The 139,145-nt window shown below is 56.1% G+C and overlaps 4 protein-coding genes across 4 annotated transcripts; 2 read left to right on the top strand and 2 right to left on the bottom strand.

Moving 5' to 3' along the window:
* Window positions 1-31,941: 31,941 nt before the first annotated feature.
* NKX2-2 (NK2 homeobox 2) lies at window positions 31,942-33,133 on the top strand (the record flags this gene model as incomplete). The annotated part of the gene is made up of 2 exons (XM_082302325.1): window positions 31,942-32,197; window positions 32,574-33,133. 2 exons carry the CDS (start codon window positions 31,942-31,944, stop codon window positions 33,131-33,133), a joined length of 816 nt encoding a protein of 271 aa, XP_082158451.1.
* A 19,330-nt stretch (window positions 33,134-52,463) lies between these two features.
* NKX2-4 (NK2 homeobox 4) lies at window positions 52,464-55,374 on the top strand (the record flags this gene model as incomplete). The annotated part of the gene is made up of 5 exons (XM_082302826.1): window positions 52,464-52,827; window positions 52,932-53,583; window positions 53,777-53,966; window positions 54,201-54,456; window positions 55,190-55,374. The coding sequence occupies 5 exons, from the start codon at window positions 52,464-52,466 to the stop codon at window positions 55,372-55,374; spliced, it is 1,647 nt and encodes a 548-aa protein (XP_082158952.1).
* A 707-nt stretch (window positions 55,375-56,081) lies between these two features.
* On the bottom strand, window positions 56,082-88,486 carry XRN2 (5'-3' exoribonuclease 2). The gene is made up of 30 exons (XM_082277216.1): window positions 88,354-88,486; window positions 83,981-84,108; window positions 83,780-83,891; window positions 83,386-83,497; window positions 82,575-82,633; window positions 82,406-82,495; window positions 81,381-81,453; window positions 81,238-81,288; window positions 80,929-81,086; window positions 80,465-80,539; window positions 80,239-80,372; window positions 80,095-80,152; window positions 79,898-80,005; window positions 79,201-79,245; window positions 78,772-78,903; window positions 77,638-77,756; window positions 75,324-75,459; window positions 73,689-73,796; window positions 73,513-73,602; window positions 72,959-73,031; window positions 72,099-72,182; window positions 71,425-71,522; window positions 71,261-71,340; window positions 70,074-70,130; window positions 69,451-69,519; window positions 69,218-69,352; window positions 68,250-68,377; window positions 64,560-64,620; window positions 60,050-60,188; window positions 56,082-56,854 (listed from the first exon to the last, which is right to left on the bottom strand). Exons 1-30 carry the CDS (start codon window positions 88,426-88,428, stop codon window positions 56,792-56,794), a joined length of 2,850 nt encoding a protein of 949 aa, XP_082133342.1. The 5' UTR covers window positions 88,429-88,486; the 3' UTR covers window positions 56,082-56,791.
* Window positions 88,487-91,964: 3,478 nt separating this feature from the next.
* Window positions 91,965-119,794, bottom strand: KIZ (kizuna centrosomal protein). Its single transcript, XM_082302450.1, has 13 exons — window positions 119,726-119,794; window positions 118,809-118,871; window positions 117,373-117,529; window positions 115,306-115,398; window positions 111,578-111,905; window positions 110,156-110,378; window positions 106,629-106,763; window positions 105,970-106,134; window positions 104,664-104,799; window positions 103,832-103,967; window positions 99,958-100,057; window positions 93,700-93,743; window positions 91,965-92,131 (listed from the first exon to the last, which is right to left on the bottom strand). Exons 2-13 carry the CDS (start codon window positions 118,835-118,837, stop codon window positions 92,028-92,030), a joined length of 1,650 nt encoding a protein of 549 aa, XP_082158576.1. The 5' UTR covers window positions 118,838-118,871; window positions 119,726-119,794; the 3' UTR covers window positions 91,965-92,027.
* Window positions 119,795-139,145: the final 19,351 nt, after the last annotated feature.

The raw sequence follows: 139,145 nt of genomic DNA, 5'->3' as shown, positions 1-139,145 counted from the left end.
CGGGACCCGCGGGCAGGAGCTTTGCCGGGGGCTGCGGGACGGGACGGGCGCGTTTCGGGGGGCGCGGAGCCCTGCCCGGGGGGGCTTCCCCGCGGCCGCGCTGCTGCCCGGCCACCGGCCACGAAATCCGTCTGTTTCGGCCCCAGAAAGTCGCGCCCGAGAGCAGCCCTGTCAAACGCGGATGGGACGAGTGACCGCGGGATTCCTGGGATTTTTTGCCCCCCCCCCCCCCCCCCCCATGGAGAGCTCGGTGGGAAGACCGTGAGTGTTTCCCGCAAAAGGCTGGAAGGGTGGGGGGCTCGGGGGGGGGGGAGCAGCGTGTGGAAAGACCCCTCCTTGGGGGGCTTTTAAAGCGGGGGGCTCGCAGGGGGGGGGGACGGACAGGGCCGGTCACCGCCGTGTCCCCCAGCGCGGACGGGGGGCACGAAGGGCAGCCCCGGGCCCGAGCCGTGGCACCGAATCCAAGCGGGGCCCGAGCGCTGGAGGAAGCCCCGGGGAAAGGGAGCGGATCGATTAAACGGGGGCTGAGCCTCGCCCAGGGCTGGGGGTCCCGCGGGTGCCCCCCGCCCGCGGTGCCCACCCCGTGGCAGTCCCGGCGCGATGAGCTCGCCCCGCTCAGCCCGGGGAGCGGCCGCCGCAGCCCGCGGGGAGGCGGCGATCGAGAAGCGGCCGGGGAAGGCAGGTGCGGCTCTCCCAGCCCCGCGGATCCCTCGGGATGGGTTTTCTGGGAGGTCTGGGGGTCCCCTGCAGCCGGCGGAGGAGCCTTTTTCCCCCGGAGGAGCCGCGGCGCTGGAGCATCCCCCTCTCCCTGGGGATGAGGCTTTTCGGAGGAAAAGATCCCGGTAGGAAAAGATCCTCCACCTGCTCCCCGGATCCCACCCGCGTCGCCGCACCCAGGGGACACCACCGGGATGCGGCCCGCGCGGGAATGTGCGCCTGGATACAGGCGGGGATGGAAAGGGAGCAGAGGGAAACGGAAAGGGAACGAAGAGGGAGAGGAATAACGGAGAGGAAACGAAGGAAGAGAATTAGGAGAAGGAGGGGAATCAAAATAAGGAGGAAGCGACGCAGGAAAAAAGGTAAGAAGGGAAGAGAGCTAGAAGGTGAAGGAAAACGGAGGCGGGGAATAAAAAGAGAAAATAAAATAATAATTTTTTAAAATTAAGATAAAGTAAAAGAACTAAGGAAAAAGACATGGAAATAGAAAATTATTGGAAGGAAAGGGAAAAGAAAGAGAGAAAAAGGAAGAAAAGGAAAGGCGCGGCCGCTCAGGTGAGATGTGGCAGGAACATCCCAATTAATTTGCTCCCTGTCCCGCTCCCTGCGGAGCTCCAGCAGCAGCACCGGGCGCTGCCCGGACCCCAAACCTGCCCCCCCGGGCCATTCCCTGCCCTGCCCTGCCCTGCCCGTGATGGTTTCCGTCTGCTCCGGCTCTTCTTTCCCTTCTCCAGCCCCTCTTTCCACGCTTGAACACGATCCGGCGTGGAAAAGTCTTTTAAAACCCCTATTTTCCCTGTTTGTCCCAAAGCTGCCGGAATTTTGCGGGTGTTTTTATGCCGGGCAGAGCCTCGGGTGACAGAGGCGCGATTTTACATCGTTAATTTTGCTGAGTGAAATCCAGCGGCGCAGGGAGCTCTGGAGGCTTTTTGTTTTTTAATATAAGAATAGAAATATCAGGAATATCGGATAGAAATAACAAGGATGTGGGATAGGAATGTCGAGGATGTTCCTCTGCTGCAGCAGCTGGAGGTTAGGATAGTTAAGAGTAGGGATTCCCGGGTGTTTCGCCAGGATTTATTCCCAATTATTTATTATAAAATAATTAAATAACATCATATTTTATTAGATGGAGCTGTTAAATTATTATATAATGACAATAACATATCATATTGTTATATTATTATCTAATACTGCCATCCTATTGTTATTATTATTATTGTTGTTGTTGTTGTTGTTATTAATTACTGATTCAGGAATGCTGCGGCTCTTCCAGGAGTTCATGCAGCTCCTTTTCCATCGGGAGCAATCCAAACTGGAGAATCCTGTGGGATCAGACACTCCGAAAACGCCCAGTAAGTGCAATTCTGTCTGGGTGCCTAAGCCTGAATTAATCACAAAATCAATTCCAACGGGATTTTTTTTCTCCAGCCTTTTGCCCAAAAGCAAGGAGTTGGATGATCCCAGAACATCTTCCCGCTTGCTGAGGATGGGCGTTTGAATAAAATCCAACAAACAGAATAAAATCCAATAAGCAGAATAAAATCCTTCTCCGAAGCTCCCTCCGAGCACCTCTGTCAAGGCCACATGTTGAATAATTTACAACAGTGTTTGTCAAAAGCGATTTTCCTCCCTAAAACCCCCTCCGCCCCGGATTAAAACCACACCGAACCCCCGGGGAGTTTTCCCGCTGGGATTTTTATTTTCTCTCCCCCTCCCCCCCCCCAAACACCCTCTACGTTCCGCGATCGGAGATTCCCAACGTGAAAACGAGAGCGGGATCGCGGATCCTTTAAAGACGAAATTCCTGGTGGGAGACGTTGCCGGTGCGAGGGCAACACGGAGCGATGAAAATCCGCAATAAACCGCGTGCAGCCGTCCTGCTTTTCTCTTTATGGGGATTTTCTCCTCCTTTTCCGCCTGGGAATCGTTCCGGTGGCTTTGGGATCCCGTTCCATGTCCCGAGCGGAGCGCGGGGATGCGCAGCTCCAGCCTCATCCCGCAGCTCTGGAGGCGCCCGCGCCCAGGGATCGCCTTTCCCTCCCAGGGGGTGGTATTTAAAAACACCGAGTATTTTGGGAAGAATCCCGGTTAACGGCGGAGCCTGGGGCTGGAAGGAGGGGGGATCGGAGGTTATTCCCTGCAAATCCTGCTCGGGACATCTGGGAGCCGCGTGCGAGGAGGGGCCGGCCGGCAGGAGCAGCCTCCGCCTCTGGAAAGGGCTTGGAGAGCCGGGATCCCGCACGGAATGTGGCGGCAGGACAACGCCAGGCTCCTGCCTCTCCCTGCCGGCATTCCCGGGAAAACCGGAGCTCGTCCAGGGGCGCTGGGAGCGCACAGGGCTCGAGCCTCTGGCGGGAGCGGGAGGCGCCGTGAGACACGAGCGGCTCCGTCCCGCATGGAGCCCTCGTCTCCTCCTCAGATGCCCCGGGATCACGGAATCACGGAATCCTTGGGGCCGGAAAAGCCCCCCGGGACCACGGAGCCTGGCGCTGGCAGCTCTCTCTCTCCCTGGGGAATATTCCCTGGCTCCCGCAGCGCTCCGAAAGAGAAACGGAACCCCCTCCCAAACACTTCCCTTGGGATTAAGGTCCCGCTTAAGGCTGAGCCCACGCTGAAGCCTTGGCCTGGGTGTAAATCCAGGCGGGATCGGCTCCCGGGCCCCGGCCCAGCTCTGCAAACAAACCCCGCACGTGCTGGGGCCGGGGGGCTCCTGAAGCTGTTCCTCCCCGGTGTTGTCCTGGCGGGACGGATCCCTGCTCCCGGCCACCTCGGGGAGGCTGGAATAGCACCGCGAGCTCGCTGGTCTTGGCACGGGGCGTCCGCGGAGCGGGGAAGAGCAGGGAATCTGCTCCTCCGGGAAAAGAGTTGGGAGCAGATCCCGTGGGATTTGGTAATGCTGGAGTCAGGCTTTAGGGCACGGATCCATCCGGCACCGTCTGGTGCAGGATCTTCTCGTCTCGTTGAGCGGGTCTTGCTGGAGGAAGGGCGGGATGTACACGAGGGTGGCCTGCGAAGCGGGATAAATTGTTTTCCCCAGGGATAGCTCTGAACCTGCCCTGCTGCTCGGCCAGAAAAGGGAGGAAGAAAACACCTGAAACCTCCCTCCCCCCGATAGTTTTCCTCAAGATCCTTTGGCCTTGATGGTGGAGAGGGATTTTATCCAACGTTTTGTCGGGCTGAATATGAATTCAGTAGTGCTGAATTTGACAGTGCTGAACGTACAAACAAATACTGGATTTGGTAGTACTGAACATATAAAAACTGGATTTGCTAGTCCTGGATTTTCCAAGGTCCCCTCCTCAGCTCTTCCCGCTGGTGCCACACTCCAGAGCCCCTGGCCAGGGCACCAGCCCAGGGCTGTGCCCAGGGTGCCCTTCCAGCCATCCCGGAGCTCCGCGGTGCGGCTGCGGAGGATTTCCCGAGGGTTTGGGGCCATTTCGAGGCGGGTGAACTCTTTTCAGGGCTCATTTCCCCGCAGAAACTCGGCTCGGTGTGAGAATGCGGGGCGAGGGGAGCAGCACAGAACGCTACAACCATCGTAATCCCCTCCTCTCCCCCCCCCTCCCCTCCCCGAATAAGCCCAGCAAAACTCCGCTTATTTCTCCCCGTGTGGGAACAGGGGGTGTAAAACGGGATTTAAAGCTGCGAAGAGCTGCCTTGTCCTCTCCGGCCGATTCCTTCATCCCAGAAGTCCTTCTCCCTCTGCTCCCCACTCCTGCCTGGCAGCTCCTCCTTGCACGAGGCCCTCAAAATTAAAGATGACTGGAATAAAAAAGAACTTTTCCTCCCTGCTCTGCCTCCCTGAATCCGCAGGAGACCGTCCAAATAAACCAGAAGACGATTATTTATGGCCTTATAAGTTGTTGTCACTGATTTCTCCAGGAGCGAAAAACCTCTTTGGATTTTCCGAGAAAAATGGGATTTTCCCGTTTTTGGTTTTTTTTTTTTTTTTTAGGTGTGTGGGGTTGAGCGAAAATAATCCGAGCTGAGAAAGATTTGGGGTTTCAGACTTGGGTTTGTTTGCTTGTTTCTTCCCAGATAAGAGAAAGTGTCTGGAAAATTTCATTTGGGAAAAGCTCAAATGGTTTTCCATCAGGTGAATGGTGTCGATCTCCTGGGAGAGCAGCGGTGGGATGGAGCCTTGGAACGGGGTGGGGAGCATGGACTGGGAACACAGCGGAATTCCCCCCCCTAAACCCAGCTCTGCTCCCCTAGGGAAAGCACCCGGGATATTGGAGTTATCAGGAGGGCTCCGTGCCAGAATTCCAGGCCGGTAATTGGGGTAAAATGGGAACGAAACTTCACATCTTGTCCCAGCAAGAGGGAAATGGGGGAGCTCCCTTCGGGAAGGCTGCGCACAAACAATGCTCCTGCCACTCATCCCGGGGCACCGCTCTCCGGGCACTGGTTTCCATTTATTTCCTGGAATTCTGGGAGATGTCGGGAGAATTTAACACACATGATGCGGGCAGATGAATGGGCTGGATCCTTTTCTGGGAGCGAGCGCTCCCGGGGCTCCGTGTGGTTCCGCGGCTCCGGAGCAGGGGGTATTTATTTCGGGAGATCTGGACTCCATTTCGGGCCGGCAAAATCCCGCTGCAGCCGAGGGAGACGCTTCCCACTCACGTCAACAGATCCCAGGAATGCGCTTAAAAACCTGGGCTTGACTTTAAGGCCAGGCTAAGTAACTCTTGCTCCTGCTGGCAGGTGAGGGATTTAACAGAGCATTTCTGGGCTTACCTGGCTCTGGGCTTGGAGGAGAATCCTGCAGGATGCTGGGAGTTTTAGGGATCCAGGTGGACCCCCTGCGTTGCCTGGGAGCGCTGACATCCAGGAATTATCCAGATAAACACCATGGATAAACCCGGCCAGCAGTTTTTGGAGAGCCTGCCCCATGCTTCCCCTCTCAGCCGTGATTTCCCCACGGGAGGTGGGGGATTCCCAGCCCAAAATCTCGCTCTTCCCCCTCTCCACCTTCATTCCATCCAGGCACCAATTCCTGCCCCAAATCCTTCCTCCAAAGCAGCCCAGGGGCTGCAGGAATTCCCCCAGGACACGGCCTGGGTCGGGTCATTGTCCCCCAGAACCAACCCGGGAGTGACCCGACGCTGGTCCCACAGGAGCCGGATCCCTCCGTGAGGGAGGAGCTGGATCCAGGGAAAGGGAGCGTCAACAGCAGGGAATAACGCTGGGAGCTAAAACCCGGCTCAGGCAGGGAGAGGAAGGAATTCCCTGGGACGAAGGGACTGGGAGAGCACAGGAGCGTCCCTTCTCCCTCTCCTTACCTGCCCCGAGATCCAACACCCGCGGGGATTCAGTTCCCCGGGATGAAATTCCTCTGCCTGAAACCAGAAGACGACGGCTAAAAAGGGCAACCAACCATCCCCACTCCCGATCCCGGCTCTGGCATTCCCCGTTGGAAATAATTTATCTCCTCTGGTCTGCCGGGCTTGTCCCACCAGCCCTAATGACTGGTTCTGTTTAATTTGCAGCTGCTTAATTGCAGCCGAACACTTCAACACCACTAAATTAAAGCAGGCTCCCAGCGCTTTCCCTGCCTGCGCTCCTGGCCCCGCTCCAAGGGCCGCGCAAAGCAGCCTCAGATGGTTCATTCCCGCCACACAGGCTGCTCCCTTCCCGAAAAAAATCCTCTGTGTGCCCGAACCCGCCGACGTGCGAGCACGGAAAACAACTTCCAGGCGGGAGGCGACCGGGATGAGGCCGCGTTCCCTCCTCCCGACGGTACCCAGCCATTCCCGCGGCCTGGAAAAGGGGTTGGGGGACAGGAGGATCCTAAAGGGGAGCAGAGCCCGGCCTGCAGAGACTCCCCTGATGGGAAGGAAAGCTGCTGGTGGTGGGGTCTATCCCGGGCAGTTCCACGTCTCGGAGCAAATTTCCCGGTGTGGAATCACTTTGGGTGTCAAGTTCCCGTTAGAAAGGAGCCAGAGGAGATGGAGCCGCCGCTCCAGCAGCTCCTGCTCCCGGGGAATGGAGGCTTGGGGTTGGGATGTGCCTTTCCAGCACCATTCCGGGGGGATTGTTTGCTTTGGGCACGGACGTGCCTGTTGGGAACCCCGCTCCGAGAGGGGGGCTGGGAATCCATCAGCCGTGCCAAGGGCCGGGAGAGCAGAAGAAAAACGGGATCTGCTTCTGGGGGAGCGGGGAGAAACGAGCTGAGGCCAAAGCTGGCCCCTCTCCTCCCCATCCCATCCCATCCCGCCGGGAGAGAGGGAGAGACCCAACCCCCCCGCCAGGGAGGGAGGGAGGGAGGGAAAGCAACCCCCACTAATTGTGGGGTAAAAATAACCCGGACCTGCAAACAAGGCCATGGAAAACTCCTGTAAAGTTGAAAGGCTCTGGAAGCCGGGCAGGCTCCTGGTGCCCATAAATAATTTCCTTGTGGATCAGCAGAAACAATGCAATTAGGGGCACGGTGGGATGGCAGCCAGTGAATCCCTGGGAAAACTCCAACCCCGTGGAGCAGCCCCGGCGCTCCTCGCAGCTGCCTGGAGGTTTTGGGGGTTTTTAATGGGGTTCTTGCCCTGCTTAGACAAGACGAGGGTCAGGCCTGGCTGCTGCGGGGATGACGTGAGATGGAGAGGAAACGCACTGGGTTAAGTGGGATATACGGGACTGGGAAATGGGAGTGGCAGGGCTCAGCCTGCCCGGGAAGGAGCTGTGGGATGAGGGGGTGCTGCTCCATGGGGCCGCGGCCATCCTCCCCCAGAATCCTGGCAGAAAACTGGGGGGGGTGGGGGGAGAAGTAAGGAAAGAAGGAAGTTAAAGGAGGCACCTGGAGGAAGGAGGAGCCCAGGAAAGCCTGAAAGCCACGTTTGTGCCGGGTTACTCGATCCCGGTGTGGCTGAGGTGAGAACAGCGGCTGCCTGATCCTTATCTCGGCAGGACACAACGCCCCGGGATTGTCTCTGCTCCAGTGACCGAGAGAGAAAACACCTCCAGTTCCTTCCTTCTGCCCAGCGCCCAAGCAGCAGCACGGAGAGGAGGCCCAGAGCCGGGGATCCCTACGGGATCTGCTCCCCTGCGGAAAATTCCTCACCCTGGGATGGACAAAGCCTCCAACAAACCTGAGCAGGGTTGGTTTTCCTCAAAAAGCCCTGTGGTTCAAATCCTCTGGGATTCCTTCCCATCTCCATTGAAAATCTGAGTGGCTCCTGCAGCTTTCCAGGGGACTGAGAGTGGCAGGGGACATCCATCCCTCCCTATCCATCCATCCCTCCATCCATTCATCCATCCATCCATCCATCCCTACCCATCCATCCATCCATCCATCCATCCCTCATTCTGGCCCCCATGGCTCTGTGCCCACCCTCTTCACCATCCCCTGGCCAGTCTCAACCCCCAAAATCTCCATTTCCTCCCAGTGGGACAGCACCCCAAGCTGTGTCCCTATCCCAAGGAAGGGGCTCCCTCTGGGAGCCACCAGCACGTGGAAGAAGGCTCCAGAGCTGCTTATCCCTCTGTCCAGAGAGATTTTCTTTGGAGAGGCTTCGACCAGCATCCTGCCTGTGAGTGCTTCCCACAGCCCTTCCAGAGGCAGAAAAAGAGGGATGGTGAGCCCGGGAAGGGTGAGCAAATATCCCCGGATAATGTATTTGGAACGGGGGGAAGGAAAAAGAGCCAGAGAGAACACAGGGAATCCCCCTTTCCACCAGCCCCTGTGGTATCTCCACACTGAGCTGAGCCGCAATTCCCTATCCCTAATTTAGGATGTCTGGCTCCCAAACACCCTCTGGTGGAGCCTCCAAGGCCGTTTTCCAGCATGGATCCGCTCTCTGAGGGCTCTGGTTCCGCTCCGTCCCCGGGTGGATGTTAGCACAGCCGCGCTGGCCCGGGAGGAGATGGAGCCACCACATCCCTGCCTCTGGCTTCTCCTGGAAAATCCCGGCGAGCCAGGACCTGCCGAGCAGGACGAGGCCCCCTGAAGGGGATATCTTTCACCTCCCGGTGACTTCTTCCACAAATATCCCGTCCTTCAACACCTTTGTGTTGACAGAGCCTCTGTCAACAGCGCCCGAACTTCAAACTTGATGCCAATCTCGGCGCCCAGGGGAACCGGTTGTGCCACAAGTGCTGCTGCAAGAGGAGCCCGGCCCTTTCCATGGAAAAATCCCACCCGGATGCCCTGTGAGGAAGGGCATCTCGCCGTGTGCCTGTGAGAATTCCTGGCGACAGGACCCTCGGAAGGTGTGGGAGAGCTGGAGCTGCTCCATAAGGGTGTTCCTGACGTTATATACCTTTAAATTCCTAAAATGCTCCTTGGATTCAGCAGGACGCGGAGAATAATCTGCAAAGAATCCCAGAACAGCTTGGGTGGGAAGGGGTTTTAAAGCTCATCCCCATTCCATGGGCAGGGGCACCTTCCATGATCCCAGGTTGCTCCGAGCCCCGTCCAAGCCGGCCTCGAGCATGAGCAGGAAAAGTTGTTTATTTCTTTAAAAGTGTCTGGGGAAAAAAACCCAACAAACAACAAAAAATTGCGTTTAAATGTAATTTAAACACCTAAAATTTAAATGTAAATTTTGTATTTAAAATTTTTAAATATCCATATTTACAGGTGTAAAAAATACAGGTTTTTACTTTAAAGGTTTTTTGGGATTTTTTTTTTTTTTTTTTTTTTAGGTGTTACTGGATTTAAGGAAAAACGGCCCAGCAGAGGTGAAAGAGGCACCTTTATCCTATCAGCCGTCGTTCTTGGAGATGTAAAGACCTGAAGTTTGGGAATGGCGATGAAATTCACAGGGGTTTCTTTGGAAAAATTAGAAGCATCGATGGATTGTCAGCGCTGCCCCCCCCCAGCCGTGCATTTTCAGCAAAGATTTACATTTTTAAACTAAGGGAGGAAAGTAAATTTTCTTCAAAAGATAGTTTTGGAGGGGAAAAGAAGCTCAGGGCTGCGCGGGTTTTCTGGGAGGAAGCTTTGGGATGGCTCCAATGGGAGGCAGGATGTGCCTGGACGGCTCAGGTGTCAGAATCCTCGACTGGGAAGTCCCCGGGAGTGGGAAAAGAGGCGGGGGGGAAACCGGGAGAAGAGGCAGGAATGAGCTGCCAGCCTGGAGGCTCCCTCTAGTGCCGCTTCCCAGAGCTACCGGGGATCCTCTCATCCCAGCAGGAAAAGCTCGGGAGGGGACAGCCGGCAGAGCTGTCGCCAAGGGGCCCTCCTCAGGCATTCCCTGCCCCAGGCATTCCCTGCCTCAGCCCTCAGGACACCTTTGGGTGCCCCTTTCCCAGCTGGTGCCACCAAACCCCAGAGCGGGGACCCTCGGGGACCCTCAGCCCTGCCCGGCCTGGCCTTCCTGCCCGGATCCCGGCGCGGCAAAGCTCGGGAAGTGTTAAAGCCGTGGGAAGTGACAGGTCCCAGCCCCGGGGACATCCCGGCTGTGTCCCCGTGTCCCTGCCGACACACACAAGCGCGGCTCGTCAAATATTTGCCCTGCCCGAGCTGGGATAAATCCGTGGTGCAGCGTCCAAGGCCAGAGCTCGGCGTTCCTGGATCCACCTGGATGCTCGGCTCTACCCCACTGTCCCATCCGTGTCCCCTCCGAGGGAGAGGGACGGGGACAGCTGTGGGGACGGTCACCGTGGAGCAAGGGACAGGCAGGGCATTTTCCAGCAGCTCAGGGACTGCTCCAGATCCCAGATCTCCATCCCGCGAGGAGCAGCCCCATCCCGCTGCCCCCTGGGGGATGCTCCCGCTCCAAGGCCTTCCCAGAGCTCCATTTCATGGAATCCATGTCTCCATCCGGCTCCATCTCCTCCCTCTCCCTGCACAGCACCCCCCAGGGACAGCAGCTGGCGGTGGGGGGAAAACAAACAGACCCGGGAGGGGACTGGAGCTTCCCAGAGCACGGAGGGTGGGATGTGGGTGCTCCCATGGGATGCGAGCCCGGCCAGGCCGCTCCCAGCAGCGCTGCAGCATCTCCACGCGCCGGGAGATGGCAATCTCCCTCTTCCCACGGCATTCCCGGCGCCCGCGATGGAGCCGTGACACCGCCGAGCTCCCAGCTCGGCCCCGCGCAGGGAAATGCCGTTCCAACCCTTCCAGAGGAGCCGGATTTGCTCCCGTGTTGGCAGCAGCAACGGGTGTTTACCCTGCGCTGCCTTATCTGCCTCCCTCTTCCCGAGCAAAGCGGGGGAAATTGGAGTGTCCCCGTTATCTGTTTGCCATCTGCCCCGGGATTAGCGGCTCCACGGACTAAGCTTTGGATCAACACGGTTTTATTGGATCCTGTCACTGCGGGCTGGCGGCGGCCGGGCTAAGTGAGACATCAAACCTCCTTCCTTCCCGCTCCCCTCCTGCCCGCCTCCCTCTGCTGGGCTGGAGCATCCCGGCCCAGCTTTTGTGGCAAAGGGAGAGGAAAAGAGGAGTTTCACTCGGATTTCCAGCATTCCCTCCCTTCCACGGGGGCCGGAGGAGCGGGGCGTGCTTCCCCGCCTGGCAAAGGAGGAGGGGATGGACACAGCGCGCTCCTTGTTTAATCCCAATCTGCCTCTAGGAGTAAATATGGGGTTAAAAAGCAGCCTGGGGATCCAAACTCTGCTTTCCCAGGATCCCCCTCACTCTTCTCGCCTCTGGAAGGGGGAGTGGGATGTGTGCAGACACAACCACAGCAGAACAGGAGGGCACAGGGACGGGGTTGGGACCGCTGGAGCTCTCCTTGTCCCTGGGATGGGCAGGAGAGGCTGTGCCGAATCCCAGGGACACGCGGCCAGGGAGCCTCCCCACCCTGCCCAGCTCTGAGCGAGTTTGGGCTGGTTCTAAAAAAAACGGGGAAAGGGTCGCCTCTGGGAGGCTCCAGCCCGATGTCCCTGCCACAAACCCAGCAGGTGACGGAGCCACGTTGGGGTTCAGTGACCTTTCCACCCCAAAATTGGGCCGGGAGGGCTGGAATCCTGATGGATCCCCTGGTCCCCACACATTCCAGGAGCAGGGAATTAACGAAGGGGCATGTTGGCTTGATCCAGCCCCATCCCAGCAGCTTGGCTGCCCCTCCCAAGTTCTGAGGGGAAAAGAACCGTGGTGGTTGGGTTTTCCATCGTTACAAAGGAAAAAACCAAAGTTTTTAAATAGGAAACATCATCTCCGTTGGGGATCCCACACTATGTAGGTGGCTGTGAGGGGAAAGGGGACACTCGTTCCCAAAAAACCCGCTCAGAAACACGTCTGTGGGATGTGGAAACACATCTCCACCTTCCTGCTCTTTTCCCCCTTTTTAACTGTGCAAATGCCACTCCACCAAACCCGAAATGCACCTGAGGGGCCGCAGCTGTGCACGAGTTAAGAGTGGGGAATTTTTGCCGGGCGAATTCCAGCCTAAATAACCCCTGGATGTGGGAATATAGGACAAACATCCGGGCTGCTCCCTCCCCGAGATGTCCAGAGTGGATTTTCCTGCGGCGGCTATCGGCCAGGATCTCGGCAGACAGATGCGTTTAGTGTTTGCCGCCTGGAGACACTGGAAGGAAACAGTTTATAAAATCAGATTAGGGCTGGAAAAATCGCCTAATGATCACAATTCCCGGCCCCGCCGCCGAGTAATGAAGCGTTCAAGAGCTGTCAGCGCCTGGATGAAAGCGGCCTCGCGCGAGAGCCCCGCGCCTCCGAAGGATGGCTGCGGATGGATTGCGGCGAGATACAATCCCGCGATAAGGGACAATGGGAGCCTCGAGAACACTTCAGAGCGGCCTCCTCGGCGCGGTGCCGGCGCCGCAATAAAAGCCCATAAATTACAGAAAAAGAGAAGAAGTTTCCGAACGGTTTCTGATAAAAGACGAGCCGAGGCGAAAGGGAAGAGCGGGAGAATCCCTCGAACCCGCGCACGCGCCAGCGGGGAAAGGAAGGCGCGCTCTGTAGACCCCCAAAGGATGAGCCGGAAAGGGAATGCTGTGGCTTTTCCCTGGAAAATCTGTTCTGCAAGGCAGATCGGGGTGTGGGTGGGTGTGCCCTGGCTGGCGGGAGGGATCAGCTGCTCCCGACGGTGAGGGATGGATCCATAAGGAAGGAGGGAAGCGTGGCTTGGGCCTCTACCGACCCCTTCCCAGGCTGGGAACCACCCAGCTCCAACCTCCCTCCAATCCCCAAATTCCATTGGAGAGTAAAGAGCTTCCCAGCTCCCGAGGCCTTTCCGGGAACACCTTGGGCGTCGGCTGCGCATGGAAAAAGCTCCCAGAGCAGCAGCCCCGGGATGTGTCCCAGCTACGCGGAAAAGCCAGGAGCACACATTCTCCGGCCTCAGAAACCAAGGATGGGGTTGAAGTCACCCTTCCCTTGGGGGCACCGAGCCCGCGATCCCACCAGGAAGAAGGGAAAAGATGGATTCTCCGTGTTCCCCGTGGTCTGAAATGCAGATGTCTGCGCTCAAAGCAGCCGTGGCACAGGGAACAGCGATGATTTATGGGAAGCTGCACCAGCATCCATTATTCATGTGGGATGCACGGGAAGGAAGGGCTTTGATATGGATCGGGAAAAGCTTCGGATCCATGGGGGAGATAAACCTGGAGGAACGGTGCCACCCGGAGCGGGGCTGGAGCTCTGGGGCAGTGTCGCGGTGCCACCCTGGACAATGCGGGCACTAATTCCGCCTGGAAAAGAGCTGCATCCCAATATCCCTGGTGGAACTGCTGCTCCAGAGCGATGTCAAGGCTTTGTGTGCTGTGGGTGCCCACAAACCTCGCTTGGAGCAGATTTCCCTCCCAAACCCGTCGATTTTACCTCAAAATTACTTCAGTCACCCCAAACTCCGCCTCACTCAGGTGAGGAGGGAAGGGCAGGATCCACCAGGGACCCCTCAGCCTGGAATGCCGCATCCCCGAGGCCTCCTGGCAGCGCCGGGATAAGGCAGCGACTAATTACAGCTCGATTCCCATTAACGAAGGGACAGGCGCCGGAGCGCGCCGGGCACAACCAATGCTCGGAAAGTCTCCCTCTGAACGGCTGCAATTAGAGCATTCGCTGTTAATTGCGCTCATTAACCTCTCGCCCGCACGGAGCAGCTGCGGGAGGAGCAGCTCCAGGGCTGGCGGCATCCCCGGATTGTCCCGCTGGCATCCAGGCCCATCTCATGGCAGCGTCACGCACAGATCCCAAAGGGAGGGGGAGGGGGGGAGGTGGGCTGTGGGGCTCACGGACACCAAAGGCTTTCCCAGTGCTGATTCCCTTGGATAGAAGCAGCCGCTTGTGGGATCAGCCTCGGGCCTACAGCACCCCGGACTGGAATCCTTAAAAAGCCAAATCCCAGAGGAAGCAGGGCCGGCAGCACATCCCAGTCCAGCGCATTTCCCCCCACTCTCGCCTCCCAGTGCTGCTCTCGCTCAGTTTTGGCTTGGCTGGTTGGGTGTCTTTATTTATTCCTCCGGCATTATTTCTATTTTGAGCTTCCCGAGCTGCAGGAACAAACCCCTTTAACTTTCCTGCGGTCTCTCCAAGTCTTGCAGCTCGTTCCCGGGGAATGCAGCCGGGCGGAGCCCGGGAGCCCCAGCACCTCTCACCCGAGCACCCTGCTGTGCTCCCAGGGAGAGCGAGGGCCTGCTCCATCTGGCAGCCAGGCCTGGAATTCGGGAGGAAGCGATCTTTCCCTCGTGTTCCCCGTTTCCAGCAGGATCCGTCTTCCTGTCACCTCGTTAGGGCTCCTGCCCAGAGCTGCTACCGAACCCCAGCTGGGCTGGAGGCAGAGCCCAAGGAGGCAGCAGGAGATCCTGCAGCTGTTTCATCCCAAACTTTCTGCCCTTGCAGCCCCTTTCCCCACAGGATTTGCTCCGGCCAAAGGCTCCTGACCCAGAGGTGCGCTGGATACGGACACCCCCCCAATCCACAGGGCACAGATTTCAGCTTCCCAACCCTACCACGTCCCCTCCGAGCCCTGAATTCCCTGGAAAAGGAGCTTCCCCAGCTCTCCAGCTCCAAGCCAGCCTCGCTGGGAGAGGTTCAGTCCTGGAATATTCATATTTTCCCATTTGAAATCCCTTTCTCTCCCTTCCTTCCTTCTCTTTTGTTGTTGTTGTTGTTTGGGGGTTTTTTTGGTTTGGTTATTTTCTGTGGTTTTTTTTGGTTTTTTGTTTTTTTGTTTGGTTTGGTTTTTTGGGTTTTTTTTTTTCGGTTTTGTGCTGGGGTGTTTTTTTGTTGGTTTTTTTTTTTTGGACAGCGAAGGCGCTGCTTTTGTCCCCGCTCTTCCTCCGGCTCTGATCCTGTGACAAGGAATAAACGCGCGAGCATCCGCGGCGGCCGCGGTGGGGCAAAGCCCGGCGCCCTCGAGTCAAGCCCCCATTCATGCCCTGCCTCACCCCGTGACTCCGACGGGACCAACTCCCAGGGCAGAAACTTGTTTGTTGTCCCTTAAATGGCCCCATTGTCCATTGTTGGGGCTCTTCCCTGAGCGCCAAGCCTTCCTTCGGCTCCTCTCCGCGCCTGCCCCGGGGCCCGCAGGGGACAGGCACCCTCCGGGCACAGCGAGCGCCCCCGGGGCTCCCGGCGTGGCCAGGGAAGGTTTATCCCAAAATTCAGCCCCGCTTGGGAGCGCTGGGCAAAGAGCTCCCTGCCTGTGTCCGTGGGGTTGTGCTGGAGAAATCAGGAATAACCTCCTTTTCCAGCCCTGCCTGTCTCCAGCCCCCAGCCCCATCTACCTGCATCCCAAAATCCGCGGCCCTGCCCCCAAACGGGCAGAGCCGGGCTCCTCCCTGCCAAATCCCGGCGGCTGGAAAAGGCTGAGGAGAAAGGGCTGTTTCTGAGAGTCCCTGAATTCCGAGGCTCCTCTCCAGAGCCTCGTGCTTGCCCAAAGGGGAGGTAAAAGGTCCTTGTCCTCCCCACATCAGCTGCCTGTCAGGAACGGGGGGAACTGGAAATATCCTGGAGCAGCGAGACGAGGGCCAGGCAGGCCTTTCTGGGGAATCACGGAACGATTTGGGACGCAAGGGACCTTTGCAGCAGCTCATCTTCTTTCCACCCCCCTGCCGCGGGCAGGGACACCTTCCTCTATCCCAGGGTGCTCCAGCCTGGCCCTGGACACTTCCAGGGATCCAGGGGCAGCCGCAGCTGCTCTGGGCACCCTGTGCCAGGGCCTCACTAATCCCACGGTCAAAATCCCTTCTGGTGTCTTACCTAAATTTACCCTGTTTCGTTTTAAACCAAGCTGAGTTTAAAACCACGCTAAAAGTCCTGAATCCAGCTCATTTGGAGCCACTGGAAGCGCCCCAAATCCGGCCCGTTTGGGGGGATACAGGGATCCATGCGCGAGGCCGGCAGGGCAGCGGGACAAGGGGCCATCTCCTGCCTCCGCAGGGTGACGCTTGCCTGCGCTCGGAGGTGGCTCCGGGGGACGTTCCGGGGCTGTTTGGGCTGAAATCCGCTTCGCCGGGCGCCGGGGCGAGATGCGGGGAGCGGCCACACGGTGTCAGCGCAGATCGCGACATCCGCGGCCCCGCAGCCAGAGGCCTCGTGCGGAGCCCCCGGCCACGCCGAGGGGGACGGGGGGGCGCGGGTGTCGCCAGGATGAGGGGGCAGCGGGGCTGAGGCACACGGGGCTTTGCTGTCCCCTCTGTGCCACGGGTGGGGTCGCAAACCAGGGACAGACCAGGTGTGGCAGCATCGCCTCCGTGGTGTGGTTATCCCGAGGCCCCCCGGCCCTCTTCCTGCACGTTTCCTTCCGCTCCTTGTCCCACCCATCCTCTGCTGCCGCGTTCCCAAAGCAATTCCAGCCCTGGCCCGCTTTCCGTGCACCAAAACCTCTCCCTGGCACGGAATCCCGGAAGGGTTCGGGTTGGAAGGGAGCTTAAAGCTCATCTCGTTCCTCATGTCCCCTGCCGCAGTTCCACCGTGCCAGGGTGCTCCGAGCCTTTTCCTTCAATGGGATTTTTAGTGGCACTGTTACCGAGAAATTCCCCAGCTCCGCCCCTCCCAAGACAGGGAATCCTGCAGGTCCTTCCTTCCCCGCGCACCAGAACTCCCGAGGCTTGGAAAACACAGAATCCATCAGCGGCAGGCACTGGCACAAGGCAAGGAGCAGCAGAGCCCTGGGCTTTACTCCAAGGAGCAGCATGCACCACGCAGGAGCGATCCATGAGCTCTGGACGGAAGGAAAGCCTCAAACTTCCAGGAAAACTTCCTTTTCCCCGCACTGCAGTCATTCCGGGAATCTGGGATTGACCAAAACTCCGTTTTCCCGCCCAACGCACCTGGAGGGCCGAGATCTGTGCCCACACTTCCTCAGGCGGGGCATTCATGGCGCTTAAGGAATGAGAGCAGGCTCCCTCAGCCGTTCGCTGCGTTATCCCTGCCCTGTGCTGTACTCTGGAGAATCCCACCACGGAATTCTGCCGGCACCCGGCCACTGCACAGAGCAGGCTGCACCAGGGCTGTACCTCGGAGCAGAAAGGCAATTCTGCTTCCACACCGCCAATTATCGGGGTTGGAAAGTTCTCCTCCCAGGAAAACCCAGTGGGATTTTTCACCTGGGCCAGAGGCGGGGAAGCGCTGCAGAGGGAGGCAAGCTTCTGGTTCATCCTTTGGGATTCTCCTCTCCCTGCTTCCATGTGCTCCCGGGGCAGGGAGCAGGAGGGAGATCTGCTCCACACCCCGAGCAAGCCGCAGACCGGGGCCCAGCCCCCGAGAAAAGCCCTGTCCACATCCAAACCCTCACGGCCCAAACAAACACAACCCCGGGACAGCCCCCGTTCATGGGGGGCGAGGATGGATCCCGCTGGAATGACCCCCGGCCGATCTGCCGGGCGCTGAAGCAGCGCCCGGGCGATTGAGGGACAGGATGGCTTCTTTAGGGCTCTGCAGCGCGACCGGGCCCGGGGGGGGGGGGAGCAGCGCGGCCTCCTCCCAAAATGCGAAAACGCACAGGAATTACCAGCAACACCAGCACAGGTCCCCTGGAGCGGCTTCCCGGTCCCTCCGAGCGCCGGGCTCCCCCTCCCCAGCATTCCAGGGAACGCGTCCCAGCCCATTCCAGAGGGATGCGGCTGGAGAGCCGCGCCGGAAGGCGGCTGCCAACATTAAATTCCGCTCCAGCTCTGCGCGTCACCTTCAATTTCTCTCTAAGCTGCCGTGTTTATTTAACCGAATCTGCCTCGCGTCGCTCGGAGCAGCAGCACTCAACCTTTAAACAGCCCAAGAGCCACTTCAGCCCGCGGCGGATGCCGAGAGCTCCGAGCCGGGCAGGCACAAAGGAGCCGCCGCTTTGTGCCTGCCGTGGGCTCCTCCAGCCCCAGCTCATTCATCCCGCCGGAGCTGGAGCTCATCCCGAGTTTTCCAGCCATCCTTCCAGCTGGTGGAAGCTCCAGTGCCAGCAGCGGGTGACCCACAGCGGCCTCTGGCCGCCGTGTGCCAGCACCCACCCGTGGGCGGCTCTGCCGGTCACCATCCCACCCCACCCCCCCAGCACCAGGGAAAACACTTCCCGCTGGATCATTTAGGATCATCATCATCGTGCATCTGCCTCCAGGAGGAAAACCCAAAACAAGTCCTTTTCCCGAGCCACTCCAACCACACAGAAATTCCCGGCCTGCAGAGGAATCTGAGGGACACCCCGGACTGCTCACCAGCGGGAGCCCCAGCACCCAGCAGCTCCCTCATCCCACCGGCACTTCCCTGACCATGCCACAGGAGCCAAATCCAGCAGGATTCCGAAACGCCGCGTCGCTTGACACCCTCCCACCCCGGTAACGCGCTCGCTTCACTTTTTCCTTTTTTCTTCTTTTTTTCTTCTTTTTTTTTTTTTTTTTTTTTTTTGTTTTGGCTTGCTGACGAGATTTATTTCAAGCTCTTCACTTCGCTGAAGTTGAGGGAGGACTCTCTGCGTACTCAGCAAGGCACCACGGTGTGCTGCCACGTCCTCGGCTGCCAAAGTCTCTGCTTTTATTCTCCTGCGGACGGCCCCAGAATCTGCTCCGTGCTGAATAAAATCAGCCTCGAGTGTCCTTCAGGAAGATAACGCGGGGCTTCGGGAGCCAGGGCGGGAAGTTCAAGGAGAATATTCCAGGTGGCCAGCACGTGAGGAAGGAGCCGCTGAACCTCTCCCATCGAGCTGCCAGCTCCTGCTCGGGCTTGCCTGGCTGCCTCGGTGGATAACAAGCAGCCCCTCAGGAGCAGCTCTGAGCACTGGAAACACAAAAAACCACAAGCACGGCGACCCAAGGGGAGCCTGGGCTCTGACCCCTGAGGGCGAGGGAGGTGATGCCTCTGCTGAGGTTCCTCGGGGGCTTTTTGGGTTATTTTTTTACAAATAACGATCCTCGTCCTGCTTGCTGGTTCAGGGACAAGGAGGGAGGGCGGAGAGCGAGCACCTGTATCCCATAGGGTGTCCCCACTGGGCATAAAACACCCCCTTGAGCCTCCCTGATCTTGGAGCAGCTCTGTACCCAAGGAAGACCAAGATTCCGCATCCACAGACCTCCCTCCGCTCCCAGTGGAAGCATCCAGCAGCTCCATCCTGCTGGGAGCAGGGAACCTGGCTTTAGCCCAGCCCCTTCTCCTGCTTCCCCAGCCTCCCCCTTTCCCAGAGAGCCTGCGCTTTCCCCCCTGCGGCCACGTGGAGCTCCGGGTGCTCTCAGTTACTCATCGCGGCCCAGCCTCTGCCTTTGGCGCAAAGCCGAGCCCAAGCAGCCGAGGAGAAAGTTGATCCCGGCGTTAATTTGGATCAGGGATGCACACACCCACCACAGAACGAAGCTGGGGCTGCGCACTCCTCTCCCCACTGTGCCATTTGCTCCCCACTGCCGGTGCCCTCGTTGACCCCGAAATTACAGAGCCCGAGGAGTTGTTCAGCACGAGATGTAGGGCGTGAAAGGGGAGAGAGGCTCGGGAAATCGCCACCGAGGTTACAGAGGCAGAGCACGATGGGCGCTCCAGGCTCCTTCGGTTTCCTTCCACCGCGTTGGGGTGTGGAGGGGGAAAATCCCAGATGGCTTCAGGACGGTGAGGAGAAGCCCAGGAATCTCCTGCCTCCAGCGCAGCCCAGTAATCACCCTCAGCCCAGCAGAGGTCAGGCGTTCAGCACCCAGCTAACCCCCAGCCAGGAGCTGCCACAGCTCACCTGCTCACCCCAGATCCCTGGAAAAGCCTGTCCTGGAGCAGAATTCATGGAACCATCCCAGAGGGGTTTGGATTGGAAAGGCCTTTAAATCTCGTCCAGTGCCACCCCGTGCCATGGGACACCCTCCACTGCCCCGGGCTGCTCCCAAGCCAAGTCCAAGCCGGCCTCGGACACTCGCAGGGATCCAGGGGTATCTCTCATGCAGCTCACAAAGTGCTGGTTGTTCTCTTTCCCCTCTTTTCCGTGTATTTTCCTCGTTTTTGAGGCCTCCCTCCTGCCTTGCTTTGCCTGCACAGCAGCTGAAGGCTGATGGAATTCCCTGTTCCCCCCAAAGTCTCCAGCAGATCCCTGGGGATGGAGCCAGGTTTGCCATCGCCGCTCCCCTCTCAGCCAAGCCAAGAACCAGCCCCTCCACACTCCCAGCCAGGAGCATTTCCAAGGCCCTCAAAGGCCTGGAAAATCCCAAATCCAGCCAATTTCTCCTCTGTCTCTCACTCAAATCGGGGTTTTGTGAGCTCCCAGCCTGCCGGGGGGGAGGAAACCAGACCCTGCTACTGCTGTGGATAACATTGGCGACAAGGAAATCTAGCTTCACTTCCAATCTTTTTTTTTTTTTTTTTTAACAGCGAGTTTTATCTCAAAAAGAATCAATTTTTCTCTGCCTTTGAAGAGCAGAACCCTCCTGATATTCATTACTTGACTCAGGTCTTCGCCTTTGATGGAAAACTTTGGATTGGAGGCGGCATTCGGCATCCTGTTTAGCACGAATGTGACCTACTGCTGCAACAAACGGGCTGTGCAGCGCTATCTCCCCAGCAAAAGAGTTTGCTTGGCAGTGCCGAGAGGGGAAAACAAACCCTTGGCGGACATTATCAAACAGAAATACAAGATTTATTTTAAAAGGAAGCTAAAAAAAGGTGGAGGAAAGCAGCCAAAACGGGCACGTTTCTCTTGCCGGGACCGCAGGATCCCATCCCCACTCCTCCCTGGGCTTGGATCCCAGGATTTCAAGTCTGAGGGGGTGAAAAGAGGTGCAAATCCCTAAGGGCACCTCCACAGCCCCAAAAGTCCGAGTTTCTCCAAGGAGAGGAGCCGGTCCAGGTGGTTTTCAGCTACTCCTGCGGCAGGGCTGTGCTGCGGCGTGTGGGTGAGCAGCAACCGCCCAACACCCCGAGCTGAGTGAGCATCCCGAGGGAGCAGCGCGAGCTCCAGCAGCCCAGTTCCCGCCATTCCCGGAAAAACGAGCAGGTTCCAGCGGGAAAACGGCCTCTGCGCAAGCTGGGCTCGGCGCTTTTGTCCCTCGGGCTGCTCTGTGCCCACAAGGAAGCGTTCAGAGGCGCTGGAAAAACATTTATCCATAAAACCCGAGAACATCAAATACTCTCCGCTGCGCGCCGCAGCTCCCCGGGCCAGCCTAGCTACTGGGACATCCTGGTGGGAAGGAGCAGCGAGTTCTGGGATTACACATTAGCCAGGGCAGCCCGGGGCCGGGGATGGTTCCAGGACAGAGGAGGAAGGAGCAGCCGCTGTCCCGGTTAATGTGTAACAGCTCCGCCACCTCTGCCTCCTCACCTTCTGCTGTCGGCAGCTGCTGGGGGAGGCACCAAACCTGAGCCAGGCCCAGGCTGGGCTCTTGAGCCCCTCAGGGGGCACGGGGTGGCCAGGGGGCAAAGGAGGATCCTGCCCGTGGGTCAGGGATGAGGGAAACCTCCGGCACTGTGCTCCCAGGTCGTCCTGAGTGGGCCAGGTCCTGCTCAGAGCCCCCTGGCTCCCCGTGCCTTCCCCAGGTGTCCCCCACAAGTGGATGTCCTGTTCCTATTCCTCAGCGGCAGACGTGGCTGTTTCCCTCCTCCTCCTCCTCCTCAGGTTCTCCTTTTCCTGGCAGAACAGCTGGGGCAAGAATTTCCCTCAGGCTTGGGCTCCGAGGCACAGGGACCCCAGGGACAGATTTTGTCCCTCCTCCCACCCCAGAAGAGCTGCCCTGTTCCACCGGGGCTCCCCTTTTCCTACCACCCATAATTCCCACAGCAGCGGAAGAACCTGGGAAGGAATGAGGCCCTCCCAGCCCAGCTTTGAGGAGCCCCTGCAGCGTCTCTGCCACGCTGTCACTGGGGATGTGGCAGGGTCTTCCCAGGAGTGTCCTTGGAGCGCATGGCAGTGCTGGCCTGCTCCCGCTGGGATCTGCTGTGGCACGCAGGGAATTCCTGCCACTGCTCCCACCAAGGATTTCCACGTGGAAGCCTTCAGTGATGGGCAAGTCCAGACGGAAGATGAGCCAAGCAGCACCCTGATCTCCCAGAGTGTCACAGAACCATGGAATACCCTGAGCTGGGAGGACCCACCAGCGTCATCCGTTCCCGCTCCCAGCCCTGCACAGATGCCCTGACACTCCCACCTGGAGCATCCCTGAGTTGGGCTGGAGCCGTGCCCATTCCCTGGGGAGCCTGCTCCGGTTCCTGACCACCCTCATATCCATCCTAGCCCCTCCCCGTGGCCCTGTCTCCACCGGGGACAGCACCAGCTCCAACCCTGCCTGCTCCCTTCCCAGGAAGCCGCCGGACGGGGCCGACGCCACCGCCACGGTGTCAGCAGCGTTTCCACCGGCAGCCTGGCTGATCTCGGCTGACAGTGATCCCACCACTCATTCCCACCGCTCCCGGGGTCCGGGCGCCGGGAGACGGACGCGTGATTGATGGGGCGCCCGCGATACGGCGTGAGCGCTCCTTTATCTGCGCCTCGCCGGTGGCTCCGCGTCGCTCCCAGGGTTTACGGCGTCACTGTCACTTGGGTTGCCTTTTTTTCTTTCCCAACCTGCTTGGTTTTTCCCACCAGGGAATCCGCTTCACCTGCGGGATTTGAGGGGTTGGGCCAAGCGTCCCGGGCAAAAGTCGGCATCCGTAAGTGCGGGTGGACGTGGGGGAGTTGGAGCAGGTGCTTTCCATGGAAGGCTGCTGGGAGCGAAATCCACCCAGAGCAACTTCCAGAGGGATTCCGAGCCCAACGCTGCAGCGAGCGGTGAATTCCACGCAAAAAGTTGGGTACGCATGGAGGGACCAAGGTTGGCTGTGGAGACAGTGAGGAGGGGAGGAGAAAATCAGTCGTTGGTGTCACCAGGACATCCTCCCCCTCCCTTTGCTTCCCCAGGAACATGGACCTCCACTTGGAGATGCTGGGAGATGTCCCAGGCAGGTGAAACAAGACAAGGCCACGGTGTCCCCAAAAGTGCTGTTGTCACAGGGCCCCCAGCAGCCCACACCACTCCCATGGGCTGTCCGAGCCGGTGCCGCAGCCTGGGGTTGCTGTGTCCCCACAGCAGCTCCCACCAGCACCTGCTCCTGCTCCGTCCCAGGGCAACACCCAGGAAAAGAGCAGAATGAGGAGAAATGAGGTGAGATTGAATTCCACATTTTACAAAACGACGAGCGGGTGCCTGCTTCCAACCGAAACCCGGCTGGACGGGGCGATTCCCATCTCCCTCTGCACAGGTTGCCTCCTTCCCTGCCCTGTTCCAGGTGCTGGAACTGCAGCAGGTTGCGCTGTGTGCTCAGCCCGGGGACAGCCCGTGGCCATCTGTCACCCCCAGGTGTGTGCCCGGCCTGGGCAGGGACGGGGCTTGGGCTCCTCAAACACGGAGCGGGGTCGTAAAGTGGGGTGTGGGGGTGCCTTCCCAGCCCCTCGTCCCGCTCCCACCTCCTCCCTCACACTCCCTGCTGTGGGGGACTGGGCACCTGTTTAATTCCCTCTGCAAGCCAGACTGGAATGAGGACCTCAGCCCAGACTTCCCAGCTCCTGCTCTTCCCAAGCCCTGCCAGGTCCTGGTGCCGCCTTCTTGAGCTCTGGATTCCCTCACTCCTGGGAGGGGTCTGTGGATGGTGGGTGGGAGCCTGTCCCTGAAGCCAGGGAGTTTTGGGGGGGTGTCTCTCCTTGCCTGGGCATTCCAAGCCCAGAGCTCCCAGGCCTCTCCCAATCCCAGGACACAAAGAGGTGCCAGCTCGAGTGACTGCAAAAACTTGGGAATGACCGCCCTGCCACGAGGCGGAGCCGATCCCAACCTCCCCAGCCTGGGGTCCGGACCTCGCGCCTCAAAGCCAGCCCCTCCAGGAGATTCCACACGGGGTGTTTGGGGAGCAGGAAGGACTGACTCTCCAAGGCTGAGTGAAACCCGCTTCACTCTCCATCCCTGGGCCTGCCGGTTTGGGTCCAGCATTTCTGGGGGATGGCGGGATCCGCGCATCAGGCACCGAAACGCCCTCCTAGTAAAAATAACGAATGAAAACGGGTTAATTCGTAAAAATACGGAGGTTTTGCTCATAAAATAGGAACCGGTTTCCAGCACGGCCCGGGCTTCTCAGCACAGACAGCTGTCCCAAGGAGCACCTGTGGGGCCCCAAAGGCAGCTCTTGCTCCCTTGCCTTTTCCTGCACTTCCCCTCCTTCCCGGATGTGGGGAGGCAGGAGCTGGAGCTGGTTTATTACCACCCTCGCAGAGCTGCAATCCCTCTGTGCCGCGTTCCCTAGGGATGGAGAGGGAGAGAGACAGAGACATGTCCTGGGCATCCACCCGGAATTCCATGCTGCGAGAGCCAAGACTTTGCAGATTTACGCAAATGAGGCTTCTTCATGCAAATAAATATGTCTGTAAATCACCGTCATTTGATGGGTATTTTATTGTGGGCGACGTAAAACCACGGGATTATTTTCTCCCCCCCCACCCCCCCCCCCGGTTTCACTCCCTCGCCCAGCAATCGGGGCACTTTGTCCCAACAAAACAAGCTTGGCGAAGTTATTAATTGCTTGGAACAAGCTCTTTATTGACCGGGGTGGGGATCAATCACTTTATCTGCGGGCAGCTCTGCCTGTGACCGGGGGATTTCACTGAGCCCTATCTGTCCCCGGCCCCTGCGACTTTCACACGGGACTCCAAGGTCTTTCCAGGAGCGGGGCAGGTGCTGGGGGGGCGGGGTGGGGATCCAGCTCGGGTGGGATGGAGCAGGGGCTCTGTCGCCTTCCCTCTGCCCGCCGCTGGTGCCACTGCTGGTGCCCCCCCCCCGCCTTTTGTGCGTCACCCAGGAACCCTTTGGAAGGGACGTGGGATGCCCAGGAAGCCCTTCCGGCCGGCTGGGAGCTCTCCGTCCTCTCTGGAATCACGGTGGGATCATACCTTCTTCGGCAAGGAGCCTGGGAAGCGGCCGCGGCACCGAGCTCAGGATGCTTGGAAAACGCTCTCAGGCACGCGGGGTGATTTCTGGGGCTGTCCGGGAGTCGGACTCGATGAGCCCCAACTCAGGATACCCCAGGATTCCACGACCGCTCTTCATCCCCTGGCTTCAGGGAAGCTGGGCAGCACCAGCCTCCGTCACCAACTCCATCCCCTTTTCTTCGCAACGATTTTTAAAAAATTGATGTTGAAACCCAAAAAAGGACCCCAAAGAAGGGGGGCAGGGGAGGCGGCTGGGGGCGGCCGCGGCAGCGCAGCTCTAATCTCCCGCACACCGGCGCTATCAGCGGCCGGATCAGCCGCGTATCTAATGTAAACGAGCCTCCCCCCATCAATAACGTGCCACATCTGGCGGCTGGGCTGTGCGGCGCCCTGGCTACCGAGCCATCCGCGCACGGCCAGCGGGGCCGGCCCGGCCCGGCCCGGGCGGGGGGTGCGCAGCGGCGGGGCGGTGGGCGCGGGGGGGCCGGCGGGGGCCGCAGCCAGCGGCTCCTTTGGGGAAGGGGGGCCGGGGGGAGGGCTCTGCCCCCCGGGGGGAGAGAGGGGCCGGCTCAGCCTTAAAAGAGCCACCCAGGAACCGGCGTGTTTGCGCTTCTTCCCAATTTATGGCCGCGGAGCGTATGGCCGGTGTTCCGCCCGGCGGCAGCCGCCGGGGAGGGCAGCGAGCGGCGCGGGGGATGTGAGGCCGGAGGGACGAGCAGCGGCCCCGGCACACGGCGGAGACAATGCGGGAGGCGGGGGGCCGCCGCCGGAGCCCCCCCGCCTAGGGACCCCCCGCCTCGGGACCCCCGCCCAGGTGAGCCCCGGGGGGCGGCGAGGCCCCCCCCAAACCCCCCGCGTCGGGACCTGCCCGGGTGAGCCCCGAGAGGCAGCGGGGGGACCCCAGCTGGAGCCCCCGGCCGGGTGGGCCCCGGGGGCGCAGGGGACAGAGGGGGCACCGAGGGCGGGAGCAGCAGGTGGGAAGGGGCTTTGGGGAGGGGTCCGCGCCGGTAGGAGCTGGTGCGGAGCGCCGAGGGGACGCGGCCCCGGCCCCGACGGCGCGGCTGAGACACCGCCACGGCCACGGCCGCGGGCGCGGGTGGGCTCGGGGCCGGGGCAGCGCGGGGAGGGGCAGCCCGGGGCGCTCCCCCCTGCCCCAGCCGCGGGACACTTCTCGGCTGCGACGGCAGAGTCCGCCAGAGGACCGGGAATGACCGGGAACGGCCCCGGCCCCCGGCCCCGGCGTGGCCCCCTCCTCCTTCACCCCTTCCCTTCCCTGCCCGTGCCACGCGTGTGCCCCTGGCTCGGCCCCGGCTGCTGGAGCCGAGCCCACGCGGCTGGACCCGTCCCCAGCCAGCGCTGATTCCCCCCGCCCCGCGCGGGGCGCCCCGGAGGGTCCCCGCACCCCCCAGCCCCGACACGCACCCGGCGGTGACCGGGGCGCGGAGACCTCCGCGGAGCGCGGGCGGGTGCGGGAAGCGGATCCAGATAAGAGAGTAAATCCCGCCGCCGCACTCCCTTCGCTCCGGGGCGAGCGGGCCGGGGTTTCCTTGCCGAGGAGAAAAAAATCATTTCTGACAAAGCTTAATCTCGTCGGGACACGTTTAATCAATAGAGACGGGGACGGGCAGAGCCGGGGGGCGCCGGGCGGGGGGGACCCCCGTCCGTCCGGCCAATAAACCGGTTTAGGATAGACTGGAAAGGGGAAGGGAGCCCCGGGCCGGGCTTACAGCTCCCCCCGAGCGCAGGGGCGGGGGGGAATTAAATAAGACGAAATGTGGGTCGGGGGGCTGCGGGCTCCCGGCTTTGTGCCCGGAGCCCACTGCCTCCATCGCTGTGGGCAATAATTTCCAAAATCTCATTAAAGTGCATTTATCAAAGCCCTAACATGTGCCCTCCGGCTCTGCCATAACCCCGTCGGCCCCCAGGGAGAGGGGGGGGGGGGGGGGGGGGCGGGAGGAAATCCCAATTTCTATGACAATTCGCCACCTCGGGAGCCTGGCTGCGGGGCAGATCCACATCTACAGATTTATAAGGAATATCGGTGAATTGGAAGGATTTCTCCGCCTTTGAAGCGTCGGGGGGAAGGAGATAGAGCAATCGTGAGAATAGGGAAGCTCATTTAGATTCCAATGTCCTGGAGAAGAATTAATTGTCCGATGGAGAAAGGCAGGCCGGCGCCGGGATTTTGGGGGGCGGTGGGGGCTTTCCCTGAAGCTTCCATTGGGAATGCTGCTGCTGACTCCCTTCCCGCGTGCGGGGCGATCTTCCCCCTTTTTTTCCCCCCTTCCCCCCCCCCTTTTTTTTTTTCCTTTTCTTTCCCCCCAGAACATCCTTAACGCCTTTGCCAATGCCATTTTTTCCAGCCAGGAAACGAGCCGGGAATTTCAGCCCTCAGAAACTCCGTTACAGTTAAGTTCCTGCAAGCGCCGGAGGGTTCCGGAGGCTCTGGTGGCTACCCTCGATTTTAGGAAATAGGTTTTTTTGTTTGTTTGTTTTTTTCTCTCTCACTCGCTCCCTGGCCGGGCTGCCGGTGTGCGAGGCGATCCCGTGGCGTGGGCTCCGTGCCCACGGCCTGGCGTGGCCGGTCCCTTCCGAGCCGGAGCCGCCGCCGAGCCGCAGAGTCTTCTCTCCAGCGCTGGAAAATGCGATTTGAACCCCTCCGTGCGCGGCTCTTGGGGCCGGAGGGGTTCTTTCACTGCCATCGTTTCACTCCGATTTTTAAAATTTCGATTTTGATTTTTCCGGCCGGGAAGAGCTGTCCCCTTTCATGTGGCCGCTGTCCTTCCCTCCGCCGCACTTTAAAACAAAGAGGGTGTTACTTACAGGGATGCTCCCGAGGTGAGACTCCTCGTGACAGTTACCAGGACACGGGCTGCTCTTCCCTTTCCCCGTTCGTTCCAAGTGGATCTCATTCTGGGAGATAAAATCAACCTGTCCCCTAACAAAGGCTTTGTGCGGGCTCCGCTAATCCGGGTCGAACGGCAAGGTGCAGCCCCGCTCCGTTTGTTTGTCTGCGGGCTGGAGCGAAGGGAAAACAATATCTGGCATCTTTGGCTCCATCAGACGATAAATTGATCCACTTGTCGGGAGCGGCGGTGGGAATGGCAATGGAGACGGGCTCGGAGCGGGCAGGGAGGGGAGGGAGAGCGGCAGGCTCCTGCCCAGCGCGGTTTCCCGCATTTCTCTCTATAATGTGCATTATTACACTCGGTAGCAGCACAGTTATACTGCGCCGTATGTGATACACGCGTAGGATCCGCTCGGCGGAGAAGGGAGCGGACCCGGGGAGCCGCCGGCTTAAAGCAGAGGGGGTCCCCTGCGCCGTGCGGGGGGAGCGGGACCCTGGGGCCGCGGCCGGGAGCCAGAAAGGCGAGGAAGCCGCCCAAAAGCAGCGCCAGGGGCCGCCTGCGGTGCGGCGGGAGCCCGCTCTGCCCGCCGGGATCCGCGGCGGCCGGGCCCACGCGGGACTGCGGCGAGCGGCTCGGGAGGCCTCGTCCCCTCTCCTGTCCCCTCTCCTGCCCCTTCCCCGCTCCTAGAAAACAGAGGAGCCAGCTCTAAGCCCGCGGGCGAGGCGCGGGGGGGAGCCCCCTGTGAAGGCGGGCAGGGAGGGAGTCGGGCCCCGGGGGCAGAGCCGCTCGTCCCCCACGGCCGCCGCTCGGCCCCGCCACACGCGCCGCGGCTCCGGGGGCTGGGGCGGGAGGGCCGCGGCCCCCCCGGCCTTGTCACCGCCTGTCCCAGGGCCGGAGCTTCCCCGCCACGCGTGGGACCGGCCGGGGGGGGGGCCGAGGCCCTGTCGCGACAGCCGCGGCGCTGCCGTCGGGTTTTGCCCCCGCGCAGCGCGACCCCGGTGCGGGGCAGCGTCCCGGCCCCGCGACCCCTCCTGGCGTCAGAGGGCCCGCGCTGCTCTGACGTCACCGCCCTCCGGTGACGTCACGGCGTCCCGGGCCGCCCCCGCGGAGCCCAGCGAGGTCCGCGCGTGGGGAGGGGGCCGCGACCCCCGGGGCTGTGTCCGGCCTCCTCCCGAGAGCCCCACGCCGCGAGGGACGCTCTGCCCGTGGCGTGGGGTTTGTTCATGGGTTCAGGTTCGGGAGTGTTCATCATCATCATCATCATCATTATTATTATTATTATTATTATTATTATTATTATTACTATTATTAAACCCCAGCCAGCCCCGCGGGGCCCGGCCCGCGTTGGCTGCCCCGGGGATGCTCTGCCCTTCCCTCCCCGGGCTCGGCTTCTGTCAGGGTCCTCCGTCCCGCCGCCGTCCCGATTATCGCCGCTCTCCTCGCTCTTTTTTCCCCTTCGGCGTAATAAAACCCCCATCCGAGCCGGGGGGGCCGCGTAAACCCGTGGGTAACCCCAAGACTGAGTGGGAATCGGCGGTGCCCGGCAGAGGAGCGGGAGGGGGCCGGGCCGAAGGGGTTCCCTCGATATCGAGGAGGGCTCCGCAATGGATGAAGAGATAGCCATTGAGCGCGGTTGAATACCATGACAACTAGGAACAACCTCAGATTTATTCCCAACAGTTAGGGCGCGCTGAAAGAGGGCGTCAATCACGTATTATTTCGCCACTGAAATAAATGCAAAAACTGCGCCGAGACAAAGGGTTCCAACAGGAGCCGGACATTTGTCTACATTGCGGACATTGTCCCCAGCTTAGCCGTCGGGTTGTATTTGTGTTTGCGCGGGGCCGACCACCCAGGATGCGCGCAGGGGCTCGCTTAAAAAAAAAAAAAAAGGGAGGGGGGGGGAAAAAATCCCTGGGCATTGTCAGCCACATCACATACTTTATGGGAGGCAGGCTGGGGGCTGGGGCAGCAAAAGTGGGGGGAGCGGCGAGGGAGACGAGGGGAAGGTGCGGATCCATGGCCGGGCGCGGAGGAGGAAGGCTGAGGCAGCGTCTCCCCAGCGCGGCCCGCGGCGTTGCGGCTCCTTCCCCCCACCACGCGGGGAGAGAAACTCGGGCAACTTTTGTCGCCCAGAAATGAGGGCGCTGGGGGGGAGCCCCTTCCCAGATTGCACAAACCCCGCGGCCCGCGTCGCCCCGCGCATCTCCGTCATCCCCGCGCATCTCGGTCACCCCCGCGCATCTCGGTCACCCCCGCGCATCTCCGTCACCCCCGCGCTCCGGCCCGGCCCGGGAAGGGCTCGGGAAAGGCAGAGGGATGGAAAATTAGAGAAAAAGAAAAGGGACGGGAGAGGGAAAGAGATGGAAGGGGAAGGAAGGAAAGAAGGGGGAAAGGAAGACGGTCCGGGCCCTGCCCCTTGAGGGTGCGCACTGCCGAGGCTCCTGGGCGGGTGCAGGGAGCAGGAGGAAGGAAGGGAGAAAGGAAATGAAAATCAAAGTTGGTGGCAGACGGAGAGAAGCTGGGGGGAGGTTTTTGCATCCCGCGCCGGGCAGGGGGAGCCCCCAGGGCCGCACCCGCGGCCGGGAATGCTGCGGGCTCCACGGGGTGTGTGCGAGCATGGTGACACCTGGGGGGCCGGCCTTGCCTAGGGAAGGACCCCCTGCTTTGCCCCTCTCCCTCCTTCCCCAGGTCCTGAAAAAGAAAGAAAGAAAGGAAAAAAAAAAAAAAAGATAGAAAAGGAAAAAAAAGAGAATTCAGTCCTGTACGAGTCCATCGGGCTGCAGCCCATCGAGTGATCCCAACGGGCTGGATTCATTCCCCTGGAAGAAGGTGGCAAAATCAATGAGACCTCTTCAAATAAGCACACACTTCCCCCCCAGCCCCCGCCCCGTCCCCAATAATCACCGCCCGGATCTCGCCGGGTCGCGCCTGGCGATCGCGTTTTGCCAGTTCGCTTAATTTGGGAGCAAACTAGAATCAATTACTCGCTGTTTAATTTCCAGCGCTCATCCCTAAGCCCCAACCAAAATATTGACCTAGGCGGGTTAGATAAGTTGGGCTCTTGCCATCTGAGCCGCCTCGGTCCCGCGCGGGCTGCGCGGCTGCGGGGCTGCGGCCACAGGCCCCCCTCCCAAATTATTATTATGATTATTATTGCTCTAATTTTTTTTTTTTTTCTCTCTCTCCCCTCGCCCGGAGGAAAACACGGGTGGAAAACGCACTTTGGGGCGTGCGGAGCGCCGGGCTGGTGCGGAGCTCTTTGTATGTAAATAGTGCCCTTAAAAAAAGCTGGGAAGTCGCCCCCTCCCTCCTTCCCTCTCTCCCTCCCTCCCTCCCTTCCTCCCTCCTTCCCTTCCTCCCTCCCCCCCGGCGCCGCCACACGCCCCCCCCGCGCCGAGGGCCCTCCCCGCGCCGGTAATTAACTGACACGTTATACCACTCATCACCAATGGTGGAAGCTCGGAGCTCGCCCAAAACCCGCAATTTCACATCTGCAAACACTGTCTTCATCCACTTGACTTCCAAGACCCGCCCACACGTGGCCAACCTTTCCTGGGTTTAATGTAGGTTTTTTTTCTCGCTCCTCTCGGCAGGTTCATGTGTGGGGACCAGCCTTATATGGACTCCTCGCTCCAGCAATGGCTCGGGATTTTCCAGCGGCAGGCGCGGGTTCGGCGCGGCTGAACAAGATCCAGAAGTGATCTTTTTTTTTTTTTTTTTTTCCTTTTTTTTTTCCTTTCTTTTTTTTTCCCTTTTTTTTTTTTTTTTTTTTTTTCCTTTGGCGTCTCTTCCCCCTTTTTCCCTGGAGTTACAAACTATTCCCGAAACCAGCTGCTACTCCCGCTCTCGGAATTTTCCCCCGTGGCAGAACAACCAGAGACCCGTCGCTGCGGCCGCTTCTCCCGCACAACCCCCGCCGCTTATTTTTCTATAAATCCATATTCTTATTCTACTTTTTTTTCCCTCCTCCACGCGTGCCGTGTCCCCCCCCCGCCCCCTCCTTGCTCCCCGTGTCCCTGCGCGGTGTCGTTGTCGCCGCTCGGCGTGTGCGTGCCCAGCCGTGACCCGGCGGCTCGGCCAAGCTGCGGCTCCAACTTTCCCAGCCGGAATTTGGCCGGAACATGTCTCTGACCAACACAAAGACGGGCTTCTCGGTGAAGGACATTTTGGACCTCCCCGACACCAACGATGAGGACGGCTCGGCGGAGGGCGGCGAGGAGGAGAGCGAGGCGCCCGAGCCGCCCAGGAAAGCGGGAGTTTTGGGACAAACCCCCTTGGACACTGTTCCGACGCTGCCTTTGAAGGGCCCTTTCTACGATAACAGCGATAATCCCTACACGCGCTGGCTGGCGAGCGCCGAGGGCATCCAGTACTCCCGTGAGTGCCGGGGGGACGAGGCAGCGGGGACCGGGGGCGATGGGGGGGTGGACACGGGGTATGGGGGGCGGGGGGCGGGGGCCTTGCGGCTCGTCCCGGCCGGGAACGGGGCAGCGCCGCTTCCAGCTGCCCCCGGCGGCGGGGCGGGAGCTGGGGGGCCGTGGATGGATGGACGGACGGATGGACGGATGGATGGATGGACGGATGGATGGATGGGGGGGGGGGGGTTGCCTCTCTGCACGGCTGGCCTCCATCCCGACACGGCCGGGCGGCGGGAGGGCAATGCGGGGGCCGGCGGGAGGGATGCGGGGGCCGGCGGAGGGGCACCCCCCGGCCCGGCCCGTCCCCCCGCTGACCGGGCACGGCTTGTCCGCAGTGCACGGGCTGGCGGCCGGCGGCGGCGGCCAGGACCCCTCGGCCAAGTCCCCGGAGCCGTCGGCCGACGAGTCGCCCGACAACGAGAAGGAAGCGGCGGGCGGCGGGGACGCGGGCAAGAAGAGGAAGAGGAGGGTGCTCTTCTCCAAGGCGCAGACCTACGAGCTGGAGCGGCGGTTCCGGCAGCAGCGGTACCTGTCGGCGCCGGAGCGGGAGCACCTGGCCAGCCTGATCCGCCTCACCCCCACGCAGGTGAAGATCTGGTTCCAGAACCACCGCTACAAGATGAAGCGGGCGCGGGCCGAGAAAGGTATGGAAGTGACTCCTCTCCCCTCCCCGCGGCGGGTGGCCGTGCCGGTCTTAGTCAGGGACGGCAAGCCCTGCCACACGCTCAAAGCTCAGGACTTGGCAGCCGCGACTTTCCAGACGGGCATCCCGTTCTCGGCGTACAGCGCGCAGTCCCTGCAGCACATGCAGTACAACGCGCAGTACAGCGCGGCCGGCAGCCCCCAGTACCCCACAGCGCACCACTTGGTACCGGCGCAGCAATGGACTTGGTGAGTGAGGGCCGCCGGGCAGCGCGGCACACCCCGCACACGCGCCCCCCGCACGCGCGCACGCCCCAAAAACGGAGGAAAACCCTGAGATAACAAACAGAGGATGAGAGACAGACAGACAGAGACAGAGAGAGAGAAAGAGAGAGAGAGAGAGAGGAGGAGACAGACTGATGCTCCGAAAATAAACAAGCAAACAAACAAAAAATCGAAACTGCGGGGGAAGGAATGGAGAGGGAAACGCTATTATTATTATTATTATTGCTATTATTATTATTATTGCTATTATTATTATTATTATGGTTTGGTTTTGGTTTTTTTTTCCCTCTGCCGTTTCTTTTCCCCTCCATTTTTTTTTGGGGGGGATGTCGGTTTCATTTCGGGGGGGAGGCGGGGGGTAAGGGAGGGGAGGTGTTTTTTGTGCGTCATTGTTTACAGAAATTTTTTGCGCCATTCAGAGTGGTCCTGTCTACCTACAATTAAAATAAAAGAGGAAAAAGGGAAAGGGGGGGAGGGAAGATCGTCAGAATTACAACAACAACAACAAAAAAAAAAAAAAAAAAGGGAAAAAAATAAAGAATAAAACCCCCCCCCGCTGCTCCTGTGATTTTGTGAGGAACGGGGGCGCGGCCGCCGCGCGGGGCACCCCAAAAGGGGAGCTCCAGCGCGGCCCTTCGAGCGCGGTTTGCGGCCCCGACAGCCGCCAGCGGGGGTGTTTTTACACCTTGTCGCGGTCGCTGTCGCTGCCGCGAGCCGCGGCCCGGGCGCTCCGCTCTCTCTTCTCCGGTTTGGGGGCCGCCTCAACTATTCCCGAGCGGAGGAAGGAGCCCCGCGCACGGTGAAACCCACCCCACCCGGAGAGCGGCTCCCCGTGCCACCCCCCCCCTCCAGCCCCGCCATTTAATACGAATCTAAATTTTTTTTAAAAGCTGCCTTTCGAGGAAAAATAGTAGAGAAGGAAGCGATAACAACGACGGAAGGGTTTTGTGCGACTTCTCGTCGTGGCCGCCTCTCGGCATCCCCCGGCGCAGCCCCGCGGGGGTGACACGGCCGAGCAGGGCCCCGCGCACCCCCTTCCACCCGCCGGACTTCTTTCTTTCTCTTTCGGGGGAAAACGGCTTTATTTTTTTGGTGGGAGCGGTCGGCTCCATCCCGCCGGCGGCAAACTGGAGCGGGGGGAATTTCTGTTTCCCTGCTTTCTGTCTACGAGTGCGCTTTTCTACACCGCAGCGCTGCGGAGATCTGGGTACCGGCATCGCCGCCGTGCCCCCTCCCCGGGCTGGGGGCCCTGCGAACGGCAGGCACAGCGGAAACTTCGCCGTCAGCCCTCGGGGATGCGCCTGCGGCTCAGGCAGGGTGGGGGAAAGGGTTAACACCGGGAGACACCCCGTCCCCCTCAAAAAAAAAAAAAAAAAACGGAGGACGAGGGACAGGGGACAAGAGAGGGGCGAGGCTGGGCCGGGCGGCTCTGCCGGGTGGAACGGGGACCGGCAGCGAGCCCAGCCGGGACCGGGCAGGGGCAGCCCCAGCTCGGAGCGGGTTCGGCAGAGCAGTGGCTCCTTCGCCCGCCCCTGCGGCTTTTAGGCTGCTCGAGATGCTTCAAAAAACGAAAACAAATCCAAACAGCCTTTGTCCGGAGCGGCGGGGCCGGGGCAGCGCCCGCCCCGTCCCGCGGGGCTGAGCCCGGCCGGGACGGGGCAGTTCAATGCCAAAGAGACGCTCCCGGCCCCGCCGCATCCCGATCCTGCCAAATCCCGGCGCTCCAACAACATCAATCTCTCCCCGGGCCCCGCCGAGCCCGGCGCGCCCCTCCGCCCCAGCGCATCCTCCGTCGGCCGCGGATCCCCGCGCAGCCTCGGCTGGGGCTTTTTTATCTTTTTCGCACTTCTTTCCTCCCCTCTCCTCCTCTCCCGTCCCTCCTTCCCCCCGCCTCCTTTCCCCAAACCACCGAGGCTCCGCGCAGCGGAGGAGCAGCCGCGGCCGTTCCGCTTCCGAACGCTGGGAAGCTCCGCTGCTGTCCCGGACCCGAGGGGAACGCAGGGACGAGCGCCGGTTTTCCCTTCTCCAAGCCCGGCGTGCGAGCCAGGAGCGGAGAGACGGAAAATTGTCACTTCTTTTTTCTTCTTACTGTTTTTTTTTTTTTTTTTAATTTAAATTTGTTTCCTCCCAATTCCTTTTCTGGTTTTTTTTACTTTCTTTTTTTTTTTTTTTTTTTCTGTCTTTTTTTTTTTTTCCCTTCCCCTTCCCCTCGGGCTGTGCCGAGTCTATCAAACCATTTGTGTGGCCCTAACCCCCGTGGCCTTATATCTGCCGTGCCGCCGGGCCAGTCTATCTTTGCACAATATACAGTAGACTTCAGAGAGCAGCACAATGGGGGAGGCAGGGAGGTGAGCATGTTAGAGGCGTGCATATTAACGAGCCGCGGCCAAAGGAGCCAAAGGAGCCGGCGAAAAACCGGGAGAGACGGTCCGGGAGGGGAGGACGCCCTCCCTGCGCCTTCCCTGCCTCGGCCGTGGCTGGTTTTGGGCTCGGCATTGATGCGGAGCGCGGAGTCAGGGAGCGGTGTCCTCCGCGTTTTGTTCGGGCTGTCACTCGCGCTCATTGTTCGGCATGTTCTACATGTTGTATCCCATATGGCCAGCTGGGCCGGGGACCCCTCACAAAACCCAAATTGTGCCCAGCTTTCAAACCCAGCATTGTTGTCCGTGAAAGGCAGGCGAATTAAAAATTCGTGCTATATCTATTCTGGAAAAAAAAAAAAAAAGAAAAAAAAAGAAAAAAAAAAAGAGGGGGGGGGAAAGAAAGAGGGGGCTCAAGGAAAAAGAATCCCGCTCTCTTCCCCTCCCTCTCTGCTCTCCCTTTGAAGGCCAACAGAGACTCTCCTCTTCTCCCGTCCCTGCTGACAAGTTTCTCTCTCATTTCACAGGAAATCCTCCCCCCCCCGCACTAAAAGCCCCGAGCGCGTCCCCCCGCAGGAGCCCGCGGAGCTGCGCTGCGCGGCCGCGCTGCGGCGCGGAGGCCGGGGCAGAACAAGGCTGCATTGAGGGCGGGCTGGGCTGCAGCTGCCGCCTCCCTGCGCGGCCCGGCCGTACCGCCAGCCCGGCTGGCACGTCCCGCTGCCCCCCGGAGAAATGGCCCTTTCTTGTCCGCGCTCCTGGTTGTGCAAGGCGGGCCGGCCGAGGGAGGGAGGGAGGGAGGGAGGGAGAGAGGGAGGGAGAGGGAGGGAGAGAAATTTAAAAGGGAAAAAAAAAAATAAAATAGGGGGGATAAATTAATTAACTAAAAAAAAAAAGGGAAGGAAAAGGGGGGAAGTAACGAAAACGGGGGTGAAAATGAAGAGAGAAAGAAGAAATTTAAAAAGGAAAAAGAAGATGGATAGGGGGAAAAAGAAAAAGAAAAGGGGAAACGAAATAGAAAAATTAAAGGGAAAAGGAAAAAGAGATAACGAAAAAGAAAAGAAACAAAAAAAGAAGAGAGGAAAAAGAAAAAGGTAACAAAACAAAAGAAGAAAACACGAAGGAAGAAAAAAAAACCTGAGAAGGCAGAAAAAGAAAAATAACGGGGGGAAAGGAAATAGCGGGGCAAGGAGGAAGAGCGCGGGGAGCAGCCCGCAGCCCGGGCACCCTCCGCGCCCCAGGCGGGGCGGGGGCCGCGCAGCGCTGCGCGGGATCCTTGCGGTGCCCGCAGCGGCTCCGGGGTCCCTGACGAGGCTCCCCGGGGCGGGTCCGGCCCCTCCGCACCCCCGCAGCCCCGGAGAGCCCCCGGCCCCGGGCGGCCCCTCTCGGCCGCCGGGACGGGGTTGGGTCGCCACACGGCCCGCGGGTCGCGATCCGGGGCAGCCGCTGGTGGTGGGAGCCCAGCCCGAGCTTCGGGCCGCGCTCCCTTTCCTTTCCCCCCCTCTCCCGGTTTTCTCGCCCGGCCGGATCTCCGGGACGCCGCGGTGCCCCCGCGCGGGGCGGGAGCCCCCGAGCCCGGCGGTGGCTTCCCCCCGTCCCCTGTTGACCGTAGGGCTTAGGCGGCAGCGCTGTGGGTTTTTCGGGGCTGCTCGAGGAGCCGCTCAAGGGGAAGCTGAGCCAATATTTACCGAGCACGAGGGCAATCCTCGGCGGGGTTCATTAAGGAGCCGGCGGGGGCGGAAGGGCTGCGGGGGGAGCCCCGCGACGGCGCTGGAGCGGCGAGACGCGACCCTGGGCGCGGGCTGCCCCGCAAACAGCGACCCCCGACCTCCCCGAAAAGCACCCTCGGAGGGGTTTTTCGCTCTACACAAGGGGATGGGGTTGGTTTTCCTACCGAGGGCCGTGTTTTCCGCGGCCCCCCGAGCCCGCGGAGCGGCCGCGGGGAGGCAGCAGAGCCCCGCGGAGCCCGGAACTGGACGGGCCGGAGGCTGCGCTGCCCCTCCGCGCCCCCGGGCATGGCAGAGGGGGGGAGCCCCAAGGCTCTGGGGACCCTGTCCCCAAATCCACCACCCCTCCCCGCCCCCCTGCCCCGCCGGGATGGCCGCGCGGCGGCGCTGCCGGATAAGGGACGCGCCGTCGGGCCCGCCCCCGGGGGTCCCGACACGGAGAGGGGGGACGGGCCGGGACAGGGATGGGGAGAGCCCCGGGGGGCAGGGGACAGCTCCCCCCCCGCTCCCCCCCAGCGCCTCCTGGCCCCGCTGCGGGAGGAGCGGCCTCGGCCCTAAACCGGCGGGTCCGGGGACATCGCTTTGAAATCCAGCGCGGAGCTCGGGGCGTGACGAGATCTGGCCCCTGATCCCCGCGGGGGGCAGGACACGGCGGCAGCAGGGACTCGTGCCACCCCTCCCGCCCCCGGCAGCCTCCCAAGCCCCAGGACCCCGCCTTTGGGGCAAACAGGGCGTCCCCAGAGCCCGGGCAGGGTTTGGTGCTCAGTTGTCTTTTCCACACCGGGAGAACAACCAAACCGACGGCGAGGACAGCGTGGGATTCCGGAGGGCTGGGGCAGCGCAGCCACGGCCTCCTCCCGGCGCTCCCGCCCCACAGGGAGCCACGGGGCCGGTGGCAGCTGCCTCCCTGCACTGGGGACACTGGGGACACTGGGCACACTGGGGACACTGGGGACACTGGGGACACTGGGCAGCCTGCACACCCAGAGGGAACGAGGCACCTGGGCACGGCACGGGGTACCTGTGCTTCTCCCTCACCAGGGGACGCCTCAGGGAATTTTGGGTTTAACTCGGTGCTGGCGAATTTGCGGCATTTCGCACGGTACCGGTAATTAGAGGTTAATTACGTAGAGAATCGGGAACTCTCCGATGAGAGAGACGCGGGAGAGACCCCTCCCTTGAGCTCCCCCGCGGCCCCTGCAGGCAGCAGCCTCCCTCCGTTCCCCTCTCCCTCTTTGCCTCTTTCCCTCTCCTGCCCGTGGCTGGTGCAGGTTGTCGCCACCTCCTCTCCCTCCCCGAAATTTAAACAGCCAGCAGGCTCAGAGAACCCCGCAGGCCCCGCAAGTCTCACCAGCCACAAAAATCAAAATCGGAACGTATTTTATTGGGTCATACAAAGCTTTGGGCAGTTTGAGTGGGGTTCCTGCAGTGCCCCCGAGTTCCACGGGTGTATTTGGGATTTAACCACGGGGAGTGGCGTCCGTGCTCTTGGTATGAAACATCCCAGATCTGCTGGAAAAATCCTGGAGCTCAGACAAACCCGCCTGGAGTAGCTCCAGGTTCGCTTGGACAAGCAGAGTGCCTTGCTCCCGCCTCTGGATCTGCTGCGTTCCGTGGGATTTAGCCCCAGTCCGGGGGGAAAGTTCTCCACGAGATAAAAACCACAAGAAATAAATTGTGTCGAATCGCTCTGTCATCGCCTCAAATCATGTCTGGTCGAGCAGGTTGAACAGCTCCAGGGAACATAAAACAGCTCTAAGAAGTGGTTGTGTCTCTGGACGTGCAGGGATGGAGCTGCTCCTCCCGCCCCACGCACACACCCTGCAGGGGAGAGGGGCCTGGAGGAAAAGAGTTCATCTCTGGTTGTGCCAGAGTCCAAAAACAAAAGTCCCTGGAAGATTTCCCCCCATCGTGGAACTTCCCGGCTGTTATCCCGTCATTATTTCCCCCCTCTTCAGTCAGAGTTGTCCCACAAAAAGTCACTGACTCCTCAAGGGGATAAAAGCACCACTCAGGACTCTTAACCCAAAATCAGACCGAGTGGTGAACTTTCGGTGTAAACGGCCTTAAACCCCTCATATCTTCGGGATGCGTCTCCGTCCTCTGCCACACCACGGGGGAGCTCTGGGCACCACAGGTAACCCAAGCTCCCAACCCTCCCTCGTGCGGCCCCTGTGGAGGGCAGGCGTTCCCCGGGGCTGCAGCAGCCCAGGCCCAGGGCTCTGCTCATCCTGCTCCTCCCCTTTGGAGCAGGAATGTGATGAATTCCGAGGGCCTGGCAGGGATCAGCCTGAACCATTTCAGACAGAGCTGCGGGGAGGCGACCCCTGAGGTTCTTTCCCCAGGCATGTTCCCAAAATCCCACAGCAACCCAGCTAAAGGGGTTCGGGGCCCCGTGGCTGAGGGAGGTGTGGGGCACGGCCCATGGAGGATCCCAGGACTAACCCAGTGGCTCCTAAGCTGGCCTTGCTCTGCCCTAAGGCAGGAGATGCTGCCCTGCGTGCATCCAGAGGGGTTTGGGACTCCCCCAGCAGGCAGAGAGGCCCTGGCTGCGCACCAGCCCCGTCACAGGTGAGGAAGGGAAGGGCTCGGCAGTGATTTCGGACGTAACCCCCAGACGCAGGGGCCACCACCCCAGCCCTCCCTCGTGCCGCCTCAGCTCCTCCCAGGGGACGGTGTCGGGAATTCCCTGCTGCCCGCTCCACCCTCACGGATCCGCGGGTGCTCGTCCATCGTGACCGTCCCAATCCGTGCGCTCTCGTCTGTGCTAGATCCATGGATTTCCACACCTGTGGGAAGTGCTGGCGGTGCCAGGCATCTCACCCAGCTCCTCCCGCCACACCGCAGCCAGGATGGAAACCCCTCCTGCAAGTCCTAAACACACCAAATACCCAAAGGCCTTAAAGGGCAGAACTGCCTCCTGGCTCGTGGGAGCGAGGGATGAAGGCAGGACTCGCCTTCCACGTCCCTCTCAGAGTTAGGGAACAGCTGGATGAGAACCCTGGACAAAAGGGAATTCGGTGCCGGTGTTAGCAGTGACTTGGGGTGGCAGCTGTTTGCTGAGGGGTTCAGGCAGCACAGAGATCGGTGCCTCTCAAGAGAGGCCACTTAAAACTCCACGTTACCAGGAGAACAGGCACTGGAAACATCCCCAGCTTTTTGTAGTTTGGTTCTCTTGAGGGTTTCTGGAAGAGGCGAAAATAAAACTCAGCCCAGAGCCATCCAAGAGCAAAGCCGAGCTGATTGTGGTGAGGAGGGAGGGAGGGAGGGAGGGAGGGAGAGGAGGAGCAATGGTCACTCAGTGCACGCCCGATCCCGTCCTGGGGCATCTGGAGCATCCCACACACAGGAACTCCAAACTCCCTTCACATAAAAAGTCTTGGGACAAATAAATCACTAAATGGATCACGCAGTGCACCTAAAAAGTCAGAGGAATGGGACTACCGGAATTCATTTTGCCCCAGTGCAGTCCAGGGCACTCAAGACAAATTTTTATTCTCCTCCCTTCCTCTCGAGCCCAGGGTTTGCAACCCACGAGTGACAAACCAATAATAAATGCCTGGCTGTGGAAGAGCAGTCCCAGCGCTGTGTCAGGTCCCGCCTGACAGAAACCTGCCTGGAATCTGGCCCGTCCAAAGCCCCTCTGGAACACATCGGTCCATCCGTCCATCCTGGTGGGTGTGTGTGTGGGGGGCCCTCCAGCTGATCCAGGGGCACCGGCTCACCTCGTTTGCCTTTGGGAGACTCTGACTTTGGAAAATGTGGGGGTTTTCTCCCGGATCCCCCGGCACCTGTAAAGGGATAAATCAGCTCGGCGGCGTGCCTGAAGCCGTCTGGCCGGACACATCGTCGGGGTTTTACCACTGGCATAAAGAAAACGATGAATTAGCCCGGATTTTCCACGTGGCTGCTGCCAGTGTGCCGGGGTTCGAGCGGGAATCCGGGGGCAATCCCTGCTTAACTCCACCCCGTTGTCCCAAAGCCAGGCTCTGCTCACACCCTGAGGGAGCAGCACCTACCTGGGCGTGGGGTTTTCCCGCTCCAGCTCAGTCACGGGGGAGCTGAGGAGCTTTACTGCTCCCCTGCTCCCTAGCTGATGACAACCATTAATCACCAGGCAGGGAGAATTCCACACGTGTCCTGCCCCCGGCCACCAGCAGGGACAGCGGGGACCTCTCCCGTGCCCCGTGCGAGCAGCAGCGATGCCCCTAAATACTCGGCCTCTGCTCTCCCCAGCTCGGTTTTAAGGTCAAGCAGCAGCTTTTCTCCTCGCCGTCAGCGCCTCACGGCCGCTGTAGTCAGCCATCAAACACACAATTAAATTAAATTAGCGCGCCTCGGGGTCTGCAGCCCGAGGCTTCCTGCCTCGGCCCGCGGGACGCCCGCCTCTGTCTGGGCTGCCGCTGAGCCACGGCACGATGCTTGTTCTGGCTCGGCCGTGTGCGAGGAGAGATTCAATCCGCCCCGCCTGGCTGCAGCGGGGGAGGCAGCAGCGGGGAAAAGCCACCCTCGACTCCTCCAGCGGCTGCCTTAGGGACCTTCAGGGATGGACACCGCGGCGGTGCTCCCAAATCTCTAAAACTCTCCCGGCTACCTGCTCGGACACGTCGTTTGTCCGTATCACCGGATTTCAAGGAATAACTCTCACCACTCCAGGCTCCCTCCGCCTCCTGAGCTGCCCACGCTCGGGAGGCAATCGCAGTCAGAGCTGTGCCTGTGCCCCTTCAGACGCCACCCTACAACGACAAGGGTTCCACCTGCGTTTATTTGGGATGACTTCAGCATCTCGGTACAGCTCCCGGGGGGCTCGAGAGGAACAAGGATCCCATTGTGCCGCCTGTGCCGCTCTCCGAGCTCATCAAAGCCAGTGCCAGCCTGGAGGAGCCCCGAGTCGAGATCCACTGGAAGAACTCCCAGCGCCCTCAGGAGGCTCTGACTCAGGTGCTCCAAGGAGGATAAGCCAGGCTGGCGGTGACAGGCTCCGTGTTCATCAGCGTTTGGAGGTGGAACAAGGAGTTCCGAGAGGCCGCAGAGGCGGTGAAACAGAAAAACACCACCAGCAAACCTGGACAGCGTCGTCTGTAACCGAGGGGGAAACGGGCGGAGAGGGCACCAAGTGCCTCCCAGATCTGCCCTGGAAACTCTGGGGTTAGGGAGGGTGAGAGCAGAGAAGGCACACAGGGAGCCGGGTTTGGCCCAGCTCAGGCATGGAGCGGCTCCCGGGGAGGGAAAAACGGGAGCAGGGAGAACATCAGTCCAGCCCACACCCACAGAGGCACAGAGGAGGAACACAAAACAACACAGAGCAGCAGAGCAGGCGCCCCAGAGCAGCCTCCCGGGGGACCAGCACCTTCCGCAGGCGGCTCTGCGTCCAGAAAACTGCCTGGAAAGCCTCTTGTCCTTGGAATGCTCACGTGGGGTCTCCAGCCAGCACCTGGGGAAGAGACAATTTCAACTGTTATTCCAAAGGGGGGACAGCAGTGCCAGCAGGAGAGGATGCAGCGAGCCACGGAGGCACGGGAGGAGCAGTCTTACTCCTTGAGTGGCGCCTGAGGAACCGAGGTTTGTGTTCCTGACAATTCCCAGCATCCACGGTGCAACAGAAGTCACTCCACGAGGCCATTCCCAGGCTCTGAGCAGGACGGATCTGAATTGCCACAGAGACGCCTTCCCTTCCCATCTGTGGCTCTGCACTTGGGAAATCACCGCTCTCTCCTCATCAGGCACTTAATTGTGGCCAGAGCTCTCCCAAGAGTTCCCAGCCCCGAGCTGAAGCCACTCCTGACTTCCCAATCAATTTCCTCCCCGGGAATGCCTTCCAAAGGGTGCCCGAGCAGCCCTGGGCACGGCCCTGCTCTGCAGGGATCTGAGCCAGCTGCACCGGGAGATGGAGAGCGCTCACTGGCTCGGGCTCCAGCAACATGTTTTCCTGCAAGGAAAACCCAGATGAATTTAACGGTGATTTTTGCAGGTGCCCATCCCTGGAGATGCTCAAGGCCCGGTTTTGAGCACCTTCATTCTACTTGAGGCAGTTCCCACCTGTGAACTCTCCAGGATCACCCAGAGCTCCCCAGAAAGTTTCCAGCCAGGGGGGGAAAACCTGAGGTTAGGATCCACGAAGCCATGGCAATGGTGACACCGCTCGGAGCCGCTTAACGGAATAATATTTCCATCCACTGTAGATGAGAAAAGATAATTACTTTCGGGGTTTAAGAACCAAATGTGTTGATCCAAGTGTAATCTCGGTGTTTTAGCACCTGGTTATTACATCAGGAACACAAATGTCAACGGGGCTGCAGCAACCGGGCCGTCGGGAGGTGGAAGAGGAGACGTGCGACTGAAATCACACACTGGGGGAAGGTGCCACCAAGGGACTTTTGACTTGAGCTAATCAAGAATGTTCTCCTTCCCCGGAGCACTTTGGGAGCTGGGAGCTGGTGTTTTCCCTCAGGGATCCTTCTGGGCCCCTGGTTCTGGCCTCTTCCGTCGCCTCCACAAGCCCAGCTGGGCCTGTTTGTCCCTCCTGTCCCAAACCTGCCCTGATGGACCCTGATGGCACGGGAGGGGTTTCCTTTCCAACCCAAACCACCCCAGAACTCGCAGCAGCAGCAGCAGCTGCCCATCTGGACAGCAATCCCCATCCTCCAGGAAGAGATCCCGATCCCAGAAGCATCCAGTGCCCACTGGGACCCAGCGTGTGGCTTTGCCACGTGCGTGCTGCCAGCAGCCAGCTCGGATCGTGGCGCTCCGCTGCCGAACAAAGGCCCTGCCTTGATTCCTCAGCCAAGTTGAGGTTCCCAGCAGGCTGATTATCCCCCCGTCCCTGAAGCACCCACCGCTGCACGGAATTTTATTAAATTGCCAGCGCGGGCGGCCGCTCAAAGTTTGCGCGGCTCGACGCGATCGATGGCAGCGAAGCACGGGAAGAAAGGCAGGGGGAGGGGGGGGACCCCTGTTTGTTAAAGGCTTTTTCTTCTCCCTTTTGAATAAAATGTCAACTCCATTATATAGATGTCAACTCCATTACCGCACCGCTCCTGTGGCAGCCTCAACGTGGAACTGTCTGCTAATAAAACAACTTCCTCGCAGGGGGAGCGGGGGGCAGGTTACCTGCCGGAGGTTCCAATCTGGCTAAGAAAATTCCTGTTTATCCCCGCAGGCACAAACACCACTTTCATTATCCCGGTGTCCTCATCGCCTCTGTCGGCCCCCAGATAAAAACCCGCCTTTCATCCCGACGAGCCTGCGCTGGTCACGGGCCCATCCTTGTCAGAGAAGGCACAAAATGGGGAGAGCAGTGCCTGGTGTGCTGGGGAAAAAAAACCAAACCTGGATTAGAACCGTGGAATGGTTCGGGATTGAAGGCACCTGAACGAGCCCCTTGTTCCAGCAGCAGCAGCAAAGGTGGGGAAAGCAGAGAAGCAGCTTCCCCGGGGTCCTGCTCCAGGGGGATGAGCTGCTAAACCCTCCGAGGGGGGCCCTGGGGACAAATGCCCCCCCCAAAAGCACCGAGATCTGCCCACAGGTGGAAGGCACCATAAGCACCACCCCGGGAGCGCTTCCAGTGAAGGCCCTGGAAGGGTTTGGCAGGTCTGTGGCCGGGGAGGTGGGGAAGCCCCTGGGCTTGGCCAGGCAGCGGCCGCAGGAGGCCGGGGCTCCTCCCTCGCTCTCAGGCCCGCTGGCTGCACACATCCCCGCGCAGGCAAAGATGAGCACGTATTTAGAAAAGAATAAAGAAACCCATTCCCCGACGGGAGTTGTTTAGATAATTGATTTCCCTTGGACTTAGGAGCACTAAATAACACCCGGCGAGCCGCCATCTCCCAGATAACCTTTTCCTTCAAATCTCTCTTCCAGAGGATTGCCCTTTGACAGAGGCACCTCTCGGAGCGCGGCTCCGGCAGGCTCGTAGGTAGGGCCTTGCCGAGGGAAGGCCGTGACGATCCCTCAAGCAATTATTTCTCCCCAGTATCCTTTGCATAGAGAGAGCTAATTAACTGCCTGCCGGGCTCTGCAGAGCCGCGGCGCAGAACGAGGCAGCGGCAGCACAAATGTCATAATTAATTAGCGGTTTAACGCCAGAACGAGCACGGCCGAGGTGCCGCCGGTATTCCAGCGGGGCGGGGCGCGGGCATTCCGTGGGCCGGGCACTGGGGGACACCCGGCCTGGGCAGCAGCGGGAATGCCTTCATGGAAAGGGCGGTCAGGCCCTTTGGAAATGCCCGGGGAGGTTTGGAGTCCCCATGCCTGGAGTGTCCAAGGAAGGGCTGGAGGTGGCGCTCAGTGCTCCGGGCTGGGGACGAGGTGGGACCGGGCACAGCTTGGACTCGATGGGCTGGGAGGGATTTTCCAGCCTCGGTGGTTCTGGGATCCACACCACAGAGCCCCAGGCTGCGGGAAGCTCAGCTGGAATCCCGGAGAAATGAGGAGTAGCCCGTCGCGTCCCCCTGTGGAGCTGGGCAGGGACAAGCCCGCGCCAGGCCGGGATCGTCCTCGTCCCGCCGCGGGGAGCGCCCAGCCCCAAGGCCCTGCTCTTTTCCAGGGACAACATCCATCCCAGCGCTCCCCATCCGTCGGCACCTTCCGCTGGCGTGGTTTTGGTGAGGATGACCCCGCCGGTGGCCACGAGGCCGCTCCCGGCCCCTCCCACACCGCCCTCGCGGCGGGGACAGGGGTGTGCTTGGCACAGAGACCCGGAGCTGTCGCTCGCCTCCCACGGGCAGCAATTCCTTCCCCGGGGGTGGAAAAGGGGCCCAGCAGCACGGAGTCGCCAGCTTCCCCCTGCACCGAGGCAGGCAGAGCAGGGGTCGGGCCTGGGGCAAGCCCAGCACCAGCCTTGCCACACAAATTAAGAACAAACCAAACAAAACCGTCAAGGCTGGCTCCTGGCAAGAGCCAAACCCCCAGAACTCCCCGAGAAAACTCTCGGCCCCACCCTGGTTCCCTGAGCAGACGTTCCCAGCGCTGGTGGGCACTGGGAATTGTATCCCGTACACCTGGAGCCCAGCAGGGGACAGCTCCCCACGGGACACCTCAAACCCTGCCTCCGGAGCGGGGCAGATTCCTGCAGGAAAATGAGAGGGACGACTTAAATGCATCCGTGCCTCCTCCCATCCTCGGCTCCCTCAGCTCCCACTCCCTTCCCCGTCCACCCTCGGGGGACCTTCAGGAGAGAAAGAGCACAGCGAAGGGACGAAGGCCCACAGCCCTGCATCCATTCGGGATCGCCCCGGAGCCAGCGCCGGGCTGTGCCGGGCGGGGAAGGCAGCGCCGCTGCCTGAGCCCGGTGTGGGCGATCGGAGCGCCGCTCCTGCCCCGCAGAGCCAACTCCATGGTGACAAACAGCGCCGGGGAGCCGTGACACCGGCGGGTCAGCGCCGGCACGGCAGCGCCGGCAGCGAACAATGAGCCGGAGCAGGAGCCCGGGCTGTGGGAAGAGGGATGGCCTTGAGCAGGAGAAAACGCGCGGCAGGCGGGAGAAGGTCCTTAACTTCAGCTTCCTCTTTCTTTAACCTAAAGAAGTCTTTCATTAACAGCATCTGGAAGAGGCCAGCACCTTTCCAACATCTGCTCGGGGGCTTTGTTCGGAGCGGGAAACTTCTCCGCTGCTTTTCCAGGAGGGCCGCGTTCCAGTACTTCAGCAACGGGATGTTTCCAGGGATTCTCCCTGACTCCTGCAGGCGACAGCCCCAAAACTCGGTGGGCTCGGTTACGTCCATCAGTCGCGAGGGACCGCGCACCGCGGAGTTCTGCACGGGATGGAGCGGCCAGTTCCCGGCGCTGCGAAGGCATCAGCAGGGCACCCGTCCTGCCTGCCACGGCCCAGAGGGACTTTCCCTGTGGAGCAGCTTTGGATCCGGGCAAAGGTGGCTACAGCGACAGGGATTTCTGGGGAGGCAGCCTGGGAGATGCCTCCCACCGCTGCAAGCTCGTTTGAGAGCGGAACCACTCGTCTCCCTCTGGGTCACATCCTTCATAAATCCGCTTTAACCGACTCCTCCTGACCCGGTCTTGTTATTCCCAGCTCCGGCCATCCCCCACCCGGGATCTGGATCGCCTCCACACCAGGCCGTCCCACAAACCACAGGATGCTGCGCTGCAGCTCCCCGGGTCCCTCTGTCACATTTCAAGGATGCCCACCCTGTTTTTCCCAGCCCTGCACGGGCTGGAGCTGCTGGCCGGACCCGGCAGGGCCAGGAGGAGTCGACATCTGCCTGTGGATGCTCTGGGAGGGCTGGAGAAGTCCAGGAGCATGAGGGGCCCTTGGCCAGGCCCTGTCTCAGGACGATCCCACAGCAGAACCTCAGCTCCCACAGGTTTATCCTGGGTTTATCCCACCTCTGCCATGTCTGGGCTCTGGCTCCTCCTGCTCCAGGGACAGGGAGCAAGCCCTGAAGCTGCTCCTCAGCTGCCACTGGCAGGGGGATAAACATCCCTAAATCCCAGCTGATCCCCATTTCACACCCCCAACTGCAGCACCGGACCACCTCCCCTGGCTCTCCATATCCCTGGGAAGTGACACACTCCCTGTTCCCCTGTTGGGTCCTGCAGCCATCAGACACAACCCTGCTTCCCAGAGTTGCACAGAAAGGAGGGATGGATTTTTCCTCCAAAAGAGGGAATTCCTCCCCAGTTTGGTGCTCCAGGGCCCCGAGTCACTGAGGTTACTCCTGACTGTACTCAGAGCATTGCTCTGACTTCAAAGGTCGTGGAGATTATCCTTCAGGAAGTCTCTCTACTTCATGACTTCCTCACACCATGTCTGAACCTCACCCAAATGGAGGTTTCTCCATCTTTTTAGTTTCCCTCTTTCCCAAGAAAACCCCTGTGCTTGTCTGGGGGCTTCGTGTGAATCCAGCTCTGCCAGGAAACCTTGGATAACCGTGGAAGTGCTCCACACCAGGCTGGACGGAGCCCTGGCAATCTAATCCGGTGCCGGCATCCTTTAGGTGCCTTCCACCCCAAACCAGGTGGGAACTCCACGGTGATCCCTCTGCCCACGCCGAGCACAGCCCAGGCCAGGTACACCCCATGGGAAAACGTCTGCATGCCGTGCAGACGGGCTCCCATTCCAGAGGCAGGAGCAGCACCTGGAGGGAATGTGAACCTGGGAATAACTCAGGAGCCCAGGTCTTCCCAGCGTTCCCTTGCCCACGCCACAGTGACAGGGAAAGCTGGCCTTGCTATTCCCACAAATTAAACCGGGAAAACAACGTGGAAAAACGCGGCCCAACAAAGGGAGGGGGGCAGTGGGCCCAGCACAAAGCAGCTGGCAGCACACGCCACTGCCAGCTGAGAGTGGGCAGGGATCAGGGATCCAGGCATGGAGTGCTGTGGTGCCAGAGAAATATTTGGACTCCCTTATCCGAGGAAAAGCTGGAGGAGATGCCACAGGAGTATATTTTCTGCCGCCTCAATACTTAGGGAAACCTTAACAGCAGTTCTGGGATATTCTGCCTTCCTGCTGCCCGCGCTGGAACCGGCTCTGCTCCCATCCCAGAAACTTCTCCCAGCTGGGTCTGAGGACACAGGACGCTTACCTGGGGGCTCAGCAGCTAGAAACGTCCCCATCCCCAGGCAGGGGGAAAGCTGGCTTGTCCCCGCTCCGCCCCCCGAGCCCCACGGGAAAACACGTCCATCCGGCAAGCAGGAATTCCCGGGAAGGGTGCGTGACACCCGACAAATACCTTTATTGGGGGGGGGGGGGGGGTGGGGAGTTATCCCAAAAAGCAGCGTAAGGAAAACCTGCAGGACAAGGATAAACATTATGTCATGACAGTCATCACCAGGGAAAGAGGGGCAGGGGACCCTGAGGGCGGACAGGGAGATAACAGGGAGATAACACCTCCCTAAACCTGACTTTAGGGTAGGCAACCCCCCTAAACCTGCCCCAAGCTCTCCTGGAGCGGCCGCGCCACCACCGGGCACTCCTGCCGGGCATCCCAGCCCGCAGCTCCTCGGGAAGGGCTCGATTTCCCCTGGCGGGGGAGAGGCGGCGGTGGTGTCCCCGCGCCGGGTTAATTCCTCGCCTCGCCTGTGACCAGCCCATTCAGCGCCACTTCAGACTCCTAATTCCGGGCTTTGCGTGGAAATGGTTTTAGAGTGCGCTGGAAACGCCGGGTTCCTTTTCCAATCTCGCGACGTCTTTGGAAAGCAATTCCTTAAGCCTCCGCTCCCGAGCCCCTTTTAATCTCCGCAAATTATCGGTGAGAGCCGAATCGAGGCGAGCTGCCGCCGCAGAGCCTGCCGCCGAGCGATTCGAGGAAACCATCGCTTTCGGGGCCAGAAATAAATTAGCATTTATACCGGGTTATTGAAAAACGCCCCCCCCCGCCCCCCCAAAAAATATCAGCCTCCGTCTCTGTGTCAATTGTGGCTCACCGGGGTCAACACCGCCGCCGCCGCCACCGGCGCGGGCTGGAGCGGCGAAGGACAAGTCGCGTGTGGAAATGGGCCCCAAATGTGTCATTATGATCAGGGAGACAAGCCGGGCTGGGAAATGACATCTGCACTCCTGGAAATAACATCTGCACGGCCCGCGAGCCGGGCGGCCTTCTGCGGAATGAGGGTAATCAGGGAGCGGGGGAAAATCACCCCCCAGAAATTAAAACCCAGGAGTTTGGCTCCTTGGCGCTTTGCTGCTGCCTTTCCTAGGTCTTTTTGTTCTTTTTTTTTTTTTTTTTTTTAAATTTGCTTTTAAACTACTTCACTTGGAATCAGCAGCTTGATCTTCCCAGGACAGGGAAGGAAGAATTCCTGTTTTGCACAGAACCTCAGGGTGATGGAGGGTTAAATCAGAAAAACATTCTATAAGCGACGAGGGTTTCAAATTGGGCTTTTTCTTTTTTCTTTCTTTTTTTTTTTTTTTTTTTTGGTCAGACATCTGCCTCATCAAAAGGATCTTCTTTACACCCACCAACAAAACGAGGGGATGCTTTTATGCGACACTTTTTATCCCGAACATCACATTCCCGATGTGGGGAGAATTCTGGGGTGTTTCCGGTGCAAAATGGCCATGAGGGGTTTTGCTGGCTGCATTTCTACCAGCTCCCCTCGGGCTGTGCTTCCCCTTGGGCTCAGGCAGGGATGCAGGGATGCCTCTGCGCCCAGGGTAGGGGTGAGCGGTGTCCCAGTGGGCAGGGACCTGGCTCAGCCCCCAGACCTGCCCCAGCCCTCAAGAGCCTGCCCCAGCCGCGTCGGCAGGGAAGCTCCACATCACTCCTCCAACAGGAGCCTGGGGCAGCCGTGGCGTTCGGGGTCCTTTTCCCCCGGCTCCCCCTTCCCGGGCTGCTGTCCCGGGGCACACTGGCTGGATTCTGCTCCCTATGCCCCAGGTGCCCAGCACAGCGTCCTGGGGTGTGAGCAGAGGCCGCAGGCTCTGGTGCTGCACCTGAACCCCTACAAACCCCTCCGCTTGTGCCACATGCCCAAATCCCGGCTTACAGGGCCAGTCTGACGCGAACAGGACCAGTCCCTCTCAGCCCTTTGCCTAACTCTATCTGGTTTGTCCCCAAAGCAGCACCGAGGCCTCGGTGAGATCCCAGACTGCCCCAGGGGCTTGCAGGGAATCATCCCTACAGCACCAGGAGCCGCCTCTCCCTTCCCGGCGGGAAGCAGGGACACCACGCTCTGCCCATCCATCCAGACATCCATCCATGGGCACCGGGGGCTGTGCTGGGGGCCCGACCCCGGGCACAGAGCTGTGTCCCTCCCCGGAGTGCCCTGAGGGGCAGCGGTGTCCCCACTCGTGCTGCTCCCACAGGGATGGAGACGGGCTTTTTTTTTTTTTTTTTTTTTTTTGAGCAGGGGAGGGGAAAAGAGGTGCCGGGAAAAGGGATGGAGGTGCCGGGAATTCTGCCCGAACGGTGGGAAGGTTGCAGCTGAACAGAGCTGGCGGAAAGGGGGGATTCGGTTGGCAGTGCGTGGGGATTCGGGACCCGTTTAACTCCTGAGCCTCGCCGGCCTCTCAGAGTTTCAGCGGGGAGCACAAACTTTGAAACGCAAAATTGTGCTCGCTCTGATCTTTCATATCCTATTTTTAACAATCACCACAGAGCTGCACGTGCCCTGCCCCCAGAAAGAACCGAAGAGATCAGGGAAAAGATGGAGTTTGAGAAGGGAAGGGACCAGCCCGGAGGGTGAGGGATAGCCCAGCTCCCCAAAACGGGCCTCAGCAAAACGGGGGAGCAAACACCGGCAGCAGCCCGGGAACGGCTGCCCGCTCTGCGGGGAGGCGCGGGTGCCGCTCACTGAACGCACCTAGAGTTTTATCAATTCCTGGGGAAGGCGCAGCCCCGCGGGATCCCCCGCGCGGCCCGGGCGCGGCCGGCTGCGCACCCAGCGCATCTCCCCGCGCACAGGCTCCGCCCGCCCCGTCGCGGCGGTGCCCGGCCCGGGGAGCTGGGGGCAGCTTCGGCCGCGGCGTCTGGCAGCGCCCCGGCCTCTCAGCCCGGCGGAGACCCCGCTCAGCCGCCGCGGCCCCGGGAGCGGCCCCGCGGCCGGGCCGGAGCCCCGCAGGCGCTGCCCCCGACGGGCGCGGGGTCCCGGGGCAGGAGCCCCGCGGCCGCTCCCCGGGGAGCCTTTCGTTGTGCCAAAACCAACGAGCGAACGACGAACGACCGCAGAAAGCCCCGAAACACAACCGCAAACGAAGCACCGGCCCTAAAGTGGCCCCGGTGTCGCGGGGGTCCCCGCCGGCCCCGCACCCCGCGGCGGCGGCGGCTCCGAGGGGCCGGGGCCGGGCGGGAGCGGCGCAGCCCCGGGGCCCGGCCCGGAGAGGGGAGAGGGCTGCCCGGCTCCTGCCGTCGGGGCCGGGGCCGCCGCGCTGCCCCGGGACGCTCTGCCCGGGGGGTCGCCGCGCACCGTGGGGAGGGGATCGGGGGAACGGGCAGGTACTTACGGGCGAGGGCGGCGGGGCCGGGGCCGCTCGGAGCCGCTCCGGCGCTGCCCCCGGGGTGGCCGGGCTTAAGAGCCGTCGGACGGGCGCAGGACAATGGCCGGGAGGAGGGGGCCGGGGGGCGGCGGGAGGCGGGGAGGGGCCGGGGCCGCCCGCCGCCGCTCCGCCCCCCCGCGTCTGGCGTAAACCCGGCGCCGGGCTAAAAGAACCGGCGAGCTACCGGCGCCCGGGGCTGGTGGCCGCCGCCGCGGACGGCTCGGCGGTGCCGGCGGCAGCGCCCGGCCCGGCCCGCCCCGTCGCGTCCCGCCCCGCCGCGCCATGTCGCTGAGCCCCAAGCACACGACGCCCTTCTCGGTCACCGACATCCTCAGCCCGATGGAGGAGAGCTACAAGAAGTTCGGCGGCATGGACGGGGCGGGCGGGCTGGGCGCGCCCCTCGGGCCGTACCGCCAGGCGCCCGTGCCCGCCGCCGCCGCCGTCCCGCAGCACGTCCCCGCGGGCGCGGCCGCCTACCACATGCCCCACGGCGTCTCGCAGTTCCCGCACGGCGCCGTCGGGGGCTACTGCAACGGCGGGCTGGGCAACGTGGGCGAGCTGCCCGCCTACCCCGAGGGGATGCGGGGCGGCGCGGCGGCGGGCGGCGGCTGGTACGGGCCCGGCGGCGACCCCCGCTACTCCAGCAGTAAGTGCGGGCGCGGGGGGCGCGGCGGAGGGGGCGGCCGGGCGGGGGGAGAGCCGCGGCCCCGACGGGGCGGCTGCCGGCGCTGAGCCGCCCGTCCCGCTCAGTCTCCAGGTTCATGGGCCCGTCGGCCGGGATGAACGTGGCCGGGATGGGCGGCCTGAGCGGCATCGCCGAGGGCGCCAAGGGCATCGTGCCGCTGCACGCGGCGCCGCGGAGGAAGAGGAGGGTGCTCTTCTCGCAGGCGCAGGTCTACGAGCTGGAGCGGCGCTTCAAGCAGCAGAAGTACCTGTCGGCGCCGGAGCGGGAGCACCTGGCCAGCCTCATCCACCTCACCCCCACGCAGGTGAAGATCTGGTTCCAGAACCACCGCTACAAAATGAAGCGCCAGGCCAAGGACAAGGCGGCCGCCCAGCAGTTGCACCCCGACGGCGGCGGCGGCGGAGGCGGCGGCGGGCTGTGCCAGCAGCCCTCGCCGCGCCGCGTGGCCGTGCCGGTGCTGGTGAAGGACGGCAAACCCTGCCCGCCGCCGGGCAGCGGCACCCCGGGCCCCGGGCAGGCCGCCCCCGCGCCCCCCGCCGCCGCGCCCGCCGGGCACCCGCACCCCGGCTCGCTGGGGCAGGCGGCCGACCTGGAGGAGCTGTCGCCCAGCCCGCCGGCGCTGCACGGCCCCGTGGCCCCCCTGGCCCCCCTGGACTCGGCCGGCGTCGACTACAACGGCGGCATGGTCAGCCCCAACCTGCTCTACGGCAGGACGTGGTAATCGGTGCGTCCCGCGTGTCCCCCCGCCGCCACGACAGCCCCGCTCCTCCGGCACCGGACGCTCCCAGCCCCGACGGCCGCCCCGGCCCGGCCCGGTGCCCGCGGGGATCGCCGACGGCCGCCCCGCCCCCGGTCCCCTCCCGGCCTCCCTTCGGGTTTTTTTTTTAAGTCTCTCCGGTTTTTGGACAAGCGGCCCCGACGGCAGCGCCGAGTGCGTGCGTGCGAGCCCGAACGTGTGCGAGGGTGTTGGTGTGCGCGCGTGTCCGCGCCGCCGGGTCCCGTCCGCCCAGGGCTCCTCCCGACGGGCCGGGGGCAGCGCGGGGCTCCGCTCCGGCCCGGCCCCGCTCCCCGGCGGCAGCGGAGCCCGGGAGCCCCGGCGTGTGCCGCGGCAGCCCCGCGCAGCGCCGCAATAAACCTTCCGAAGCGCCACTCATCTCGGCAGAATTAATTCCGGGGGGGTGCCCCCAAGTGCCATTCCCTTCTTATCCCCCTCGGAGGTAAACTGGGTCACAGCTCGAAGCGGGAGCCGTGGCAGGAGAGCGCCGGGGCGCCGGTGCTCGGATTTAAGGGGAAAAACTCCCTTTTTCTCCTTGTTGTTATTAAACACCGCTCAGTTACTGAACGTCCGTGTGCGGACGGGGCGCGCGGAGCCGCCGCGGCCCCCGGCCCTTGGCTCGGCTCCCGACGAGCTCGGAGACCTGCGGAGGCGAGCGGAGCCCGGGGATTCCCGGGGCTGGACCCCGCTTCCCGCCGGGATCGGGCCCCGCAGCGGCCGGGGCCGGAGGATGCGCCGCGCCGGAGCGGGGTTTATCCCCGCGCCGCTTCCCGAGGAAATCCCGCACGTCGGGAAACGCTCCTCGGGACTTTCCGGCAATTTTTCCTTCTTTTATTTTTATTTTTTATTTTAATTTTATTTTAAACAATAAAAGGAAGCCTTGTTCTCACGAGTCGGCTGCTTCGTTCTCGGTGCACGGACCGAAGGACAACCTCAAAATCCCCTTTTCTCCTCCGGCCTTTCAGCTGCCAAGCATTTAATTCCGCGCCCCCCCTCCGCCGCCTCTGCCAGGCTCCCCCATCCTTGGGGGACCCGCTGAACCCCAGCTCCGGCGGGGCTCCCCAGCGGCTCCCGGGCAGCGCCGGGCCCTGCTCCGCTCCCGGCTGTGCTGCGAGGGAACGATTCTGAGGCGGAAAACGGGGATTTGGGGCTCTGGGAGACCACGGGCCCGCTCCCAGACCCCTTCCCGAGCCCCATGCGGGGGCCTGGAGGGGAAGGGGGTCCCCACCGCTCTCGGCAGACACCTCCTTCCCCTCCCGGCAGGTGCCACACAGGGACCCCCACGGCGCCTGCCCTTTCCATGAGGGAGAATTTCTCCCTGCTGGCTCCCACGGGAAGCGGCTGGGGTGGGGCTGAGCCCGGCCTGGTGAGCGGTTTCCCCCTCCAACTCTGTTAGATCCAAGGGGATACGTCAGGCTCAGCTCCAGCTTGGGAAAAACAAAATCGTACCTGCAGCAGCCTCAGGAGCTCCATAGGGACGCTGTCCCAGGGTGACCCCCAGGCCCCGAGCAGAGCCCCAGGGGGGCGGGGGTGGTGCTCCCCGCCCAGGTCCTGCATCCCAGCCCTGCATCCCCACGGAGCCGAGGGAACGGAGCCCCCGGGCCAGCGTGCTGCTCCGGCATCGCTTCAAGGGTCCGAGCGGGCAGCACAGCTCCCAGGGCCGAGCCTGGCTCCACTCGGGGTCGGACTGCAAGGGGGTGAAGGGCGGGGCAAAGGGCAGCCCGCAGGGATGAGCCTTTCCCACAGCAGCCCCCCCAAAATGTTTATCCAGACTTGTTTTCACGCCCCAAAAAAGGGGAGCGAGGGACAAAGCCACCGGCACCGCGGGTCCACCCGCCTTCGGAACGCAGCCGGCCCACCCCACTCCTTCCTCCAGCCCATTCCCCGTGAGAACTCACCCTCGCTGCTGGTTTTGCCCTGCTGGAAAAAGCAAATTGGCTCTTTTTGAGCCCCCAGCGTTTTCCCGGCCGAGGGAGAAGGCCGGCGGCTCCCAGCCCCGGGAACGCTGCATCACAATGAAGGATTCTGCTCCACCCTCAATCACTTGAAAATAACGAATCCAGGTTGATGATTTCTTCCTCCCGAGGTTACGCGCGGGGCTGTCTGGCTTCTCCCTCGCTGCTGGTGATTAACACCTGGGCGTTTGGAAGGAAGGGAGCACCGAGTCCTGCACCGAGGAGGAGTCAGGGTGAGAGCGGGGCCGGGAACTTTACTGATTTACACAGTTCCTGGATTTAATGGAAAAAGTCCAAAGGGAAAGCTGACCTGGATGCTCTCCTCTTTTTTTTTTTTTTTTTTTTAAATACCAAATAATGATTTTAAGTGCTGGGGTAGAGGCTGGGTGGAATTATTTTCCAAGGAATCAAGAGGAATGTGTGCACGCAGGTAAAAGATAGGAACAGGCTCTGCAGGGGGTTGGAAATCAACCACGCGCCACCGCTCAGAATTTCAAAAGCCACTTTATAAAGCAAATAAAAATATTTACTGATTTGGTACACTCACACAGAAAACCCCTGGAAAGAGTGCTAAAAACGACTGGAACCTCTGCCCTTCGCAGCTAGTTTAAATTAGGTACCAAATAGACAAATCCATGGCCGCCGCCTGGTTATGCCACGACAAAACCCACGCCAGGAACAGGCATGCGTTGGAGAAGTTGAAATGTTTTACTTCAGAGTCCGAAAAACCCCTTCTCGGCGGGGAACTGAAGGAAGCGTCTGACAAGGAGCAGCAAGGGCCGTGCCTTTCAGCGCCGCCGGCTGCCTGCTGGGTCTGCCCCGGGAGTTCATAAAATCCCATTTCTGGGCATTCTTTCCAACTCCGGCTCTGTTTTCAGGCTCTTGTGTGCGGAGTAGAGGACGTCTGGAGCTCGGAGTGGCAGGCAGCGCTCGGCACAGCTTGGGTCCATGGTAGGGAGGACAAACACAGCGCTCCCACCTCGCCCCACGGCAGTCCGCTCTTTCCCGTCCCTCCCAAAAAATCATCCGTAAGAAATGGGCACATTTAAAACAGGCATCGGTTTAAAAACTACAGGGATGGCGCTCAACGACTTAGGTTTTTTTCCCCCCTCGCCCCACAAATAATAGAAAGAACAAAAGCAAAAAGATCCGGACGTTTTCCATGTTTTTTAAAAAAATACCCAGGAGGCAGGAGCTAATTCCAGCTGTACCTTCCTGCGGGAGGTGGGACCGGGTAGGGCCTCCCGGGGCCGTATGCCTGCAAACAAACAAACAAAAGCAAGCGTTTATTTTTGGGATTAGCAGCACAAGTAAACAAGTGGGGCGAGCTCGAGGCGCCACACGGAACGGGGACCAAACATCCTCCGCACGGAGGGGTGCCAGGGGCAGGGCTGAGCATCCCTCATCCGTCTGCGGAGCCTCCCGACAACACGGGCTGGGGCTGGAAGCCCTGGAGCAGAGAGGAGCTGCGCAGCAGCGGCTCCGGAGTCCCGAACAAATCCAGCCCCAGCCACCACCTGTGGCACCTCTGCTGCACTCTGTCTGCAGCAAAGGGACAAGTGCTGGAGCCGGGGACAGACAGCGCTACGTGGGGCAGCTCACGCTCAGTACTTTCACACAGAAGTGCTCCAAGGGAAAACCAAAGCTGCATTTGTTGCAGAAGCGGCGTTTTCCAGCGCTCCTTCGCTTCCATAAGAGGCCAAAGAGACCCAAATCCCACCTTGGAAACGGCTCCAAGTTAGCTGTGTATTTGCACTTTAATCCAGCCATTTGGTACATCAAGTATCCAGTGAAGAAATCCATTGGAAAATTTCAGAGCCCCCCCGCCCAAGCACGTAAAATGATTTCCAAACCTGGTGCATTGCAGAGACCAGCAAGTTAATTAAAGGTGGTGCACCAACACCAGCTACAGGCTTGGTTTGCTCTTTACTCGGGGTTTTTTTGGTGTGGAGGGAAAAAGGGGCTTCCTTTCCTTTCTTTTAAAGAGAAATCCACCTTTATCCAGCCTGCGGCAGCCGAGATAACCACAGAAACCACGGAGCTGGCCAGCTGACCTGCCAGGGAGCCTCCTGCAGCCTGGCCATGCAGGGAAGGTTTGTTTCCAGGTTTGGTTGCCCAGTTAAAAAAGGAAACAAGTTGGCTGCATATCCCTTAAAAAACCCTTCCACACCAGCAGCAGGGAAGGACAGAGCGGAGGCCTGCGAGAGCTCTGGACGCTCCGCTGTGTGTTGCTCCAGGCTGGGACACAACTGCCCAACACCTGCAGCAGCCCAGCAAGTTTATTCTTTGGTTCTCTGGGAGAGCTGGGAGGCAGCAAAGCCCTGCTCCCGGGGAGCCCCCCAGATCCATGGCAGCTGCATTAATTTTGTGAGCACTCTGCGGCAGCGCGTTTATTAACCTCTTTCAGACCATGTTCTGTATGCTGTAAAAAAAGAATTCAGAGGTGAAAGGGCCCAAAGATAATTATTTATGCTGCTACGTGTCACCACTTCCACTTGAATCCCTTTTCAAGGCTTTAAAGCTTTGAAATTTTCAGGCAGCAAGGCCGGATTCAGTGATTAGGCTGGCACCCTAAACCCTTTCAGGTACCTTCTCATTTCACTCCAGCCTGGAGGAAATGATGACATCTGAAAGTTCATTTAAAAATAACAACAACAGAGCACGGCAACGAAGATTTAAAATTAACAGGGAGATAACCAGCACAACTGCAAAGGGAATTTTTTTAGGGAAGCAGATTCACTGGAGCCAAAAGACTTGTCTTCGATTGTGAACTCTTCATGCAGGTGAACAAAAATAAAAGGGTTGTCACCCGTGGGTTTCAGTGCCTCCTGCACCCGCAGGTGGGTCCGGGCCACCACTGGGGCAATTCTGTTCTGGGCAAGCCCACAGCGTGCCCCAGGCTGTGGATATCCACAAGGCTCCTGGGCAGCTTTCCAAGCGTGAACTAACAGGGACACCCTCTCTGTGCCCCCAGGGCAAGCCCTGCGGGGAGACTGTTCCTGCTCGCCCTCACAATTCCAGCTGTTGGGCACCAGGATTTAAGGCTGGCAATGAACTGCTCTAAGCACAGATTCCTTTAGCAAGTGCACCCTGCCTGGGATGAAGGCAGAGCAGGGTGTGCCCCGGCAGACAGACTTTATCAAGTGTCCATTTCCCAGACTAATTAAACTCTGCCCAGGCTCCAGCGGCACAAAGATCCTCCCCCGATTTCTCCCCAGGAGCACGGCAGCCTGGATTAGTGCAATCAGGCATTTATTCCTCTGGCTCTGCGGTTTTGGGTGAACGTGTGCAGCACAAAATGAAAGATTTCTGAAATCTGACCCTATCAATGCACCTCACCCAACTTTAAAATGTATTTTAGAGCTCCACCGGTTGGGCCAAGGGTCAGGCCCCGTTATTTCCCTGTGATTGTAACCCACGTTGTTGAGCTCTGCCTGCAGCCAAAACCAGCGCCGGCAGGGTCTGTACTACTGGTGCTGCGCCATGTAACACATGGCTGGGTACCGGGCAGGCTGGGAGGAAGGAAATTCCAAGTAGGAGTGACTAAAAAGTGCCTTGTCCTGAGCTGAATCAGGCCCCAGCAGAAGGCACATTTCCAACGGTTTGTGCCTTCCTTTGCGGACAAAGGATGGGGCAATGGGGCTGGCACCATCCTCCTCCTCCCTGGTAACCCTCCCACAGTCCTGGCTTCCCCAAACAGCAGCAGAACTAGGAGTTCAACCTAGGTATCCGGAATTTATTTTAAATGAGCATTTAGCAGCGTGAGCACCCAGCAGTCTGGCACGACAGGATACACAATTTGTGTTTTACTGGCATCGCACCCCCGCAGAAACTCCCTAGGCAAAGTCACCTGCTGCTTTCCAGCTGCACTTTCACTCTGTGGCATTCTCACAAAATGCTGACCAAGTCACCTGTAATGTTGGATGAGGTTCTCCCCTCACGCTCGCTTGTTTCCTTTTTAACCACACAGAGCTATTTCCACGTGTTTATTCCTCTGGCTATGAAAATCCAACACTTGCATTAAGTACCTTTATCGGCTCAGAGGAAGCCAGTAAACACTTGAGGGGAGAAATCTGGGAAGCTGTAAGGATGCACATTTTGAACACACTGGGGAGAACCCCAGAGGTACAGTGGGCAGACTTCCTTGTGGGAAAGGAAGGCCGGTGGGAATACTTGCCTCAGGCTGCAGGAAGTGTGTGACCTGGGACCACGTTTGATGGGTGCTAATGAACACTGGTGGTGCAGTCCCGGCACGGGCCTTGCGCCAGGGGTACATCCAGAGGGGCTGGACAAGGCTGGGAAGTCCCCCATCCGTGTGTGTGGTGACACAGTGACACTAAAACCAGCCCAGGAGCGCCTTGCCATGCCACGCTCCCTTCTCCACAGCCACAGGAGAAGGAAGCCCTTCCTGGAAGGAGAACGCAGTGCACCCAGTGGGGCCCTGTTTTCCTACCTGTCTGCCCCTGTCCATGCGATCCTCGGGTCGCTGTGGGTATCCCATGGGTCCTAGCCCCTGGTACTGGGCCGGCTGGAACTGATTTGGGGATTGCAGCATGCGGTTCCAGGCAAGGAGAGGAGCGGCTCCGGCAGCCCTGTGCAAGGAAAGAAACACTGCAGTGTGAACGTGGCTCCTGGAGAGTCCCACAGCACAGACCCAGGCCGGGATCTGTCTCAGAGCCGAGCACGGACGGCCACGGGCCAGAGGGAAACCGGGAGCAGGGAGTATCTTCCCACATCCCCCTAAAGGCCGCTTTGCCGACCGCTTCTCCTTCATCACAGCTTGAAAGCTGCACCACCGCTGCACCGCACGCAGCAGAATTTTCCAATTCCCTGGAAGGCTTCCGTGCACCTTTTATCCCAGGGATGGATTTGCCGATCCCAAAGGCTCCCCAGCACCCCAGGAGTAAACATGTGCCACACACGGGAGCCGGGGGCTTTCTTCTCTGAACGCCCAGACTCTTTCTGGGAGTCCATTCTTCCCAGTTAATTGCAGGTTGCAAATGAATTCTTACGGCGAGCGTTCGGAATCTAGGGTAGGGGCCTTGGCTGCTTTTTCCCATCCATTATTCTGCTCAATATGTCAGGAGGTCTGATCGGGAAGAAACCTTTTCAAGTTCTATTGATGCCGTTTTCAATTGACCACGGTGACCTAGCAACATAAGCACTAATTGGCACGGGCTGACTGACATTTGGTGTACAGTTTATATGGGAACGCGGATCCGACATCCATTATGGCCCAGTTTGCCATCCTGGATCACCCACAGCAAGAAATGCTTTCATTTCCTTCGAGTGCCCCTTCCAACATGACAATTAGAAAGCAACAGGTAGAACATGTCCACTGCTGTTTGATTCAAAATATTTAGGGAAATGCTGCGGCCGTGACCTGGTTGTTACAGCTGAGCACGGGGGAGGGACAATTCCTTAAAGGATCCGGAGCAGGTGGGTCCTGCAGGACAATATGATGTTGTGAGGGAAAAAACACAGGGAGTGGAGACAGTTAATCTTTCCTGAGCCCTGCTGAAGAGGGACTCTGATGAGCAGAGCAGGGCCAGCCTGGAGGGATATGGGGACAGCAGAGAGCAGAGGCTCTGCATCCCAGATTTGGGATGGCGAGCCCTGCATTCCATGTTTACCTGCTGCACTGCACATCACTCTGTGCCTCTCCAGAGAGCCTCTGGCCAGCTGTGCTGGGTTTCAGCCCTGGAGACTCTCTCCCGAGGCAGCCAGACTCCCACCAAACACCCCGTCAGCGCAGGGAAGTGTCCCGGCTCTCCTGGCCAGGATTCCCAGCCAGCAGCACTACAGCGGGGCAAGCGGAGCTGTGAGAGCCGAGGGAGAGGTGCTGGGAGGGGAAGGCCTTTAAACACACGTCCCAGCAGCTGGAGCAGAGGCTGAGCTGGAATCAAGACGGGCGGGCGGACGATGAAATGGACGAAAACGGGCATTTTGGATGCGAAGGCATTGTGGTGCCACAGCACAGCCTGCAAAGACAGCCGCTCCACCTGGGCACGGCAGGACCTGCCCCGACTGCAGGAAGGCAGAAGGAACCCCTGCCAAACTCTGGAAACAAGTAACTCCTTTCCTGTTTGGGAAAGCACTTTCCCACCTGATCAAAATGGACGTGCACAAAGGCTAAGCGGTGACAGGGGGCTCCGTGCTCTGCTCTCCACTCCAGAAATGCACGACGTTCCCCAGACCCTCCCCAGAAGGGGCAATGCTGTAGTTACAGCTAAGAGCACTTCACGCTGAACACTCAAAATCGATCTCCCAAGTCCATACGTGGAATGAACTAAGCTCACACTTTGTTCATACTTGCTCCTTTTCATTAAGTGTTTTGAGTACTAACTTTTTTCCCCACATGATTCCTAGAAAACAGCTGAGTCTCCAGGAAAAACACACTGCTCAGCCATAAGGAAAACTACTGGGAATTACCTATATAACCCCAGCTCTGGGGCTTTCACTAACAATCATTCTGCCTCTACAACAAGTGCTGGTGATAAATATGACTGAGGGTCACAGGCCAGCACTTCCTCCACACCTGGAATGGGGAAGCTTGGCACAAATTTCATTTGACATTGATATTTATTTGGCACAGAGTTTTAAACTTTTAAAGTGCTGCTTAGTGAAAATTTGAGACATTTAACAAATCGAACACAACACCACTAATATCACTAACATCATTTGCTGTGAATCACCCTCAGGTGATTTAAATCACCACTGATTGGCGATTTAAACCACCCTCAGGTGGAGATCTGTACAAAAAAAGGAACTGTGCCACTTGGAACACCCCAGGAGCTCACACTGGCACAGTTACCCACAGAGTCAGGTAACTCACATTCAGCCAGGTCAGATAAATTCAGGAGAATTTACACAGAAGAACATTCCCATCTTTGTGCCTCAGCCACTTTGGACGTCTCCTCTATGAACAGGTTAAGCAAAAAGGTTTGCTTTACCAGATGACACGTTTCCACTGGCAAATCTCTCTCTGTAAACTCTGGACTGGCTCGAGAGCAGGAAAGGATCTCTGCAGCGCCCAGGAACGTCAGGACAGCGGGGAGGGACCTCAAAATTCACTTTCCCTGCTGCACACCAAGGTGCACCACTAGATTTAAAAGCAAGGAACCCTCCACAGGAGACGGGATTGGCTGGATTACAGAGAAGCAGCTTTACACTCCCAGCTGTTCCCCCCCTGGCCTGGGAAGGAAGAGCCGGTTTAGCCCCCGCTGCACCACTCCATCCCTGAAGCAGCACAAAGGCTCCGAGCCTTCCTGGCAGGGGGGACAGGGCTCCTTGCTTATCCCTCGCTGATGTGGTGAATCCGGGATATCCCAGTGCCCTGCCAAGCCCCTCCATCTGCCGGGGCTGGAGCAGGGCTGGCCTCTCCCTCAGTCAGTCCCTTCCCTGAGCAGAAATCCCTGGCTGCTCTGCCCCCGTGGTACCTACTGCTCCTGGAGCTGCAGCAGCAGGAGGGAGAGCAGCAGTTTGGGGAACCAGCAGCTCCTAGGGAACGAACGGGAAGCTCAAAATGCCTTCAACAGGTTCAGACGTTTTTTCCTGCACCAAGTGTCTCTGTGTTTAACCTTCTGCTTAAGTCTCTGCGCTTGCCTCTGTACAGAGGCTCAGCATCAGCTCTAAGCACATTTGATCTGCTCCCCAAATCCAAAACCTTCCAAGAACACGGCAAAACTACTTATCCTCAGTGCTGGCAGAGCTTTTCATAAACCCTCCACGGTGTAACAAAGAGAAGGCGGTGACAAGTGACAGACCTGCAGCAGTCCTTCACAAATAAAAGTATATAAATTGGCTTTAATTAAGGGGTGGGAGTGGCAACTCCCATGGTCCAAGCAATATTAAAGTTTGCATTATGAATGCATCTTGCCTTACAATATTCCACACGGATGAGGCACAGGACAAGGGAGCCAGGCTTACTTCAGTGGGGATCAAGATGGTTGCCATGGAAAGTGACTGTGGAGAGCTCGCTAAATTCCCCCAAAGCCCGTATTTTCAATGGCGAAACATTTGCAAATAAACCCAAGGGAGAAAGGCTGTGCCTCAGAGTAGAAACTTCTCTCCCTGCCTCCCTCCCTCCTCCATAACCATAAAAATAAATGTCATTATTCATGGCTGCCACAGGTAGCCCGGGTTTATTGAGCCCACCCCACCGAAGGACACACACAAGCCATCAATGAGGGGACGCATGTAAAACATCCCTGATTATCAAACCATGTCACATTCCTTCTATTCGATGGCACTTATTGGGCTGCAGATTCCATAATCCTTCCCCGAGTCCCTTCTGCATTTAATTCAGTTCAGCCTTAAGTAGTTAAAGAAACTGTTTTCAGTGGCAACTAATAACTACTGACCTACAGTGACACTGCCCTACAATGGGCTTGTCAGGCCTGAAAAACTTGTACCAAAGAAGCTGATTAGGACTTCAAGAGGTTTGTAGCAAGAATCAATGGCTGGTCTGTGCTAATGCTGCGGCTGCGGCACAGGAATGATAAAAGTGGAACACCATTAGTTATGCCTCATTAAGCTCCACAGCCCTCCTAAAAAGAAATTTGTTTAGCCTGTCCAAAATCTAATGCAGTTTTAAGCTCTCTGTGTTCAATTTCATAGTACCTCAAAAGCTTCAATAAGATAAAGGCCAAAGAACCAAGAACGGTACCAAAGCACCAACAGTAAAGTTAATTTTGAAGCCCGAGTTTTAATGGAAAGTGTTTTTCCCTTGTCTTTTTTAATACAAAGTACTCGAGCCTTTTAAAGGGTGAACACCACGGAGTGGGCTCTCAAAACATCAATAAATCACGGACATTAATTAACTCAAAAAAACTGCCGCGCAGCATCATTTCCACAATTTTAAACCACAATATTCCAAACAAAGGAGGGAAAACCAAACACTGGCAAGGCTGGCAGAGCCCAATCCACCCTCCCGGGCACGTTTCCCGTCCCTCCTGCCTTACCTTTGCGGCGTCTGCTGGAACAAGGGCGTGGGACCTCGCCAGGACTCCTGGGGTCGAAGATCTGGAGGGTGAAACGAGACGGCCAAATAAGAGAGAGCAAGAACAGCTCAAGAGCCGTGCCCCGCTCCTCTGCGTGCCCCAGAGCTGCTGTTGGGAAGCCAGAACAGGAGAGCTCAGACTGGACGTGCAAGCGCAAACACGCCCCAAGTCACGGCTTCCTGCTGCCGACTTGGACAGAGTCCTGCTGCCCGCCGAGAAAAGGCAACTTTTTCAGCTTTAGCACGTCCAATAAGCTTCATAATAGAGAATTACAAATTTTAATTGCCAGAGCTAGCGTTGGTTAGAGCTTAGATGCTGCCCAGGTGCCTCCTCTTGAATTTTTGAAGATGCAAAACCTTGTCTGTCACCCTAACAACTCCATTTAATATCTGTATCTCTCAGCAGTGCGTTCATCGGTACATTAAAAATATGCACCCAGCACTGTGTCACCCCTGGACAAGTGTTTGTGACCAACAACCATGTCAAAGCCAAAACACGGGCGGGCCGGTTTCCCTCTGACTGGGCTGAGTTATTCCGTAAAGGCAAGTAAAACAATGGCCAGAGCATGGAATAACGTCGGTGGTTCTGCCTTACTCACAGTTTAAGTAAGTACAGTTCTACTTAGGATGCAAAAGACAAAGAATTCATTAAAATGAAATATAAATACATTATCACCAGAGATAGTAAAGGTGCATTTAAAAGTTAACGTGGCCAGTGATAATACCCTAATAAAAACCTATTAATGATGTCTCAGATAATGGAATCAGACTGAATTAAGCCTTTCTGGGTAAAACCTTGGCCAGAGCCCCAGCGCTGGCGTGCGGGAGACCACCCACTCGTCCATTGTTTGTGCCACCCAAACCAGCCCTGCACAAAGGCGAGGCAGGACCAACATTGCTTTAACAGGGCCCGCAATTAAACGCTTGTTGTCCTTCTAAATAACCTGGTCAGCAAACAGGATAAAAGCAGCAGCTCCTCAATAGCACCCAGGCAGCCCCCAGCACTCGGGGCCAGCGTCAATCAAAAGCTCCAGTTTCACTGACACCTTTGATGGCTTTCAATGGCCTTCAAGTGTGACCTAATTCCAACAGCTGGTTCCAGCAGCTGGATAATGGCCGGCACACGGACACACTCTGTTTCTGATAATTTCCAAGTTTCACAGGCAGCAGCAGCATGGAAACACAGGCAGCACCCTGCTTCCAGACCCTCCCTCTCCATGCGAGCAAGGGCCCAGCTCTCCTGCTGTAACCACACCTTTCTGCAGCTCAGTTTAAGCGAGGCTTCATGGAAACATCATCAAAACATTTAAAGCCCCCTTATTACTATTCATTTGTGCGGCTCACAGAACAACCTTGGAGGGAGAGAGTCTGGAGCGGTGAATTGCACTTCAGAAAGGTACAAAGTGGGAGAAGGAATGACAATTAACATTTTCTTCAGGCTGCAAAACATAGGCATTTCCTAGAGCTATAAGGCCAAAGAAACTGCCTCCTCCAGCAGCTCCTCAAGCAACAATTTATCTAATCAGGGTGGCAATCAAAGAGGAGATTTCATGTTTACTGATTGCACTAATCAAAACCACTTTTCCAACGCAGCTAATTGACAAGTTTACTGCCTGCCACGCGAGTCATAAATCAGATGTCCTGTGCTGCAGGAGCCAAACCCGCCATTCCCAGAGCGCTGCCACCCCGCACTTGACTCCCCAAGTTATCAGCGCAGACAATTATTCATCAGCTGAAAATTGGCACGTCCAAAGCAAATCAGGGAGCACCGGAGAGGAACACCCCCAGCCGGCTCCCGAGGAGGAGGTGGCTCCTGGCCTGACCGTGTCGCCCTTCCGGAGGCTGATTTCACCGCAGCGTGCGTAGAAAAATACCACATGGCCCAGGGAAAGTTGCTCTGTGTCAGTGCCACTGAACGTGGGGGATTTTGACCACATCAGCTGTGGTTTTTCGGGGATGTGTGGGCTCCGGATGCTTCCCAGTCCAGCCACGCCACGACAGCGGCTCTCTGGCAACGGTACAGCTGATGAACACAACTCGGACACAGGAGACAACACCGTGCTATCCAAGAGGCCTTCCCGTTTCTTTTAACTTGATTTTCTAGCTGAAGGTGCCTGTGCTTTGATGGAGACACTTGGGGGCTGAACGGGGGGGACTGCAAAAGGCAACAGGCTGTCCTGCCAGACCTAGGAACACCTTTGGGGTCCAGGCAGAACGCTGTCAGGGGGAAACCGGCCCAAGTGCTTGTGAATTCCCAAACACACCTGCACAGGCAGACTGCTCCCACTCAGCAAGAGCCTCCCTGCAGCCAGGTTTGGGGAGTTGCTGACACTCCTCACCTTCACAGGCCTGCTGGGCACCAGACCCATGCAAACCGTAACCCAGGATGTGTTACGGTCTTGGGGCAGGTGAACATCCAAAAGGCTGATCCCAGCAGAAATCTGGGGCCGTGCCACCTGGAGGTGTTCTCCTAACATGGGTTTAAGCAGGTTTAGCTCTGCCTGGTAAAAGAGGAGCTGAGGCACATGTGGTTCACTTGGCACTGACAGTCCCAGGTGGGCTGGGCTGGGGCCTGACCCTTCCGCCGGGCAGCAGGATGGGTTTGGGGAATGGCTCTAGGGAGCTACGCAGCCCTCAGGCAGTTGGATCCATCCTCCTGATGGACATGAGCTGTCCTCAGCCTCAAATAATGAGGCACTGAAAGAATCTCCAAATTCTATGTCAAGCGCTGCCGTAATCAGTTGCAAAGATTTCACACGGCAGTCTGCGCAAATGAGAAGTTAATTAGAGTTTAAGTCCAGTCTCCTGGGACAGCTCGGCGTCTCAGCAGAAGAGGAGGAGGAACACAACCCAGTGCAGTGGCAGAGAGCACGTCTGCAGCGTGCAGCGCTGCAGTGTCCCTGCAAGCAGCGCGCCGGGAAGCGGCTCCGGGGAGCGCGGCCCTGTGCGGTGAAGGAGCCTCCGTGAGGCGGCTCCACCTGGCTCCTCTCCCTGCTGCTCCAGACAACAGCAGGACAGCAACCTCTGCCCTGTGGAAAAAGCAGCACAACGAGGAGGGAAGAAGAGCCCAACCAATTGCTCTGAGGTTTGCCAGGCACACCTGCAGAACACGGCTGCGGTGCTCTGGAGGGGAAGGAGGCGTGCGCCAAGGAAAGCCACCTGACAGTCTTCCGAGGCCACCAGATGGACTGGGGTTTCTCATCCACCAGCGGCTCCGAACCTCCTCAGTTTGAGCCAGACAATGGCACTGGGGGGCATTTGCCTGCAGAGTGCTGCCTGTTCAGCAGAAGGGGCTCAGGAGCCACGGGGGACGAGAGCTCGGGAAGCGCCTTGCGGGCAGGATCGGCTCCAGGGACATGGGACAGACAGAGCAGTTTGGAGCGTTTCCTACAGCGCACCAGGACTTGGCAGGAACAGCAGCATGGGGACTGCTGAGCTCCTCAAAACCTCCCCAAAACCACCCCAAAACCACATAAATACTCTCTTTTTGGAGATGAATTTGAAACTGCAGTGCCTGACTGGCGGTTCTGCCTTCCCATTCCCCACGTTCTCCTCTCCATGGCGTATTGAACCACAGATAAATAAGTGAAATACATTTAGATCACGTTTAGACCAACCCAGCTGTGAGAAGCAGGAAGCAGAGCCCACTTACTTGAGAGCAGTTTGGGGATCTGCTGCTGCCCGCCCATGAGGGGCCTGGCGTAGGGGCTGCCGTAAGCTCCAAGCGGCACGGCGTTGGGATACATGCCTGGCATGCCCCGGTCCCTCGGCATCGTGTGGCTGTCAGGGGAAGAAATGGCAAGGGAGCAGGTCAGGATGCCATGGTGATTCCATCTCCCAGCACAGCTGCCTCCCAGCCCATCCCACGGCCCAGGGATGCACCGGTGGATCGGGGCCCAGGCGCGTCCCGACACACACAGGCCTTGGGAGCTGCTCCCAGGGAAATGCTTGGGTTTCCAACGCCACAGCTGTGCCTTTTATTGTGACTGTGACATGCAAGAGGGTTCTCAAGTGCAGGCCCAGGACAGCCCTGCTTCTCCTTCCTAAAAGGAGGTGCTTTTCCTTCTTGCAGCTCCTCCAGAGGCATAAGATGAAGAAGGTATTTTCTCTTCCTAAGGAGACACTCCAGAGTCTAACTTTATTTGCCAGTATTACAGTCTCCTTTAAAACATTCCCTTCTCTGGCTCTGATAAATGCATGGCTCCTTGCACTCCCCAGTCTGGAAACCCATTTCATTTCTGAAGCTTCTTGGTTTTTAAAAGCATAAAAGACATTCCTGTCTTCATTAACAGTCTTAATTATCATTTGTGCACAATATCCTCATTGTACCCTCTAGGAAGTATTCATCAAACAAGCTTTAAAAACCTAAAACAGCAGGAAAGTGAGCTAGAAATATTTAGGAGGGGGGGAAAAAAATACCAAGAAGCAAGCAAGGCATTCCTGCAAAACCGTTCAGTTTTCAGCAATACTGACTTCAAATATCCCACCCTGAGGTGTCCAGCATGGAAAAACCAGCACCTAAGCTCGGACACTCCAGGCCCGTCCCTTTCCTGCTTGAATTTAAAAAGGAACAAGGAGGGCAGTTCCCCCAGCAAGGCAGCGGTCACCCCACAGCCTTACCCCAAGGTTCTGAACGCCGACTGGTCCAAGTGCACTGGTTTCCTGTCCCTGTTGAAGCCAAGCTGTGGCCTCCAAGGCCTGCCATCATTGTTGGTTTTTTCCCAGTCTCCTGGCTTCAGAACGGGAGCAGGTTTCCTTAACAATAACAACAGTTCCATGAGCACTCACCAGAGCAAACAGTCAGAGCAATAAATCAGACTGGAATGACTCGAAAGCTGGCAGCTGACACTTACTTTGCCCCAGGTAACACGGTAGCCTTGAAAACAAAGTCTTCAGCAAACTGTGGGTCTTTGAAGGAGATGCTAGAAGAAAGTATTTGAGGGTTAGGTTCACTGGATAACAAGGACAAAGTGAAACAGTAATCGCTGCTTTATCACCAGGAAAGCTAGAAGCAAACAGATGAGCAGAATAACCTCACTCTTCCAGCTGGAATTCATGGTTTCCAGGACCAAGAAAGAACGAGGCTACAAGGAAAGAGAGTAATGGCTCCCTGGAAAGTTCAGCCTAAGATGAAGAGCAGCATCCTGACTGCTCATATACCATCTCCAAAGACAGGGAGAAAAATCCTGGGGACAGAGAGGCAGGGAGAAGCACAGAACAATTCCAGCCTCCTGACAGTGGCAGATGGAACAGCTGAACCCTTCCTTTAACTCATCACTGCCAGTAACAACACCCCCATTTAGGACATCCTTCCTACAGCGTCCTGACACGGCACGACTCAGCATTTCTTACCGCCCCTGCACGGCCATTCTGCTTGAACCAAGCCGTGCCTCTGGAGATAAAAATGACACAGGTTTTCAGGGCTCTGAGTGCTGCATGCTGTGCACCCTCACATCAAAGCCCAGAGTTTACTGACCTGACTGCAGAGTTCTGCGTAAGGTCCCGCAGCATGGGAACAGGAGACTCCACCACCCTGACCAAGAGAAAAACCTCTGTCAGAACACCATGCAACGCATTTCTCACCATCTGCTGCTCTGCCAACTGAGCCTGCAAAACGCTTATTCCAAAGTTAACTCGCCCTTCCCCTAAACCAAGTGCTTCTGCAAGCACCGGAGCGACCGAGTCCTTGTTCCGTGATGCCGCTTGTTTCGCAGCTGCTGTGTGGGGATTCTCTAGGGTCTGTCTAGGGAAGGCAATGCCAGAAGAGGTTTCTTGTTCCTGTTCCCTCCAAGAACAACTCTGACTCGCTGGTATTCTTTCACAACCATGACAAGAACAGAGAAATGCCTATTAGTGGGACCTGGGGTACATTTTCTGTCCGACCAAGCCAGTGTTTGTGCACTTAACAAAAACGAGGCACTGAACAGCTGCTTGTGCCTCTGGGCACGGTCAGAGAAATGAGCGTGTGCCCTACAAGGTGAAGGTTACACTGATCGTTCCTCAAACTGGATGCATTCCCTAGAAAACTAAAAATATGGGTATTCTTCATACGTGCAGCTGGGAACAGCCCTGATTTTAGTGCTACAGCCTAAACTGACACCGACAAAATATATCTAAGCTATCACTACCTGGATTTTTCTCTCACGTAATGCAGGTTGTCATATAAAAAGCAGAGTTTTGGGGGTTTTAGGCAATGTGCACTAACGGGGAGTCACATCAGCCCACATGAGCATCCACACAAAAGCAGAGAAGCCAAAACATGAACAAGGCCACAGAGCACTACTACTTTTATTACCCAGGCCTTGTTTACCTCATTTAAACAATAACTAAACACCGAAAAATCTGCCTTCCACTGGCAAAACGACAAACAAAGACTCCTCAGCAAATAAACAAATGCACTGGCATGTTCAAAAGACATCTGGGGCTGCTTTAAAAGCCGAGTTGTGAGGTTAAAAGAATGGGATCGTAGGAGAGTTTCACTGTTTTGCTGGGGGTCTCCCCCATGCTGGAGGTAACACAGGCCTGCTGTGAACCCTCGGAACGACGCACACGGCCTCGGCAGGAGCTTTCATTCACCCCTCGTGGGCACACAAATATTTCTACGGCCCTAAGTGCGAGCCAGGTCCTTGAGCAGCAGGAACCCACCCCGAAGGCCACACTCACTGATCTGGGAGGACGGCGTTGTCGTTCAGCGTGAGCTTTCCCTGGATCCCGTGGCACAGCTCCGGCGGGATATCCACTGCCTGCGGAGAAGGGAGTTCTCCAGCTGAAGCACTTCACCACCCCTCCCACCTGACCATTTCCACCGAGCAACAAGTGCAACCCACCTCTGTGTTTTTGGTCTTGTACTGTTCCACAATGAAGTCACAGAGCGGATGGTGCTTCCCAACAAAGAGAACGTCACCGCCAAGGCTGTTCCTTCTGCCTGGAAAAATGATGGACATGGGGCAGGAGTTCAGAGGGAAGGAAAGAAGGAACACAGCAAACCAGCAACCACTGCCCTGGTGACACCTCCACAAAAGCAGAGTTTCACTGTGATTTAGGAGGAAGCCTTGAATACTCCTTGAGAGTATAGGAAAGACAATGTCTGCCCAGAGCGGGACGTGCCTGGTCACAAGGACAGCTGGCAGGCAGTAAAATAATAGGAATCTTGTGTTCAGTGGGGAAATGCTGAATTTAGAACAGAGGAACACTGCAGATACAGACAGAACTGACAAAACCCAGCCGCAAACCCCACACACCTCCCACAGTTTACCCCCAAGAACCAGATGTTATTTCTGCACACAGAGAAACAAACGCTGGCCTTTATAAGCTGAACCAGAGTTACAAAAGCAAATCCACTAAGGATCCCTCCAACTACCAGCAGCACCCATGAGGAAGAGTCCCAACCAAACATCGAGTGCACCTTGTTCATTTAGGGTGAAGTACATAGGTGGCAACGAAACACCCCAATGTTTTAACAAAACACCCCAATTCTTTAACAAAGCACCCCAATTCTTACTCTCTTCAGGAGTGAGGTCAGGGTACACTTCCTCCAGGGCAGCTCTGAGGCGCCGCTCGTCCACAAAGGGCAACAACGCCACACCTGGGAAAACCAAACCAGTGTTCTCTCATGCTTGTTGGAAAAACCCAGAAGAACCCCAAAACCAGACACCAGGGTGGCACACTCTGGTAGGTTTCCTGAGCCAAGAAACAGCTACAGCAGAGTGATTCTGATTCAAATTGCACTTTTGCTTCAGAAATCAGATCTTTCTGTGCCTTTATTCACAAAAAACCTGTTGCCCTCAAACTGAAAACCTAAAATTTTACCTGCAGTGTAAATGACAGCCAGCCAGAGAATCTGGCAGACCTTGAAAATTAACCTTCTCTAAAGAAAGGAAAAGCTGCATAAATGCTGTAGCTCTTTCTCCATTCTTCGTATGCTCCAAAGTATTTCTATATTCCCCAAAGTATTTTTGGCACAGTACTAATGAGCCACTGATTGAGCAGAACAAGATCCATTAATTAAATGCAAAGGAGACAAAAGACAATTACACACCGAGGCTCCTGAAAACAGAAGAATGATTAATCTAGTTCAGGACAAATTAACAAATCTAGAATAACTGCAGAAATTACCAATAATCATTGCCAAACTCCAAAACCAGGTACCGAACCGTAATTTGCTCTTCACGCTGATTTTTTTTTTTTTTTCCAAAATACACCTGCTGTAAAATGCTTGTCCCCACAACAAGTAACACAAGTTACCTTTGTGACTCGCTGCAGTGTTTTCTCACTGAGATGATTTTCCAATTTCTCTTCATTTTTAAAGGTTTTTAAGACTAATGTCTAAGAATTAAAAAAAAAAAAGAGCTGAAATTTCACCTTGCCAAGCGTACTTCTTCCCATTCAAATCGATAGCAAAATCTTCAGGGTAGAAGTCAATGATGCTTGATTCCTAGAGTTGAGAAAGCAAAAATCACCTTTAAAGCCAACTCTGGCACAGGTTCAGAATGTCACGTGGTGCCAAACACAAAGATCTCTGATAACAGAAACGTCTTTCATTAAGTGCCATCTAAGCCCAAAGCGAGGAGGACGGGCACTTGCGTTACTCAGAGATTTAAAATAAGGAATTAGGGAGGAGAGAATAATTAGGATAAGGAGGAGAGCTAATTAGGATAAGTTATGTGCTCCCCAACTAAGTTTTGGAAGGTTTCTGTGAGAAACGAGACCATCTGAAGTGTAAGAGAGCTGGGAAATGTCATCTGAATTCCAAGAAATCACTTCTAAGGATTTCTGAAGAACCACTGCCACCTACCAAACCCCTGCCCTCCCGGTCTGCAGCATTTTCTCTGCCTGAAGTGAGAAGCAGCAGGCCACGTTCACACCAGTGCAAGATGACCTGAGCTTCCAGACAGGAATACAAGATGGATTCTCACCGGGTCTGTCATGAGCTTCCTCCACGTCGGCGGCAGAAAATTCCCACTGGCGGCTGGGAACACCCCCATCAGCTGTTCAAGAGGCTTGAACTGTTGAAAGCAGACAAGCAGATGTGGGACACTTCTAACGGGAGGGTAAATCAGCAGTGAACGAAGGGATAAACCAAGAGCCCTACCGGTTTGGAGCCCTTCTCAAAGTCTGAGGGCATGTCTGCAATTCCCTCGAAGTCCGAGGCAAAGGGAGCGTAGTGGAAAGGGTAATACCAGTTCCAGGATGCACAGCCCTGGGGCAGGGAGGGGAGAAGACACAAAATCAGGCACAGCAGCAAATTCAAACCATGCAGGCCGGTCACCAAACATGACCAAAGGGCAGGGAGCAGTACTGTCCTGGCAGCACACAGCAAAATCCCGCTGCTAACCCGGGGCGGCGTGGGGAAGCAGAGACACCCAGCATCTGCCACAGGCTGAAAAGCATCCTGGTTCTAACTGGTGCTTCCCTCCCCAGGACCAGCACTAGCACACACTTGGAGCAGCACTCTGCTCTTCCCCTTCTGTTCTCCTGCCTTGAGCAGTGGGGAATACACAGCGTGTCCTCAGGAAGGAGAAAATCAAGCAAACTCAAAACACACCAGAACACCATGCACCTCGTAAAGGAAACGTGGCTCCAGGAGGTCTAAGTCAAGCTTTCACCTCCTCAGCTATTTTTCTTAGCAGCACCACTTGAAACAAAAGCCTACTACTATTCTGACTTCCAGTTCTGAACAATTAAATGTCAACGAGGCTCCTCCAGTGATATTTTTGGTACAAAATTACAGCGCCTATAATTATTCGCTGCAGTCCTTCAGACAGACTCCAAATGTTTCAAAAGCCAGGTGGATTGCTTTCATTCTTTTTTCCCCTTTTTTCTCCCCCCTCTCCAAACAGATGTTCCCACTAGTGGGACATGCCCTGCATCATCAGCTTTCTGTAGGAATGGAAAGGCACGTGATGTATTCTGGCACAAGTTTTACAGACAGCCAGCAGCAGTTATTGGAGTCAGTTTTTACTGTGGTGAAAAGAAAAAAAGCCAAACAAAGACCCTCGAACAACCCTGTTTTGGAGCTCCCCCAGCCCAGTGGCTTCCTAACACAGCCCTATGCAGAAGCTCCGAGTTCCTGCTGAGACAGACAAACTGCACAGGCTGGAGCACATTGTGCTCCCAGGTCACACAGCCAATCTGACTGACTCTGCCTTCAGGGCACGGAGCTCCTTATTAGCCATCAGTGCGACAAAACCCCACCACGGCCCACTAATCTCTTGCCAATCTGACATCTCAATTATCAAAAGATTTAAATTGGATCCAGATTACTTCAGTCGCAACACACTTCATGGAACAGCATTACAATCCACGGAGGAGACTGACAACTCTGTCCCTTGCAAATTCTTACTGGCATTTCACATTTGTCCTTTGTTCCCTCATTTAGTCACCTGCAATGTCACTGTTTCTGGGAAAGGGAAAACAGCAGCAGTTCTTGCTGCACCAACAAGTGGTGGGGCACTTGATGGGAGAACCTGAATCCCAGAACCATCGAGGCTGGAAAAGAGAGACTCTGAGACCAGAGTCCAACCTGTGACCAATCACCACTCTGTCAACCAGATCAGAGCAGTGTGTGCCACGTCCAGCTGCTCCTTCAGCAGCTCCAGGGATGGTGAAACTGCATTCAAACCCCCAGAGTCAAACAGAATTGGGCACACATTTATTTCACATCTCCAACAAAACCCCACAGCTTTTCCAAGACCGAAACAAAATCAGACAACAATCTCTGGGGTACCTGATAGTAGTATCTGAGAACCCAGCAAAGCCCTTCCACGTAGGACTGCACAACCTTGCGACGGAATTTGTCATCTGATGCGTCCACGTCGAATTTGTTTTTGTAGTAGCGCTGCTTCCAACCGGTTTCCCACAACCTGCAACACAACCAGGCACGGATAACACATTTCCATGGACGGACACCTTAACAGATGCACATCTGCAGGTCTGAATTACAATGTAAGACCAAGCCCCTTGCTACTTCAGTTGCCATTTGTATACAGTTTGAATGAATGCAGAAAAAGTGATGCTCAGCAGCAACAGGATAAAATGTGACTGTTGGCAGAACTGAGAGTGTTTTCCCGCTACTCCAAATACAAAGGCAAGCAAATCAGTAATAATAATGTCTGTGTTCTGCTGCTGCTTGGACAAGCTGTGACTACCAGAGGCACTTCTGCAGCTCAGCACCCTGTGCTTGCTGCCTCACATCAGATGAGCTCCCTTTTGCCCAGGATTTTCAGTCTCTCAGGCCAGAGATGGATGCTGGGATCACAGCAGCCACCTCGGCCACGGCTCGTCCTTCCTTCACACAGCTCCCCCTCACGTCTGTCCACAGATGGGGCAGGGAGAACAAACACTTGTTCCTCGCTCACACAGGGGCACCTGCACCCTGCAGCTCTGCTGTATCACGTCAGCAAAGAACCAAACTGGTTAAACCACATAATCCCTTAATAACGATTTGTTTTCTTAAACAGGCTTCTGTTCCAAACAACTCCAAGAGGTCACCTCAAGCTGGCACTGGTCAGACTCTCCCAGAGCCCTAACTCCTGTGTGTGGAGCTGCAGGAGAGAGCCATGAGCTCGTCATGCTTCCTTACGGGATGCGCATCCCCTTGGCTCTGCGAAGAGGATCTTCCCTCGCTTCTGTCTTGAGACAGTTGCTCAGGACAGGGACCCTTTGTAAATCCTTCCAAGATGATTCACACTGATGGGCAGGCAGAGAAGCCAAGAGATGTTTTCAAGGCTTCCAGAGAAGCAGGTGAGCAAGGACAGAGCTCCTGGCACCAAAGGCTTGAGGGATGCAGTCAAGAACATCTGCGGGCTCTGAGCTGCCTGGCAGACAGACACTCGCATAAATTCAAAAAACCTTCCTGTGACATAAAACCCATCTGCAGCCGACTGCAACAATTTGTTCTGGTTTCAAAGTCATTCTAAACACAGAACATATTTTCACAAACAGCCTGGCTATATCTAGGACATCTATACAGTTCTTTTTATTTGCAATGCCAAGCACAGAATTAGCTTCCACTCAGAAAAGGACATGAAAAATGTTCTGAGCTACAAGAGCTTAAAGAACTGTGGTTGAATGTAGCACATCCTCTTCCTTGGCAATACCAACCCTGTCAGAACCACTGCTGCTCGTAAAGCACCACAGTTCATTCACACTGTTCAAGCTTCTTTCAGAAGCTCTGCTGATGTTCAGACAGAAAGGAATATTAACAGTTATCCTGATTTTATATAAAAATTCTGCTTGCTTGATTAAAAAAAAAAAAAAAAATCAGTCCCCTCAGATACAGACACACGGGAAAGAAAATAAGAATGAGAGCTAGAATTGTGATATTGGCAAAGCTGATGGGCCACATGTCACAAACACATTGTGGTGACTGTGACCAGAACTCCACAAGGAAACAACCCTGGGTGTTTTCCCACGTCCACCCAGGGCCTGACTGCACAGACACCAAATCCCCGTGGCTGCATTTCTCAGGAACAGCTGCAAGGGCCTTCACCCTGGACTCAAACAGCAAGAGCTTCACTGAAACCCTTCACCAGTGCAGGCTCACTGGTACCTAATGCTCAGAAAATTCCTGTCTCGACCATCCCAGGCTCAGCCTTCCTAAGATGGTGCAAGAACTCAGAGACAAACCCGGGCCTGCTGCAAACCAGAGATGGAGGAGACCACTGGAAGTGAGGACAAACGCTGCTGCCCATGCGAGCAGTCCGAGACGCGCGGGTTAAGCAGCTCCCAGATTCCAGGGAACAGCGGCATTCCGCTCACATAATCAGGGAATGTCTCGCCAAGCTCGGTCTCGGAGGGAGCAGTGGCTTGGAGGCTGCAAACCTGCACGCATACTAATCTGGATACTTGGGTTTAACAGCCGGAGCTCACCCATCTCACCGGAATTTACTGGATATTCTCACCCTCCACATTAATTACCGCTGGATAAAAAGATCATAGGAAAGCATCCGAAGGCACTGCTGCACTGAGCTAAATGGCATTAATTAGGCTGCATCTATCTCAGCAATTTGCTAACAAAGTGCTACAAAAAATGGCCTCACCTGATATTATCCTCTGGCTCAGGTTCACTGTCACTATCCTCAGATTTCCGCTTAATTCCTCCTCCCAGGGACGGGCTGCCATCAGGAGTCAGGCTGGTGTTTGGAGATGCTGAAGTTGTCTAGGGTCAGAATTATTACAGATCAATAGGGAGAGGGGGGGCGGGAAGAGGAGAGGAGGATTTATGAGGCTTTTAAAATTCATGTTAAAATTAACAGCTCTGTGATAATCATGGGCCTTCTCTTCAGCTCCAAAAAAACTCCAGGCTAAGGCTGCACAACCCCTTAACCCATCGAGTCAAGGAGCAAAAGGGAAAAACTCATCCCTGTTAAAAGGCAGGCACTGATGCACAGAGGCAAAGATGCCACTGGTTTGGAGAGAGAAAAGGATGCAGTAAACAACACAGTATGAACTGATTTAAAAATGCCATTTCGGATACATTCCGATTTTGGAGCACCGCTGCAGCTTCTGCTACAACTTCCTTTTGCAGCACTAGTGAAAAAAAAAAAAAAAGGTGCTTCTAAGGTGCTCAGAACTGCCAGAAATACTCTGAGTTCCTTCACAGCTGGTCTTTTAAACACCTCTCAGATTTACCTATTTTAATATTAGGGCCTAAAAGAAACGTCTCCCGTTCCATAAGGGAACTAATTTGCGTGACTCAGGCGCAAAAAACGTTTCGGGATTAAAAGGGAAGAGCAGCACAAATTATACTTTGGAAAAGCACATTGTACTTCGACTTCAGAGACAGAACAGACATCTTTGTGATGAAAAGAACTTTTAATTTGGTCGCTGCTTGGATGAAGATCTCTACCCAGAAAGAAAATATTTGTCGTAATTGTTATTTAAAGTGAACAGGACTTCTAGCAGAGCACTTCTTCCCTGTCTTCCCTCACTAACACCACCTTGCCCAAAACTTCATCTGAGTCTCTCCTTTCCCCAGGGAAAAGCATCATTCCAAGCAGGAACGAAGAAGACAATTTTATTCAAGCAGGCTTAGAAAAATCAGTCATTAAAAGCCACTTCCTCGAAGAATAATGTTTTAGGTGTCAGCTTTTCAAGAAAAGCCGACGGGGCAGAGAAAAAGGTGCCTGGAGTATTTCCTTTCTCTGTGCCAACACCTCTGAACATGTACTCACAGAGTTCTGCCTGTCGTGCATCCTCATCTCAAAGGCAGCTTGTCGAGGGTTACTGATTGCCTGCGGGCTGGATCGATTTCCCAGGGCTTGAGGGGAAAACTGGCCACCAGGAATAAAGGAAGGCTGATCCCTCTGCAAGATAAACACACATGAGGCTGCTGAAAGAGCTGTGTGATCTCCCCAGCACCAAGGTGATGCTCTCCCACAACTGTCAGACTAACATTACGTGGAACTGAATACACAAGGGCCCATTCTTAAAATATCCAAATAGGAAAAAAAACCCAATGTAATTTAAAATTTTTAAACTTCAAAATAGTTCACACGCAGGCCAGAAGACACCATGATCACACCTGCAGTTCCGACCTCCAGAAACAAAAGTAGACATTTTAATTCTTGCTAGTTTCTGCACTGGGTAAGGAGTTCACTTACCTTCAATCTTTTCCTTTTCTCTTTCTGCCGTCTTTTAAAGTTATCCTAAACAAACACAAAGTGAAATAAAGTCAGTCAAGGACACAAATTCCTTGGAAAATGGTTTCCTTATAATCCTCAACTGACCACGCCACAAGGTTTTCAGGGAATGTTCTGAACGAGACACGGGTCAATTCTTGTGTCTGTAAACCCAACAGAAATGGGATGGAATTTCCTAACCCTACCCTGAAAATCTATGGGGGAAAAAAACCAGCTGGGTACTCAAAGCCCCAGAGCTCTGGTAATGGCTTAAACCATCTGCTAAATTTAGCTGTAGCCTTACTCGGGGATGACAGCAGTGTCAAAGGACACAGACTCCTTGCCTGCAGTGCAGAGCTGCCCAAAGAAAGTGTCAAAGACACATTAAAGTCTCAGAAACAGGGAAAGAGAACTCGAGAAAAGGTTTTTTTCATTCTGTGATTCCTGGGCCAACTGAAAACCTGAATGTCAAACTGGCATTTCCAGGAAAAGAAGCTCAGCTGGAAGCACAAGATTATTTTTTGAGCACGGAAGAATTCACCAGCGATTATAACAAAGAAAATACAAAACCTGGCTTTGGTTTTTTTTTCTCCTTATTCTCTTAAAGGAGTGTCTTTGGCTAACAGTAAGCAATTAAAACCGAACTCCAAGAACGTAAGAGCAGCAACAAAATAATTACATCGTCATCTTTCCTCTTTTTGAAAATACTGTCTTCAACCTCCCCAACAGCCAGCATGATCATCTGCACCCGCTGCAGGTTCACAAACCCACTTTCAGTGAGGTAGCCCTGCAGGTCAGAGAACAACAGAGGTGAGAAACAAGCCCGCTCTGCAGCACACAGGCGGGTATTTTTAAAGGAAGAGGAAGGACTCTCACCCCGGTTTTGTGCACCACGTTTTTATAGATGTTAACCAAGCGATCGATCGCTCCCTCCCTAAACACAAACCACAGGGTGAGACTGGCGCCAGTTAAAAGCACAGGAGCCGTTCTTGCAGGGAAAGAAAACACATTCTCATGTACCTGATCTCCAGAGATGGCAGATGAGGGAGGAAGTCATTCCCCACAAAGAAGCACATGAAGACCCAGTCATCAACACTCCTTTCAAAATCAAAGGTGAAAGGCAAGCTGGCCATCGTGAGCTCTCTCTCCAAATACTGCAACACACACGCACACAGGAGAAAGGAGCTTAGGAAACGCAGCCCAGGGTCTGAAGTGGCATTCACAGCAAGCGGCTGCTGCACCTCACCTCTCGCAGGACACACAGGCGGATGAAGATGAATTCCTGTTCCGACATCGGCAGGGTGTCGGCGAACTGATCGTGCTAAAACAGAGGGGACTCGTGTTAGATCCGAGCGCATCCCAGAGCTTCTCCAGCCCCACTTTCACGGCTTGCTGAGAGAGGGGTTAACAGGGATCCAAGAACCGGCTCCCAAGCCCTTGTGCCAAGCGTGTACCTTGCTGCTCTGCACCTACGTTTAGTTCTTGATCCTTTTTTCTCATTCGGTGGGAAAACCCCCGAACGACAAAACACCACAAGGGAGGGTGTCAGGTTTGGCACGATACTTTTGTGTTTTTACTTCCAAGAGGAAAGCCAGGTATTCCCAATAACAATTCGCACCACGCTTCGGCCAAAATCAACAGCAAGAACGATTTGAGGATCGCCTTCTACACTACAGATTAAAAAAATCCTAGAAACAGCAAAATTCTTACCTTTCCTTGTTTTTCTCTGGGCAGACCTTGGCAATCCTTAACCTCATGCCCCATCTGGTTACAGAGAGCACATGGCTTGGGTTTATTTGGTTTGAACTCTTCCCTAATGATGGTGAAGTTTGGTTCGTGTGTAGCTAAGCCAAGCATGATCAGATCAGCTACCGAGCAAGAGAGAACAATAAAACGTGATGAAGGATAGACATCATTGAGTTTTGGGGCTTTTTTTAGAAAAAAGTTTACAAGCAAAGTAGGTTCTGCCTCAACCAAGATGTGATCACCCAGAAACCACAAAAGCAAGAGGGAACTCACCGTCAGCTCCACACAGACAGTGGTGAGTGTTCGGGTCGTGGTTTGGTTGTGCTGCGCAAAAGAAAATTGCATTTTGTCAAAGTCATGCAAAGTGAGTTCTTACTGACCGCACCTTAAAATGTCCACATTAATTGGAATTTTACCTCTTTGCCTCCTGATGTAATCCATGATTTTATGTTCCCCTTCACCAGGAGCACTGGCGTCCGACAAAATAACCTGAAAAACATCCAAACCACGTCAGCAACTAATGCTGCTGCAGGAAAAAAACAGTAACGTATGCACTGAACACAGCACCTGACTCATGAATACCTGAAACTCTAATTTGTGGCCTCAACTAAAATAACGTGACTTAGGATGAAATTATTTTACAATTTACTTTCCTCTGGCAGTTCCAGGCTGAAGCTGACGTTGATTCAAATTCCACTGAAACAATCACATCGCCTTGGACGTGTCCTGATAAACCATCAGGGCAACGAAATGAGCACTGCAGAACTCGCAGATTCAGCTCATCGATGCACTGGAACATGACCTCATCACCCCCTCCTCTCCCTGCCATCCTGACGAGCATTAGTGTCCACAAACCCCCATCTGATGGGGGGAATCGAGCAGAGCCAACTGCCCCTCATATTAGAGCACTTGAATGGTCAGCTCATGCCAAAATAACACAGGCAGCTGCATTTCCTGCCTGCTCTGCTCCTTGTGTGCACAGAACCGGGGGAGTGCAGCGGTTGGGCAAGAAGAGGGGAGAATCTCCAAGCCCAGAAAGCTGACGTGTGCTATTTTCACTGCCTGCCATTAGAGCCACGGAGAAAACGCAGCTGCTGAGGGAGCAACTAGAAAAGAGAAAACAGTGCCAAAACCACAACTACAATGTATCTTCACACTTTCCCTGACAGCATAAAAAGTATTCCTCAAGCCCTGTCTCCCATGAGGTGAAATTGCGGCTTTCACCTCGGCCCTTCAGTGAAATCACAGCAAATGGTGCTGGGAGATGGAGCTATCAGCACGAAATGGACCTCCAAAGTCCCAGCAGGACGTGCAGGTCAGCCGGCTGTCAGTAACAGCTCGGAGCCAGGCCAAGAGACAAACCTGTCAAATTTCTACTGCTCTTCAGCTGGATCCCAAAGAGCTCCTTCATTTCCCTCAAGGGTGAAAGTGGCGAACTTACTGTCAGGTTCTTCCAGCCCGGGTCGCTGTTCAGGCGGTCGGCGATGTAATAGCGGAGGCATTTAGCAAGATTGTCCATAAACTCGGTTCCCTAAAAAGGGTTGGGAGGGAAGAAATTAAACCTTCATTCAGGCCCTGGCAACCGCTGGCTACAGGGCCAGGCCACTCACCGGGGTGATACAGTTGCTGTCAAACCTCTCCTTCACCTCCTCTGGAGGCAGAAAGCCACCTGGAGCAACAGAAACAGAGTTTTTGAGTTACGTCCAGATGGACCCTTGCCAACATTTTTGCATGAGGAAACCCAGACAGCTCCCCTGGGAATAATTAACTCACTGAAACCAGTCTGTTTAATAAAATTCCCACAAAACAAAATGAAACCAGCTCTTACCACTGTACTATCTCCTCCACCCTACAGGTGTTACCACGTTTACGAATGCTGTTACTTCAGCAAAGTGATTCCAAAGCCCAGACAGCAGCAGCACACTCCCCTCTCACTCCAGCTGTGTCACCACCACCCTCAAAGTTGCTCTGACTTCTGTTTCCTCAGTGAATTTAGAGCTTCCACTGTCAAGTAACTCCCCTTGCTGGCAGCTCATTAACCCTGTGTGGGAGTACTTCCATCCGATCCCTGCTTTTAAGCCTCAATCCTCCTTTCATCAAGCCCTACAAACATGTACTTCCTTCCATAAGGGTTTCGGTTGTTTCCCACTGCATTTATCCCTGCTCTTCTGTTCAATCTATTTTCAAAAGGAATTAAGAGCACTCAACACAAACTCATTTCAGGCAGGAGACCGAAGAAGAAAAAGATGACATTTTGTTTTGTCTCAGTTCTTAACTTTGGAAAACAGAGATCCAGCCTTCCCTGGGCTTGTTCTCCCCTTTTCCCGGCAACGCACATGCGCAGCCCCGTTCGAAACCTTGCCGAGGCGATCAAACAAGGTGCTTCTTGTGGGAGACCCCCTGAGAAGGTCACTGCCCTACCTTTGGCCAGAATTTCTTGTCGGATTTTTTGCTTCTCCTCAGCAGCTTCCATGCCCTCCTTTGAGGCTCTGAATCTCCTGGACCGCTGTTGATTCATTTTGGCACGTGGAGCCTGAAAGAAAAGTATGGAAAACCTCGGGTCACCTGGGACACCTGGACAACGTCTCCTGTCCTGAGAGCTGCTTCAGGCTACAAGTTATTGACAGAGGTGATTTCTCATCAGACCTACTGAAGGCCAGGCTGGACGGAGCAACCTGTGCCGGCGGAAGGCGTCCCTGCCCACGCGGAACCAGGCGATCTTTAAGGTCCCCTCCAGCACAAGCTGCTCCACGACTCTGCCGTACTGAGGGGAGACGAGGATTCTACATTGGGAACTGAAGGTGTCCATACTCACCACTCCATCTATGGCCATGTAAAGGAGTCTCCTGGGTCTCACAATGTTGAAGATCCTGTCGATGTACTCAAAAATCGCCACCATCATCTCATCTTCGTTTTTGGGCGCCGGCCTAAAACACAGAGCAAACTCGATTTAACCCCTGAAACGCCGCCAGTGAAGACAGGCGTTACCTGTGAAGAGCCCCACAAAGCGCCTTACTTGTCCTCTGGGTGCGTGCAGGGGTGAATGATGCCGTTCATGTCCAGGTAGAGGTTGTCGAACTCCACCTCGTTGGGGTTGGCTTTGCTCGTGTCGATGGGGACCTTGACACCATTGCACTCTTTGGCCTGGGGACGCAGTCAGGACAAGGATTTCAGCACAAATAACCAGCAGCTATTCACACACAGGTTCACAAAAGCCTACTTGGGCTGCAGAAGGAAAAGATCGTGGTGAGCAGCCACCTCACCTGGAACTCTTCACTGTTAAACAGCACCGCTCCCTACAGCTGCTTTCAACCACAAAGCACTGCTGATGAGAGAAGTTCCCGTGTCCCTCGGTATTCCTTCCTCCCAAACCACCCGGAGCCACCCGCATGTCTGAACTATTTCAGCAGTGGATCCTTCAACACCTCCAACAACCACGGTCACTTTTGTTTCCTCACCCTAACTTCAGGTTTGTTTTGTCTGGGCCTTTGCTGCTGTTGGGTTTGTGGCTGGGTTTTGTGGTTAGTTTGGTCAAAAGGCAGTTAGCAACACTCTGATTCTCCCTTCCAAGGCAACACCACCAGCCACACCTGTAACACACTGGATTAAATCCCAACAATGTGGAAGCGACAGGAGCTGAGCAAGGAAAAGCCTGATGGTTTTCAGAGGAATTCTGGCTGGAACGGGTCATAACGCACCACAAAGGTGGAACAAAGTGTGCTCTTGAGCAGCTGGGCATAAAGCCAAGTTTAAAAATGAGTGGCATGTTCTGAGGTGAAGGCTATGGTCCCAGGATTGCACGGGACAGGGAAAACCGGGATACCGCCAGTTCTCCCATCACATGGAGCTTGGAAGCTGCTGCCGAGCCAACATCAAGCACTTCCCTGAACTTCTGTCTGCAGACTGCCTGCTACTCACTGAGTGAGTTCCCCACATCTCTAACGTGGATTCAGAAGGAAAAAAACCCTAAAACTTACAGATCATGCTGTCAACTTTGGACAATTTTCCTGCTTAAAGCAGCAGCAGGACTGGCTGAGCTTATCCCCCTCTTAAAAGGCCAAAATTAAACCCTCCAAAGCCTTTCTCTGGTATTTATATTTGGCCCAGTTATGCTGGCAGATGACATCCCCGAGCACTGTTGCTCCCTCTGCTGAGCTCTCTGGACACACACACACACTCTCAGATGGTGTGGTTTTAGCAGAAACTAAGTGTCGGGTGCAAACATTGTACCTTACTGAGGGCCACCCCCCAGGATCTCCTGCATGCCCCACCCACGCTCTCCCCCGAGCTAAAGGGGATTCGGAAGGAATGACAGCCCCGGGAGGCAGGAAACAAGCCCCCCTTCACAAACCCGTGGGGGTTTTCATGCAGCAGCCTGCTGGAAGGCTGAAGCATCTGGCAGCGATATCTCTTGTGATATAACTAAACTGTTCGCTTCTCATCCACGGCCTCTATTGAAACCATTGAAAACAGATCTTCAAACATGATACTTTAGTTGCAGCTTTATTAATTCCTGTCCATTTGGTTAAGAATATTCTCTCCTGGATTTTTTATTATCTTCAAGATCTTCCTCTCATTCTTCCTGCTCAGCTTAAGAAGAAGATTATTTCTTTTTCTTAAATCTGATTAATCTAGCAAGGTAAGAGAACAAGGATCAACTTTTCAATATTTCAAAGAGACAAGCTACAAAGATAGATACAAAATTTCTGATTAGAGAGATTTACAGCAATCCTAAAACACACACGGAGCTGATGACATCGTGAGAGAAGCTTAAATTCATCTACAGTAAGACAAACTACAGCTTCTCCCTGCTGTCCTAGTCCACTCTCAGATTTATGACCAGATTTGAATATAAAAAAATGTTAATGAATGCAATTCATCTGTGTGCTGTCCTGGCTGTAATTGCAACGTGCTCTTGAGTTGGAACAAGGCAACGTGGATGAGGACAGCAGCAGCTGCCGCTTCACTGGCAGCAAATCGAACCCAAGGAATTGGTTGTGTCCCCCCATTCATTTTAACAAAGAACTTTGGCTGCTACAAGCTGTTACCAAAGACCAAAAAAAAGGGGACACACCATCAGTAAAACCAGGGCTACACAAACCTTTGTTTGGCCTAAATGTGAGAGCAGCTTCGGTTACAGGGAGATAAATCTGAACACTCACAAATGTGCCGAAAAGGGCAAATCTGCTCTCAGAGGAAACTGCCCTGACCTGTTACAGATATAACTGCTGCTTAAATGCTGGCTGCTCTCAGGTGACAGGTCTGGAAGGGTTATTATCCAGGAACAGCTGGATCACCACCACAGCCCCTGCACCGGGGCTTCCCAGAGCCTCAGGACAGCTCACAGCAGGGATGACACAACCCAAGAGTCTGGTGCAGAGACCAGCAGAGCCAGCACTGCTGGAGCTCAGCATTAAGGGAAAAAACTGTAAAGCCCACAACCCCCTCCTTTTTCTATAAAAATTTCCAGACAGATTCTTAGATCTTAATTATCCCCCATTAAAAATTCACTTCTTGCAGCGACAGGTAAGATAAACCTCCCAGCTTGCTGAGAGGGGCTGAAATCACAGCTGCAATAAAACCACAAGAGCAACTGACAATTTTAGCCAAACCTCCTCTGTTTCGCTGCCTGAACCCGAAGCACGGCAGCGCCCTGGGGAAGCACGGAGCTGAACATCCCGCTGCAGGCAGGCCGGGCACCTCCGCAGCCTCCACATGGAATTCCATCCCTTCGCCCTCTTTTCCCCCATCTCCTCCACCGTGAAGCTCCCACACTTCATCTCCTTCCCAGGCGTTTCCCCAAGGGGAGGCACACCTTGGAAGGAGGAGCAGAGAGGCAGAAGCCCCGGCACAAGCTCTGAACTTTGCAAAGCAGCGTTCGGGAAGGGCAGAACGCAGCCGGTACAACCCAACAAAAGAGAACACAAATTATTTGGAGAAGCAGTTTGGGAAGCAGGAACTGCAGAGCTTGCCTTCTCAGAAACGCTCTGAGTTAGCCCTGAGGAGGAGAACTTGCCATGCTCAGGGCACAGTAAATCCAAGGGAGACCCCCCCACTGCCATCCTCCCTGTCCCCTCCCACCGTGTCCCACAGGATGGCACAACATTCCCGCGGCTGCAGGGATGTGTCTGAAGGAACCAGCCCACAAAAACCCACGTAAACAAACATCATCTCAGCTGCAATACTGCCTGGAAAGGCACCTGTGGGATCCTGCAGCAAGGCTGTGTCACAGCCTTCACTGAAACCTCCTCCTGCTGCTACAGCAAGCCAGGTTTCAGAGGATGCCTTTGGAACAACCAGCTCCCTGTCCGGCCAGGAGATGTTTATCCTGGGCTAGAACACACCAGCAACGAGACAAACCCTGCCCTGAGGCTGCTCCAGGTTACAGAGCGCCAGCACCGGCTTGGATGCAGCGTGACATCCCAGGCTTGGGGCGGTTCTCCAAACAATAAAGCCCCAGGGAAATGCAGGGAGCTGCAGAACGACGAGTAAGACCCGCAAATGACGCGGCTGTGGGGATTACGCAAGCGTCAGGAGGCTGAGAGCCCAAGGAAGCGGGGCAGCGCCTGTGGGTATCCCAAGAACCCCCTGCAGCTTCAAGGCACAGCTCAGCTCCCCCTCCAAAGGCCCCTTCCCGCCCTGCCTCCTTGTGCTGCCCATCCCTGGAGCAGGATCCGCCTGGAAACAGGGAGGCTGAGGAGCTTCCAGACCCTCAGGCTGCTTTAAACCACTTCCTTGGCGTTTTCTCACTCGTTCCAAGACAGGCAGCTGTGCTCCCGAAGCTTGCTGCGGCTTCTGATTCCCAAAAAAAGTTGTGGAAAAGCAGGGACTGTGAGAGACAGAGAGGAAACAGCAAAAAGCACCCCCCCCCCCGCTCCCTACTCAAGCTTCACCAACGCCACGAATCCCACTTTTCCGGCCCGAAGTCGCAGGAAGGCAGAGCCGGGAAGGGCTGGAATTGCAGCGAAGCGGCTGGAGAGGGGGAAAGTGGAGGAGAAGCCCGGTTCCCGCTCCGAGCGCCCATTCCCACTTCCTCCACGTGCGCATTCCTCCCAGGAGCGCTCACGCGCGCCAGCGGGAAGGAGCGAGGGGCTGGGATAACTCCTCCCGCACAGCGGCCGCTTCCACCGGGATTACAGCTCCGGAAAAAAACTCCGAGAGCCCAAACCTCCCCAAACCCCAAACAACACCCAAACAAAGCCCCAGCCCGCCCGCCCACCCACCGAGCCGCCCTGGAAAAGCCCCGGGGGAGCCCCCGGGGGCACGGCGGGGACTCAGCACCGGGGGCTGCACCGCTGCGGCCCAACCGGCCCCGACCCCCCGCGCCCGCCCCGCCGAGCCCCGGGGCGGCCGCCAGCGGGCCCGTGCCGTGCCGGGCGGCCGGCTCACCTTCTCCTCGACGCAGTTGACGATGATGGAGGGGTACTTGCGGCTGAGCCAGCGGAAGAAGGCCGGGACCCCCATGGCGCGGGATCGGGACGGGCCGCGGCGAGCGGGACCGGCGGCACCGGCGGCACTTCCGGGGTCGGGGGGCGGCGCGGGGCACGCCGGGAAGGGGCGGGGGCGGGACGCGCGGTCACGTGGGGCACGCGCCCGCGGCGCCGCCGGCGCCATCTTAGGTGTGGGCTGAGGGCACGGCAATGGCGGCCTGAGGGGAAGCGGGGGGCGTGAGGGGACCGCCCCCCCCAAAACGTGTCTGGGCAGCTCCTGGGGCACGGAAGGGACACCCAGAGGGAAAAAGCAAAGCCTGAGGGCACAAAAGTGATATCCAGGAGGAAAAGCAAAGCCTGAGGGAATGCCAACTCCTGAGGCGCCCTCACACTCAGCCAGGACACAAAGTGTGACAACTTCCCTCCAAAGCCAGCCTTAAACAAGCAGTTTGACAGGAAAAACACCCTCCCTTGCTAATAAAAAGCAAGTGTGGGGTTCCTTTGGCCGCACACGCAGCAGTGTTGCCCAACAAGGCAGTAATTAAGAGAGACATCGATGATTTATTTCAGTGTTGTGTGAGCCAGGTGCTCGGTGTGTTCCATAAATCCAGCACAACCATCGGACTTCCACCACCACTATTTATACACAGAAATCCAAAGCTGCAAACTTCCCAAACACAGCCCTTCCTTTAGGATTGATCAGTAATTTCCACATGAGTTACGTAACCCCAGCCAACTCCTCCTCATGCTCAGGGGAAGGGTCTGCACCTCTTTTTGACCTGGAGGTGTGAGTTTTAGTGTTACAATGAACATGGTTCAGCTATAGGATACACGGAATTGATTGGAGTGTTTCGACAAGTCAGGAACGTGCACAAAGACAGGCCTCAACATCTGGGTTTACTACGTCCTCAAAAGTAGTAGCTTGGTAGCTCCAGGGTGTCCTTGAGGAAAGGATGCGCTAATTAGGTCTCTACGCGAAAGTGCGCAAAGATCGTACATTAAAGAACATCCTGACTTCAGACAATTCCGATATATTCTGCATTTTGCAACAACAGGAGCGATTCAGGGCATGGCTGCTCTGTGCCCTCTGAGGGGACGTTTCCGGTGGGAAACGGCTCGGTGTGATCCGTGAGAGCGGCACGAGGCAAAGAGCCCCCATCCCCTCGCTCGGCCCGTGGCATAAGCAAATACTGTTAATTCACGGCCGTTTGACGGCGCCGCAATGGAATCAAACGGTCGGGAATTAAACGGGATTAACACGAGGCAGGTTTTGCTCCGCCGTGTCCCGTCCCTGCACACCAGCTCTGTTAGCAGGGCAGCCACGGGGCCGAGGACAGGGAAGAGCGGCCCGGGAGTCATTAACTAAAATAACAAAATCTCAGCAGTGCTTGCCGAGTCAACGCCGCCGGTTTGGGGAGCGGAGGGGAACCTTGGTACCTGGCTAATTCTCTGTAGAACAAATTAACCCAATATTGTGTCTCTTATTATTCTTATCCTCACTTGGCTGTTGTTAAGCCGTTTTCTGTTGTCGTTCCTCTCAATAAAATCTGTGACTTGAATAAATTTCGCCTGCAACTTTGTAGTGGCGCCACACCTGTGGTTATCAGCTGAAGATTGTCCTTTGTCTGTTCCTGACGAAACGCTCCCTGATTGAAGCTTCCTCTTGTCATGCTTCTCCTCCTGGAATTTTGTAGGGAGCACGGCAGCTCAGCGTTAACATTTTGTTTGTATTGATGAGCAGTCAGTTGTTTTTCTGATAATGCCGAAGGAAACAGAAGGCTGGCGGACGCAAACGGAATGCGGTCGTCTTATCTTATAATTACTTGGGTAAACAAGCGCTGGAAAAATTAATACTGCAACAGACAATTCCTTGGAAAGTCGGTCTGAGCACCAGCAGCTGCACCGGGCTGCGAGCCCGGGCCTCGCCCCCGAACTGTGCATCTGTGAGCACAGCACAGAGCGGCGCGGCGCACCCGCAGCAGGAGCAGGGAAGGCTTCCCGCTCAGGCACTTCCCGCGGATGAGTGGCGTGCCGATGGAAATCTGTTGGGGCTGTATTGATTCCAGTCCCCCTGTCCGTCAGTGTCACCTGCCATCAGCCCCGGGCTGGCGGCGTGACAGCTGTGAAGGAGCACGGGGAAGTTGACTGGCAGGATGTTTTGCATCTAATGAGTCTGTGCACAATAAGAGTATCATAAATAACGCTGCAGAGGAACTCGGCTATCGCTCCGACGCCGAGAGGCAGAGATCGCCTGCGCACGGCTCCGCAGCCATCTATCACCTGTCACGGGCTGCTGTCTGGGGCTGAGCCGGACTGCGGCGATGGAAAGCCCCGCAGCCTGGTGTCATGCAGCAGATAGAAAGCAGGCTGACATCGGCAGCCCGGAGTCACTTGGGAAGGGCTTAGAGCTGCAAAGACAACCGCGCAGCTCAGGCGACATTCCTTGGAAGCGCGGGCTGCTGGATTTGTCCAGCGGGGCTGCTGCTCCTCCTCTCCACGCACCTCCCAGCCCCTGAGCAACGTGCCCACCCTACAGCGCAGGGCTTTCTCTGGGGGCAGCAGTCCCACAGGACACGGGGGGGGTTGGTGTGGTGAAAAGGACATTAAAGCCCTCAGTAAAGTCCGGCTTTAGTCCCTTAGTCGAGCCCAGGATGTGTCCCAGGATGCCTGCCCTGGTCACAGACTCACCCAGCTCCATCCTCGGTGCAGCAAACTGCCCGGTTCCCAGAACATTCCAGGCTGCACCCTCACTGACGGCAGACTGAAACCCACAGCAGCCGGCTGTGCCCAGGGCTCCTGCTCGGTTCCAAGCCTTCTGCAATTCACTTTGTGCTGCTGAGCTCTCAGCCTACGCGTTCCTCACATTAAACTGAATGCTGTTCCCATTTCTAGCGGGGTTTTGAGGGATGGGGTGCAGAGATTGGTGCCCGTGTTGGGAGATGCGGGGCTGCAGCACAGCACGGCTTAATTGGGGTGCTGCTTTCTGCTTTTGAACTTGTTGTCATTACGAACAGCTTTTTTTTAATATGTCCCCTGGTTTCTCCCTCCCAAAGAAAATCTCATGTTTAATGAACTTAATTTTAGATAAAAGGAATGAATAGAAGAAAATTAAAAATGCATGAAGCTCCTAGAGTCATCCAATTACTGTGATGTCCACGCAGCAACGCCACCACGGATTTCACAAAGCAGAGAAAAGCAGGAAAGCACTGGGGCTCGCCGCATGTAAATGCTGCTCTGTTCCAAAATGTGCTGAATTACAAATGGGCATTTTATGCATTTCTTCTTCTTGATCTGTTGCAGAAGAAGATAAAAGATCAAACGTGCCAGCCCGCCTCAGCAGCGCCTGTCTGCATACCCACAATGCTTGTCTGCTTCTTCCCAAACCCCGTCTAGCGCTGGAGGAGTCCCAATACTGGGATGCAGACGAGCCTCAGGAGGGGACTGTCAGGGGGCAGGAAGACACTTGCACGTCAGAGAGAGAGCACACACACGAGATGTATGGGACCCATCATGTTTATTTGGTATTTAATTTTCTTTGCCAATGAAGGGACGAGCAGCACTTCGGCCCGCGGCACGCTCACCGTGTAAAAGAAAAGAAGAGTTTGTTTCTTCCCAAGAGCCAGTGCCAGAATCTCAATCGTAGAAGTCACCAAAGTCGTCTGAACCTGTGCTGTGGGTCTGTGGGCGCAGAGCAGCCTCGAGCTCGGAGCTGCTGTCGTCAGACTCGCCCCAGAACGCTGCGGGTGGGGAGACAGAAAGCAGAGCTGTAAAACCTTTTCCGTGGGGATGCCGTTTGTCACGGACGTGAGCACGGGACAGCTCTCCTGAGGCCGACCCAGGAGTGGGAGCTGGGAGCCCTGGCCCCAGGTGTGCGTGTCCAGCACGGTGTCCGGCAGCGAAGAGGCTGTGCCCAGACAGCGGCCTCATTCAGCGCTCCCACTCCATTGTGCCGCAAGGTAGCCGGGCAGAACATTTCCACTCCAAGCAATTTACTTGACCAGCTGCTGCCTGAATCGCAGCTTTGTCTAGTCCCTTCCCCTTTCTCCCACTACTTGACCCTGCGATGAAGTCACCAGCGGGCCGTGACATCGCAGAGTTGGCACAAAAACGGCAATGACGTCACGTGTGAAAAACCACCACTTTGAGATCAGATCAGGTCCAGGCAGGCCTGATCTTGTAGCTTTAACCTTAGGCTCTGGGAATCAGCAAACCCTTTCACTGACAGCAGCAGAATCCCACGGCAGTTCAGAGTGCCTGAGAGATTTCTGGAGATGTGAGTTCATTTGACCCACGGATAGAACAGAACGGGAAGTGTGGCACACGCGGTGAAGGCCACAGTGGCTGACAGAGCCGTGCTCTCTGTTCCCACCCGTTCCAGAGGCTGCTGGCTGTCCAAAGGCAGCGTGGGAGCCGCAGTGCCCGGGACGAGGCCCAGGACTCGGCCAGGGACAGCAGGAGGAGGAAGGCTGTCACACTCACAGAGGCTGTGGCTCGCGTTTGAGGCACTTTGGTGCCTCTGACGGCACCAGCTCCATAAACACCTTATCTACAAATGCAGCAGCTGCATCTTTCATCCTCCATCCCCGGCCCCCCGGGCCGCGGAGCTGCGCTCCACCGGGAACATCAGAGCGAGCCCCGCGCTTGCTGCCACGCCGAACGGCTCTGAGGAAAGGGGCCGGGGACGCGAGAGCCTTTCAAGTGCCACCAAAGCAGCCGTCCTTGACGGCATCTGTACCTCAGTTCCATGCCACGCCTCTAAAACCAGGCCATTCCAGACTGCCAGGCACCCAGAGCAGGGCTCCAGGCGGAGCTCCTGGCTGCCAGCGCTGCCCTGCTGGCAGGAGGCTCCGTTAGAGGTGGCTGTGGGCCCCGGCGGGCCTTGCAGGGGGTGAAGGGGAAACTGGAGTGTGTGGGGAGCGAAAACACGCAGGGCCCAGACACCAATTCAGAACAAAACCAGCCTGGCCACAGACAAAACCATCCAGCTGCACCCACGTCACAGGGAATACCGAGGAACCCTCAGGTTTCTCCTTCTCCATGTTCCCTCCACCTGCTGTTCAGTGGCGTTTGATTAAACCCTGCAAAGATCCTGACTCTGGGTTCCACCCGCCCCACAAACACATCCTCTGTGCCCTGGATCTGTCCTCCTCAGCTCCCTGCTGGCTCCCACGTTGAGTCAGGGATGTTCCATGCTTTCCCTCCTCTGTACTTTACACAGGTCCTAACGTGGTTCTGGGAGGGCTTCTACAGTATAAATTACACTAGAAAGACACTAATTTTCCGCAGCGCAACATTCGTCTCTTACCTTTGGATCTTATGACAGTTACCGGTTCCTTCCGCAATTCAGTCCTGTAAAAGATTTCAAATAATCAGCACAACGTCTGCAATTAAAAAAACGTAAGCGACTAAAAAAAACCACTGCGAAATGGTTGAAAAAAACAACAACCCGGGAACTTCTGTAATTACTTCCCTCCCCCCCAAATAACTATTTAATCATGCGCTTCTTCACCTAAAAGGTGGAGAAATTCATGTGCAGCAGGGACACTGGTCCAGCTGTTCCTGGCATCGTTCCCTGTTAGCCGCACTGATTTATGCCAGCACCGAGCTAAGGTGCAGAGGAGCAGGGCCCTGTCGAGCTGCTGCCGCCCTTCAGAGCATGCAAAGTACGGGGAGACAAAATCCAAACAAAAATAAACCCCCCCCGGTGCTGCTCCCTGCGCCTCCTCCCTGCGCGCTCCTCCGGATCCCGGCGCTGTGCCCCGGCCCCATGGAAATGTGCAATCTCCGCTGCCTTTGATCTACCTTGATGTGTGTGCAGCCCAAGCCTGCTCTGCTAAATGGCCGCTCTTGTGTCTGGAGCATCACAGGCCCTTTTGAATCTCTCAAACAAGCTGGAATCATTTTGATCTTTTGTGTGCAGCGCGTGCATTGTGTTGGGGCTGGGGAATAATCGCACAGGGGCAAACACGGGGGAGAATTAACTGTTACAGCAGCAGTCCTGCAAGAAGCTCCAAAAATAAAGCTTCAGCTGATTTTAATAAGGAAGATCAAACAGGAGATATTTGGGACATCACTGGGCCAACCAGTGAAATATAAGCCAATGTCAAGGTGCGGTTTGAAGCTGTGACCTCGGTCACAACAGGACTCTCTGAAATGGCTCTGATTTGCTGCATGTCATTTAGAAACACGGCAGCCAATACAAAAGTGCCTAAAGTGGGGAGCTGCAAATATTCCACTATTGTGGAGGCATTTGTGGAGGAGACAAAAAAAAGCAGGGATGATTCCTTGCTTGCATTACCCTCAGTATTCAGTCAGAATTTGGGATTGCGGCTGGAAAGCCACATGTGAAGCTTCACACACTGCAGCTACCAGTGGTGCAGCCACTTTTCCTTTTCACCCAGAGAAAGCTCCCACTGCTTAAATCCCGTTTCCTCTCCAAAGGCTCCCTCTTTGCAGACAGAAGTTCCCAGATTATTAAACACAGCCCCGGTTCCACCAAGGCAGAAGTGTCAGTACCAAGTGACAGCCCTAGCAGAGTACTAACAGTGCTGTAACTCGTTATTACCTTGTTCAGTAAAAACCTTAAACCGGTGGGCCTCAAAGGTTTCTCCAACATTCCTTTAGTGCGCCATCCCACCGCCTTTCCCTTTTATTCCGAGCAAAACCCCGCACTGCCTCACACTCTCACTTCTCTTTCAAAGACATTCACTCGACAGGCTACCCAGAGAGGATTTGAAGCCGGGGCCTCCGGGCGGATCCTGCAGTACGCTGAACACCCCTAGCACCCGCTCCCTTTGGCCAGATCTCCTGGCCCTCAGCACTTCCCAGGAGGTGCTCCAAGCATCCCAGGCTCAGCCCATCAAAATGTGCTCAAGAGGCTGCACTGTTTTTCCCTGTGTTGTGGAGCACAGAAGCACTTGTTGCTGAGCTGCAGCTGGTGGGGGTTCCTCCTGTGGATGCTGGCACAGGAGCCACTTCAAGCAGCTGAGGAGCCGATCAGGGGGCAGCAGCCACCGCTTCCCCTCAGCCACAGCCTGGCCTGCTGCTGGGAAGGGAGCGTGGGGTTCCTGGGGTTTTCAGTTAGCTTCTCACAAAAGCCATTTGACAACCAAGTTTGTCAGGTCTGTCCCACTGCTCTCCGTGGTTCAACCACACAACAAACACCAGCGGGTCAGTGCTTTGGGTCCGGTGCTGAGGGATGACCAGGGACGACTGACCAGGTCTCCAGGGCTTGGTCCTCCAGACCCAGCTGAAGGATCCGTGGAGAAAGGACCACCGCGGCTGCAGGAAGATCTGGAGACCTTCCCACTGCCACCCACCCCAGCTTCCCATGAAGAGAAAGATCAAAGCTGGCAGGAGAGCAGGGAGAGAGATGTTTGTGTTCTACCAAACACCATCCGTTCCCTGGGGTTCATCTCCCCAGGACTAATCCACCATGCGTGGAATGGGGTTCACTCCCCAAGGAGCCCAGAGCCAAACACAGCCATCCCCGGAGAGGGAGATGGGGACAGGGTGGCAGCAAAGGCTCGGCAGGAGAGCTGCCACACAGGGAAATGCTGGGCAGATACTGAAAACGGAGCGAGCACATCGGAAAGGCCAGAGGGGAAATGGCAGCTCCCCCAGGCCAAGCCTGGAAAACGCTGCAGGGAATGAAGTCCAGGATCAGGTGTGCAGCGTTAGGCAAAGCTGGGAGACGCAGCGGCACACCTCTGCGCTGCACAGCAGCTGCGCTCGCAGCCCCGGCTGCGGCAGCGCTCCCCCGGCAGTGGGAGCACACAATGGGCACAGACCTCCGCCGAGACATTTCGGGGCATAAATGGAGCCAGGCCAGTCCCAGCGCCTCCACTAATCCCCCGCCGTGACCCTCCGATATCCATTTACACATTTGCTCCTTCCCGAAAATAATTCCAAACTGAACCCAGGCTCTGACAAAGAAAAAACCCAAACCAGTTTCACTTCAAAGGGCCTTTTAATCTCTCCGTTTCTCTGATGAAACAGGCTTTTTGTACCGAAGATGCTGCAACAGTAAGAAATGAAAAAGCTCCAGGAAAATATTTTTCCCTCTATAAAGAAAATTAATATTAAGAGGAAAATGCCAGCACAACAAGAACCAAGTTAATCAAGGGGGCTCGCTGGAAAACAGCAGAAAACCTTTACCGTGGCCTGAGTGTCTTTTTGCTAAAGCACCTGTTGAACTTCTCTGTTTTAGTGTCAAGAGAAAAAGACACCCAAAAAATTTGGGATACCCTAAATGCCAAGGGATTTCCCCGCCCTGGAAAACCAAGCATCTACAGTACATATTCTGCACAGCGTTACATCGGCAGTATAAACTCAAAAGTCCATTCATCATGCCAGAGCCGGAGTAATAACACTGAATTTCAGTAATTACACTGCGAGTAGGATGACCCTTATGTCAGGACACAAAGATTTCTATCGAGCTGTGTCTAAGACCGCTCTCTGTTTAGATTCACCACGCTGGAGAAAAAAACCCCCACTGGCACAAAGATGCATCACAGCGCTGCGAGGAAGCTGTGCGGGAGAGCAGGGGCAGTGCCAAAACGCCCACTGTTCCCTCTGTGCTCGGCCGGCAGATGTTGGTGCCTCTCCCCACAAACCCGGCAGGGCATCGCCACCCCAACAGCGCTGCTTCTGCGGCAGCTGCGGGTGCAGCCGAAGGAGACAAAGCTCACGCAAACAGCTGGAGCGGCGGAGAATCCCGCTGGAATTTTCAGCCAGCTTCTTACAGAAGCCATTTAACAACTGGGAGTACGTCAGGGAGATAAAACCATCGGATCCTGGCTGGTTTCTGGGTGCACGTCCCAGGAATCTGGACCCGCACGGTGCCACTTTCCCTGGAATTCCAAGGGAAACGGCATTTGTGCGTGTCCTGAGCACTGCCAGCCCTGAAGCCCTGGGATGCCTCCTCAGAGCACAGCGGAGTTTTCGGTGCCCGGGACTGGCTCGGGAAGGGGGGAGTGGGGGATGCGCAGAGCCCGAGTGCCCCCCGATGGCCAAAGCCAACGGGCCCAGGAATGATTAAGAGATGAATTAGACTCTGCCAACTTCTATTTGCATGTCACTACAGCTGTGTTGGGCAACAGGGCTGAAAACCGGCCTTCAGAGACCCCCCCCAGAGTCCTCCCAGCAGATTAATTAAAGTTTAAAATACTTTACACCGTGTTGGTGTCCTGACAAATCCAAAGCGGGCTTTGGTTCTCAGCTGATAACGCACCTTTAATCTCCAGATTACTTGGAAACGAGACAGCGCAAACAAGTCAAAGGAAAATAAAACGCTCGCATCCGAAATGGGGAATTCCCAGAAAGCGAGTGACCTCCACTGGCTGCATCCATCGCTACAGCCCCCCGGAATGCCACACACATCGCTGCCCACCCGCCTGCGCTCGCCGGCAGCCTCGGCCCTGACTTCTGATACCTCCTCCCCCGCCAGGACCGTGCAATCTAACGCCCCCTCTCCTGCTGCAGCACCCACCCCAACACCCCACCCAAAGGCACATCTCCATGCGTGGAAATATCCCCCGGGGAAAGTAAAGGAGCCAGGGAAAAGCAGTTCTCTCGCTGGAGGTAGAGCAGGCGGCATTTGCGGGAGAAGAGGAAGCTCTGGCATGCACCGCCGAACAAAAGGGAACAAGTGGTCTTTACTCGGAGAGCAGCTTCCTATTAAGACTCACTCCGTCGTACATTATGCCTTTCATCCCCACTCAACCACAAAATGATTTTGCTGTAGGAAATACAATGGCAGAAAAAGATTTACATTGAAAGAATCTTTAATAATAAACTGTTGCAGATCTGCCTACTTCCCCATGATTTATAATACAATAAACATCGGATTCTATTAAGTCTCATGCACTGAAGACACGCACTGAAAACCCGAGTATGAAAGCCCTCAATTCTTCCCTTCTCCAGGCCCATAATAGTGAAACGAGCATGGATAAATGTGCTAAGAGTATCTCTTTGCATCTTTTATAGCTTGTGTGTATCAATCTGTAAAGCTTATTAAGAAAGTCATTGCTATGCAAAGCAGCACCCAATCTCTTTCTCTTGCTTTTCAACAGCGCGCAGTGTTTAGCCAATAGGGCCGGGCCCCGGCCCCTCATTCCGCATTCATAACATGCAACATTTGCACAATGTGTATCTCAAAGGCTGCTGAATAGAAAGCCTTAATACTCATGTAAACAACTGCAAACCAATTACTTAATGAATCAGGCCCACACATAATGAGGTGCCAGACAAAGAGCTATAAATGCATTTTTGCGCCCGAGCCTCCGCTTTAAAGTAAAATCCCTCAGCTGTAGTTTGGGCTTAACTGGCACATGATAATTATTGTCTGGGGGACATCAGAGGAGCCACGGTTTTTATTCCGGTCCGGCGGGGTCCGCGCCGAGGTCACTCATCAGCTCAGTGACAAAACGCGGCAAAGGAGAATTTATAAAGTGCCACGGCCGAGCTCGCAGGGATGTTTATTCTCAAGTAGTGGGTTTGAGACCACTTGTGAAAGCAATAAAGCCCGAGGAGTGGCTGCCGGGAGCGGAGCTGCAGCGCCGAGGAGCCGCGGCGCGGCACGGCACGGCACGGCCCGGCCGCAAACAGCTCTGCCTCTTCCTCCTCCCTGTGCCGCGCTCCGGGCAGCCAGCACCGAGGGCTGCTCCCAAACCCCGTGCTGGGAAGGCTGGGCCTGAGCCATTTGCAAAAACTGACTCTTACGCTGACTTAGAGGTTTGTTACGGTGGCTTTTTAAAGCAGCACCAGCACGTATCCCTGCACGTATCCCTGTGCTGCTGCTGAGCACCGAAGAGGCCTGGAATTACAGAGACCAGAGGGAAGTATCTGAAATCTGTTACAAGTCAAAATTGGAAAAATAGGGGGAAAAAAGGCAAAAAAAATTGTACAGCATCTAACCAAGGCAGAAGTGGCCACAGGCACGGTGACACAGCAGTGCAGCAGCAATGGGGTTTAGCTTGGAGAGCTTTTATTTCAAATAAAAAATAGTTAATTTTAAGTTACACATTTTATTCAGCTGCACTGATCCTGCGAGTAAGTCCTCAGGGCCCCGTCCTGCTCCTCCTGCTGTCCCGGGCCTCAGGGAAGGGCTAAAATGTAACATTTCAGAAACTCATCTACAGAACACCCTTGCATTTCATAGCACAAGGCAGGGTAACTTGGCTCATGATTCTCAAAGTTCCAGAAAATATAAAAAGAGAAAACAATTGAACCTAAGGTGGTAAGAATTAATCCCATACAAAAGCAGGAGCGCCAGTCATCGATGCTGGCTTACAGCTCGCATTTACTGTGCTTGAATCACAGAAATTCTATGAGTTTAACAGCAATAGCAGAATTGGGACTGGCCTCCCCCACAGCAGCCTAAAAATCCGCGTCATGGACGCAGGAGGAGCTCATAACCTGAGGTGTTCCAAACCTGCAGTGTTTGATTACGGAAACACCAACCTTAACCCCGGTCCAGGTAAAACAATAAATCGGGGGAGCTTCAGCCCTTTTCTGTCAGGGCTTCTCCCTCATGGAATCATTCCCAGTGTTACAGCTTTACCTGGAGAAGGGAGGAGCGCTTCCATCCGACAAGGAGCTGCTTCCCGAATGCGCTTCCAGGCTGTCACTTCCTTTGGGACTGTTGTGGCTGCGATCCCAGCCTGTGCAGGAAAAACAGGGACTGTGAACTTTCCAGGTTCCCATTTACATTAATCAGAAAGGTTGTTTTTGTTCTCCTTCCCCTTAAATGTAGATTATTTTGGAATGTTACAGTTCCGTCAATATTATTTGATACCTCAGTTGTTTTCAGCCATTCTCTTGAATTAGATGAATTATTAGACAATAATAAATAAATTCTGTAAAATAACAAATCCAATAAAAATTGAACTAAACACTTATCCTGAGATTTTTATGACTTAAACAGCCAAACACCCAACTATTTCAAAACCTTTTATTCACACTTTCCTTTCTTCCCTCTCCCCCTGCTCTGTGGATCTCATTTCCATTCTGTAAAGGTTGATTTAAAAAAAAAAAAAAAAAAAAGGCAAATGGATTCATTCACTGGAGTCAGACAATTGTATTCGTTTCCAAAGCACACGATGCTCAAGCACAAATCCCACTCTAAAAGGCTGCTTTGCATATATATTTTCTATATATATGTTTTTATCTATAGCACTGCAACGATAACCAAGCCCTGCTGTCACCAATGTCCCAGCCCGGGACCATTCAGTTTTTCTGTCCACATTGAGGCTGCCTCTGCTTTAAAGACAGGCGAAGAATTTCCACCCAGAATTCACAACTCTAGAAAGACTCCGAGGTCTTTTAGGAACTTAAGTGTCCAACATGAGCTACCGGAGGGCGTCATCCAGCTGGACTTAAGTGCAGTGTCCAACCCGGCGCTGTCCCAAGGAATTTTCTCCATCCCAAACATATCAGATGATATCCAACAGAGCAAAAAGTTGAGTGAGATTTATTAATGCCTTGATTGGTGCACTGCAAGCAGCGCCTCGGAATCCTCAAAGGAGGACCTCGCCGGGAAGGACACGTGGGCATGGGAAAAGCGGTGGCAGGATGGTTGGCTCATTGAAGGTGGCCCAAAAAGGGAAGCAGAATCCAGGTCGTGCTCTTTCATGCTCCTGTATGATATATAAAGAAAGGCTAATTTTTTTCTTCTTAAGAGGGCTTTTCCTCCTTATTCCTACACTGGAGATTTTATACCCGGGGAGCGGCTGGGGGTGACGTTCCAGCTGTTGTAAAAGCAGAGCCCAACGAGTGGAGCGGTTACGCCATTTTTATTCAAATCCTCTACAGCCTCAACGCCTGCTCAAATCAAAGCCACGAGTGAAGGGGAGAGAGAGAATCTGGTTTTGTTAAAGATTTAACAAACCTGCCCCTTCAATGAAATCAGCAATTTCCTACTCATAAATGAGACTCTTAAACAGTCATCCAGCAAAACAAGAAAGAATGGGTTTTATCCTTTTTAATCTCGCATTATTCGCCTACCTCAGGAACAGCCGCTTGTACGTGTCTGCCCCGATAAAAAACAAAGCATCCATGGAGGAGCTGAGAACGAGCCCAGATCTCCCCCTGTATCCTCACATAGCCTGGTATCACAGGAGATTGCTGTTATCAGCCAGCTCCTCTCTGGGTGAGCCGTGCACCAGGTACAATCCCTTTAAAGCCCATTATCCGCAGCCAGCCTTCCACGAGCTCCAGACAGGGTGTTAGAGAACCAACACAAATACTTCTGGAATATTTACAGAATATTCAAGTAAATAAATGTTTTGGTTCTCTTTTTATGTAACGGAAGTAAAAGAAAAATAAACCGAATCTCCAGGAGAGCCATCTTGAAGACTGTTTGGAGGTGCATTCACACATCTCTCACAGTGAAGTCCATCAAGCCCCAAAAGGCTTCTGGTGTTTCAAACCAGCACTTTAAAAATGCAGCAGCTACTGAAATAAGAACCACCCCAAATCTGTATCCCTTAAGCTCAGAAAAAGTCACACGGCAAAATAATCACGTACAGATGGACATCAAATATCAGTTCATCTAAACCCCTCAAAACAAGTTGTTTGAGCCCAAAAGCCAACATGCAGAGATGTGGCTTCTATTTTAGGCCCAGAACGATTCCAGAGCCCTGGGGCCACAGCAAATGGTGATGATAAAAGGGAACGAGCAGCTGCCTGGCAGGGAGAGGAGGGGAGGGGAACAAGGAGCCCGCAGAGGAGCACAGGCTGAGGATGAGGGCTGAGGATGAATCGTGTCTGAAAGGAGCTGCTTGGCTTTCAAGTGAGGTGTGAGAAGCCTCTCTCCTGGAGACAGAGGAACGGCAGAGACAGCTCCCTCGCAAGGGATGGGTTGGAACTGGAGTTACTGGGCTTGGCTGAGGAGCTTCTTGGCATTTTTACACATAGGAAGCATTAGCACTTGCACGTCTGCTCCGTGAGAGAGCCAGGAGAGGTCGGGAAGTCTCAGTGATGGCAGTGGCTGGGGGGAGCTTTGGTACAGGAGGCAGAGAGGAGGCTCCCGGCTGGCACAGGCACGGCTCCCATCCGGCAGGGATCTGCCCCACGCTTATTCTAATGATCCCCAGTCCATTACTCATGGAAAGAATCGAACCAGCAACCTCTGTAGTTGGCCATGTAATTACTGGATCTTCCCCATGGAGACTGACCCCGGTAGCACCGACAGCGGGCCCTGGTGGGCTCAAGGAGAGGCTGTTCACACAGGGTGCATGTGGAACATGATTACAAGGAATTAAAGAGGCGCTGCTGCTCCCCACCTTTGTTTCTGCCAACGTGAGCGTGGACTCTGTGATCTGACGTTTAATCTGCGCTCGGTGCGAGCGGCTGAATTTGCTCCCTCTGAAGCCGCCCCCAGCACTGAGCCCCAGGGTGTGATTATATAACCCAGTCAATGCTGGGCCTGAGGTTAATATGCAGCCACCCCTTCCACCTGTAATGGGAATCTTTCCCACCACGCTTTCTTCCCCGCTCTCATCTTCACTCCAGCCTGTGACTTCTGGATGTGAACACGCCGTAATGAAACCATTTCAAAGCGGCAGCCATCAGACTGGTTTGCTTGCTTTTAAGCCCTACTCCCTTTAATTTCCCACTTTTGTTATCTCTTGTTTATTGATCTAAACTATCCATTACCGCTCTCAAAAGCAGCGCCCACTGGGAACTTGCCACCCTGCCTCTGTAGCTTCCTCACAGAAGGACAAGCCAACCAAATGTCTTGAGGAATTGAAGACCCGATGGATTTGGGAAACAAACAACCCGCAGCAAGGCCTGGCGGCGGCGGCGTGTGCCAGACCCACTGCAGGAAATTAGCTTAAATCAAAGTCCGGTCGCCTCTGCACGCAAGAGTGGCGTGGATTTCGGAGCCTGGAGCAGCCTGTTTGCATTTGCTGTGCAAAGAGCACGGCAGCCTAATTGCCTGCTGCTGCCAGACTCTGATGGAAGGGGTGCTCCAGGAGCAGGGTGAGCGAGCTGCCGTCACTGGAATAATGTATTCTCTCCCTGTGTGAAGGAATGAGCTGGGCTCTCCCACACACCGGCACCTCCTGAGGTGGGAAATGGCCCCGCACGAACCCTTTCGTTTGGGCAATTCCTTCTGTGGTCCGGCTTTGTCAGGAAAGGCAGCAAATGCATCCCCCAGTTCCTAAACGGGAGATGTTTTGTAGATGTGCACATGGAACTCACAGATCCATTTTATAGCGGCCACGGGGCTTGGCCTTTTCCTCTCCCACAGAAAAACCTGCCACCGCAGGCATTACTTAGTTTGGGAAGGAACCAGAATCTCAAGGGATACTGAGATATTTAGGAAAATCCCCCCCCAGATCCATCACAGTGGCTATGGCACGGGCCCCCAGGGATTTGGACAGAACACCCCTGTGTCCAGAGCAGGCACCTGGAGCTGGAACGCCCGTTACCTGGTTCTCTGCTTTCCAGCTGCTTTCCTTCCCCGCCGTTGGTCGGGATCGATGGCAGGCTGAGCGAGGATTCATCGCTCTGGACAGGTGACCCATCCCGACGCCGCTCTCCCGGAAGGGCCTCTCCCAGCACCACCTGAGACTCAAAACAAAAACAGCCACAGCTCCATTATTGTCCCCCTCAAGTGTTTTCCAATGCACATTTAGGCTAATCCGCACTCCCCGGGGCAATCTGCTTCCAAGGTGTTTCTGTTAGATGTTCCATTACCTTACTTCTACGATGCTGCTCTGGGGCCCGTTTTGGGACAGAAACATGGACTTGAGTCTGTAAAATCTACTTGATGTTCTACCCTAACTCTCTCACCGTTTGGTAGAGCAGTTGTTTAACAACACAGGAAGAGGCTGAGGCACTCGCAGCCTCTGGAATGCCAATTTCATTTATTTATTTAAAGAGTTGGCTATGACCTTTTGCATTAGCTTCGAGAAACCACGAGTGCGCCACCATTTATAAAATGCTCTCTGTCTTCAGCACCGAACCTCACTCTGCTTAAAAAAAAGTAAAAATACATCATTAATGATAAAAAGTCACAGAAAGATAGGAGCCTTGTGATGGTTTGCACCAGAGCAAAGGGGTGAGCTCATTCCAATGCCTCACTGGGGTGAAGGGTGGGGACCTTAAAAAGCCCCTTTTCCTTTGGGATTAAGCACTGGACATCTGTTCCTGGGGCCCCAGGGCTGATTAACCACAGACTGCCCGTCCTTGCCCGGAAAGCCACACCCCGCCAGGGCACAGCCGTAGTGGTGCTGAGGAGTCTCCGGTGCTGGTGCCCACCTGGCCGTCCTGTGCCTCCTCTCCCGAAGCCAGCAGCTGCTCAAACATCTCTGCCACCCGCTCCGGGAGCCGAACCTGGCGCTGCTTCAGGAACAAGCCATGGTGGCTCAGGCGAGTCCGCAGCGCGTCCGTGTCCCTGGGAAACAAACCGGCACTGTCAGTGGGACACCCCACCCACACGAAAAGCCACCACCCATTTGGGCCTTAATTCCCACTTTCCCTTTTAAAAATGTTCAAAGGGGAAAATGTAAGAAGCCACTTGCAACTTCTGCTAATGTGTGGGAGATGGGCAGCAGTGACCACCACCATCATCATCATCATCATCATGCCTGCCCTGTCCTGAGGCTCAGGATCTAAAGACACAACCCCTGTCTCAGCACCGTGGCCTTGCTCACTCCCTGGGGCACAGCCGGGCACCCACTGCCTCAGGCTTGTTTTTTGCTCAGAAAGAATAAAAAGGGGAAAGGAAAAAAAATAAATAAAAGAAGGTGTCTTTTAACGTAGAAAATCTAATCTCAATCCTGCAATCCTTTTGTTTGCCAAAGATGTTTGTTTTTCCTGTTGCTCCAGTGAAGTTTCAGAGCAGTGAATTCCAATTAACTCCACGAGTGTTTGTCCCTAAGAAACCATTCAGGAGACACAAGGAGATATTGGTGCTCGCAGGCGTATCAGCCTCGCAGGAGAGGCAGGTACCGGCACAGAGACCCTTCTGCAGCGCTCACAAGTGCCCCGATCCTGCCAGCACTTGAGCACTGCGGAGCCTGTGACGGGGAGGGAGGTCTAGACAGAAGCTAAGCAAGACAGAGTGGAAATTGTTTTCATTTCTGGGTTAAAGAGACCTAAAAAAAAAAGTAATTCTCACTTGTCCTTGTGGCATATGCACGGGGAAAAAAAAGCCCATTTTAAATAACTGCACTTTGTTGTTTTTAAAGGCCACGTGCATCTTCTGTCTCACACAAAGTAATTTCCTTCTCAAAATTACATTTCCCCTCCTTACATGCCTGAGACTCATTGCAGGTCCCGGCAATGACTGGCTGAGAGGTGTCTGGAGTTCCTGCAATTCCCTGCCTGCCAGAGGGGCCTGGGGTGGGAGACACTGCGGACTGGATGGGCTGGGGGGGCCCCAGGCTGCCCTGTGGAGCAGAAGTCCCCACTGGGGAACGGGAGGGAAATAAATTAACTCCCGAACGCTCCCATTCCGAGTGCCACGAGGTGCCAGAGGGGCGGCACAGATCCGGGGGCAGAGAGGAGGATGTTCCTCACCCCCAGCAGGTTCTGCGTCTCCCATACGTGGTGTCTCTCATACCTGGTGTGCTCCTCGTGCCCCGCTCCGCCCGCGGCCCCGCCGGTGTTCTCCGGCGGGAGGCTCCCGCTCCGCGTGCGCCGGGACACGAGCAGGAGCTGCCGGAGCACCACGGCCTCGATCACCTCGAGGTCGCCCTGAGTCAGCTCGCCGACCTCACCGTGAGCACTGCAACACAAAGCAGGTGGGACGGGCCCCGTGAGCACAGCCCATCCCAGGCTGGAGACGGGACAGCCAGGGGATAGCCAGGGGACAGCCAGAGGGACAAACATCCGTGGTGCTCGGTGACAGATGTGGGACGGGACAGGGAGGTCGCGCTCAGCACTTGGGACGTGCCAGGTGCAGCCTCCCAGGGAGAGGGAAGCTGAGCACATCCCCTCCAGTGGCAGGCCGGGGGACAGGCCTGTTTGGGGCCCCTCTTCCTAACTCCCGAGGAATCCTCCCATCACCAAGTGTGTGGACGCTGTGCATCACTGTCAGTACAGCTACCAACAACTCCCAGTTCTCGTACCTAGGGGTCCGGAGGCTGAGGAGGGACAGCCGGGGCTCTCTGACACTGGTTTTGACAACACCCCGGTTCTGGTGATTCCCTTTGCTCTCTTACTGTATTTACTCCATTTTTCTGGCAAGGGCCACTTGCCACCCGGGCTCCACTCACTCACCTGGGCAGCTCCGCTGTCCCCGAGGGCTGGCCCTGGTACAGCGCGCGGTGCTGGGGGCTCGTCATCTCCACCAGGTCCTCCAGGAGCTGCAGCGCACGGCAGAGCTCCGAGAGCTCGGCCAGCATCCCGCCGGGCCTGCGGACAGACAGACAGGGCTGGCAGTGATCCGAGGGGTGATGACGGGGCTTGTCAGTGCATTCCCATCGCACCCCCTGGAAAAACAAACAGCCTCGTTTGAGCTTTCCAAAGCAAACAGCAAAAACCACATTTCTGAGCTCTGTAGGAAGGGGAGGGGGGGAAGAAAAAAAAAAAAGCACACGAGCAAACAAACCATCCAAAAATCAGCCCGGGCTTAGCGGCCGCATGGAAATTACCCCCGTGGCGAGCACTTTAATTCCTTCACCTCCACAAGCGAAACAAATCTGGTGACCACCTACAGGTATGGGGACAGCCCTGGGACCTCAGAGGAGTTTTGATGAGGCTGCACCTCTATAATGATGCAAATGAGGACTTAACCACTGAAACAATGCCGCAGGCTAATCCCGGGACAGAGGTGTAAATGGCTATTCAGGTCCCCGCTGCCGCTTTGTGGGGCTCCCAGCCCAGGTCTCGGCCAGCTATGAACACCCCAGCTGGGGCAAAAGAGAGTTCTCTTTCTTTTCCCCACATGCAGGAGCTGACATGTTTCCGCAGCTAACCCCGGCTCGCTCTGCCTCCAGGGAGAAGCTCTGTGCACAAAAACTCGTAGCATTTGCACACTCGTGCTGAGCTGTGCCCAAAGCTGTGTTTTCCCTCCGAGTGTTGGGCAACAGCGAACAATTAAGTGGGGGCCGCCGTGCCTTTAGTCGAGTTTCCTAGACATTTAATAAGCAAAACAATGCCAGGGAGATCACATAGGCAGTTAAACAGTGCTTTCTCTTTTCCCCCAGCCTTACAAACCCTGTATTCCAGCGGCCGGCTCGTTTCCCATTGTTTTCCTCCCGCTGGGTGGTCCTTCCAGGGTGCCACTCGAGAGGGATACAATAATAAAAAGGGAAGGGGAAGGAAGGGACACCAACATAAAGAAAAACAAAATGTATGACAATCTGCAGCAGGCTACGGATCAGAGGTCAGCAAACAAGAGGTCCTTCTCTTTTACAGGTTGCTTCCTGGAAACAGTCTGATTAAGCTGACAGCTTGAATTATGTGTTACATTTTGTAATGCACAATCCATCTGTGCTAAGTCCTCCTCAATGCAGCTGAAGCAGCACAGGCATAAGCTCTGCCTTTTTCCACCCCCTCAGCTCAGGCCTTAAAATAGTCATCATCTTTCTCCACGCTAATTCTCAGAGACCCTCTCCCCCCGCCTCCCGCCCCCCGGGTTTAAGCCCTCAAAGAAAGGGCCGGGTGCTGCAGGGAATGGTAAGAGGACACGGAGCCTTTCCCCTCGGATCAGCAGCTCCAAGGGAGGGGAGGCCAGGAGCCTTCACAAGCGCAGTGAGCCCCCGTGTGCCGGGGGGCTGCTGGCAGAAACCCCTCCCGGGCTCTTCCCGCGGGGCGGGGTGTGAGAAGGCAGGGGTGCCCCCGCCCGCAGCCGCCGGAACACCGACGCTACTTCCCACCCATCACCGGTTTTAATAACCAAGGCAGCGAAGCTGCAGCACCCTACTGTGACCGGCAACCAGATGCAAACCTTCTGCTCAATCACCTTTCCCAACAACATCTCCCTCCCTCGGTTGCCAACAGTTCACTGCAGGGAAAAAACACCAAAATTCCTGAAAAAAACACAGACTGGCATCTCTGTAGTAAGACAGGAGAGGCATTTGCTCCAAAGATGAAAACTTGTGGCTTCCTGGCACACAACAAGGACTAGTTTTGCCTCTGGAGTCAGCCACGGTCTCTGCTCTTTTCAACACCGTCCCTCGTTCTCATTTCAGATAATTCACCAGAAGCGTAGGATCAGTGCTTCCTTCCGATGCCACAGCGACACTGCTGCAGTGGGCGAGCCCAAGCTACACGCATTTCAACTTAAGGCAACGAATACACAGAATTTGGGAAATTTCAGCACATGTCTTCTGTCAGCGCAGGAATTTCACAAGAGAAAACCACGGGGGCTGGAGGGACATCGCATGTTGTGAATCCGTGGTGTGACAGAGCAAAGGAAGCTGCATTCCCATGGTTTGGGTGACTCGTACAATTGAAATTCACGTGCTAATCGCTTGCAAGCCTTTCCACAAGATTTTTGGCTCATTTGTTTTGCAAGGCTTGGGCGTGCACGCCGCATTCCAGGTGCCTTGGAAAGCCCACGCGGCCGTGAGCGCAACGAGGGAACGGCTGCTCCTCCACTCCTGCCGGTTGATCTGCCTTTTCATTTTCAGGTAAAGCAAATTAAAATCTGTATCTTTTCTGCAGCACCAGCAAGCAGTGGTGATCCCACTTCCACGGCCTTGAGAAGCGGAGGCATTCAGCTTGGCATAATGGGAGGAGAGCTCTGCGCCGCGGTTCCAGCCGTGCCCCGGGGACAATGCAGGCGCTCAAACCTTGTGTATAATTTCCCCGGGCCTCGAGAGCTGCTCCATGTCTCATCAGGCGCTGCACAGCGAGGCGAGGCCTCGCCGGGGAGGGAACACAAGGTTAAACTGCCGGCGCTCAGCTCTGACTCCTCTCACTCTGCTGTGATTAACAGGTGGGATACAAAGGGAAAACTGGGGGGAAGCTATTTACATGTAAATCAGAGGATGTTTCCATAGCAAGCAACAGCCCGATGCAAATGGAAAGGCTAAAGTTGCAGAAGTGTCTGCTGCTGGCCCCCAGTTTCTGCTCAGGTGTCACCGGTTAACACCCGAACCAGTACTGACGTCAGCACCGCCAGGACAAGGCGCCCAGGAACGCGGGGAGAACAGGCGTTAACCAGATTTAAACACTCAAACAACCAAGACGGGAAAACCCAACCAACTGGCAAAAGAGGACAATTCATTCTGCAGGAGCACTTGTTCTCCAGGGCTAAAAGTGCCATTTCCTCTGCATGATGTCCCACTAAAGCCCTGCCAGCCCTCCAGAGCGACCCGGCCAGACCCGGGGACCATCTCACGGCGGGCACGGCCCTGCCAGGACAGGGATGCACTTCCCTGTCTCATGAGGGCGTTGCGGGGCTGAAAATCCGGCTGGGATGGATTTACAGCCGACGCCCTGGCGCTGCACTTGCTGGCCACAAAATCCTGCCGCCGTCACCTGGCAGCAGAGGACAGGCCCCGTGTCTGCAGCGCACTGTCCTCGTTCTCTCTGACTCTATTTCCAAACAAAATGCTCCAACAGTTCAATCCCCTGGAAGTTTTACCCAAGTAGAGTCACTGGAATAAGATTTGTGTACATTTAAAGAACATCCATCTGCACCTTAACGACAAATCCTTCGCTTGGCAGCTCTGACCCCAGTGAGGTGCCCGAAGCCCCTGAACACAGGGACAAGGTACTAAAGGACAGGGGAGAACTTTGTGTGAGCTCTGGTGCCCCGACCAGCCCAGCTGATCCAGGAAACAGGGAAGTGGTACCTGTGTGGTGCTGAGCTGTCCAAGGGCTCCTCCTGGGCTGCAGGAGGGCTCAGGGGTGGCAGCAGGGAGCCCTCCGGAGTCTGGGCATCCCTGCCCTGCTCCTGCCGTGTGTCGGGAATGCTTGGCTTCGCCTCCTCCTCCTCCTCAGCACCAGCAGGGACCAGGAGCTCGGCACTGCTCCCCTCCCTGTGAGCCCGCCAGCTGCTCAGGCCAGGCTTTGCCCCTGTAACAACAACAAAAAATAACGCATCAAAGATATAAAACCAGTAATTATTCTTCTCAAAACACTAGCAGCACTATGGAGTAGATCACAGCGTAGGGAATGAAACCAAGCTTACCCACGCTATTCACCCTGTGTGAGGGAGCATCCATCCCTCCATCCCTCCATCCCTCTATTCCCCTTGTCTGTGGGCTTCCCTGCCCACGGCCCCTGTCCTTCCATGCTCCTCTCACAAGGGGGAGTTCAGGGAGGCTGCAGCCTTCGGGGTTTGGGGACAAACCGCAAATTCCTCAGAAACCACGCTGGCACAGAGACCAGCTACCTGACCAAATCAGCTCTGGAGGAATCAGAGAAGCCGGAGAAAACATCTCTTAGGCTAAAAAAAGTGCACCTCAAGAGGCTCCTACTGCACCCATTTTGGAAACCTTTGAGCAGGAATGCTCGCCTGGAGGCTCTGAGAGGCTGAACTGGGGTGACACAGACGCGCTGCTCGGCTTTTCACAGACTGCCAACAGTTAGTGGACCAGCCAGTGCCGTAACAAACTGGGATTGCTACAGAAATGCCCAGTTTTCCATAAAATTCACCTTAGGTTTAAATTAACCAGCCTCTGCACAGCCCCCAGCACTCCTGCTTGGCTCTGTCATGGAGTTTCACTGGGACTGAATCACCTCAGGTTTGTGCCCCACAGGAGCCGCACCAGGGCCTTGCATCTGAATTTGTGGAGCAGGGATGTGCAACAAACCCAACTCCTTTGCCTGCTGGGGAATGGGGATGCAGCAGAATCGAGGGGTTTTCCAAACCCACCCACACTGCTGAATCCCAATTTGGAAATGGATCAGCTGTTGTGCACCAGCTCTGAGGGAGATGGAAACCAGCCCAAACCAGAAGTGACTCCTCTGATGAAGCAGGTTCACATTAAACCTCTCCAGATGAGGCTCAGACTACGCCAGGGCCTCAGTGGGCACAGCAGTGAGGAAACTTTCCCTCACGGCGCCCCCGACCAGGATCAGCGCCCAGCACGCCCTTCCCTGTCCGGGTGAGCGGCCTGGGGGGGAAACGGAGTCGAAAGGAAGAAAGAGACAAAGAGAGAAAAAAGGAATAAGGGCCACCACACTCCAAGGCCAGTGCCAGAGGTGCAGGAGAAGGTGCACACAGGCATGGCTCTGGCTGGGGCAGACAGGGACACATCCCACTGCGGTACCTGGGACACTTCCCTGCCGCTGTCCCTGCCTGCGGGGCGCTGCTCCGGCGCCAGAAGCTGAGATGAGCTGCTCGGAGCCTTCCTCACCGGCAGCCAGGTCCCCGTGTCCCACTGCTCCCTCCTCACCCTCTCCAGCAGTGCTGCCGGCCTCGGGACAGAGCCCCTCAGGGGACGTGGAGCGCTCAGGCGGGTCCTGCTGGGAGCCCAAGCCTCCTGCGGCCGAGGCGGCCGATGTGGGGCAGCCCAGCAAGGCTGCTGCTGGAAGGCCCAGTTCTCCTGGCTCGGCCGTACTGGTGCCAATTCCCGCCTGCTCTCCAGCCTGCAGCACCTGAAACACACGGTGGGACGTGGCTGAAGGAGACAAACGGGACACAAACTGTGCGTGGCACACGGAGCTTCTCCAGGTGCCATGCGGGGCTCTGAAGAGAAAGGTGCCACAGAATTCAAGGGTTTGCTACGGCATCAACATTACACAACCCCTGGCACACATTCCGTGCATCCCAGTGTGAAACGAGGGGCCAGGCCTCAGTTAAAGCTCCACGAGCCAAAACACCCAGTGGCAGGAGCTGCCTGCACCCCCAGCCCGGCCCAACAGGACCCGAACACACCAAGGACTCAAACCCACCTAAAAGGTGACTGGATTTTACAAAGGGTCAGACCTCTGAGATTGGGATCCTACACAGACTTTGGAGACCCTGGATCAAAGCACAACGCTTAGAGCTGCCTACAATGCCACAGAGCCCAGAGGGACCATCGTGCTCCATGTGTGAATCACTCAGCAGGTCCAGCTTCCCTCACATCACGGAACAAGGCAAGACTCAGTTTCAGCGTCTCCCTCCTGCTCTTCCCATGGCAGTGACATCGCCTTTCCCACCAGCTGACGTGGGACACGGAGCAGACACATTTTAAATGGCACTCTCCTCCAAGGACTGCTGAACTCGCACAAAGCCAGCTCCAGGAGTACAACCACTCTGCTGCTAAACCCCAGTGTTTTAATACTTGCCTCTCTTTCTCTGCGAGCCTGCTCAATCAGGACAATTTGGGAGGAGTGGCTGCTGCCACCACGACTGCTGCAGGGTCACCGCCGGTTTATGCAAAGCCAAAATTAGCCATCGTAATGCCATTGTTCACACTAAGCAGGGCTTCCTCTCCAGCCCCAAATCCCAGCAGGACAATTTACAGTCACCTCCACACCTCTCCCCTCTCTTTCACTGCCTGACCTCTTCCTCCCACACAAAGTCAGCTGCCAAGCCCAGCTGAAAGGAAACAAAGGCATCTTGTCTGGTCTGTGGCCAAGGTTCCTTAAAAAAGCTCGAATTCCACGTAACAAGGAGCAGAACAAAAAGCCATGAAGTCATTTTAAGGAGCAGTAAAGGTTTGCCACTCAGATTAAGTTCACCACTTATTCCATCACCACTGCTCTCAGGTTCCTCCTAATTACTTCTCAGGCGTTGGATTTGGTGCCTTCTAATGCCTCCAGCCAGTCCTGCGTGGCTTTGGCAGCTCCCGGACGCAGTGCCTCAAAACAAACGGATTTCAAACGGGCACAAGCACAGCACATATCCCTAACAATCCCTTTCCCAGGGAAGGGGCTCCTGGGAGGTTCCAGCGTGCCCGAGTCCAAAATCTTCTGAAGGCTCCAAGAAAGTGCATCACGGCACAGAGGATCCGGGAGCCGGGGCTGTACAGCTCTGCCAGCCAGGAAGGAGCTCCTCAGTGCAGGACATCTGAGCTCAAGGACTCCCCCGGAAGCTGGCAGCCCAAAAGGGCACACGTCAGCCACAGAACATGCCAGACATTCCTGATGGTGTTTGAGCATTGGGATACTGCCCGTCTGCAGAAGGCTGGTTCTGGGACTGTCCTTCTGGGTCCCCGAGGCCCAGAGATGACCCCCCACGCTGTCTCTGAGGGGGCCATCACACAGTCACTGCATCCCAACCAGCCTGAAGGAAGCCATCCCAATCCCAGTGCTGGGAAATAAAACCCATTCCATGACCTGCGTCCCGGACATCCCACGCGCTGACTGCGCGCTCTCTGTGACTGACTCGGAGCAGCAACACTGAGAACAAACTCCTGTGCTTTGGACAGGAGAACCAGTAGATTTGAAGCCAAGAAAACCACCAGAAATAAGAGCTGAAGCACAGCCCAGGGACATGGCAAAAGATGCACAGTGCAGCTGAAGTTACCTCTGTATTTTAGGAGGGAGATGAGGAAGAGGAGGAGGACAGGGAATAAAGGGAGTCCACGATCAACTCCATTACTGTACACAAAGTGACATTTTTGGGCACACGCCACACTCTCGTACTGTCCAAAACCTGCCCACAGTGTTTAAACCCCCAAGTCACACCACGAGCCTTTGATGCCCTAGCACTGATGTCAACTTCTCCATCGGATGGAAATCCCATCTCCCACACCGCCTGCCCTAATTGGACAGCTCACATTCCAAAATAAACCCGCCTTTCCCCACAACACCTCCCGGTTCAGACCGCAGTTTGCTCCCTGCCACAGGCCTGCCTGTATGGGTCAAGGCTGCTCGGGTTCACTGCTTTGTGTATTACAGTTTAAAGAATGCTCTAAATTCAAGGTTTTTAACTTTTTAATCTACGGGGAAAACTTCCTATAAACTCAGATTAACAGCTGCTAATGCACTGAAGAAAGGAAACCAAAAACCTTCCTCCTACTATAAAAACAAAATAGTGTGGCCTCTGTTTCTTTTCTGATAAGAGTCTTAAATACCAAACATTTAACTGCATAATAACATTCCCTGGCAGCCAGCAGCCTGCTTAGCAGATACATAAAGCAGGTAAAAGGGGAAAAAGTTAATTTCTTGGCTGAATGATTCCATCGGTAGCTATAGGGCAAACTAGAAAGTCTTTTAGTAAAGTAGCAGTTGATTCTTCTATCAATCTGCAGCACACACACTCTTCCAAGGAATGCATTAAATATGAAAATCATATCCCGTTATCATCTGTTCCCAGCTTTCAGCCCAGTAAGCTTTCCTTAATGAATGCTGTAGCCTAAGGGACGCGCGTGCTGCTGGCTCCTCGGAATAATGGAGTGATGCTCCCGTCCTGCCTATTCCGGCGCCGGCTGGCTGAGGGGCTTCCACACACAGTCACAAGTGACTACTCTTGCCAGCATGCTCCAAGTTATTACAAGATGTTTTTAGACATTTCATCTAAAAGAGCTTTGCTGCGTTTAGTGGAGAAAACAGCTCTGGTCTTGAACTGTATCATTTATATGGAGATAGGAGGAGGGATTAGGAGCCTGCATTACTGCAGATATATGGCAGCAGATATTTAAGTATTCCTTGTCAGTCTTTTTGTCTGTTCCTCAGATATGCAATCTCCTTCTGCTCCTTCTGAGGAAAGGTCAGAACACACAAAATTATAAACACAGCACACGGCTCCCCGGCTGCAGTTCCGCAAATATCCCTCATTAGCAACGTTTCCTCCTCGGTCACGACCACCTCCACACCACCCGGCGCAGGAATTATAAAAGCCAACAGGAAGACGTGCGTAAACAGTCCGAGTGCTTTTTTAATTCCGGCTCTTCGGATGAAATAATCGCATGTTTTACCCGGGTGGTTCTCCTTCTCCCGGGCACTACACACAATCGCACGCTGCACGTGCCAGCGCCGCCATCCCCACGGAAAGGCTGCGCAGCTCCGAGGAGAGCACGGCGCTGCAATGAAGCCCATTTCCACCCCCCCCTCCCCACCCCATTACCTGCTCGCTGGATCCTTCCTCCTTGTCACCTCCTGCTGACAAGCTGCCCTCTTGAAGGGATAACAGGTTTTTAATTTCCCTTCCGTACCATTCCTAAACGGGAACAAATCCGTCACACAAAACTGGAGGCCAAACAACCACCCCCCACCCCCCCCACCCCGAGAGACACCACTTTGCAAAATGCACTTTGCAAAACGCGCACCTTTAAATGCAAAGTCCCCGCAGCCTTTTTAACTCAGGCTGTCTTTAAAAGCGGAGATCTCATTTTCTCCTCGCTTTTCTGCTCCCCTGCCCAAGCAGCGTGGCCTGTACCCAACCTGCTGCAGGGCTTTCGTACACATTTACTCATCATTCAGAATCCTACAGAACAGCAGTAACTTGTTGACTCGTATTTATTGCATCCCAACCGGCATTTGTAACACCGAATTACTGCTGCTGCCTCCGGACAACGACTCGGCTGCTTTGGGATGAAAACGAGCTCCGCAATGTGTTTTTCACGCCCCATCTTACAACTGGCTGGGCTGCCGTGAGGAACAATCCCCGGCAGATGCTGCAGAGAGCAGCCCAGCGGGGAAGGAAGGCTCCGTGCTGGCTGCCCCGAACCCGGCTCTCCCCGCTCCAGGGTTTAACGGAGCGGCGGCGGCGGCAGCGCGCTGGGAGCGGGGCTGGGCACCGCCTGCAATCCGAACTGCAGCCCCCAGCAGCACCCCGGGACAGCCTGGCTAGGAGCACTCCAGGAGCTGAGCTGCAGCAGGGAACAGGCGTGGGAATAAACCCTTCACACAATTAACTCGCCCGCCCCTGCCCTTCGCTCCGGCGGCGGCACCGCCTTCGGCTCCCAGGTAGGAAGGAGGCTGCTCGGGAAACCCCCGAACGTGGAACCATAAGGAACAAAACCTCACCACCTGAGGGGTCAAGATGCTCAAAAGAAACTCAGATGTAACTCCCGGATTTGGCTGAAAGCTGCAGCGAATTTATTTATATATACCCTAAAAAATTACTGACCAAACACAGGGAGAAAAAGTGCATCTTTCAGAAACAATAGGAGTTTTGTGAGCTACAGCCACATAATAAATGTGCACAGCGTTGTGATGAAGCGCTCCTAAAGGGCATTCTGTACGGAAAAAGAGGAGAGAAAACAGCAATAATTTCTTTCTGTGTACTCCCACGATAGATTGAATGATTGCACGCTCCATAACTCTCCTGCTCTCCATAACTAACACCGAGGAGATGTCATTTGTTCAGCAGCTCCGAAAAGTAACCGCAACTTGGCAAAGATAAAATGGACGGCACAGGAACATCAAAATGGGAGGGCTGAACAAAAACCCCGCGTGCAGCCCCACCTGTGGCACTCTGACTGGGACTCACAGCAGGTGTCAGAGCCACCGGCCCTGACACTGGGCAGGCTGGTGAGCTGAGGAAGAAAAACCCCTTCAGACCAGCAGGGGAAAGGTGGCACCGCAGCACAGTCCCCTCTCCTGCTCTGCTTCAGAGAACAACTAAAAATAAGGGGCAGAGAATCACACACCCCGGGGACAGGCTCTGAACTCCGGGCTGCTGCACTGCAGCCAGGAAAAGATGTTCTGGGAATGTCACCAGATCCAACAGGCGCTACCTAGGCTATAGCTGTGTGAGGAACAAGCGCAGCCAAATGCTTCTGAGGAGTGCCGCTGCCCTTGGAAAGCAGGAACGAACACAGCTCCCTCCCAGACTGTGCTCCCCCAAAAACCTGGCTCCATGCAGCAGCGCCACAAGCAGACGTCGCAATCCCATTTTTGAAAGTCTGGAATCATCACTTTGCAACGTCCCGAACTGAACTTTAGGGAACAGCATGACATCATAATAACAACAACAACAACAATAATAATAATAATAATACGATTCAAGAAACCCTCAGGGCTTGGCTTTTTCTTACAGCAGCCTGTTGAGTCTGGGGTACTTCAGACCTGTCTGTTCTACAGCCTGAAACACGGACCCTGATGGAGTTTGCTTCCAGCTCTAGGACATACCAAGAGATTCCTGCATAACAACGGCAAACACCCCCGATCAAGTCTTATAGAAAGTTACTTCCATCTTCCGGATGCTCTCCCAGCCCGTGGTTTCCATGTGAGCCTCCAGCTGCAGGAACTCCCGGCGCAGGGCCCGGTTCCGGCGCAGGGCCAGCTGCTGCCGCGCCGACACCGCTGCCAGGTGCCTCTGCAGCTTCAGGTGCTTCAGTCTCACCCTGCAGGGCGAACAACAGGCACTTGAAGAGGCGTGAAAATAAACCAAAAGCATCCAGCACAATCGCCCTGCCTCAGACACACAGACCCCGACACCGAGGGGGAGCTGCCCAGACCCCAAAAGGAGGAGACTCGTTCTTCTGCACACCTGTATTTATATAGGCATACACGTGCCGCTTCCCTGAAGATTTACACAGGGGCTTTGGTGTTCCGAAGGGGCAAATACATGACAGATCTCCTGTAAGTGTGTTTTACATGGACTGCGTTCCAGTCGCGCCGATCCCGTTAAATCAAAACGGAAGCCGTAGCAGAGGAACGTGTTCCGCAAGCCAGCCGAGCGGGAACGCCGAGGCTGAGCTTTCACAGCTGCCTAAGCCCACGGTGCCACCGAGAGGGGCACCGGAAAGCCATCTGACCCAGCTCTCTCCCACCTACAGATTCCCTTCCAGCCAGGCCTCTTTCCCCAGGGCAGCCACCCGGCATTAACGCCAACACAGGGAAATGGGCACCCAGAGGTGCCCCTGGCTCACAGCTCTCCGCTTCAGCCAGGAGGGAAACTGCACCCCAAAGCCCCCAAGATGTTCAGAGGAACCACGGTCCTAAACCTGTTAGGTCAAACCAAAGCCAGTAACACCAGGAAACAAAGTACCTGTGATGCTGCCCCGCCTGTCCACACATTTCCTCCTCAACTTGTATCGGCATTTTCTGCCCCTTCCAGCAGCACCCAGCCCTCAGTCCCTGGAGCTTTACAGAACCCCTCTGAGGAAAGGAGTGCAGCACTGGAAGACACTGCTCAGTCCTCTTTGGCTGTTAGGACTTTAGGATATTTTTTTTGCTTCGGTTTGCTGTTTAGGGTTTGGGTTTGTTGGGGTTTTTTTTGGTACAGACTGTCCGTGCAACTTCCGTTAAACAGATGCTGCAGAAAGAATCCAAGGTGCAGGACCAGAACCTGGAACACCCCCCAGGGCTTCTGGAGGCTTTCCATTTTCTAAGACCCTGGGATTCTCCAGCATGGACTAAGCTGTGGTGACTTTGTAAAAGTAGGATAAAGCCAACCCGCACGTTCATTGCTCCAAAGATTCTAGTGTCCACAGAATGCTACTGCTGCAGTTATTTCATCAGTAACTTGAAGACATGAATTTTACATTATACCTAACATACAAATATAAATGTATTATTACTGACAGACCTTCCAGACAACATCGTAAAGGCTTTCCAAGGTAACTGAACCCTTGTACCTAAAATGAAATAACCCCCAAGAAGCTTTTGAAATGGGCTTACAGGTATGGATCAGCCACCGTGTGTTCCATCTGCTGCCTTCCTAATTCCAACCTTTTGGCTCCACTGGAAGAAAACAAACAACACACAGCAAGATAAAAACATTTCCCCACCTGAAGCCTCCGAATGCCAGAACTAAGGGGTTTTGCACAGCACAGCCCTTGCTGAGCAGAGAGCTCAGCTCCGCTGGGAGCTACAGACTCATCTGCCAGCCCAGCTCAGCACTAAGCAGAACAACTCCCAAGCCTTCACCCCTCTCTTTGTTCCTCGCTGGAACAGGGTTACTGGAAAGGCAAAAGATGCCTGAACATCCACAGGGGACCCACTGGAACAGCCGGAGACCCCAGGAAGCTGCGGGAGTGAAGGGGACGTCACACACCCCAACACGTCTGGGCACCCTTCTCCGTGCATTTGGGCTCTCCCTACACACACGGACACACGGACAGCACCTCCCAGTTTCCCTGCAGGGAGGGGAGCCAGGAAAAGCCCTTCCCGCTGCTCCGCCTGAGAGCAAGGTTTTAGCCATGGGATGCTGCCAGCGCCCAGAGCAGGACTAGGGTTTCGCGTCCTGCACATGGCAATTTAACAGCCACGCTCCGTCCGGGATCTCATCCCTTCAATTTCCCCTTGCACCACGGACAGCCAAGCAAGCGCCGATTTCGAGATCTTGTTTTTACAATTCTCCAAGTAATTTTCGTGCCTCGGAAACGGAGAACACCGGTACCCTACGGCATGGGGAAGCCGATGGATGCGAGCACCCGTTGGCTCCGATGCCATTCCCTCTCCCCCATCCTGCAGGTAGCACACGGCATTCCTCAGCTCCCCCAAGTCCATCCCCTCCCCACCAGCGAGCATCCCCCCGCCCGGGGCGAGAACCGAACCCCAACCGCGCCGCGGGGGCGGGGGGGGACCCGGCTCACCTGGCGCGGGGCGGCTGCGGGGCCGGTGGTCGCGGGGTGTCCGTCCCGGTGGTGCCGGTGCACGGTGGCGGTCCCAGTGGCCCCGTTCCCCTCCCCTCCCCGATCCCGTTCCCGTTCCGGTTCCCGTTCCCGATCCCGATCCCGGTCGCCCCGCGCGGTTTCCGCCGGCGCCCACGTGCGGCTCCCGCCATGCCCCGCGCGGGACCCCGGAAGTGCCGCCCCGCGTTGCCATGGGGACGGGCGGGCGCGGCCTGCGCGCCCGGAGGCGCTTCGGAAGCCTTTGAGGCGTTTGTCGTGTTTTAGCCGTCCTTTATCGTTGCCCCGTCTCTCGCCACCACCTTGTTACCTCGGGTGTTGCTGTTCGCCCAGATGAACCCCCGGCTCGGTGCTGGAGGGCACCTGGGGCGAGGCAGAATCCGCGTCCCTAAAAAAGGGGGAAATTTGCAAAGCGCCAGTTCAAAAAATAACTGGGAGCTGCTGAACAGTTACGGTTGGTTTTACCAAGTTTATTGTACACCATGGTTTTCAAGGAAAAAAACCCGCCGCTTCCTCGTCCTCTGGAGTGCCGCTGTGTCCCTCTGGTGCTGTCACCTCTCCAAAATTCAGGTGGGAGAAGCCACGGTCACCCCCAACCCTGGGTTCGCATCTCCAGCTGCAGGATGAAAACAGAACGCCCGCCTTTCATTTCCAGATAAAAACTTCGAACCCTTTGAAAGGAAGTTGCCAAATGAGCGCTAAAATTCCAGGGCCCCAATAAAATCTCAATACCACGGGAATAATTGAAATGAAGGAGAAGCGAAACATCAATAGACAAAATTGCGGAGAGCAGTGAAATGCTTAAGCATAATTAGGACTGCAATCAGTGTACAATTACTGCAAGATCATCACAGTAATTAGCCTTCGTTAGAACTTCTGGCCGAGAACCAACACATGAAAGCTCAGCTGGAGCTGGAGGCTCTGTCAGGGGACTTGGGGGGGATCAGGGGCTTTTGGGGTTCCTAGACTGGGTTTAGTGATCCACCAGCGTTCCTGGGCCTGCTTCCAAAAATATTGGTGCTTGCTAAAAGAACGCCTAAAAGAGCACAAAAACTTCCGAGCGCTTCCAGCACTGTCTAAAATCCTGAGCACGCTGGAAGCCCTATTCCCAAACTGCAATTTTAGGGTTTAGTGGAAAGGTGGCTGATGGTCCCTGACCCCTCGGGCTGCATAGCTTCTCTCCAGGCAAAGCCCCGGGAGGGCTTTTTTCCCGCTGTGGACCTCGGGCTGGGTCTCGAGGGTCTTGAACCGCAGGCAGGGCTCCACATCCTGCTATTTATTTAACAAAAAAATAAGGAGCTAAGGAGCCTGAGCCCGGTTCCCCCCGACAACGACATATTTCCCACTTTTCTTCCGTGTCTCGGTGCTCACCGCAGCCCCCCCCCTCCCCGGCTCGTAATTGACTCAAGAATAATCTCCATCCTCCCATCCCTGATAAGGGATGCGGTCCCTTCCCTGAAAGCCTACAAAGAGGAGTGTTTGGTTTGTGTTCTCCCCGCAGTACTTCACACTTCTTTTAGATTGTTTTAATTTAATTTTGATGTAGTCTGATAAGAGCTGTAGAACTGTCAAAGGGAGCCGCCTCCTTCTGTCGCGTTAAACGCACTTTGAATGAGATGGTGGCTTTGTCCCCAGTAGCTGCCAAACCAAAGCATCTCTTGATTCCCACACAGGGATTGATGCATGCTGATCTGAACAGCTTTGCTCTCTTTTCCATTTAGGGAGGCAGCCACGTGTCCCTCAGCATCCCGCTTTCCTCTGGCATGTAAGCGTATCCCAAAAGGCATGGGATTGGCCTCACGGAGCTGGGCACCTGGCCACAGGCCTCTCATCTACCAGAGACCCCTGGCAGGGTTTCCCAGCTTTCCAGGGCAACGCATCCACGTGCTGCACATGCCTGCTGCAGGGACGGGATGCCCCTCGCTCCCAGGAAAGTGGGAAAACCTCCTTACAGAGCAGGAATTGCTGGTGTCCGTGGCAGGCTGTCATGGGACACGCAGCAGGTGGGGGGACACACACTGCTCTGGAAAGGGATTTGCAGAAACACAGGGATGCGTTGGGAAGAGGCCTTCCCTCTCGGTGCTGGGTTGATCCCTGAGAGCACAGTGAGCTCGCCCACGAGTCAGGGCCGAGCTGAAAAAGCATTTGCTTTCCTTTCTCCCAGTTAAGCACGTAACGCAGGCCCTGGTAGCTGTGTGTTTGTGTAGCAAACAGAGAATTTACATAATGCCCAGTGAAGTCCTGGCTGTTAATGACTCGAGTCCCAAATGCAGAGCACTAATAACACCCCAGGAACCAGAGAGCAGTAACGGCAGCGAGAGCGATCTCAGCAGAGCAGTTGTGAGGATCCATTTCCTGTCAGCGGCAGCGCCTGGAAACAGTAATTAACGTGCTGAATTTAATGTTTACATTTTAATACATTTAAATGTAATAAGACGCTTTTATTAAGTGTTACAGTTCCTCGAAACCTGTTATTACTCGTTTCTGATGCACGAGCGGTGCACACCACGTCTGCCCTGGGATCCACTGCCTTGGGGCAGGTGACAGAGTTCCTCCAGCAGGAGCCCGGAACGCAGAACGCAGCGGCCGAGTAAACAAAAACCTGGAGACTGCAGCAGTGACAAGTATGGCATGTTTATTAACAGTGTGGGGGCCTTAGCCGAAGCCAGGTGACACAACTGAAAAGCCCCCAGGCACTTCACTGCCCATGGGCTTTGAATCAGTCCTGGAGAACTGAGATACAAGCACTTACCACTGATGTTAACGAGCCCCAGAAAAGCCACGGCATGGGGAAGGGCCCGGTTTAGAGACCATTTGCCAGGAAGCCTCCCTCCTTCTCCAGCCATCTCCAAGTGCTTTTCCAGTGTCCCATGCAGCACAGGAGGCTCCACGAGCAGAACGGAGCAGGCGTGGCCTGAGTGAGGCTGTTCCAAGGCCAAGCATCCAGAGGGGATGGATGTCAGGGAGATTTCGGGTCTCGGTCGCTCCCGTGACCAGGCTGTAACCACAAGGAGCCTCTATTCAAGTGTCTGCTGCTGTCTCTGAAGAGGAAAGAGGAGATTGACAGTGTTGAGCTTCCCCGTCCCTGGAGAAATGGGAACTGAATTTAGGTTTTCTGAGGAGAGGCTGAGTTCAAACCAGCCCACTCAGAGCCAAAGGACTCAACTCCCTTCTTGCCTGAAAGCACCTATACCTTGTGCTCGGGAGCGCCCGGTGCCACTGTAACTGCTGTTCCTCAAGCTGAACCAGCTCTGGCGTATTTCTGTGCCAGGAGAGAGTATTTTGGAATGTCTCCCTCAGGCCTGCAGTGACCAGGCAGCAAGCGGGAGGAACGGCTCACAACACACAGCCAAGCTCAGTGCCACAAGGGCCCGTTGGGATCCCACTCAGCTGCAGCCTGACCCGGGGTGACAGAACCCGGCGCTCGGCAGAGCCTGCCACACGAGCACCACGAGCTCCCCTCCTTACAGACGTGGGACAGAGAACTTCCCTCCAGGGGCTCTCAGGACGCCACGTGCCCGACTGCCCTGTGCCCGGAGCACACGGTGCCGTGGTGAGGAAAAGGGGACACTGCACCCACACCTGTTCCCAGCACACAGTGTCCTACCTCGCCTTCGGCATGCTGGCCCCTGCACCAAGCCGTGTTTCTGCCGGGATCCTCTTTCAGGAGAACGGCATCTTCACGGCCACGCTGTTTGTTCCCTGCGCCGTCCACTCCGCAGCTCCCGCCGGTGGGGCCACAGCTTGGCCAGGCCACTCCGTCCTGCTTGCTCTCAGCGCTTGCTGCTGCTGCTGCTTTAAAGGACACACATCTGTCAGACTCCCTCATTAGTGTTCTAACAAATGACTGGATTGATCTCAAGTACCCACCGAAAGACTGAAAAAGTTTAGCTTCTGCGAGTCACGAAAAACTAAAGGGAGGATATAAAATAACTGGGAATTCTTTTGACTGAGTTACGTGTTTTCCTGCCAGCCCCACAGTTCAGAGCCATCAGTTCTGATGAGCTGCTGCCTGCATTTGGACAAGGTGAAAAGGCTGGAGGATCCCAGCGCCGGGCTCAAAGGGATGCGTCTGGCCCATTGTCTGGTTTGATTAACGAAGCCTTGGCACAGTGAGATAATGCCGTGTTTGCCATGCTGGGGACGCTGCTGCGCAGCACAGATGTCACAACTGTGAAGAATATTCGGTATGATGACGACAGCAACAAGCCCATCTATGTACGACTGGATTCCACCCAAGAACGCCTCAAATGGTATGTGTTTGTTTCCTAATTGTCAGCCACTTTGATGCACTCCTCCTCAGGTTCAACAAGTGCTCCAGGCTCCAAGGGTTTGAAACAAAGGGAGGCACCTGGGGAGCCGCGCGGTTCGTGGGGCCGGGAACCGGGGTCTGGCAGCACGGCAGCGGGGCGCCGCTCCTGGGGCAGACACAGTGACAGACACGGGGTCCCTGGAGGACCCCTACCCCCTCACAGCCCAGCGCTCAAACCCTGGCTGTGTCTCAGCAGGAACACCTGGAGGTCAGCAGCGCCTCTGGGAAATAAAAGCGAGCGGGTCAGCAAAAGGGCCGCACGGGAGGAGAGCGAGCATGGAGCGGGGGGCAGGGGGGACCCCGAGCTCCTCCTGCCTGGGCACTGCTGGGGGGCTGCCTCTGTTCCAGTCTCACTTCTGCTAGAGGTCTGGAGCTGAGTGCCAGGGCCTGGGAGTGCTGGGGAAGCTGGCTTGCCTTTGAGGAAGCGCTGCCTGCGCAGGCAGCCCAGGTCTCACCTGGGGCAATTCCCGCGCGCTGCCTCCCCCAGTGCTCCAGTTCTGTGAAACCCAGGTTTGAGTGCGCGTGGTGTTTTTCACTTCCCACCCCAAAGCACCGTGCTGGTTTGCTGTGACTGATTAGCCGTCTTCCCCCTGTCCTGTGCAGAGGATTGTTCTGGTGGTGAATGAAAGGATCCATGCAAATAAACTGCTCACTTGTCTGTAAAAAGCAGGAGAACAAGCACAGGACTATTGAATGAATTAAGCCGTATCTGCTCGGAGCTCAGCACCCCTGGGCCCTGCACTCCGTTCAGAACACGCCAAACAGAAATAGGAACCTGAAGCTGACAAAGAGGCTTGGCCAGAGATGCAAAACCCCTCCAACAGTGCATTCTGACAGCGCTCAAAAGCGCTGAAAGGCAGCATGGGGTGGACACGCGAGTAGGCGAAGGCTGGGGCTCACCCCCAGGCTCCAGGTCCCGAGTGTTTTGCCCGTTTGCAGACACGCAAACCGTGCCAGCCTCTCCCGGCGGCCCGGGGGTGACCTGCGCCCTGTTCTCGTCAGGACCTGACCTGAGAGAGGCGCGCCTGATCCCGAGCGTTCTCCTCCTGCCGCTGCCCGCAGTGTCCCCCCTAGTTCAGCACAGCCACCTCCCGCTGTTAGCCGGGGGAGCACCGAGCTGCCCCAGCCGGGACGCTCCCGAGCGCCCCAGCCCGGAGTCTCGCTCCCCCAGTACCCGCCGTCATTTCTTTCGGCAGGAGCGCGTTTGTTCTCTGTGCCCGAAGCGCCGGGGCCGCGCTGCCCGCCCGGGCGAGGGGCTGACAAAGAAAGGCGGAAAGGGGAAAAGCCCCATCCCAGCACCCGCAGCTCCGGGCGGAACCCGGGATGCCCCACGGGCGGCGCGGGGGACGCCCCGACGGAATTCGGGGAGCGGCTGCGGGGCCGCCGCTCGCCTCAGGGTGCCGCACCCGGAGCGCGCGGTCCCCGCCGCCGCAGCGGCCGCGGACCGAGCCCGGACCCCCGCCCCGGGGGCCCCCGCCCAGGTAGGTGCCGCTGGCTTCGCCCCCGCTCTCGCTCACGGCCTTCCGTCCCCTTGGATTTTCCCCCGTCGTTTTCCTCGAGCCATTGAATTCCGGCGATTTTACCATCGGGCAGCGCCGCGGGCAGCGGGGGCCGCCGCTCCATCCGCAACCCGGGCGTTGAGAGTGAAGCCGGCCCCGGTCCGGCTGCTCTTCCAGCGGCTCCGGGCAAACGGCACCGACCGCGGCCGGCAGCGACCGCGGGCAGCGGCTGACCGAGCGCGGCGGGGCTGGACCGGGGCCGCGGGCGGTCACACCGGACCGACAGCCTGGGCTGGGGTAAGGCGATACAGAAGGGTCCGCTCGGAGAGCGGCTGCCCGCCGGGGCAGGCAAGGGGCCGGGTTTCCTCTCCCCGTCCCCCCGCAGGTCCCTTACCTGGGCTCCGGGCTCGGCTCCCCCGCCGGTGTTGCCGCTCCCGCCGAGGCACGGATAGGCAGCAGCCACAGGGAATTTGGGGTCTTCCCGAAGCCCTGCCGCCCTTTCCGAGGGGGGTCAGTGCCGGGAATGGCTCCCCCCGGCCCCGGGATCCTCCCGGTCCTCCCCCCGTATTGATTCCAGTCCGGCGCTGGCAGCGTTTAGGCCGGGATCGGGGGATAATGGGAATATCATCTGGAGACAATTACCTTTGGAGCGCGCTCGCTTCTCCTCCCAGACACTGTTATTTGAGCAATAGGATCATTTGATTTCATATCGCACTAAATAACCCCCGGCCGCCGCAAATTGCCGCCTTCTCAACAGCCACCCCTTGGAATAAATTGCACAGCGACTCCTTGGGCTCTGGCTTCTTCTTCTTTTTTTTTTTTTTTTTCCTTCCTTATTTCCCCCCCCTCCTTTTTCTCCTCTGCAGAACAGTATTTCGGGAGAGGCAGGGACAGAGGCCCAATGCTGGTGGATAAACTGCATCCAGCAAAGCTCCAACTCCCTTAATAAGCCAAGCAGCCAAGCCCTACCCGCACTGTTTTTCCTCGTGTTTTTCTCCCCCTCCCTCGTCTTTTTTTTTTTTTTTTCTCTTTCCTTTTTTTCTTTTTTTCTTTTTTTTTTTTCTTCTCCCCCTTTAAAGCAGTTTTTCCCCTGCCGGCTCCCACCGATGGCAGGGCTCGATGTGCCTTTAAGGCTGTGTCAGCGCTTGCCTGATAATCTGGTCATCGCCGGCCTCATTAGATCGGTATTAATGTCAGCCACGGATTGCTAATTAGATTTGCGGGATAAATGAAATTACCCGAGTGGGCTGCGTGGGAGGGGGAGTGCAGTCTCCCAGCGCTTCCTGGGATTTACGGGGGGAAGAAATAAGAAAGGAAAAATAAAAAGGAAAGACATCATTTTATTTTCTGTCCTTTTCTCCTGTCTTTCCCCTCCTGCCCCCTGAGGCCCATCCTCTCCTGGGGCTCCCCTCTGACAGCCACTAACCAAGGAATTCCCCGAGCTGCTGCGTAGCTGGAACTGGGGGTTCTGCTAATGGAGCCCATCGGTGCCACACCGGGTGCTCCGTGCCGAAGGATCCCACTCGCGTTGGATTCACGGATCTCAGGGAGCAGCTCTGGGGTGAACAGCACTGCGCTGCTGGGGTCTCGCGGGGGTCGGGGCACAGACCGATGGCATTATTCATCCTGTTTATTTATCCTTATTAGAAAATGGGATGAAAGAGCAGGGCCCGGCATCTTCCTTTAAGCGCCGGCTGAGCAGCGCATGCACAGCCCCAATTAAACACTGCCCGGACCAGGCCTTTCTCCATATTAGAAACCCAGCTCTGTTTAACGAGGACCAATTAAATCCTGCTTCATTTTACCTGGGATCTCACAATAGATGTGACAACAAATTCCCTTTCTTCTTCCCTGGTAATTACTGGCAGAATCAGCCCCACTCCCGGGGCAGGAAGCCCTCCCTGATAACCCACCCGAGCTCCGGCTAGATCCCAGCGGAGCGAGGGGCCCCTTCCTGCCCCTGACCCCACCAAAACCCAGCAAGGATCAGCCCGGGCCTCCAGCTCTCTCCCACTGCGACCCAACACGGTGCTGGCAGAGTGGGGCCCCTCCTAGGGAAGCACGTAGAGCTATTCCAGCCCGGCTCTGGCCTCCATTCCCAGGCCTCCCCCCAGCACCCCACAATGTTAAAAACTGCACCCTGTCTCCCAGGGGACATCGCTGCAACCGGGAGATTCAATTAAATAATCCTGGCCCTTTGCTTCTCCCACAAATAAATGGCTTTTTTTCCTCCCACAAATATTTCCTTTCCCAAGGTCCCTTTCAAAAGGGAAAAAAAAAACCCAAAAAAACAACAACAACAAAGAAACAAAACCCCAAACTGGAGAACAACGGGAAAAAAAGGAGAGGGGGGCAAAGAAAAGAAAGAAACTGTTCTCCTTTCTTTTCCCTGTGTGCAGGGTAATTGATAGGCTCTATCAGAGGTCAGGATTTGCATAAGAATTAAGAGCAGTAAATTAATTTAATATTCCATGCACATCTCCAATTATTCCTGCAGACCTTTGTCTCCGCGGCTGGCAGAGAGAAGGTTCAGCTGCTCTTCAACCAAACAACATCTGTGCAGTTAATAATTTGATAAACAGCTCATACAAATAGTTTCTGAATTACCTGCCAACCCAATGACTATTCAGTTTGGAAACACTCAGCAAGGGCTGCGCCAGTGGCTTCGGAGCCCCGTCCCAGGGATTCAGCTGTGTGGGCAGAGATTCACCCTGCTCAGCCCTAAAATACCAGCAGCTCCTTGCAGCAAAACCCCGTGGAGAACAATATGTAAAATAAGTAATTACCAGTAATTAATGAAAGCCCGCCCTCCCCTGTGTGTGCCCACCATGCGGAGAGGCTCACGCGTGCCGCGGCGCTGGGCTCCGTCCCCCAGCTCCGGGCTCCAGGTGGAGCCGTGTGAGGTCTGTGGCCCCATGAACTGCTCTCGCTGGGCGCAGGATTTACAGCCCCTCAGCTGCTTCCTGCCCTACACAGCCCCCCGGAAAGGGGACGGGTTCTCCTGGCTGTCTCCTTGCCCCCGTCTCCAAGGAGGAACGGCTGACGGTTGCCCTGCTAAATCCAAATTTCGGCCCATGAAGGACATCCTGATTTTCTCCCAGGGACACCCAGTCTTACAATGAAACTGAGGTGGCTCCTTCATCCCCACCCACACGGATGCAGAGGTCCAGCTCCAGGCTGGCCAAGCACCACCAGTTTAATTCACCCCCCGTGGGCCGTATGGGCAGACATGGTGCTTGGCCAGCCTGGAGCTGGGCAGCGGTGGAGTCCCCATCCCTGGTGGGGTTTAAAAGATGTGTGGATGTGGCACCCAGGGACACGGCTTAGTGGTGGCCTTGGCAGCACTGGAGGAACGCTTGGGCTCAGTGATCTTAGAGGGCTTTTCCAACCTTAACAACTCCATGATTCCATGTTTGCATGGGCCGTGGTTCCAGCAGCACTCGGAGGCCTGACCTTAAGTTAGAGCGGCAAAGAGTTCCCTGGGCGATGCCGCTGCGCCTCACTCCCTTCAGGCATTAAGCATCACTCCAAAATTAATAAAAAATTGATTTTTAAAAGATTGTTAAGTCCTCCAAGCTAAAGGAAAGGTTAATGCTCCTCTCCATAGTCATGCGACTTTCCTGTTCACCGTCATAAAGAGCTGATTTTTTTCTCCCCTATAAAAAGACAATTTACACCACGAACAGGAATCCGGAACAGGGACATGAACAGAAGCGAAGGGACGAGGTGCCAAATTTGGATGGATGTCTGGGGCTTGATAAAGCACTGTGGGCTTATCACAGGGAAAAGAATGCCAGACCCCACGCCGGGGCTGTGGGACAGGCCAGGACCTGGCACCTGCCCCGGGGCAGGGAGATCCCAGCGCCCAAGTGGAGATGCCACATTTGGGATTTGGGCTCCCAGACTCCATTCCCGCTGTGCCAGCCCGCGCTGGTACCTGGCTGCAGCGCCGGCTCCGAGCTCACCACAGGGAATCAGCCCTCTGAATATTCAATGCCAGCAGCTCCAGGGCTGCCCAGAGCCAGGGATTTGCTAGGAAACGGACGCTTTCCCCCCTCCTTTCCAAAATTCAGATCAGCATGCTGTGCTGTCTCTGGAGCCTCAGGCTGGTCTGACCTGAGAGTCTATTCTGCCTCAGCTCTAATTGAAAAAACACATTCCAGTTTTTATTTTGGAAGCTAATTGTGCTGTTCTAAGGAATTCAAACCCCTCTTTTTCGAGCCCCCAGTTCCCAACGCTCCATGTTGTAAAGAGGGAATTGGACCCCTAAGCTGTTTTCTGTCACCCAGCACGGGCATCCCTCACTCCTCACACATTCCCGTGGTTTGGCAGCCTGGGGCCTGGCATGGCGGGTTTTGGGATTGGGAAGATGCAATGCTGGCTCTGGAGAGCGGGATGCTGGAGATGTGGCGTTTCTGGGGCCGCGGGTTCACCCTTGCAGCTCTTTAGCCCTTCTGGTCCCTGGATTTAACCCCAGCAAGGGGATTTTGGCACTGACACTTGCCAAGGGGCGCTGGGCAACTTAATTAATGTCTGCAACGCTGCGGGCAGAGGGTGCCATGTGCGTGAACGTTTCATCGTATCCCAGCTAGGCTGCAGACCCCACGGACAACCCGGCACTGCCACATCCAGGGCTGCACAGAGTTCCCTTTGGTATCTCAGCCGCCCCACTGCCACCACCAGCAAAGGCTGAGGCAGAAGAATCAGAAACCCAGCCCGTGCAGGCGGGTGCCCGGAGGCCGCAATCCCGGCGCCGCTTTTTGGCACGAAGCTGTCTCTTTACGGACTCGCTCGTCGAGTTGCCGCGCCACTCTTTTCTTTATGGAGCCACAGAAGTGTCTGTAGTGAGAGATTAAAATAGTAGTCATGCCCCGTGATTTATTTTTGAGGCTCTCGCGTCTCCGGGCGTGTAAATACCCCGAGCCGCCCGGCTGCGGGCTGGGATGAATAACGCAGCACAATATATTAACGAGGGAGGATGCAGGGCGCAGAAAAGGTGGGGAAGGGGGAAATGCATTTGCTGGGTGGTAAGTTATGGGGCCTTTGGAGGCAGGGCAGGGGAAGGCTGAGCCGCGGGGGGGTTCGCTGCTGCAATAAATCAGCAGCCTCGCCGTGCCAGCGCCGGAATAAAATACGCTGGGTCCCCGTGGCGGGGCCGGCACGCGGCGCGGGAGCGCTGGCCACGCACACTGACTGCAAATGGGGTGGGCCATCAGACGGCGCCATAAAACACCCCCTCACCTCCCCCAGCTGATTATCAACCTCATGCATAGCAAATGACGGAGTGGGAGCGCCAGCGGCGCCTCTGCCGCCGAGGCAAAAAAAAAATAAAATATTTACAGACTGACAGGCTAATGGACACTTTGCCAAAGAGCCGTTCGAAAGAAGTAGTAAATGGGCCCGCGCTGATGCAGGGCAGCGGGCCCGGTCAGGGATCAGGACACACGGCACCGGATCGGATAACATCTAATTGGCAGGTCACATCCAAATGAGTGTAGTCATGCATCATCCGGAAGGCTTTTTGCTGGTTATAAAGACACTTGTAAACAATTCAGCCGCTGAACATGGCAATAATATGTTGATCCGGCATGTAATGAGGTGTTCCTGGAATCAATAAACTAGTCATGAAGAGCAGGGAGCAAGGTCAGCGCCTGCCTTTTTGATGACCTTTGCTGGCTGGCGAGGACATCATATACTCTGAAGAGGACTTTTCTCATATTGCAGAAGGCGCCGAGTGTCAGAACTTCCATTCGCAGCAAGCAAATGAACAGCCGGGCTCTGCATGCTAATGAAGTCCAGGCTATTTTCCACCTTTTCATCTGCACATTATGCTCTTGACTTTGGAGAAGGTGGGAATTAGGTTGGACCCTCGTGTCAGACTGCCTGATGGCTCGGCTCCGGAAAACTGGTAATTGAAGCTGATGACTGATGCGGAGGAGGCCTGAATTTGGAAATAAACAGTTTCAAGCACTGCATGTCATTTCTAGAGAGACTGCTGAGTGAATGGAAATGAGCTCCGTTTCGCCGATCTAATGCAGTTTCTCAGCAGGAAAAACACCGTCTTTGAGACAACAATGCCAATCAGTGGGATTTAAATGTCCTGGCGATAATGTAAGGAATAGCACCTGCCTCGGCAAACAGCACTTAGGGAAATGCTGCCCCACGCCATGGCCTGCAACTCGTCCCCAGCCCCCAGCGCCAGGCCTGGAGGAGCCTGGAGGCTCCGAGGCCGGCGGCAGGCAGGGCACAGCACGCGCCGCGCGCGGTCGCTGCTGCGGAGAAGCCACCAGTGACACCGAGGAGCGTGGCTTTGAGCGACCCCCAACTGGACACGATGCTCTCCGTGCTGCGTCCGCCCCGTTGAGCTGCTCCTCCCCGGCGCACCGAGGAGAAACCCTGCTGGCCTCACCCCCACCTCACACCGGCCCGGCCGCCAGCCCCCCAGAGGTGAAAAAGCGGGGTCTCTACACGAGGCACCCAAAGGCCAGTATTTTCAGCCTTGGCTCTGAACGTCCCAGCTGTCGGGAAACAGCACTGCAGATGTTATAAAGCCTCCCTGATCCCTGCCTGGTGGCGTGGAACGGGGCACAGCTGCTTGCGTGCTGCAGCCTCGCTGAGGCTGCGGGGGCTTTGAACGAAATGTGTCTGAAGGAAATGTTTTCGTTCACACACAGAATCCCAGACCGGTCTGGCTTGGAAGGACCCTAAAGTCTGTCTCGTTCCACCCCCTGCCACGGGCAGGGACACCTCCCGCTATCCCAGCTTGCTTCAGGCCCCTTCCAACCCGGCCTGGAACGCTCCCAGGGACGGGGCGGCCACGGCTTCTCCGGGCACCGCTTGTCCCCTCTGCGGGCCCCCCCAGGCATAGGCGGGACAGGGACTCGCCCACGCCGTGCTTCCCCAGCAGCCACGCACCCGTAGGTCCGTGCTGGAGGCACGGGGTGAGGTGTGCTGCAGGCAGGGGCTCCCCAGAACGCCTCGTCCCCACCCCGAGCAGAGGCCGCTGGGGTCAGCATCCCCTCGGGCGGCCACGGCCCGCTCCCCGCTGCAGAAAGCCGCCGGGCTGTCCCCTGGAGGGAGGCGGCTGCATCAGGAGCGGGTGGTGTGTTTGTGTAATAGTTTGCAACCCTTCAACATGAAAGGATGGAGACGGATGCGAGTTATTATTATGAAAATGAACCGAGCGACAGACAAAAATATTCAGGAGATGTAATCTGCGTCCCTACAATGCGCTCGCGGAGAAGAGCACTTGGCAGACAGGAGAGTCGCCGTCAGATACATTGCCTTTTGTTAAATTGCTTTTGCTCTGACAATGCCTTTTAAAACCGCATGCAATCTTAATTTAAAACACCCAGTACCTCAAGGTATAGGGGCCCAGTGCCCGTCTCCAGCTTGGGATTTGTCCAAAACAATTCCCTCCGCTTAATACTGCTTTCCTTCATTTTAATCACACAACAAACGTGGGAGCCTGAATTTGCTCGTAAGAACCCGTGGACCTGATCCAAACACCACTAAGAATCAATGGAGCACGGGTTGGTTCCCCTGCCTGCCACCTCACCACCGCCCAAATCCCCGAAAGGTTTGCCCAGGGAAGGCCCTCTCCCTGAGGGGCAGTTTCGGCGCGCGTGATGGGCGTGCAGCAAAACTCAGCCTCTTCATCCTTTTGGGAAATGGTTAATGGTGAGGAAATGCTGAGTGCGGCAGGGCAAGGCACCGCCACATTTGTATTTTCCGGAGACAGAGTGATGGAAAAAAAACCCCAAACCAACCAAGCAGCACTTCCAGGTCGCTGCTCCCCGCTCCTGCCCTGGCTGGCCATGTGTCACTCCCAGCTGCTCCCTCCCCAGCTCGGAGCACGAGGCCTCCAAGGACTCGGGGTTCGGCTGCGGGTGCCGGCTCTGCACCCCTTCGCTCAGAACTCAGCGGAACACCCCAGACTCCCTCAGAGGCGCCTGGGTGCCAGATCTGCCCTCTGCCCACAAGAGCTGAGAGCCTCGAAGCGCGTGGCAGCATTTTCAGGTCATTCCTGAGGAAGCGCAGGCGTGTGTCCAGGCACGACGCTGGCTCCAGGCTGACCCCATCCATCAGTGTTCCCCTGGCCTCCCACCTCTGCGGATAACCTCCTTCCCTATGCTAATTCCCTCAGAATATTATGCAGACTGTTTATATTTCTGTACAGCCAGAACAGGCTGCTGACACAAATCAGCCATTAACCATTCACGCTGAGGAGTCTCCGCTAATTGTGCAGAATGTAATTAGTGATTATGTAATATCTAAGCTCTTGCAACTGTCATTAATGTCCACTATTCACCAGAGATAGTTCTTACTGAATTAGGGAATGATTACTGCATGCTAAATCTACTTAATCCTAAATATGCTAATTAACACTGCCTGCACTTTAGACAGTGGTTAAAAGCACTAGTAACCTCAAAAAAGGCTCTGATACACCAGAACCCAAATTGCTTGCCGTGGATTTTCCCTCGAAAGGTAAATTTGTTTAATTAAATGCTGCAGTAAACTGTTGGGCACAGCCCTTGATTAGCGCAGCCCAAGCAGGGGCCTTCTGGAACCATCTCGTGAGGTGCCACCGCAGGGCAGCAACGCACCCGCAGCATCCCGGGCCTCCTGCAGCATCCTGGTCCAGGCACAGCCTTGCCTACATGCCTGCCAGTGCTCCCCAGCAGGCCCGACATGAGCAGAGCCCCATGTAAAGCAGCTTTCCAAAGGCTCTTCCTCCAGGATTAACCACCCCGTTCCTCAGGTCGTAAACAACAATACTCCTACAGGCAGATAGAGGAGCTTCCTGCCATAAATTCTGGCTTAAATCCTAATTTTAAGATTGATTGTGTAGAAGAGACGTCAGATATTGGATGCTAAAGGAATGGGATAAATAGAGCGACTGTACAGGTTTGAAAGGTCCCTTTCCAAGGCCTGGCGTGTTTAATGTATTCCGGGTTTCCGTGGCAAAAGAAAAACAAAGATATGGCTGTCATGAACCCAGCATAATAGCAGCCTGTGATTTATGGAGACTCCTCCTGCTTATATATTTTAGATAAATAATACCCCTGCGTGTGTCTCCGCGCTCATTCATAACCAAAGGCCGCCCGGGCTGCACGGAGGGTTCGCGCCAGGAGCGTTTAGAGGCAGTCAGCTCAGAGGAGCGGGATAACTCAGGGATCAGACACCGAGTGAGTCAGCGTGACAAAGCCAGGAGTGCCCCGGGCAGAGCCACGGAGCACACACAGGCTCACCCAGAGCCAGAGGTGCTCCACGCCGGGAAAGCTCGGGGGGCACACCCCGTGCCCACGTGCAAGCGTGGCCCAGGGATGGCGCGCCCGCCACCACCACCACCCTCGCACCGCCGCGGAAATGAAAGAATTAGCCACACAATGAACCCCCTAATTGCCTGGCAACAGCATTTAGGCCCCATTAGGTAGATTTGTAACTGCTTCCAGAGAAATAAACTCCTGTGTCATTAGATAACAAGGGAAGAAATAGGTTATTTCCTTTCTGAAAGGTATGAAAGCCTCCAATTGCCTGATGTACGCGCTCAGTAGATTATTTTCTGTCATCTCAGTTAATTGAATTTTACCCATTGCTCTTAGAATTCCTCCCTTTCGTGTAAGGTTAAAAAGTTCAGAGGAGTCATGTTTTTTGAACCTCGTCCATCTATTGCACGAGCCAACTCCAGCTGCGCAAAGCACGCCAGGAAAAGGGGGCGGTGGCAAACTGTGCGGGGATGGCTGCAGCATCCAGGAGAGCTGGCGTGGGATCATGGAAGAACGTCACTTCTCCAGTGGCCTCCAGCTGGGATGCTGCCAGGAGCCACCGGGAGGGACCTGCTGTGAGCTCTGCGGGCGGGCGTTGTGCGATGACCGCACCTCCTCCCCTGGAGAACCAGACCGGAGACCCGGGGTTAAACCAACTCCTCAGATTGCCCAGACACCCTTCCCGGGGTGCCAGCTGGGCTGGAGTGCCACATGTGCCAGCCAGACACGGGCACGTGGGTTTATTGCGGCCCCACTCCGCCAATGGCTCTGCCACCCTGTGCCAGGCCCTCACCGGCGACGCCCAGCCCTCACTCTCTGGCGGCCCCCTCATTCCTGCCTTTCCAAAGCAAACCTAGGCAGATCTCGATTTCTGAGCAGATCCAGAGCGTGGGTCACTCCTCTTGTCATCGCTCAGGCTGCTGCTCTTAGGCTTCACCACTCGGTCACTCCTGAGAGGCAGCAGCACTCTCCCCCCCACCTGCAGCCGTGCTGCCATGGGGAGCTGAAGGCCGAGTCAAACCTTAGTGGGGAGCTCTGGCTGGATCCTGTGGGACGTTTGCTTTGCAGACCAGCACTGCCTGGAATGAAAGTGCTGGCTTGGACACAGAAATATTACTGAAACAGTCATCTGGTGACTCCAGAGCCTCTGGATTTTAAACCTTCCCGAAAAGCCAGCTCCATTTTCTGCTTTGGTGGAGACCAATTCCCCATGCTGGCGCAGGAGAATAGACCAGGCCTGGCAGCGGGGTGCTGTTATCCAGTTCCCAACTATTATGACATAGTTTCTACCAGAGCAGTTTTCTTCTCAGCCAGTCGAGTGGAATGATCCCTGAAAGCCGCCGTTTGCGGCAGGGACGCGCTCGGCCTTGTCAGAAATCTGTGGCTGCCCACATGCAGGCCGGAAAACAAGGACATGGAAAAGGGCCTGGAAAGGCAGCGTGGCTTCGAAGCACTGGGCAGGGAGGGCAGTGGCAGAAAACCTGAGGAAAAATAAGTACGGCGAGATGAGTAACGTGGAGCAGCCAGGCCCGAGGAAATGCTCCTTCCCGAAGTCTCCGTGGTGCCGCATGTGCCAGGAGCTCCCCTCGCCTGCCAGCCCAGCCCTGCTCCTGTTCCTGGTGCCCAGGCACTGGGAAACCACCTCAGCACTACTGGGGCGTCTCCAACCTCCGGGACTGGCGGGGTCGGGCATTGCTCCCTTTCCCCAGGACCGGGGTGTTCAGGCTCGGGACACCTGCTCTGGAGAGCTGGATCCCAGTCAGGATCTCAGCTGGTTTGTCGAACTACTGATGGGGACAGGAGAGACCCCACAGCAGCCCCAGGCTCGTGTGCAGGGCTGTGACCCCACAGGTGACCCCACGGGCCATTCCCCCCAGCTGGGGGCAAGAATGGGATTGGGCTTCCGCTGGGCCGGGGCTGGTGGTCCCCCGAAGCCATCCCTGGCAGGCTGGAGTGGCAGCGCGGACACCAGGCGGGGGAGAAGGCAGAAGGAAAGCGCAGGGCTGTGCTTTTCCGCGCCGCCTTTTTGTTTTATTTGGTTTTAATTGCACCCCGGAGCCCCGCGTCTTAAACATCCCTCATGAAGAGGGGCCAGGGAGCGGGAGGGCGGGCGGCGGTGGCCGGAGCGGGGCGGGAGGCCAGCGCGGAGCCCCTCCGCCGGCAGAGCGGTGCGTGGGGATAACCTTGTAATCTACAGAAATCTGGGAATTATGATGGATATTACATAAATCAGCCCCCCTGTGTCAATAAGGAAAAAAACATTTTTAAAAGAAAAGCAGCTGATAATTAACCCTGAGAGCACGGGTTTAACCCAGATCACCTTGGGGAAGCGTCCGGACAAAGGCAGGCATTCATCCCCGGCCTTTCTCATTTAAATAACCCGGCCTTCATTGGCTCCTGAGGGATTGCTCGGGGATTGCTGAACCGGAGGTTTGTTCGGGTGTGATGTGTGCTCGCATTGATTTCCCCCTCCCTCATCTCAATAAAAGGCATTTTATAGAGCCCCGGAGCGGGGCAGGGTGAGACATCCCGCAGCTCCCGCTGGGCCAGCAGCGGGTGTTTGCCAGCCCACAGGAGCTCTGCTGACATCTCCGAGCGCATGGAGCCAGAGGATGTCTCTGAGCGGCAGCGCCAGGAGTAACCTAATTATTACTGAGCAAATCAGGGTTGCCCAGAGAAGCCGTGGCTGCCCCATCCCCAGAATGGGGTCCAAGGCCAGGGTTGGGATGGGGCTTGGAGCAGCCTGGGCGAGTGAGAGGAGTCCCTGCTTTTAAGGTCCTTCCAACCCAAATCTTTCTGGGATTCTCTGTGCTGGTTTTGAGGCTGCCTTTTGGCTTTTCCAGGAGCCCACGGGATCATTTAGGTTGGAAAAGCTCTCCAAGATCGAGTCCAGCTGTTCCCCCAGCACCGCCAAGGCCACCGCTAAGCCACGTCCCCAGGTGTCACGTCCGCGCAGGCCCTGCTAAACCCCTCCAGGAATGGTGACTCCCCCACTGCCCGGGCCAGCCTGTTCCAGGGCCCAGCAGCCCTTCTGGGGCAGGAACCTTTCCTAATAGCCAATCTAAATCTCTCCTGCTGCAACTTTTGAGGCCATTAAGCCCACAGACAGACATCTGGCTGGTTTTGCTCTGGGGGCACCCAGCAAACCTGCCAGCCCCTCACACTGGTCAGACCAGGCCCCAGGGGAGCTTCTCCAGGCTGGCTCCTGCTACCTGGCCCTACTGCTCCTTACTTTTCCCCTGCATCCATAGTTATTCACATGGATGAATGTGAATTTTCACCTGAAAATCCACATTCAGTACTGGTCTCTCCTCTCGTTTGTCCGCTCTGCAAGCGATCCGTGCCCCACGTCTGCGAGTGCTGGAATCGGGATAAAGCAGCAATTGCTCAGGGGGGAAAGCTGCAGCCTGGGAGTGGAGGGAGAGCTCCTGGCCGTGCTCTTTCCTCCCATAGCTGCTGCTGGAGAGCCTGGCAGGAATGTTCCTGCACGGGGCTCTGCAGCACCCGCACACCAACACCTCCATCAGTAGGAGCGCCTGGCTCAGCCTTTGCCTTCCCTGAGCCTGGGGCAGCGCTTCCCTGTAAAACCAGGAGCTTCTGGATCGTGAGCTGGGGCCCTTGCCCTGTTTGTCAGAAGGGTGACACAAGCAGAGCAGAGCAGAGCAGAGCAGAGCATCCCAGGACCCCTTTCAGCAGCCAGGCCAGGCCATCCTGGCCGGGCAGGGTGTGGGCAGCAGGGCTGGATCCCTGCCTGGAGCCCACAGGCAGCCCCTGACCCAGGTCAGACGCCACCGGCAGCCCCACACAGGGCCGGAGAAGCCACACAGGGCCCTGGGAGGGAGGACGCACAACCTGCCCGCGGCGCCCCGCTCGGAGAGGGCTGCTGCCGGTGATGGACACATCCTTATTTGTAAGTATTTAATGTTTCTTAGGAAGCACTTCTAAAAGAAATTGGTATGTAATGACAGCACTCACTGGAAAACAGGCCGATTATAAAATGCACTAACTTATCTGGTATTCATTTGAAAAGTAAATGGATGCAAGTAAAGGTGAGAGTTCACTACCAATTCAAACATTTTGCTCTAACAGGCTCTAGCACTCCTACTTTAATTCAAGCAGAAGCACAAGTATGAATAATCAAACTGGATGATGCTCATCAAAACCTTTGTGCCTTGCACCATTTCAAATGGTCATTGAAGCTTAATGGCAAAAAATTTACATTATTCCTTTAATTTGTATTCTGTTCCTTCCTTCTGAGTGATGTGATTGTGATTTTCTGTTGCCGGCTGTATTATTTTGATGCA

Source organism: Coloeus monedula (assembly GCF_965178545.1).
Source record: "Coloeus monedula genome assembly, chromosome: 2".
Lineage (NCBI taxonomy): Eukaryota > Metazoa > Chordata > Aves > Passeriformes > Corvidae > Coloeus > Coloeus monedula.
This window is presented reverse-complemented; position numbering and strand designations above follow the sequence as displayed.

Bases quoted from the DNA above. Each gene is read 5' to 3' on its own strand.
- KIZ (XM_082302450.1), bottom strand. From the start codon at position 118,837: ATGGAACACACGGTGGCTGATCCATACCT. The intron at 111,906-115,305 runs GTAATGGGGTGG...CGTGTGTTTCAG, and splicing joins AGGAAGGATCCAGCGAGCAG to GTGCTGCAGGCTGGAGAGCA. The intron at 100,058-103,831 runs GTAACGGGCGTT...TTTCCTGCACAG, and splicing joins GCTGGAAAGCAGAGAACCAG to GCTGGGATCGCAGCCACAAC.
- XRN2 (XM_082277216.1), bottom strand. From the start codon at position 88,428: ATGGGGGTCCCGGCCTTCTTCCGCTGGCTCAGCCGCAAGTACCCCTCC. The intron at 73,603-73,688 runs GTAGGGCTCTTG...TGCTTTCAACAG, and splicing joins TTGAGAAGGGCTCCAAACCG to TTCAAGCCTCTTGAACAGCT. The intron at 73,032-73,512 runs GTGAGAATCCAT...TCTCAACTCTAG, and splicing joins GGAAGCTCATGACAGACCCG to GAATCAAGCATCATTGACTT.